Source organism: Engraulis encrasicolus, chromosome 13, assembly GCF_034702125.1.
Source record: "Engraulis encrasicolus isolate BLACKSEA-1 chromosome 13, IST_EnEncr_1.0, whole genome shotgun sequence".
In the NCBI taxonomy this organism is placed as follows: Eukaryota; Metazoa; Chordata; class Actinopteri; order Clupeiformes; family Engraulidae; genus Engraulis; species Engraulis encrasicolus.
The window spans coordinates 40,184,893-40,316,940 of NC_085869.1; the positions used below are offsets into that span (position 1 = coordinate 40,184,893).

The following is a 132,048-nucleotide window of genomic DNA, read 5'->3' on the forward strand; positions in this document are numbered from 1 at the left end:
GAGGTGAAAGCTGCCATTAGCTGAGATGTTTCCTCCAGTCCAGCCCTCATACCTGTAGACTCCACTCTGGCCCACAGTGAGGTTGTCTATTATAAAGAATGATTTACCAGAGTCATGGCATTGAACATCATAGCCTTCTAGTTGTGTCTCTGGTTGGGAGCAGTTCACCACAAGCAGATCTTCATCTGTCAAGACCTTGTAGAGAACGGTGTAGTCAGACTCGCCAAGTTGTCGACCAATTCTGGATCCCTTTTCTGTGAAAAAATGTTCAGGATCTTGACTGAGGTGGGCTCCAGAGAGGAAAAACAGTAAGATAAATGCTCGTGCATACATGGTTGCCTAAATTCAGGGTTCAGTGTTTGTTCTTTGTGTGTCGATCTACAGTACTTGTCAAGACTTGACAACCCTCTGCTACCCTTGCACTTTCCTACTCTTGAACGGAACTCAGTGGAATCTCTCTCTCTCTCTCTCGCTAGAATACTATTAAAGTGGCATACAGAAGACAAAAAAAGGACATCAACCATGAGTCTGGGTTTATCGGCTCTCATATCAGCTAGGTGGTGTGACGGTATGAAACTCTTGACCTACTTTTTCCATCTAAGCGTCTTCCTCTGCAACAGCAGTGGCCACAGTTTAGCACCCATCTCTCCTCTTAACCGCAAACATCTACCTAATCTCATTACCACGGAAACAACATGACTCACAACCACCTCCTCAAGAACTCACAACAAAAAATGAAAACAGAAAACAAAATAGGGGGTGCTCTGGTGCAGTTGCCTGATTATCATCGACTTTCAAATCTCGTACCGTAGGCCAACTACCGTCCAGTTGGTTTGACCAAGATGATAACGAATAATGTTTCCCTAACGCCGTGGTTAAGCAGCCTCACACGGTTTGCTACTGGTCGAGGCCAGAAATGCCTCTGCCCAAGTTTTTAAAAAAACATTTTCTTAGTCCCAATAGAATGTCTCTGCTAAAACCATGTCACTGCCTTGAACACGCCTTTACCCAGGGCTGTTGGAGCGAGCAGCTCAAAGTTGATCGCTTCCCAACAAAGTGGGTAGAGTCCCCGATTTCTCTGGAGCGTGACAATATACAAATATACAATACACATTTNGTATTGCTCCTGGCCTGACTAGAAGCAATGCCGAAGGTGTTGTGTCACTAGGAGGGCATGGCCTGGCTAGTGGTGCAGTGCACAAGGTTCGAGTCCAGCTTGGGTCCTCCACCCTATCTCTCCTTTCTCCCCTCTCCTCTCCATCCTTATTCCTCCTCTCCTCTCCTTTCTACCCTACCCTCCTCTCTCTTCTCTCGAACTCTCTTTATTTTTCCACCCTCTCCACTCTATCTTGTTCCTGCTCTCCTCTCTCTACGGCAGGGGTACTCAATTAAATTTCCCCGAGGGCCAGTTTTTCAAAATTCCTCCCAATAAAGGGCCGGGCCGGGCCGACACGTTGGCACATTTGATGCAATGTTGATTAAATGCAAAAGCCAATAATAAATTGTCAAGTTTCTCATAACTTTGTTTGCAGTCTTATGAGGGTCTTAGCATTCCAAACGAACTATTTGGGGACTGTTTAAGAGTGTGAAAAGTTTATTAAGCAATCCGTTTTTAATAGGCTACCAATAGTTAGCTGCCAGCAGAGCTCAAACACAGTTTGCCTTCATTTGTGTTAGCAACTAGCTGCAGCTACTGCTATTCAAGGGCCAAAAATAGATGCCCCGCGGGCCGCTATTTGAGTATGGGGGCTCTACGGCATCCCTCCATCATGGTGTTCCGCCCTCTCTTCTCTTCCACCTGCTCTTTGTCTTGATCTCTCTCCTCTCTCCTATCCCTACCTCTTGTCCCTCCTCCCTCTCCTTTCTTCCCTATCACTGCATCTTGTTCGCCCTCCCTCTCTTCTTTATCTCTCTTCTCTCCTCTTCCCTCTGCTCTCCTCCACCCTCTCCTCTCCTCTCAATCACTCTTCTCTCCTCCACCTCTTTTCCTCTCTATCCTTCCATCTCACTCCTCCCTCCCTCTTGTCTCTGTTTATCTTCCCTCTCCCCCCCCCTCTCCTCTCTACCCCTGCAGCTCACTTCACTGTTCTCTCCTCTCCATTTTTAAATAATCACATTCACAAAAAACTTTACACAACCAATCTGTTTATTAAAACCAGAAAAATATGCATTTGTGAAAGAACACATGGATATCATAAAAAAAGGCTTTCACTTAGTGCTGCAGATGGCGGTAGCGCGCATGTTATTGAAGGTGTCACCTAACGCAACAGAAAGAGAGGAAGAAGGAAGGGACGACGCCCCCTTAGGAGACCGAACTTGAGCACACTCCTTTGCATTGGCTAGGCAGGGTTTGAATCCTCTTACTCTATTAGATGATTCTTTTGCAATCTGTGGGTGCGTCTTAATATGCGACCTTGCCTCCTCCACTTACGCTTGTCTCCTCGTCCCGCCTCCTGGCCCCTCCTCCGTGGAGAAAACGATAAAGTTTCCCAGCTGTCAGCTTAGCCACAACAACTTTTGAGGGACTGTTTTTCATTCACCATCCCAATTGCAAATGAGAAAAAGACTCTACAATTGAGGTTTTGCAAGATATTGAAATATAATGCTGTTGTCAGTCATGTCATCATGACGAGAAGCAAGTGGAGGAGGCAAGTGGAGGAGGCAAGGTCGCATATTAAGATGCACTCTGTGTGTCATGGCTCCATGAGCCGCCACTGTTGCCCAAAAATGGAACATGAAGGTCAATGGGTTTAGCCTAACTCTTAATTCCCTTTGTCTGGAATGACCAAGAAAGTCCAATGAACTGCCTCTTCCTTATCAACCATCTCTGAGCCAGTTCCTCAGTAGAGTCACTGGTGTGGCCAGGTGTTTACTCCTGAACTGGATTTTTGGGTAAAACCTAAAAATAGTCTAAAAAAAGCGTCAGAAACACTTTGTAAATCGTGAACTAATTATCACCAAAACATTTACAAACGATGGCAATCCGGGGAAATGTAAATAATTCATTAACAAATAAATGTTCATTAACTGTTAATACCGTTTTTAATAGGACTGTTATTATAATGTGTTTCCAATGGCTGTTCGGTCTAGACAAGAGAGAGTCAGCTGAGTGTAATGTAGCCTAATAATGCAATGGACAAACACATCCCATGACCTTCTAACACACTGTTTTATTTTTCAACCTTCACAACACAATACAAACAATGTTTGGACATTGGAAGGAAACCGGTATAAGAACATTCTATTACAAGTGGTTGTTGTAAGTGTTTTCATGTGAAAAACACAAACGGAAAAAAAACAGCAAAACAAAACTATATATATAACTATATAGTGTGCCTAACTAAAGCACTCAAGAGAATGCAGGCCTCTGTCTTCCTTATTTTATTTTCTTTCATGGGTAACACTTTAGATTAGGATTCACATGTTAGCCACTTACACATGCCTAATTACTGACGTGACGGCACAAGTGGCTCATTAGACATGTCTCTTCCACAGGAAGGTGTATTAATGATCAGGTGGTTGCAGCTTTGAATCCCACCCTTGTCTCTCCCCCTAGGGAAGTGGACATAGAGATCAGAGGTTTGCAGGTCCGAAAGCCACCCTTTTCTCTCTCTACCGTACACCTTGATCCATGTATGAAGTGCCCTTGAGCAAAGCACCTATCCCTATATTGCTCCAGGGACTGTAGCCAATATCGTGTAAACACCTGTAAGTCGCTTTGGATACGTGTTAGCTAAGTGTACAGTAGTGTTGTGAAATTTAAACAAAATTCAGATATGAAGGCTTAAGCAGGCTATGGGTAACATGTGAATCATAAAATGAAGAGGTGGCCTTTAATGCTATTTATCCTGTATTTTCCTAGTATTTAACAGCACCAACTCAGTGAAGGTAGCCCATCAACATACTGTACACATTCCAGAACAATTCAATTCAAAACATTTGCTTTTTGATAGACAAATGATCAGAGGTTAGAGAGTAAGGCAGACAGCCACACAGAGACAAACAAAATGTGGAAAAAAACGTAGTTAAAAAACATTGACCTTGACATACTGTTAATAATGACGTCATTATTAAATTTTATGCTGCCCTGGTTATAGTATGTTTAAGACACATTACTTTTTGGTGGTATAGCCTAATATTTGTAATTTATTGTTTGCTGCTGACATGTACGTGTAGTTGTAGAAATACCATTCAAGAATTTGCAGAGAAATGTGAAAAAAAATGTACGCGCAGACAGACAGACAGACAGACAGACAGACAGACAGACAGACAGACAGACAGACAGACAGACAGACAGACAGACAGACACACACACACACACACATACACATACACACACACACACACACACACACTATAGAGTAACACTATTAGCTTCCCATCTGCCATAGGACAAACTACTGTATTGTGCATTTAGTACAATTCATTGGCAAAAGGATAAAGAGATACAGGCTTTCCATTATAAAACAACATACATCATATAGACATGCATAATAAAGCAATACTTCTGGACTGAAACTAATAGTAGTCTGGTATACAATATTCCTGGATGTTGCAATGAAATATGGCTTTCAATTAATACAATCTGACTTCCATTTTACATTTCATTTTCAGAATTTGGCGATTGAGGAGGTAAAAATGTTTACTTGTTACAAGTAGATAAGATACTTTCTTCAAAACAATTACATCTGACCAATAGTTGTTTTACTTCTTCCACTGGGACATTTTAAAGTCGTTTTAAAACTTTTTAAAGTTTTTAACATTATTTTGTTGCAATTAAGGCAAACATGTCTGAATATATTTGTGTGTGTGTGTGTGTGTGCGTGCGTGTGTGCGTGCGTGCGTGCGTGCGTGCGTGCGTGCGTGCGTGCGTGCGTGCGTGCGTGCGTGCGTGCGTGTGTGTGTTGTAACATTTTGCAACATTGTCAACGTAAAGTAATAAAATATTTTTGGAACATGACCAGTTTGAATGAGCATACCCAGTAAACAATGAATGCATGTAGTTTTAGTCCAAAATGACATTACCAATATTGTCAATTTCATCTTGTGATTGTGTCATTGTCAAGTCCGCGACATTACAGTGTCTTATTGTCAGAAACCAGTTTTCTGGCTTTCTGGAGAGTTTTTTTTTTTTTTTTTTCTAAACCCAACCACCACCCCCTCCCCTTATGGGGGACCTAATTTTTTGTCTTTCATTCTTTTTTTTTTTCTTTCTTTTAAATATATTTTCATTTACCTTTCTTTTTTAATAAAACAATACAATAAACAAAACATAGGTTTAACAACAAAGAAGGACAATAGTAAAAAGAAAAAAATAAGAAGAAAACAAAATATTCAAATCTGAGGTCCCCCAAAAATGTCAGACTGTATATTTAGTGCCCACCCACCACCCTCATATAACCCCCCCACCCTCCCCCGGGGATGAAGTTACGGTTTACATTTTATCCTGATGCAATGAGAGAGTTTGTTGGTTAGTTGGCACGCAATGTATGTCTGGACAGCATGTTTGTGTGACAGCACCAGAGGTGTCAAATGTTAGAGAGTAAAAAACAAATCCATGGAGTAAGTACATTGTAGAAAGAAAATGTCTGCAAGTTGAACCTACAAATGATCAGATGAAAATGTTGACTTGAATAAACTTGCAATAAGGTATTTTAGAAAAGAGTAAGTACATTATAGAACATGATACTATATGACTGTTACACCAGTTAGTCCATTGAACCTACCGAGGTAGATAGATTGTGTACACATGTCTACTGGTTACTCAGATAAGTTACCTTTTTTCTTTTTTTCTTTTTCTTTTTTACTTTTACTTCTACTTTTGACATCTCTGCAAAGCACACAGTGCAACCCTGCTTGTGTGTGTGCACAGTGAATAGTGCATATTTCAAGAAAATGAGGACTCCAGGCTCTTCTATTAGATGATTTACCTCTTAACTTAACCTGGTTTACTCCTGAACCAGCTTCTTAGTATAGGCCACTTGTGTCATCTGTGAGTTATCTCGGGAAAGGTGGACGCATGTCTTGGCGTTATCTGTGGCTGGGTGGGTAGCTGTGGAGGGGTGGACTTATGTTGCTGCAGGCTGCATCTCCACGCTGCATGGCTACAAGAAAACAAAACACAACACGCACACAGACATCAACCAGACGAAATAATGTTCAGCACTTTGAAACTGTGCTTTGTTTTGTTCATGTGCAGTGCTGTGTCTGTTAAGTGACACGCACAAGCACATGCAGACACACGCACACACGCACACACGCACACACGCGCCCACTCACCTGATAGTCGCTGTTTGTGTGTTAACATTACTCTTAACTTTAAGAAACACACACACACGCATGCCCGCACACACACACACATGCACACGCACACACACACACACACACCCCCTTCCGCTCTCACCTGGTAGTTGCTGTTGGTGTTTGCCTTGGCCTTGCTCTTGCGCTGGCAGACACACAGGCCGACGAGGACGACCAACACGGCACCCACTACCAAGAGCCACCAGTAGGGGGAGTAGCGCTCAGGAGCTGCAGACGGAGAGAGAGAGAGAGATTGTGAGAGGGGTGGAGGTAGAGACAAGAAGAGAGGGATGAGTAGGTGGAGTAGAGCGAGAGAGAGAGAGATGGTGAGAGGTGAGAGGGGTAGAAGTGGAGAAGAAGGAGAGAGGGATGGAGAGAGGTGAGAGGGGTGGAGGTAGAGAGAAGAATGAGGGGTGGGATGGAGGTAGAGGGGAAGAAGATGGGGAGAGATAGGGGGATGGAGGTAGAGAAAGGAGGATGGAGAGAGGTAAGAAAGGTGAAGGTAGAGGAGAGGAGAAGGAGAGAGGGGTGTAGAGAGGAAAGATGGATGGAGGTAGAGAGAAGGAGAGAAGGATGGAGGGAGAGATATGGAGAGGGAGGGATGAAAGGATAAGGGGATGGCCGGGGGATATAGAGATGGAGGTAGAGAGAAGAAGAGAGGGATGGAAGGAGAGATAGGAAGATGGAGCGGGAGTGGAGGGATGGGTAGATGAGAGAAGGAAAGATGGCTGATAAGTGGAGTAGGCGAGTACATTTAGGGTTTAACCCCCCAAAAAATGATACAAAAGTTTTTTTTAGGGATTCTATTACTATTGGACCTGCTAAATGACATACTAAAAATCTAGTAAAATCTGACTTTTGGAAATTAGTTATTTTCAACATGACTGCCATAGGCTTATTATAAGGGTTGAGAGACGCTCCAGGTGAATAGGCGAAAAAATGTAGCTTGCCGATATCACCATGAAACTTAATCCGTTGATTACTCACATATTTGTGAGAAAAAAAATGTATTGCAAGTTTTCTGAAATATTATGTTTTAATATGGTAATTGGACTATATCTAATTAAATATGCATTACATTTCAAAATGCAAAAACTCAAAATCTGAAAAAGTCAAGCTCAAAATTACTCTTTTAATTTGTTTCTAGTAAACCCAAATAATGCAATTTCGTTGTGTGCAGTGTGCAGTGTTCACTTGTGTGCTGTGGAGTGCTGTGTCACAATGACAATGGGAGTTGGAGTTTCCCAATGGGTTTTCACTTTCACGCTTTCGCTTTCACTTTCACTTTCAAATAAGGCCACAAGAAATCTAGGTGTCATTGTTGATGACCATCTATCATTCTCTGACCACATAGCCTCAGTTTTCAAGTCATGTCGCTTCTCACTGCTAAATATACATAAAATCAGACTGTATCTGATCTGAATGACTCAACTTCTGATATTGTCCATCTGACCTGAACTACTGCAACTCCCTCCTGACTGGTCTTTCAGCTCGTGCAATAGGCCCTCTGCAAATGTCACTGCATGCCACTCCTCTTTTTCATGCCCTAATTGAATATGAGGCCCTGACCCTTGCCTATAAAGCTACAACAGACCCTACTCTGGCTTACCTGAAAGCTGTGCTAAAGCCCTATGTTCAGGACATTGTCTGTCTCCACTACCAACCGTTTCACCTTGCCCTCTACTTACACATGTAGTGACTCCTGTCTATTTAGTTCAGCTACTGAAAGACCCAAAATACCTAGTGACACCATGATTCATCACTGATGATGTGCCCTGACAAAAAGCACATGGATATTACCATAGCAGTAGTGTCTTTATCCCCCCCTAACAGCACTCCAACCAAACAGATCCTGAAAACATGTTAATTCATGCCAATGTAATTATCATGTAATAACGTTTATTTTAAAACACTTTGATCTTGAAAATGACTCCTTTCCTGAAGTTATATTTTCCTAGATTTTTAGTATGTTATTAAGGACAGCTGGATGTATTAAAATCAGTTGAAAAACCTTTTGGTGTATTTTGGCCATAGATGTACTCGACTAGAGGAATAGAGAGAGGAGGTGAAGAGTGGTGTAGAGATGGATGAGGGAGGTAGATGGATGCAGAGTGAAGAGGGGAGAGATAGTGAGATGAAGGAAGTGGGGATGGAGGTAGTCATGGAGAGAGGCAAGATGTAGAGAGCGGGGAGGGAGGTAGAGAGAATTCATGAAGTGATGGAATGATGAGAGCGATGGAAGTGACAGATGTAGTGTATCTGTGGCTAATATGCAACATGAGCTTCAAAAAATCCGTGCTCCTGGACACAGATGTTAAGGACACAAAATCCGTGTCCAGGAGCACGGATTTTGGCAAAATTCCGTGCTCCTGGACACGGAATTATTTTCCGTGATGGACACACAGAAGTGCTCTCTATACTCCCACAGCTCTATGTTTCCACAGTCTTGTGTTTTCTCAGGATTTTTCTAATTTCAAATATGTTGTCTCAAAAAAACATTTCTTACTGACAGGTTAGGGTTAGGGAATGTTTTGGTCAGGGCACAACTTAAATTGCTGTAGCATTATTTTGTTTAGGATTAGCATTTGGTATGTATTTTCTAATGATAGAGTTAAGACAGTGCTGTGGTAATAGCCTATAGAAAGCACATCACAGAAAACAATTCCGTGTCCAGGAGCACGGAAAAGAATTCCGTGTCCAGGAGCACGGAATTTTGGCAAAATCCGTGGTTCCACGGAAATTTTGGAGAACAGGCTGTAATATATTAACGTATATATATTAATATATATATATATATATATAATATATATATATATATATATTAACGTTAAAATAATGTACTAACAAAAGCAAAATGGTAAAATTCAATGTGTGCGCTCGGCATATACTGTGCACAGGACACCTACGGCCTGTGACTAGGCTTGACCGTGCAACAAATGAGCTTAATGCACAGTTGATCCTAGTCATAGCTCTGTAAGGTACTTCTCTATGATCTGGGAACACTGGCATGAGTGCCTTCATTAAATTCCCTTTTTCATTATGTATATGAATACGTATTGTATTGTATTAATGATGTATGTAGTGTAAATGTTTCCATTGTGGGCCGTAAGCCTGTAATTAAGTTAGATCACTAGACTGGAGGTGACCCCACCCACTTTTGCACGGCAATCCTTGGAGCCATTATTAGGTAGACCCTAAGCGATGTAAATGAATGGAGAGGGACCAGGGAATCACTTCCGTCAAAGAATGACTCAATAATGTGAAAAAAACTATCAACACGCATTATGAGGACAATAGTTGGACAAAAATGGGACACTTTTTGAGAATAACAGCATAATGCTCACTTCCTAATCTAGTGAGACGCGCCTCTATCGGAGGCATGTAAGGACGCGCGCAGAATGTTGGCATGACTTGACAACCAAATGCGATAGAATTGACGACTGGGTTTTTGACTTGACAGCCAGATGCGATAGAATTAGTAACGGGGTCTTGACTAGACAACCAGATGCGATAGAACTAACAACGCGGTCTTGGCAAGACAACCAGATGCGATAGAACTAGTAACGGCACTTCGCCAGAAAGTTAGAAAAGAAGCAACTTGGACGCTCGCATGCCCGCATGACATCATAGGTGTCCTGCTACCGGGGAATAAAGGACACCTGCTCAGCCAATCAGACGACGTTCTGTCTGCTCACTGGGTGATAATGTTTTATATTGGTGTGGGTGCCTTTCTGTCCCATTCTGTTTCATTGTTTTCTTGTGTTTGTTGTCTTTGTTTTTCCATTTTCACTTTGTTTTCTTCTTTTGCTGGAGTCATTCCACACAATGTTGATTTACTTTAAAGGGACACTGTGCAGGAAATGGTCAAAACAGGTACTGCAACTATGCTGCTCATTGAAACTGGGCTGCCTATTGCCAAATTTGATCTTTTTATGAAAGTTTACTAAGTAATGAACTAATATATTCTAGCATGGCCCAAGTAAAGTCATTTTTGCAGCTGAAAATGGCTATTTCTGGAAATTCAAAATGGCGAACCATGGAGAAGATCCCCCTTTTTATGTAAGAAAAGTGCAATTTTTCCAGTCATAATGCATTTTAGAATTTGTCAGTGGTGCTAAGTATTCATGAAAAAGGTAACATTAGTGCATGGGCAGCATGAATTCTGGAAATAAATAACTAAAAATCTCACACAGTGTCCCTTTAATGTGGGATGCTAAAATAGCCTGTGTGATTTTATTTCCCACTGAGATTAGGAAGCAGGGCACCTGCTGGAGGTTTTATATGACACCTCCTACCTGAGCAGCTCACCTTTTTGCGATGTGGAGGTATCTTATTGGTTAACTTATTTTTTTTAAAAACTCTTCCATCTGTTTGAGAACTGTTTGACTCCCTGATTTACCCCCAGGTTTCTGTGACCAAGCTATGCAATAAAGGCTTTTTACTTTTGATAGATGAGAGTGCCTTGGTATTTTTTCTTTTTAACTTATACATACTGTATATAGTTAAATTCACAATTGAAAATGGAATGTTTTTGTTGTCACCTACGGTCAGTGTCGAGAATGACCAGTGCCAGAAGCCTTTTCTGGGTGTCCAGTATCCTGTACGTCCCTGCATCGCTCATGAGGGCCCCAAACGAGAAGATTCGGCCGTTGTATTTGTAGGCTTTGTGAAATTCTGGACGGCCTCCGAACGTCTGGAATAAGTCCCTTGTGGCTATCCCATCTCGGTACAGCCACATGTCCACGTCGGCCTCGCCACTGACTTGGTCCACCTTCCGCACGCACACCAACGACAACTCCTTCTGTGATGCCACAGGGATGCGCACATCCCACTGCCGCTGCCTCTCGAAGTTGAAATAGTACATCCCCGCTACAACGCAAAATAAAATAACAGTATGAGATACGACAGAGATCAGCTACAAAGCAAAACAAAATAACACATAAAGTATGAGATACGACAGAGATCAGCTAAAATGCAAAACAAATGGGATATATATGAGCTAGGACAGAGACATGCCACACCCTGACCTTGTTGAAGTAATAAATCCCAGTTGCAATATAAAAAAAATAACTATACCGCAGGGGTGTTAAACATAAGGCCCGCGGGCCGGAGGGTGCCCAACAGATCAATCTCTTCAATCTGGCCCCAGCCTTGCAGAGAGAGAGAGAGAGAGAGAGAGAGAGAGAGAGAGAGAGAGAGAGAGAGAGAGAGAGAGAGAGAGAGAGAGAGAGAAATAGAGAGAGAAATAGAGAGAGAAATAGAGAGAGAAATAGAGAGAGAGAGATAGAAATATATACTATATATATATATATCAATAGAGAGAGAGAGAGAGAGAGAGAGAGAGAGAGAGAGAGAGAGAGAGAGAGAGAGAGAGAGAGAGAGAGAGAGAGAGAGAGTTAAAAATAGTAAATGTGAATCTTTTTTTTTCGCGATCTACAGTCAATGTTCCGGACACCCACCGTCATTCACCTCCAGATGATTGACAAGCAATGCGATTCTGATATGTAGCACACATTTGTAATATTTCCTAATTATGTGGTCTCTGGGCCACTTGTGATCAAATTGGCCGTATGTGGCCCCTTAACCACAATGAGTTTGACACCCCTGACGTACAGTATACGGAGGTAAAATAGTACATCCCAGCCACAATGCAAAACAAATAAGATATCCAGTATGAGCTGTAGGAGCTGAGGACAGAGACCTAACACCCTGGCTCCCTGTCCATGTTACAGTAGTAGTACATTACAGCTAGAGTGCAAGACAAAATAACACATACAGTATAAGCTACAGTATATCACGAAAGTGAATACATCCCTCACAGTTTTTCAGATTTTTGAGTATATCTTTTCATAGGCAAGCATTACAGAAATTTCACTTTGACACAATGATTAGTGACCTTTTAACAACTTATTTAACCGCTTAAATTTCTTTTTCACTCAGAAAAAAACAAAATACAGCCATTAATGTTTGAACATGTACTCACAAAAGTGAGTACACCCCAGATTAAAATCCGGTAGAGAAGGGGCTGTGTTGGCTCGAATCGTCTCGAAATGAAACGAAATGAAAAGGGATGAAAAGGGAGGTCATCAGTGTGCGTTTCAACCTTTCTTTGCATTGAACTTTTACATTTTGAGTCTGCATCTGGCTTAAATAGATTGGTGTGAGATTTGAATGCAATCCTAAGGAGAATATCTTGATCTGCTTCAGTAGTCACAGTGCATGTTGACATGCATGTTTCTTTTAGGTGTATTTCAGATTGCCAATGTTGACAGCATTCATGCATCCTCAAACCATGTCAGTCCCACTACCATGCTTGGCTATTGAGAGGATACACCTTTTTTGTAAAACTCACTTGTTTACCACCAAACATGCTTGACACCATCTAAAGCAAATTTGTTTATCTTGGTCTCAAGAGAGATGAACAGACCAAGGATATGGATCACTGGAACCATGTCGAGTGATCTGAAGAGACCAAGATAAACAAAATTGCTTTCGATGGTGTCAAGCATGTGTGGTGGTAAACAAGTGAGTTTTACAAAAATGGTGTATCCTCTCAATAGCCAAGCATGGTAGTGGGACTGACATGGTTTGGGGATGCATGAATGCTGTCAACATTGGCAAGTTTAAAAGTTCAATGCAAAGAAAGGTTGAAACGCACACTGATGACCTCCCTTGTCATCCCTTTTCATTTCATTTCATTTCATTTCGAGACGATTCGAGCCAACATAGCCCCTTCTCTACTGGATTTTAATCTGGGGTGTACTCACTTTTGTGAGTACATGTTCAAACATTAATGGCTGTATTTTGTTTTTTTCTGAGTGAACAAGAAATTTAAGTGGTTAAATATGTTGTTAAAAGGTCACTAATCATTGTGTCAAAGTTAAATTTCTGTAATGCTTTCCTATGAAAAGATATACTCAAAAATCTGCAAAACTGTGAGGGGTGTATTCACTTTCATGATATACTGTATATGTAGGCATATAGTATGCAGGACTATAGTGTACCTGTGTTGTAGAAATAGTTTAACAAAATGACCATAATTTCAACAACAACAAAAAACTAGCCTAACGCATAGTTTATTTTGGTGAGATAAAAAAAATGGCTAGTTGAACTTCTGTTTGGCTGGTAAGAAAAAATGTCCACTAGCCAAATTGGCTGGTGGTGGAAAAAGTTAATTTAGAGCCCTGCTAATAATGATAATCTAGTATACTGTACAATCAATGAGTTCTCCTCACCTGTGACTGATAGCTGTGTTTTGGAGAGTTACTACTCCACTACTATGGCCACTAGCTGTGCTGTTGTTGCCATGACAACTCTTACTATTATTGCCACTATAGTGGTAGCAGGTTCTCCTCACCTGTGACGGACAGCCGCGTTTTGGAGAGTTCGGCGCCGCTCTTCCGTCGGAAGGTGTAGGATCCGGAGTCTGTGGGGACCAACATGTCCACATACCAGAGGTTGTCGCGAGCGTACGTCTTGGGCTCAGCGGATGCATCGCTGCCTGCGTCGCTGCCACCACTGCCCACGTCACCGCCGGCAGACGTCCACATCACCTCCCTGGATCCAGGCGAGGATGCGGGTTCGAACTCCAGCACCGCCGCCTCCGAGGGAATGGCCAGCCGCATGGATTTGCCCACGCGGAAATGCTTCAACTCAGCGCAATCTACACAGTACAAATACCAGCGAAGATTATTATTTTAAAATTCAATCATTTTACTCTTTGGTCAGTGTAACATTTTCAAAGTTAATTTTGTCGCATTGAAGAGGATCCCCAGTCGATTTGCCCACATGGTAGTGCTTCAGCTCGGTGTAATCTACATTACATCGCATTTTGCAGCGACTTACAATCAAGGACACAATCATAGCCAACATCACTAGCAATAAGTGTACAGGAAATACTGACCAACAAGTGGACCAACAAGTGCAGATGCTAAGCAGGGTTAGAGTTTGTGTGTTTTTTTACAATCTACACCAGGGGTGTCAAAGTCAACTTGATTGAGGGCCAAAACCAAACTCTGGAAGGAAGTCGCAGGCCAAACTCGATATATATATATATTTTTAAATGGGCTAAAATTGTACACGCCTGCACTTAAATTTCACACACTTCCCCCCCCATCATACAGTAAATGTGAGTTTGAGCTCTTTCATCGGCCTGGGCCCACTCATATTCCTAACACATCCAATTTCACGTTGCTGTATATTGATGGTGTATGTGGGCCAATTGTAATGCACATTTGAAATGATCTCGCGGGCCAAATAAAATGCCTCTGCGGGACAGATTTGGCCCCCGGGGCTGAGTTTGACATCCCAGATCTACACAGTACAAATAGCAGAGTTATTATAACTCTTAATGGCTTAAACCCACCTGGTCATTCGACATGAATTCATTGCTGTTTAATGTAACTCTCCATTGATACTTTAAATTGGAAGCCTATCTCCCCTTCTGTCTTTTTGACAAATTGCACCTTGCTGCTAATACAATACTGGTAATATCCTTTCATTGCCAGTTGCAGGATGGTGTTACTGTGGACAGTGGGTATGTTGTTGACCTGCTTATATACTAGTGGTGTGCATTGACACTGCCCTCACGATTCGATTCGATTACGATTCGAGAGGTAGTGATTCGATTTGATTCGATTTGATTCGATTCTACGATGCATTGCAATGGATTACATTTCTACTGAGAGCAGAGCAAATTTTTCATCAGTCATGATGAGGCAATACAAGCAGTCAGATACTGAACAGCATTTCATTGGCTGTTTTCTGTATAAGTCTTACAGTTTTCAATGCTATGAAGTGTTTTTTTATTTCATTTAACATTAATTTGCACCGGAAATATCCACAGAAGTAATTGAAACATGAAAAAAATGCTGCATCGATTATGGCACTTGCCGCATTGAATTGAATTGCCCTGCCCCGCATTGTGATGCATTGCCGAATCGATTATTGTTGACACCACTATTATATACAATACTGTATTTAACAACCTTTCATTGCCAATTGCAGGATGGTGTGGGCCTTGCCATCTCTCTCCCAGGACAAGATTCCAGCGTCCTCCTCTCGCAGCTCGGAGATGAAGAGGGTGCCATTCCGGAACTGGAAACGCTCGTCTGTGGGCTGACGACACGAGACCATGTTACTATGGAAATGCTACCCTGTGGGCTGGTGACACAACACTAGTATGTTGCTATGGAAACATACAGTTCTCGTTGTAGAACTGACAATACACCAGGACGCCATCGCCATCAAGCTTACTGTAGAACTGACAATAGAGCAGCACTATTATGTTTCTATGGAAACTTACTTACTGAAGAACGGACAATACCGCACCAATATCATGTTACTATGGAAACTATAGTAGAACTAACAATACATCATCATGTAGTATCTATGGAAACACACTTGCTGTAGAACTGACAATACAGTACATCACGAAAGTGAATACACCCCTCACAGTTTTGCAGATTTGTGAGTATATCTTTTCATAGGAAAGCATTGCAGAAATTTCACTAGGACACAATGATTAGTGACCTTTTAACAACATATTTAACCGCTTAAATTTCTTGTTCACTCAGAAAAAAACAAAATACAGCCATTAATGTTTGAACATGTACTCACAAAAGTGAGTACACCCCAGATTAAAATCCAGTAGAGAAGGGGCTGTGTTTGCACAAATCGTCTCGAAATGAAACAAAATGAAAAGGGATGAAAAGGGAGGTCATCAGTGTGCGTTTCAATCTTTCTTTGCATTGAACTTTTACATTTTGAGTCTGCATCTGGCTTAAATAGATTGGTGTGAGATTTGAATGCAATCCTATGGAGAATAACAGGGTCTGCTTCAGTAGTCACAGTGCATGTTGACATGCATGTTTCTTTTAGGTGTATTTCAGATTACTAATGTTGACAGCATTCATGCATCCCCAAACCATGTCAGTCCCACTGCCATGCTTGGCTTTTGATAGGATACACTTTTTTTTGTAAAACTCACTTGTTTACCACCACACATGCTTGACACCATCTAAAGTATATTTGTTTATCTTGGTCTCTTCAGATCACACGACATGGTTCCAGTGATCCATATGCTTGGTCTGTTCATCTCTCTTGAGACCAAGATAAACAAATTTGCTTTAGTGTGGTGGTAAACAAGCGAGTTTTACAAAAAAGGTGTATCCTCTCAATAGCCAAGCATGGTAGTGGGACTGACATGGTTTATGGATGCATGAATGCTGTCAACATTGGTAATCTGAAATACACCTAAAAGAAATATGCATGTCATTATGCACTGTGACTACTGAAGCAGATCATGATATTCTCCATAGGATTGCATTCAAATCTCACACCAATCTATTTAAGCCAGATGCAGACTCAAAATGTAAAAGAAAGGTTGAAACGCACACTGATGACCTCCCCTTTCATCCCTTTTCATTTTATTTCATTTCGAGACGATTCGAGCCAACATAGCCCCTTCTCTACCAGATTTTAATCTGGGGTGTACTCACTTTTGTGAGTACATGTTCAAACATTAATGGCTGTATTTTGTTTTTTTCTGAGTGAACAAGAAATTTAAGCGGTTAAATATGTTGTTAAAAGGTCAGTAATCATTGTGTCAAAATGACATTTCTGTAATGCTTTCCTATGAAAAGATATACTCAAAAATCTGCAAGACTGTGAGGGGTGTATTCACTTTCGTGATATACTGTACATCATCATGTTACTATGGAAACTTACTTGCTGTAGAACTGACAGTACAGCACGCACGCACGCACGCACGCACGCACGCACGCACGCACCAGAGGTCAAAATAGAGGCACACACACAAACATAACAATATACAAAAATAACCACAACTGGGAAATAAATAAGTCATACAGTATGGTGGTGTACAATCCCCCAGTACCTACCTCTGTTCTGTTCAGGAGCAGCACTGGCTGGGCGGAGCCGGACTGAGGCGTGAGTGACAGCACTGACGATTGGGGCTCATACTGCGGGGGGCGGGGCAAGTAGAACGCTGAGCCAGGACACACCTCATAGATCTGCACGGAACCTGCAGGCACAACAGCCAATGAGCATTCCCGACTGAGATTCTAGAATCTGTCATACTAGTGCAGCAACAAAGACTCTGGTCTGGTTTCAGTGTAAATTAGTACATAATATTCTTGTAATAGTCCCTTTATTATCCCATAGGAATATTCATTTTCACATTTTCACATCAAATCAGTCAATGAATGCAGACACACCATTAGTCTTTTGTGACTCAAGCCTCACATACAGTAAACATGTGTCAACTAGACAAATTTAGTTTGTCCTATTGTCATGTCATGTATGTTATGTTATATCTAGGTGTGTATTGTATGTGTTAAATCTCTGTTATTATCATGTCACAGGCAATACAACCTGTCTGGTGTGTACCGTAGCCCCTTAATGCGCGCCGTACCTCCAGTGGCACGCTGTAATAGTCATTTAAATGTAACTACCATAGCACTACAATACTATGACACAACACAGGCCTTTTAGTAATGCACCACGACTTGGTCATTACCATACTGGTCACAACAAATGTATAAAGCCGCGTCTTAAGGGGTTAACTGATGACAAAAAAATCCCCATTGGGGATAATAAAGTTTCTAACTAACTAAGCCCACCTAGCGGCCAAAAAAGATTGTGCCTCAACAAAAATAGGGAATTCAGCTCTGAAAGTTCCTCTTGCCCATAGAAGAGACATATAGCTAGCCCTTTTAAAGACAAATTGTATGCTTTCAGACAAACCAATACTGTTTTCTGAAGCAAATTGAATAGCTTATTCAAGACCTTATCAGATTCTTCCAAAAAATAAAATAAAATAAAATAAAATAACCAAAAATCCAAAAAGCCCTTTATTTTCTCTGTTTCGCCACCTACTTGTGGCCTGTTTTCCAGTGGCTAGTTACATGTTACATCGGTAGCACTGAGCTACCGGTCTGGACACTTATATCAACGGTATCATGCTGTGGCTCCCATGCCCGAACTGGAGCCTTGACTAGGAGGTGGCGAATTCAAGCCCCGAATGGCGAACTAGCGTAGATCACCTCAGTTACACAGTGCAGAAGCACTTTGAACCAGAATGACAGCAGTCTGCTCCCACCCACAGCCCTCAGCTAATATTATCATGGTTGACTGGCTTGCCACTATACATTCACATACAAATACACATATGTACACCCCCTGCCCCTACCTACACAGTAAATGTTGCGGTGTTAATTGAACACTTAGAGAGTTCATTTAAGTCCAAATGATGTCAAATCAACTCTCCAAGTGTCAAATGAACACTGCAGAATTTACTGTGTGTGTACACCTTACATACATTAAAATGGCGTGTAAAATATAGCTCTAAGGGCTGAAATGAAGCCCATTTTAGATATCATATTTGGTCCCACTCAAAAGATTTACTCTATGGTTAGTGCAACATTGTCAGTAAGTTCTTCTCAGTGCTTTGTGAATATCAAAATTGGAATGGGTTGAAATCATCTTGCAGTAGAGTTGCAATTACTCTGGCCACCAGCAGAATTTAATGACTTTTGACTCCACTCCTCCCATGCGCTATTGTATATTTGCGCCAAACCCTGTCATTCACCCAGCTGTGGCATCTAAAATACACTACCCCACCTACAACACACATATTCACCAATACAATGTTACCATATGCAAACATCGATGTAGCAAGTATTTTCCCCTTCCAGCCCCATGAGTTTTCAGTAATCAACATCCATATCCTTCCTCTGCAGTTCTCTCCCTTCCTTTCCACATTTGGGAAGAGCGATAGTAAGGAATGTAAACGGGATGAATGGGGAGTGGGGACTGGGAGAGGGGCATTACTAGTAGAACTACTTGTAATTAGTTTTGTGCAAAGTTCTTTTGCTTTTACCATAGGGTGTGCATGTGTGTGTGTGTGTGTGTGTGTGTGTGTGTGTGTGTGTGTGTGTGTGTGTGTGTGTGTGTGTGTGTGTGTGTGTGTGTGTGTGTGTGTGTGTGTGTGTGTGTGTGTGTGTGTTGTACTCACCCACATATGCCACTGAACACACAAGCAGGAGGTGGACCAGCTTTGTTTTCTGGAATGCACCAACACAGAGAGGAGAACAGCTTAGTGCGTGCGTGAGTGTGTGCGTGCGTGCATGCATGTTCTTGTGCGTACATAATATGCTTGAAGACATAATTTTCCGATGGTCTCTGACACCCTTATAATCCAGAACTAAATCATGTAATGTACATGAGCATAGGCCAAAGGTTTGGAGCTGCAGATTACCCCAGTCAATAACTGACAATCAGTATTTATTGTCTGGAAATTTTATACGATAACCCATATAACACAAAACTCCAGACATGCTCTAATAACTGCACAGGTCGGAGTCATTTTTGACAGGCCTACTTAACATGGCACAATAAAACAACTGCCACAGCCATACCAAGTCCAGGAATGTTTGCAGAGTACTTCGTTTGAAGTTAAAAAACAAAACAAAACAAAACAAAACAAAAAGCAGCATATGCATACAAGATGTAAGTAGGCTAAAATAAGGTTATGAGGTTGTAATATTGTTTACTGTCTGTAACCCTTGCTTGCAATCAACATTGCAGACCACACCCTCTAGGCACGCAACCTTTTAGATAACTGCCCGTCCACCTCAGTTTGACTCTACACATGTTAAGAATTAATTCCAATAACTTATAACGCGTGAAATCCCTGCTCCCAAATACGACATCAACGTAGACTAGGCTACATCCTTGTCACAATCATTAGAATGCACTGCCTAAATAGTGGGGTCGTAGGTCTGTGCAATTTTTCTCAGTCATTTCAAGTTGGTGTTAAAGTTTGGTTTTTACTTCCAAGTTGAAGTTTAGGGTCTATAGATCAATTTGGGTCCGAGTGTCAAACACACAGATAACAAAATGGCCTGCGGGGGGCGCTCTAAAATATATAAACTGCTATAACTTTTTATTAGTTTAACCAAATTTAACATATGAGGTATGCATGGATTCAGCATTAAGAGGAGGAGCTGGTGAGCTAAGTATTTGGTTATTGGATTAAAGACACACTATGTCATAAACACACATTTAGCCCATGGACAGCAAAATTCAGGGTTTTTTTTAAGATAAAGGGTGGAAATGCCCTCAAAGTTGCAATGAAACATAATTTATTGTAACAAGTTATTGTAAATAAAGCCTGGGATATCATTCAACTTGATTTGTTCAAATATCCTTGAAGCACAAAGATACCCAGGATACCTATACGCAAATATGGCTGCATAAAGCCTATGTGATATTTAGGACCCAACTTGCAACTTTGAGTTTATGAATTTAGGATCATGAGTATCAACTTGTTTCAATCAAGCCATATTCTATTCACACATAAATAATTATATCTGGAAGAAAATAAATCAATAATAATAATAATAATAATAATAATAATAATAATAATAACACTGCATTTCCGGAGAGACAATGCTATTAGTATGCTTGTGGCTTATGCACACACACACAGAGCTGTTGTATACACACAAAAACACGAGGGAAAGAAATAGAAGTGTGTGTGTGTGTGTGTGTGTGTGTGTCTCTGTGCGAGAGAGAGGTGTGTGTGTGTGTGTGTGTGTGTGTATGGAGATGCTTTAGGTGCCTTTCAGCAATGGGTGGGTAGGGAGAGGTAAGGGTGAGTTTCGAACCTGCAACCCTCTGACAGACCAACACCCTACCCAGTAGGCCACTGCCACTTACTGTATAGAGTGGCCACAGCAGCATATTAGGCCACGGTTGCCCAGGTGACAGCAGAGGTCTAAAGTTCTACAAGGCTGCATGTGTGTGTGTGTGTGTGTGTGTGTGTGTGTGTGTGTGTGTGTGTGTGTGTGTGTGTGTGTGTGTGTGTGTGTGTGTGTGTGTGTGTGTGTGTGTGTGTATGAATGAAGATTCTAACGGTGACAGTTTGGTAGTCAATAGCTGAGTAATATGTGCAGTCTTATTTTTACGCTGTCATATCTCCAAAAGTTTTGCAAGTTGTCAGATGATATTGAAACACAAATGGCACAACCCTGCTCTTCATGTCAAAGCTGAGATCACTTTTCTAGGCCAAATGGTTCAGTCAAAAAATTGACATATTAAGGCCTATGCGCTGAGCTGTTCACACATTTTTTTTGTAAGTGAATGGGGTCACATCATAGGGATTTTAAAACTGCTCTCTTTGAAACATTTTTAAGAGTTGGCTTATGATCTTTACACAGTTTGTATTCAGAGCCAAGACCTCTCTGACAATGCCTTTACCTAGTTGATAGGTAACCCCAGGACAGGTCACCTCTCAATCTAACTGCCACAGTTTGTGACATCATCATCTTGACCATTATACCATTCATTTCAATGAGGGGGAAAACAGAGAGAAAACTGAGGAAAAACAAGTCTGGTCAACAAATGAAAGGGGGTAGGCCAGCGAAAAATACACCACCCTGAGCCCTTTTCGAGCCGTTCATTTTGGCACTCGAACCGTGTCTCTATCTCGAACGCTGCAACGATTCAAAGCCGTCGTACTAATGAATGGTGATTCCCATATGCCGAGGTGAATGGAAAAATGTATAATAATAATAAACTGTTGATGAACAATTGGTATGCTTTCCCGCAAGCATACTAAATAAAATGTTGGAGAACAATTAGTATGCTTGCTGGGGGCAAGCAGAGGCCTTTGGCAAGCATACTAAATAATACTATAGAACTATTTCATACATGGTAGACACAATCATCTGCTCTGGGAACTGTCCATTTGTTACCAGCATAGTTGACAGGAATGAAAACCAGCGTAGTTGCCAGAAATGCCTGCCAATCTGGTAACAAATGAACAGTAGATTTGGACTACACTACCAAAGATGCAGTTGCCAAAGATGTATTCCAGCTAGAGGTGAAGTGCAGCTGTACTAGTACTTGTACAAATAGACCTGCCAGATCTCGGTGCAAGTGCATGAAGGCAGAGTTAAAGTGCACACGTCTGTGCAAGTGCAGCATATGCAATTTCTAAGACTGATCACTGACTGTTTTTGCATCTGTTCTCTGTCATAGTTATTGTAGAGTGGATTATTGGAATAAATGTTAGCCCTATGGTCTTCTGTTTGCTTTTTGAATGCAGGAAAAAATGATGTTCCCCATAGTATTTTTCATCATTATTATTATTATATATTTATTATTATTATTATTATTATTATTATTATTATTGATTTACTTTCTTCCAGATATAAAGTGTTTAAGTTGTGAATAAAATGATGGCTTGTTTGAAAAAAAGCTGGTACTCATGATCCTAAATTCATAAAGTCAAAGTTGCAAGTTGGGTGCTAAATATCACATAGGCTTTATGCAGCCATTTTTGTGTATAGGTATCCTAAGTATCTGTGTGCTTCAGGGATATTCTGAACAAATCAAGTTAAGTGATAACCCAGGCTTTATTTACAATAACTTGTAACAATAAATTATGTTTCATTGCAACTTTGAGGGCATTTCCACCCTTTATCTTAAAAAAGCCCGGATTTAGCTGTCCATGGACTAAAAGTGTGTTTATTACATAGTGTGTCTTTAATACAGTAACCAACTATTCAGCCCATTGGTTTCTCCTCTTCATGCTGAATCCATACATACCTTATATGTTAAATTTGGTTTAACTAATCAAAAGTTATGGCAGTTTATATATTTTAGAGCGCCCCCCGCAGGCCATTTTGTTATCTGTGTGTTTGACACTCGAACTCAAATTGTTCTATAGACCCTAAACTTCAACTTAGAAGTGAAAACCAAACTTTAACACCAATTTGAAATGACTGAGCCTATTACGACCCCACTATAAAGACAACACAGCGTAGCGGCAGCATTTGGTGACAGATCCGACACATATCAACGCGCAATGTTCGACGCGCTCTCAGTAGCCTAATTGTAGGCTACCTTAGATTGCTTTAACACTTGAATACAACCCTTAAGACTACACAGAAAGCAACAACTGGTTAATACTGAGTGAGGAGAGTGCTTGGTACAAGACGTTCCATTAGGTAAAAATTGGTGCATAATTGGTTATAGGCACCGTGCCATTGAATGGGCGCGGACATCCAGTTATATCCTTACTTAGAAGTGTAATAACAAATGATAATAACAATACAAAATTACATACGGTTCTAAGTCTTTGCTCAGACTTGAAGACATACCTTCATGTTATCCAAGTAACTCTACATTTGAGTGCCTTTGAAGTAAACAGAAGTCGCCTACCCATGTACGGGTGACACCATGTTGGAAACTAAAGAAGGATATAAACACAGCCCACTTCCTCTGTAGCCGACTGGAAGGGGAGGAGTCTGTGTGTCGAAGCTCACCAAACACACCAGTTGCCGACTGATAAGAGATGGGTGAGAAGGGTCTCAATGTGGACTGCATCTGATTACCGTTGTGAACGCAACGAAGCGCGCGCGCACACACACACACACACGCGCATGCACACACGCACGCTCTCTCTCTCTCTCTCTCTCTCTCTCTCTCTCTCTCTCTCTCTCTCTCTCTCTCTCTCTCTCTCTCTCTCTCACACACACACACACACACACACACACACACACACACACACGCACACACACACACACACACACACACACACACACACACACACACACAGAAAGAGAGAGAGATACACACATCTTATCTCATAGACTGTGTGCTCCCGTCTACTTTTGAACACCGAGGCCTGGGGTAGGATGGGGTAGTTTGAGCATAGCCTACATTTCCATCCCGTATGAAATCCATAGCCTACTGTGTTGTACAGCAGTGGTTCTCAACTGGAATAGTCTTGTGACCCACAATTTGCCGTGGTCAATACGTTGTGACCCAAACTGCGTGTCGCACCGTCAGATTCTTCCAATAATAATACAAAATATTATCATGCATTTCATAATATGCATTATTATTTGCATTGTATGCTGATATACAATGCGTCTTATGAAGTAGTGGAGAGGAAAAGGCCTATTAACCATGTTTCACTCATGTCTTCAACATCATAGTCATTTTTAGTGCATTGCATCACAGCTCCGCGACCCACGCAGGAACCCTCCGTGACCCACTTTTGGGTCCCGACCCACCAGTTGAGAATCACTGTTGTACAGCATTGTAACAGCTGTACAAGCCCCTTATTACTGTAGTACAGCAGCAGTTTTAAGCAGTGAGGGCAATGATTTGACAATATTGCAAGCGTTCTGAAAATTGTAGGTAAACAAACAAATAAGCAAACAAATAAACACAAACAAATAAATAAATAAGTATGTAAATAAAAACAAAGCACAAAAATATGGCACTAAATGGTGGAAACAAAATCTTACAAAATGATAAGGAACTCATATCACCAGCAGTTCTCTCTCATCATCTGCATCCCTTCCTCTCCCACTACTGCACATAAACATGTCAAACACAGAGCTGGACTGGTAATCTGACATAGGCCACAGGGCATTTCCCCGGGGGCACAGTTCTCAGGTCAGGGGCCAATACTGTTGCTGTTGTTATTGTTGTTTGTGTTTATTTTTGTAGGGACTGCAATAGTTTAGAGGGGGTTGCCACTTGGTCTATACTCACTTTAGACTGGGCCATGTCAGGCTACAAACTCAGAGGCAGCATTCAATTCTGTAGGCACTGCCTTTGACTAGGCTACATAATATAGGCCTATAGGCTAACAGTATACAATATGAATTATATATATATATATATATATTTAGTTTTGCACCGATACCATTTTTTGGCCCCGATACCGATATCCGATACCCGACTGTGCAGTATCGGCCAATACCGATACTAAATGTATATAGGCCTACAGTATATATATGAAGACCTGCATAGGCTACTACTTGGATGTAATATCATTGACTAATATTGTCCAAAGTGAATCCAGTAGAACTTTTAATACTTTTTAAATACTTCTGATATAAAATAACTAAGATCAAGGCTGCGCTCAAGTGTCATACGAGCATCTGTAAGGTATTGGTGCCCGCCGATACGGATGGTGTTGGTACTTGCCGATACCGATACCACCATTTTAGTGCAGTATCGGGGCCCCAGCCGATACTGGTATCGGTATCGGTGCAACGCTTATATATATATATATTGTATATATATATATATATATATATATATATATATATAAGAATGTTGTATATATATTATAAACTTGTTGTGATAACCACTCAGAGCTAAACAAGAACATTTTTTGGTTTGTTTGTTTTTTTCAGGGCCGCTGAAAGCTTTGGCTGGGTCTGGGACAAGGTCACGTGAAAAGCCTACCACCACCACCAAGTCATAATGCTATTTGCAAGATATACAAAAGTGGTGTTTTTTCAACCATACAAGTAAAGCATGACCAATATGCATATATCCAATATGTAACACTAGATGGCTCTGTTGACTCAACTCACTGTAGTTTCCAGTGGCTCTTGATTCCTGTACAGCAGGGGTGGGGAACCTATGTCTGGAGGGTCGTTTGCGGCCCTTGAGGCCGTTTTATCCGGCCCCCCAGACAATTTTAATGTAATGCAGCTTCACATGAAATATTACATATTTTGTAAAGGAATCTTAGAAATTACCTGTGCAATACAATTAAGTTATATTCAGGGGACCTAGAGAAGGTGGGTCTGTTTTAAAGGTGGCTGCCTTCAAAATAGGCCTAAAGTGCAGGGGGAAATCCTGGATTGTGTTTATAGAACGGCCCTCGGCGGACTTTTACGGCCCTCAGAGTAATTTGAAGTGGCCCCTCGAATGAAAAAGGTTCCCCCCCCCTGCTGTACAGTTCTTTTATGTGTACTGAACACGTTTATCTTGACTTTTTGTGTGTATGTATGTAACATAATGCCCTACAAGGACCTATGTATCATTGTGCGTGTGTGTGTGTGTGTGTGTGTGTGTGTGTGTGTGTGTGTGTGTGTGTGTGTGTGTGTGTGTGTGTGTGTGTGTGTGTGTGTGTGTGTGTGTGTGTGTGTGTGTGTGTGTGTGTGTGTGTGTGTGTGTGTGTGTGTGTGTGTGTGTGTGTGTGTGTGTTGGGGGGGTGGTGAGAGAGAGAGAGAGAGGATGTGTGTATGTGTGTGTGTGTGAGAGAGAGAGAGAGAGAGAGAGAGAGAGAGAGAGAGAGAGAGAGAGAGAGAGAGAGAGAGAGAGAGAGAGAGAGAGAGAGAGAGAGAGAGAGAGAGAGGGAGAGAGAGAGAGAGAGACAGAGAGAGAGAAATTAACCAATCAGAGTCCTTCACTGCAAGAGAACCTCCCTCCCCCTCAGGTATGAGGAAGTAATCGGTGTGTGTGAGAGGTCGTTAGGCTGGTGTGTACATTCTATGGTAAAGAATTATTGACCTGAAACTTTCATAGTTATTCCAGAGAGTGGCAGGAACAGCATATTTCGAAACAAAATATCTTTACGCATGTGTTGTGGGGGGTAGTTTATTCAACAGATTCAAGACTGCGACAGTGTAGCCTACTGAAGTCTTGAAATTGAAAGCAAAGTGGTTTAGGCTAAACAAGTGGAAATGGCTTCCAAATCAGAGGAGGATTACTGCTGTCCTGTGTGCTGTGATATTTACACGGATCCTGTCATCACATCATGCAGTCACAGTGTGTGTAAGGCCTGTCTGCAGCAGTTCTGGAAGACCAACGATGCCAGAGAATGTCCAGTCTGCAGGAGAAAACTTTCAAAGGATGCAGGCCCTAACTTCGCTTTGAGAAACTTGTGTGAAGCGTTCCTTAAAGAAAGGAGTCAGAAAGCTTCAGCAGGGTCTGAGGTGGTGTGTTGTGAGCACGGTGAGAAACTCAAGCTCTTCTGTCTGGAGGATAAACAGCCTGTGTGTTGGGTATGCCGAGACTCCAAACAACACACTGGTCACAAGTTCAGTCCTGTCAATGAAGCAGCACTTGATCGCAAGGTAAGTTATTATTTCCTGATATGTAAAACCATAGGAGGAGAACATGCACATTAATCGTCATACAGTGCACAATAGGTGTGAATGAACTGTAGCCTACATGCCAAAGTTAAACTTTGCCCTCAGTCACTGTGAATTTTGTCTGTGGTTACAATTAAGTACCACTAGGTGGCAGTGTTAATTTGCCACATTATAGTGTCTGCTGCAGCCGTATGATTAGTGTAACACGTAGAGTGGTGAGGTCAATATCTGCTGCAATGTCATTGTTCTAAGAAAGTGTGCTTATGTAACTTGTTCTAAGACTCGGTGTGTGTGTGTGTGTGTGTGTGTGTGTGTGCGTGTGTGTGTGTGTGTGTGTGTGTGTGTGTGTGTGTGTGTGTGTGTGTGTGTGTGTGTGTGCGTGCGTGCGTGCGTGCGTGTGTGTGTGTGTGTTCCAGGATCTGTAGCAATACGCTTTGATTTTGTTCAATAATACAAATAAATATCAAAAATATCCAAAAACATGTTCTTTTCTGTATTTCCCCCACTCTAGGAGGAACTGAAGATGGCCCTGCAACCCTTAAAGATGAAACTAGATGCCTTTAACAAGGCTAAACTCACCTGTGACAAAACATCACAACACATCCAGGTGAGAAAGACAGCCATACTGTATAATCTTATATAGGCTACCAGAATTCACAATGAGAATCAATTCAACACATCCGTCATAGTGTGATCACTATGTAACAATGCAACATAATATTGGCTTCATCTAGACTCAGGTTCTCAACACAGAGACACAGATCAAGCAGGAGTTTGAGAAGCTTCACCAGTTTCTACGAGATGAAGAGGCAGCCAGGATAGCTGCACTGAGGGAGGAAGAGGAGCAGAAGACTCAGATGATGAAGGAGAAGATTGAGAAGATGAGCAGAGAGATCTCATCTCTTTCAGATACAATCAGAGCCATAGAGGAGGAGATGGAAGCTGATGATGTCACATTCCTGCAGGTAAGATTTATTGTCTTTTAAACAAGGCATATTAGAAAGTAAATTCTGATCTTGACCTCTAAACCAGGAGAATGAGGAGGTGTCTGGTTTTTCCATTTCTCTGGAGCTGCTCATAGATAGGCCTACCACTCCCTGCTCATAGATACCACTATATAAAGAGTTCCAGCTTCTGCCCTCTGGCCACATATATAGCCTGCCTGCCTGTCGAACAAAGCATTTCAGAGAAAGCTTTGTCCCCTCTGCAATTAGAGAAATGAATAATATAGCGTCCAAACACAGGCTATGATTTTCTGATCTGATCATGTTATTTATTGTGTTTACTGTTTTTTTCACTGTTTTTACACTTTTTTTATTCCTTAGACAAGAGTCTTATCTTGCTAGGTATTAATCAATTTAGTTACTTCTTATCATGTATTCTATACTCCTTTTTATCATGTATTTAACAATCTATTCTTATTTAGTACCCCTGTCACTTTATGTCCTATGTCCTGAATGTTTTGTATGAGCGAAGCTCACTTTACTGCAAATCAAATCTACCCTTGGGTACCAATAAAGTAATCTAATCTAATCTAATCTCCCACATCACTATTAGTCACAACACACTTGGATGGGTGGAATTGAACAACCAGTAGTTGCAATTGCAGTTACAATCAGCGGAATACATGTTGTCTTAAAAAAGTTAATTGTTAAATGTAAAACATAGTGGAACACATCTTTTGTTAAATGTCAAATGTCAAATGTTAAAAAGTAGCCTGCATTTTTATCACCATTTATTTTTCCTTTTCCATTGTTCACATTCATAGCAATAGAGACAGCTTCTCAAGGTCGACCAAAATAAATGTATGTACATGTAGACCTACTGTATATTCTCAGTCGAACCCAATACAAACAATTCTATTAACACCATAACATTATTTTACTTTGCAGAACTACAAGAGCACTGCCAAAAGGTGAGTGATGTAAACAAAACACAAAGATAAGGATTTTATTTGTCAAGTGTGAAAGTATACCATGAAGTGTTTTTTCAGTTGTCACCTTGTGCTGTTCAATGGTTGGAGAGCAAGACTGTGTGTGTGTGTGTGTGTGTGTGCGTGTGCGTGTGTGTGTGTGTGTGTGTGTGTGTGTGTGTGTGTGTGTGTGTGTGTGTGTGTGTGTGTGTGTGTGTGTGTGTGTGTTATTGACAATAGGGCCTATGTGGTGCGTGTAATAGTGTAGTAACATATGTACACAGGGCTGAAGTGTGAGAGTTTTTCAATTGTCACCCTTTGTTGTTCATCGTTTGGTGAGCAGGGACTGGATTTGTGTGTGTCTGTGTGTGTGTAATTGTGGGGGAGCAGCGTCACTGACTGTAGTATGGGTAGTCAGTGTTTCCCACAGAAATTTTGGAAACTATGGGGGCAGCCGGGATTTTTTTTTCCGGCGGGGGTGGGAGTGGGGGGGGAGTGGGGGGGAGTGGAGTGTCTTTTCACGCGAGCCTTTGCAAAATGGCAAAACAATGACTACAGTATGACATTGGGCCTAGGCCTAGGCCTACATTTAAGCCATTTATATTTTTAGAAATAAGGCTACATAACACTTTACCCATGATATTAGTAATACATTGTCATTTATATTTTTCAAAAATGCAGTTCACTGAATCATTTCTGTTTACAACAGTTTCATTCGTCCCTCATACAGGGGTCAATGTAATGAAAAAAGTAATAACACGAAATAGGAGCAGAGATAAGAATTTAAGAGTACTATACTGTGAAATTGTTAACGCATAGACAAAAAGGGTCTAAGAGGGTAGGCTGTGCCTTTTCCCCACACACACATAGGCGTACACATTCTACATGAGGGGTGCTGTTCACAGGGCCAGTTTTTCAAAATTCCTCCCATTAAAAGGGCTGAATAACATATTACACATTTATGTCTATATTCACATTCATTACACATTCATTTCTATGCAGCCCGATGTCTCCTCTGCCGTGTCAATGAAGGCCTGTCACCTAACTCATTACAACTGTAAAACAAAGCCTGGGGAGTGTTAGTAAACTCATCCCAACTGTCCCTTCTCTGAAGGTTTTTTTTTAAATTACTCCCAAACCCAAGTTAACCACAGCCCTTATCTGTGAGTTAACTACAACAACTTGACTAGGCTTTTGATCCCTCTGTCTTTCAAGCAGTTGTGTTTTTCTCTATCGGATGTATTTACTCCAGGAGGAAAATGCGAAGGAAATCGTAATTCAAATCGTTTTTAAAAAATCGGAAATCGTTAAAAAAATATTTATTTATTTATTTATTTATTTTTGTATATTTTCGGAAACTATGGCGGCCAAATTTAAACTATGGCGGGCCGCCATAGTTTCTTCAATGTATTGGAAACACTGGTAGTGTGACACATGTATGAGAAAGCTACGGTGCCTACAGCCTGGTTTAGACTCGTCCTTAGAGGACACGCACTGTCAGCGGGGGGTAGCGGCAGATCAAGTACCCAAACAGCCACCACGCCCCCCTTTTTAGCACTGAGAAGACGCCTTGCCACAAACAAAGTATATTTCTCTCAGGCTGAAATGTCTGCAATCCGCTGCTGCCCCCCTGCTGACAGTACTTGTCCCCCAACTGAAGGAGGAGTCTAAAGCAGGCTTACCACTGACCCGAATACAGGGATGCCGTGGTTATATACTTCACTGGTGCCTAGATGTCCCTCCTTTGTGTGTGGGGGTGGGGGGGGGGGGGGGGGGGGGGGGGGGGGGGCGGGGGGCTAGTAGTATAATAGGGGGTTGTTGGAGTCAGTGTGCGTGTCATGTGTAGACTGTAGAGGCATAGTATGAGGAGGCGACTGCATCCTGTTTTTTGTCTGTAGTTCTGAACCCAAACCCACAGCAGCACTGACTCCTGAATGTTATTCCAGAGCCCAGTGCACACTGCAGGATCCAGAGAGGCTTTCAGGAGCTCTGATCAATGTTGCAAAGCACCTGGGCAACCTGAAGTTCAGAGTCTGGGAGAAGATGAAGGACTTGGTTCAATACAGTGAGTAGAATGCTGTCACACACACACACACACACACACACACACACACACACACACACACACACACACACACACACACACACACACACACACACACACACACACCACACACACACACACACACACACACACACACACTCTCTCTCTCTCTCCTCTCTCTCTCTCTCTCTCTCTCTCTCTCTCTCTCTCTCTCTCTCTCTCTCTGTCTCTCTCCTCTATACGCATAATTATCATGCACATTTTGGTCACACATAATGTGCGTTACCATAATTCACACCCCTAACACACACCACTCATCTAATGCGAGTGTTCCTCTCTGCAGCTCCTGTCACTCTGGATCCCAACACTGCACACTCAGGACTCATTCTGTATGAGGATCTGACCAGTGTGAGACGTGGTGGTGTGAGACAGCAGCTTCCTGATAATCCAGAGAGATTTGATGTTGTCCGTGTGCTGGGCTCTGAGGGCTTTAACTCAGGGACACACTGCTGGGATGTGGAGGTTGGGGAGAGTAATGATTGGGGCCTGGGTGTGATGACAGAGTCTCTCCAGAGGAAAGGAGACATCACCCGTATGAGTGGCCAGTAGCTAGTGTGGTGTGGTGATGGTAAATATGTAGCAGGAGCTCCACCTCATGGGTATCATGCCCTCACAGTGCAGCAGAGACCCCAGAGGATCAGAGTGCAGCTGGACTGGGACAGAGGAAAACTGAAATTCACTAACCCTGATAATAACACACATCTACACACCTTCAAACACACCTTCACTGAAAGAGTGTTTCCATACTTTGGGTTTTCCCCAAACACCTTTTTCAGGATCCTACCAGTGAAATGCTGTATCAGTCTGAATCCTCACAGTTAGAAATCATTCAGCCTCTGTGTTACCATGGATGACTACAACACAGAACACTGATAGTAGAAAATTTTCAATGGAGGTTTTAGAAAATCTAAGGCCCTGGACAAAGACCAATTTTGAGGCCCTCCCATGATTTGTAAATGCAGGAAAACGAATGCTGTAATGCAAGGATGAGGCCCCTGATTGGACAAGGCCCTGGGCAACCTTGCTCAATGCAAACACCGTCTATGAACTTCTATAACTAGAAATGAATTATATTAATGATATAATATGTGAAGATTAACCATAGGTGTAGTGATGAGTTTCATTTAAATCACAGCTTCATTTGAGTGAAATGAAATCATAGGACAGTGGTCATAAAACCACAAGCGTCACCTAACAAAGGGCTGGGGAGAAGGCCTGTGCCCACCCACTTGTCAAGCCCACCCAATCAGAAGATTGTTTTGATTGATTGACAGCTTTAATAAGTGACTCACTGTGTATGTTTTGGTTTAGGTTACCTGATTTATTCTTGTCCCCCATGTTATGATATCTGGCTCATATCTGGTCTATGCCATCTATTAGTTAAGAATTACATCTTCAGGTACACAGAAGCACACTCAACATGAAAACAAGATTTCTGTCACAGCTTCCATTGAGGGAACAAATGACTATAAATTAAAAGGATAGAAATCTATTATTTTGTCTGTAGTTTCCAGATCATGTATTAAAAAATAAATGAAAGCAAAAATCTAATAAAAGTGCTATTCAGATCTACAGTGTTCAGAGTTGTGTGTCGCTCATTTACTGTCTCACTCAAGGTGATATGTATCATTGTGTGTTTGTGTGTGTGTATGCGTGCGTGCGTGCGTCTGTGCGTGCGTGTGTGTGTGTGTGCGTGCGTGTGTGCCTGCATGTGTGTGTGCAGAGCCGCTGACAGCTTTGTCCGGGCCCAGGACAAACTCATTTGAAAGGGCCCCCAGCCCAATAGATTCAATGTAATATGACATGCCCCCTCTCTCCCTGGGCCCGGGACAACTGTCTCCCTTGTCCCCCTTGGCACCCCTGTGTGTGTGTGTGTGTGTGTGTGTGTGTGTGTGTGTGTGTGTGTGTGTGTGTGTGTGTGTGTGTGTGTGTGTGTGTGTGTGTGTGTGTGTGTGTGTGTGTGTGTGCGTGTGTGTGTATTGTGTGTGGTGTGTGTGTGTGTGTGTGTGTGCAATGCATGTATGCTGCTTGTGCATGCATGCTGTTGTTTGTGTGTAGTATTTTACATCAGGAGTTTCAACCTTGATGGTGCTTTAGTCCGAATACGATGTGTTGTTACTGGGTGAGACTGCCAGTGAGAGTGTACTGAGATGTGTTCTAGTGTGATGTGATGTCTTGTTATGGTGTGAGTAGAGAGTGCCAGTGAGAGTGTACTGAGATGTGTTCTAGTGTGATGTGATGTCTTGTTATAGTGTGAGTCAGGGCCGCTGACAGTTTTGGCCGGGCCCAGGACAAAGTAATCTGAAAGGGCCCCCAGTCCAATAGATACAATGTAATGAGGACCCAATTATGGGCCCCCTCTTTCCCTGGGCCTGTGGCAACTGTCCCCTTTGTCCCCCTCTGTCTGCACTCCTGATGTGAGTAGATATTAGGGCCAGTGAGCGTGTGCTGAGATGTGTTCTAGTGTGATGTGATGTCTTGTTATAGTGTGAGTAGAGAGTGCCAGTGAGAGTGTGCTGAGATGTGTTCTAGTGTGATATGATGTCTTGTTGTAGTGTGATTAGACAGGGCCAGTGAGAGTGACAGTTTGTGTTGATGTCAGTGGAATTGTCATTGAGTAGAGCGTGTGTTTAGGTGTATGTCAGTGATGTGTTGTTAGTTAGTTTGTGTGTGTGTGTGTGTGTGTGTGTGTGTGTGTGTGTGTGTGTGTGTGTGTGTGTGTGTGTGTGTGTGTGTGTGTGTGTGTGTGTGTGTGTGTGTGTGTGTGTGTGTGTGTGTGTGTGTGTGTGTGTGTGTGTGTTCACTGGCATTGCACTGCTAACACACACATGCAAACATGCACGCACGCACACACGCGCACAAACTTTTTGTGTGTTGAGGTGTATGGCAGTGTGATGTTGTTATTGTGTGTGTGTGTGTGTGTGTGTGTGTGTGTGTGTGTGTGTGTGTGTGTGTGTGTGTGTGTGTGTGTGTGTGTGTTCAGGGCTGGACTGGGGGGAGAAATAGGGCCTGGGCACTTTTGGCTAGCGGCAGGGCTGGATTAAGATGACCCTCGGCCCCTAGGCTACAGGTTGCTGTGGGGCCCCCTAGAAGGCAAAGTTTGGGACAAATTTACATAGACGGTGTCATAATTACAAGCTAGTAAGGGTAACATACCTACCACGTGTACTCAACATAATGGATTAATTTTCCAATATTGGGTCCTTGTCACAATTTTCCACTTTTGGCCAATCAGGGCCCCCCTGGCAGTTGGGGGCCCCTAGGCTGCAGCCATATCTAGCCTGTGCGTTACTCCGGCCCTGGCTAGCGGCGAAGAACTGACTCACCGGTGGGCCCCCGCACCCTCGTGGGCCCCTATTTTCAGAAATGTTCCAGAAATTGGTTAAGAATTATGGGCTGAACTGGTAATCTGACATAGGCCACAGGGCATTTTCCCGTGGGCACAGTTCTCAGGTCAGGGGCCAATACTGTTACTGTTGTTGTTGTTGTTTGTGTTTATTTTTGTAGGGACTTCAATAGTTTAGAGGGGGTTGCCGCTGGGTCTATACTCACTTTAGACTGGGCCATGTCAGGCTACAAACTCAGAGGCAGCATTCAATTCTGTAGGCACTGCCTTTGACTAGGCTACATAATATAGGCCTATAGGCTAACAGTATACAATATGAATTATATATATATATATATATATTTAGTTTTGCACCGATACCATTTTTTGGCCCCGATACCGATATCCGATACCCGACTGTGCAGTATCGGCCAATACCGATACTAAATGTATATAGGCCTACAGTATATATATGAAGACCTGCATAGGCTACTACTTGGATGTAATATCATTGACTAATATTGTCCAAAGTGAATCCAGTAGAACTTTTAATACTTTTTAAATACTTCTGATATAAAATAACTAAGATCAAGGCTGCGCTCAAGTGTCATACGAGCATCTGTAAGGTATTGGTGCCCGCCGATACGGATGGTGTTGGTACTTGCCGATACCGATACCACCATTTTAGTGCAGTATCGGGGCCCCAGCCGATACTGGTATCGGTATCGGTGCAACGCTTATATAATATATATATATATAAGAATGTTGTATATATATTATAAACTTGTTGTGATAACCACTCAGAGCTAAACAAGTTAATTTTTTTGTTTGTTTGTTTTTTTCAGGGCCACTGAAAGCTTCGGCTGGGTCTGGGACAAGGTCACGTGAAAAGCCTACCACCACCACCAAGTCATAATGCTATTTGCAAGATATACAAAAGTGGTGTTTTTTCAACCATACAAGTAAAGCATGACCTTTGCTCTCACCCCTTCTAGGGCTCTGTCTCACCCATACTGCGTGGGTGAATGGAATACTGTCTGTAGTAACCAATATGCAACACTAGATGGCTCTGTTGACTCAACTCACTGTAGTTTCCAGTGGCTCTTGATTCCTGTACACCAGGGGTGGGGGGCCTATGTCTGGAGGACCGTTTGCGGCCCTTGAGGCCGTTTTATCCGGCCCCCCAGACAATTTTACTGTAATGCAGCTTCACATGAAATATGACATATTTTGTAAAGGAATCTTACAAATTACCTGTGCAATACAATTAAGTTATATTCAGGGGACCTAGAGAAGGAGTCCAGAGTCCTTCACTGCAAGAGAACCTCCCTCCCCCTCAGGTGTGTCTCGTATGAGGAAGTAATCGGTGTGTGTGAGAGGTCGTAAGGCTGGTGTGTACATATGGTAAAGAATTATTGACCTGAAACTTTCATAGTTATTCCAGAGAGTGGCAGGAACAGCATATTTCGGAACAAAATATCTTTACGCATACGTTCTGGGGTGTAGTTTATTCAACAGATTCAAGACTGCGACAGTGTAGCTTACTGAGGTCTTGAAATTGAAAGCAAAGTGGTTTAGGCTGAACAAGTGGAAATGGCTTCCAAATCAGAGGAGGATTACTGCTGTCCTGTGTGCTGTGATATTTACACGGATCCTGTCATTACATCATGCAGTCACAGTGTGTGTAAGGCCTGTCTGGAGACGTTCTGGAAGACCAAAGGAGCCAGAGAATGTCCAGTCTGCAGGAGAAAACTTTCAAAGGATGCAGTTATTAACTTTGCTTTGAGAAATGTGTGTGAAGCGTTCCTTAAAGAAAGGAGTCAGAGAGCTTCAGCAGGGTCTGAGGTGCTCTGCAGTCTGCACAGTGAGAAACTCAAGCTCTTCTGTCTGGAGGATAAACTGCCTGTGTGTCTGGTGTGTCGAGACTCCAAAAAACACACTGGTCACAAGTTCAGTCCTGTCAATGAAGCAGCTCTTGACCGCAAGGTAAGTTATTATATTTCCTGATATGTAAAACCATAGGAGGAGAACATGCATATTAATCGTCATACAGTGCACAATAGCTGTGAATGAACTGTAGCCTACACGCCAAAGTTAAACTTTGCCCTCAGTCACTGTGGATTTTCTCTGTGGTTACAATTAAGTACCACTAGGTGGCAGTGTTAATTTGCCACATTATAGTGTCTGCTGCAGCCGTATGATTAGTGTAACATGTAGAGTGGTGAGGTCAATATCTGCTGCAATGTCATTGTTCTAAGAAAGTGTGCTTATGTAACTTGTTCTAAGACTCGGGGTGTGTGTGTGTGTGTGTGTGTGTGTGTGTGTGTGTGTGTGTGTGTGTGTGTGTGTGTGTGTGTGTGTGTGTGTGTGTGTGTGTGTGTGTGTGTGTGTGTTCCAGGATCTGTGGCAGTACGCTTTGATTTTGTTCAATAATACAAATAAATATCAAAAATATCCAAAAACATGTTCTTTTCTGTATTTCCCCCACTCTAGGAGGAACTGAAGATGGCCCTGCAACCCTTAAAGATGAAACTAGATGCCTTTAACAAGGCTAAACTCACCTGTGACAAAACATCACAACACATCCAGGTGAGAAAGACAGCCATACTGTATAATCTTATATAGGCTACCAGAATTCACAATGAGAATCAATTCAACACATCCTTCATAGTGTGATCACTATGTAACAATGCAACATAATATTGGCTTCATCTAGACTCAGGTTCTCAACACAGAGACACAGATCAAGCAGGAGTTTGAGAAGCTTCACCAGTTTCTACGATATGAAGAGGCAGCCAGGATAGCTGCACTGAGGAAGGAAGAGGAGCAGAAGACTCAGATGATGGAGAAGATTGAGAAGATGAACAGAGAGATCTCATCTCTTTCAGACACAATCAGAGCCATAGAGGAGGAGATGGAAGCTGATGATGTCACATTCCTGCAGGTAATATTTATTGTCTTTTAAACAAGGCAAATTAGAATGTAAACCCTGATCTTGACCTCTGCGAATCAAATCTACCCTTGAGTACCAGTAAAGTAATCTAATCTAATCTAATCTAATCTAATCTCCCACATCACTATTACTCACAACACACTTGGATGGATGGAACTGAACAACCAGTTGCAATTGCAGTTACAATCAGCGGAATACATGTTGTCTTAAAAAAGTTAATTGTTAAATGTAAAACATAGTGGAATACATCTTTTGTTAAATGTCAAATGTTAAAAAGTAGCCTGCATTTTTATCACCATTTATTTATCCTTTTCCATTGTTCACCTTCATAGCAATAGAGACAGCTTCTCAAGGTCGACCAAAATAAATGTAGGCCTATGTACATGTACTGTATATTCTCAGTCGAAGCCAATACAAACAATTATATTAACACCATAACATTATTTTACTTTGCAGAACTACAAGAGCACTGCCAAAAGGTGCGTGATGTAAATAAAATACAAAGATAAGGATTTTATTTGTCAAGTGTGAAAGTATACCATGTAGTGTTTTTTCAGTTGTCACCTTGTGCTGTTCATCGGTTGGAGAGCAAGACTGTGTGTGTGTGTGTGTGTGTGTGTGTGTGTGTGTGTGTGTGTGTGTGTGTGTGTGTGTGTGTGTGTGTGTGTGGTGTGTGTGTGTGTGTGTGTGTGTGTGTGTGTGGTGTGTGTGTGTGTGTGTGTGTGTGTGTGTGTGTGTGTGTGTGTGCGTGTGCATGTGCGTGTGTTTGTGTGTTATTGACAATAGGTGGTGAGTGTAATAGTGTAGTAACATATGTACACAGTTTTTCAATTGTCACCCTTTGTTGTTCATCGTTTGGTGAGCAGGGACTGGATTTGTGTGTGTGTGTGTAATTGTGGGGGAGCAGCATCACTGACTGTGGGTAGTGAGACAGATGTATGAGAAGGCTACGGTGCCTACAGCCTGGTTTAGACTCGTCCTTAGAGGACACGCACTGTCAGCGGGGGGTAGCAGCAGATGAAGTTCCCAAACAGCCACCACGCCCCCTCTTTTAGCACTGAGAAGACGCCTTGCCACAAACAAAGTATATTTCTCTCAGGCTGAAATGTTCGCGATCTGGCGCTGCCCCCCTGCTGACAGTATGTGTCCCCCAACTGAAGGAGGAGTCTAAAGCAGGCTTACCACTGACCCGAATACAGGGATGCCGTGGTTATATAGGCTACTTCACTGGTGCCTAGATGTCTCTCCTGTGTGTGTGTGTGTGTGTGTGGGTAGGGGGCTGTAGTGTATAGCAGTAGGTTGTTGGAGTCAGTGTGTGTGTCATGTGTAGACTGTAGAGGCATAGTATGAGGAGACGACTCTGTATCCTGCTTCTTGTCTGCCTGTCTGAACCCAAACCCACTACAGCACTGACTCCTGAATGTTATTCCAGAGAACAGTGCACATTACAGGATCCAGAGAAGCTTTCAGGAGCTCTGATCAATGTGGCAAAGCACCTGGGCAACCTGAAGTTCAGAGTCTGGGAGAAGATGAAGGACTTGGTTCAATACAGTGAGTAGAATGCTGTCACACACACTCACACACTCACACACACACACACACACACACACACACACACACACACACACACACACACACACACACACACACACACACACACACACACACACACACACACACACACACACACACACACACACACACACACACACACACACACACACACACACACACACACACACACCTGGATAGGTGAGAGTGTCACATCCACACTGGACAGATACTACAGATGCTCTCTCTCTCTCTCTCTCTCTCTCTCTCTCTCTCTCTCTCTCTCTCTCTCTCTCTCTCTCTCTCTCTCTCTCTCTCTCTCTCTCTCTCTCTCTCTCTCTCTCTCTCCTCTATACACATAATTATCATGCACATTTTGGTCACACATAATGTGTGTTACCATAATTCACATCCCTAACACACACCACTCATCTAATGCGAGTGTTCCTCTCTGCAGCTCCTGTCACTCTGGATCCCAACACGGCATGTGATGCTCTCATCCTGTCTGAGGATCTGACCAGTGTGAGATGTGGTGATGAGAGACAGCAGCTTCCTGATAATCCAGAGAGATTTAACTGGGCTGTCCGTGTGCTGGGCTCTGAGGGCTTTAACTCAGGGACACACTGCTGGGATGTGGAGGTTGGGGAGAGTGATGAGTGGTTCCTGGGTGTGATGACAGAGTCTCTCCAGAGGAAAGGAGACATAGGCCGTATGAGTGGCCAGTGGGTAGTGGGGTGTGTTAATGGTAAATATGTAGCAGGAGCTCAACCTCGTGGGTATCACCTCACAGTGCAGCAGAGACCCCAGAGGATCAGAGTGCAGCTGGACTGGGACAGAGGAAAGCTGACATTCACTAACCCTGATAATAACACACACCTACACACCTTCACACACACTTTCACTGAGAGACTGTATCCATTCTTTGGGCTTTTCCCAAACACCTTTTTCAGGATCCTACCAGTGAAATGCTGTATCAGTCTGAATCCTCACAGTTAGAGATCATTCAGCCTCTGTGTTACCATGGATGACTACAACACAGAACACTGATAGTAGAACATTTCCAAAGGAGGTTTTAGGAAATCTGAGGCCCTGGACAAAGAACAATTTTGAGGCCCTCCCATGATTTGTAATTGCCAGAAAGCGAATGCTGTAATGCAAGGATGAGGCCCCTGATTGGACAAGGCCCTGGGTAATTGCCTGACCTTGCTCGATGCAAACACCGCCTATGAACTTCTATAACTAGAAATGAATTATATTAATGATATAATATGTGAAGATTAACCATAGGTGTAGTGATGAGTTTCATTTAAATCACAGCTTCATTTGAGTGAAATGAAATCATAGGACAGTGGTCATAAAACCACAAGCGTCACCTAACAAAGGGCTGGGGAGAAGGCCTGTGCCCACCCACTTGTCAAGCCCACCCAATCAGAAGATTGTTTTGATTGATTGACAGCTTTAATAAGTGACTCACTGTGTATGTTTTGGTTTAGGTTACCTGTTTTATTCTTGTCCCCCCATGTTATGATATCTGGCTCATATCTGGTCTATGCCATCTATTAGTTAAGAATTACATCTTCAGGTACACAGAAGCACACTCAACATGAAAACAAGATTTCTGTCACAGCTTCCATTGAGGGAACAAATGACTATAAATTAAAAGGATACAAATCTATTATTTTGTCTGTAGTTTCCAGATCATGTATTAAAAAATAAATGAAAGCAAAAATCTAAAAAAAGTGCTATTCAGATCTACAGTGTTCAGAGTTGTGTGTCACTCATTTACAGTCTCATTCTCTAATATAGCAAGCAAGGTGTATAGTATCGTGTGTGTGTGTGTGTGTGTCGTGCGTGCGTGCGTGCGTGCGTGCGTGCGTGCGTGTGTGTGTGTGTGTGTGTGTGTGTGCAGAGCCGCTGACAGCTTTGTCCGGGCCCAGGACAAACTCATTTGAAAGGGCCCCCAGCCCAATAGATTCAATGTAATATGACATGCCCCCTCTCTCCCTGGGCCCGGGACAACTGTCTCCCTTGTCCCCCTTGGCACCCCTGTGTGTGTGTGTGTGTGTGTGTGTGTGTGTGTGTGTGTGTGTGTGTGTGTGTGTGTGTGTGTGTGTGTGTGTGTGTGTGTGTGTGTGTGTGTGTGTGTGTGTGTGTGTGTGTGTGTGTGTGTGTGTGTGTGTGTGTGTGTGTGTGTGTGTGTGTGCAATGCATGTATGCTGCTTGTGCATGCATGCTGTTGTTTGTGTGTAGTATTTTACATGAGGAGTTTCAACCTTGATGGTGTTTTAGTCCGAATACGATGTGTTGTTACTGTGTGAGACTGCCAGTGAGAGTGTGCTGAGATGTGTTCTAGTGTGATGTGATGTCTTGTTATAGTGTGAGTAGAGAGTGCCAGTGAGAGTGTGCTGAGATGTGTTCTAGTGTGATGTGATGTCTTGTTATGGTGTGAGTAGACAGGGCCAGTGAGGGTGCCAGTGTGTGTTGATGTCAGTGGAATTGTCATTGTGTGAGTAGAGAGTGTGTTGAGGTGTATGTCAGTGATGTGTTGTTAGTTTGTGTGTGTGTGTGTGTGTGTGTGTGTGTGTGGTGTGTGTGTGTGTGTGTGTGTGTGTGTGTGTGTGTGTGTGTGTGTGTGTGTGTGTGTGTGTGTGTGTGTGTGTGTGTGTGTGTGTTTGTGTTCACTGGCATTGCGCTGCTAACACACACATGCAAACATGCACGCACGCACACACGCGCACAAACTTTTTGTGTGTTGAGGTGTATGGCAGTGTGATGTTGTTATTGTGTGTGTGTGTTCAGGGCTGGACTGGGGGGAGAAATAGGGCCTGGGCACTTTTGGCTAGCGGCAGGGCCGGATTAAGACGACCCGGGGCCCCTGGGCTACAGGTTGCTGTGAGGCCCCCTGGAAGGCAAATTTTGGGACACATTTACATAGACAGTGTCATAATTACAAGCTAGTAAGGGTAACATGTCTAACAAGTGTACTCAACATGACGGATGAATTTTTCAATATTGCGTCCTTGTCACAATTTTCCACTTTTGGCCAATCAGGGGCCCCCTGGCAGTTGGGGGCCCCTAGGCTGTAGCCATATCTAGCCTGTGCGTTAATCCGGCCCTGGCTAGCAGCACAGAACTGACTCACCGGTGGGCCCCTATTTTCAGAAATGTTCCAGAAATTGGTTAAGAATTATTTTTTTCTAAAAATAGGGGGTGCGGGGCCCACGGGGAAATACCCGCTATGCCAGATGGCCAGTCCAGCCCTGTGTGTGTTGATTGTGTGAGTGTGTGTTAAGGTGTATGACTGTGGGCAGGTGTGCATGGAACCCCTCTCAACAGCTGCCAACGCTACTAGAGGCACAGCGAGACATCATGTGATGCTCCTCCATTCCCCTTGCAGGCTATCACTGGCATTGCATTGGTAAACACACACACACACACACACACACACACACACACACACACACACACACACACACACACACACACACACACACACACACACACACACACACACACACACACACACACACACACACACAGTCAGCTGTCCTGGAATATTACCAGTGAATCCTGTCTCAGGCAGCACCTGTGTTACAAGGATGCTGCCACTCACCATACTGACAGGAGCACTGTGTGTGTGTGTGTGTGTGTGTGTGTGTGTGTGTGTTTGTGTGTGTGTGTGTGTGTGTGTGTGTGTGTGTGTGTGTGTGTGTGTGTGTTTGTGTGTGTGTGTGTGTGTGTGTGTGTGTGTGTGTGTGTCTGTGTGTCTGTGTGTCTGTATGTGTGCGTCTGTGTGTGTGTGTGTGTGTGTGTGTGTGTGTGATCAATCACTGGGAAACATTTGCTCCTGACTGCTTCATATATTTCTTTACACACATTTTGTTTTTATTCTTAGTTTGTGTATCTGTTTGGTTGGTTGGTTTTTAGTTTTTAACTTTGGCATGATCTACGGTGATTTAGGGAGGGTATATCACCTCAGAGGAAGTTACATTCTGAGGTTTTAAACAGACCAATCAGCATCCTCCTCCTGCAGACCCTCTGCTTCCTTTGAGAATGAGGAAGTTAAGACTGGGGCACCTGAAGACGACGGCTACTTTCTCACTTGACGACACTTCACAAAACACTCTGGTGTACTTTTTATGTCACTTTTGCTGAAACCGAAAAAAGATATATAGGTTGTGACTGATTGTGGAAACGTTGGGGATGTCGAAATCATTGTATCTTTAGATTTAAGAAATAATTGCAGTTGATTAGTCTGCCCAGCTGAAAGTGAAAGGAAATATGTAGGATATACGAGGTGTGCCAGAACTAGTATTTCGTGAGTACTCGTAAATTGGTTAATCATTTTCTGTTTCAGTTTTTACAGGAGACAATGGCATCAAAGCTAGAGGAGGATCTTACCTGTGCTTTGTGCTGTGACATCTACAAGGATCCTGTCATAATGACGTGTGCTCACAGTGTGTGTAAGGCGTGTCTGCAGCAGTTTTGGGAGATCAAAGGATCCAGAGAATGTCCCTGCTGCAGGAGGAAATGCTCAAGATCAGCATATCCACCCAACCTTGCGTTAAGGGACCTGTGTGAGACATTCTTACAGGAAGGGTCTGAGGTGCTCTGTCATCTGCACAGTGAGAAACTCAAGCTCTTCTGTCTGGAGGATAAACAGCCTGTTTGTCTGGTGTGCAGAGACTCAAAGACACACTCAGGTCACAAGTTCCAACCAATAGATGAAGCAGCACTTGATGGCAAGGTAAGTTATTTTATCTTAATTTTATCTTTTAACTGTACAAGTAAAGGATGATCGTTGCCCCCCTCAGCCAGACTGTGTGAATATTGTCTGAAGTTGCAAGTTGAAGTTGAAGTGTGTGTGTCTGTGTGTGTGTGTGTGTGTGTGTGTGTGTGTGTGTGTGTGTGTGTGTGTGTGTGTGTGTGTGTGTGTGTGTGTGTGTGTGTGTGTGTGTGTGTGTGTGTGTGTGTGTGTGTGTGTGTGTGTGTGTGTGTGTCGGTGTGCCGGTGTGCCAGTGTGTCTGTCTGTCTCTGTGTGTGTGTGTGGTAACAATTCACAAAGATTTCCTGAGTTTTTGTGTGCAAAACACTATACTGACACCAGTGATCTGGTTGCAACAATACTGCATTGCATTACGGACTAATGTGATTCGCGTCCATAGGAGGAGCTGAAGACTGCACTGCAGCCACTACAGAAGAAGCTGAAATCATTTGAAGAAGTGAAGCTCATCTGGGATAAAACGGCTCAACACGACAAAGTGACAGAGACATAAGTAGAGTTAAGATTATAGACTAAAAAATGAAAATTATTGTCCCAAGATTATTTGTTCATGAAAGTAAAATATGTAATGTTCCTTCCTATATGGCGTTGTTGTCATCAAAAGAGAAGTATGACAAAGGTCTGTGGGACTTAGTATGTCATGTAGAGTGATGGTATGCGGTTATTTATGAAGTAATTGAAAATAAAGTATTAATTGTTCACACATACAGTATGGTCCCATTGGATTTAGTGTTAAATTAAATTGAATGTTGAATTACAGAGTTGAATTTACATGGTCCGTGTTGTTTCACAGTGCTTAATCAACACTCATGGAGTTAAAATTGATCCCTCACAGTGAATTGCACCATATGTGCTCAGCCTTGTTTGTGTCTTCATTTATTTGTCACTTAGTCACTCCTGTATTGATTGATCTGTGTTCTGGTCGTGCTGAATAACACATCTACTTAATATAACACAAACACAAATATACCTGTAACTCCATCCAGACTCAGGTCCTCAGCACAGAGAAGCAGATCAAGCAGGAGTTTGATAAGCTTCACCAGTTTCTACGATATCAAGAGGCAGCCAGGATAGCTGCACTGAGGAAGGAAGAGGGGAGGAAGAGACAGATAATGAAGGAGAAGATTGACAAGATGAGCAGAGAGATTTCATCTCTTTCAGACACAATCAGAGCCATAGAGGAGGAGATGAAAGCTGATGATGTCACATTCCTGCAGGTAATATTTATTGTCTTTTAAACAAGGCATATTAGAATGTAAATTCTGATCTTGACCTCTAAACCAGGAGAATGAGGAAGTGTCTGGCTTTTCCATTTCTATGGAGTTGCTCATACCACCCCCACACCACTATTACTCACAACACACTTGGATTTATGGAACTAGGTGCAGCCAGTTGTGGCAATTGTAGCTACAGTGTACATTCAGTGGAATACATGTTGCCTTAAAAATATGTTCATTCAATTAACTTAATTGTTAAATGTAAAAAAGAAATCAGTGGATACATGTGTTGTTAAAAATGTTAAATGTAAATTGTAAAAAATAAATAATTAATAATAATCGTACGTTCACCTTCATAACAATGGAGACAGATTCTCAAGGTCGACCAAAACAAACACATCATGTATATTCTCAGTCACCCAATACAAACAATTATATTAACTCCATAAAATATTTTACTTTGCAGAACTGCAAGAGCACTGCCAAAAGGTGAGTGATGTCAACAAAATACAAAGATGAGGAAGGATTTAAATTTTGTCAAGTGTGAAAGTGTACCATGTAGTGTCTTTCAGAACTGTGTTGTTCATCGGTTGGAGAGCAAGGACTGTGTGTGTGTGTGTGTGTGTGTGCGTGTGTGTGTGTGTGTGCGTGTGTGTGTGTGTGTGTGTGTGTGTGTGTGTGTGTGTGTGTGTGTGTGTGTGTGTGTGTGTGTGTGTGTGTGTGTGTGTGTGTGTGTGTGTGTGTCTGTGTGTCTGTGTGTGTCTGTGTGTGTGTGTGTGCAGGGCTCTAAATTAACTTTTTCCACCACCAGCCAATTTGGCTAGTGGACATTTTTTCTTACCAGCCAAATAGAAGTTCAACTAGCCATTTTTTTTAATCTCGCCAAAATAAACTATGCATTAGGCTAGTTATTTTTTTTCTAATTAAATGGTCATTTTGTCCAACTGTTTCTACAACACAGATACACTATAGGCCTGCATAGGCTACTATATGCCTACATAATAAGCATATTATAGGCTATATATTTTTTCATTATTTTTTAACTTCTGCTTTATTTTTTACTTTCATTACTTAGGCCTAATTAATTTGATTCGTTTTTGTTCAATTCCTCTGAAAACAGCTGAATCACATCACACAAGCCACTTTCATAACAGACCTTTAACATACAGTAACCAAGCACACAGCCAAACACTACAAAACCTCACATACGCACACCCCAAGGAAGGAGAAGAGATGAGAGGAAAAGGAGAGGAGAGAGGAGGAGCTCTTCTCTACCATGCGCAACAAAATGACAAGAAGCCTAGTTTAATTAAAAGTAAATGATATCTCGGGAATCTTCGCTTCCTTTGTTACTTCCACAGCTTCGTCGTTGGTTGCTTTTTTTTCTTTCCGATGGCGTGGGCTTTCCAACTTAGTTGCGCCAGGACTCTGAACATTTCAGAAGACAACTGAACTGACAGCTACGGTCACACTACTCTGACAGTCGGCTCTCCTCCTCTGCCCTGGTCGCTATTTCGTTCCACAACCACTCATTTTTAACGTCACTATTTACAATTACTACTAGCATTCACCAACACACAGAACCTTGCTCTAACCCCTGCCACATTCTCATCACTCGCACAAAACATAGTCTACAGAAGTAGCGCTATGCATAATCTGCGTAAATCCTGTTATTGAAACGGTCAGGGCCTCGCTGCTTCAAAAATGCAGCCTGTTAAAGCAAGGTTCATATAGTAATAATAGCAGTAGTGACGTTAAAAAGGTTGTAGCGAAAGCGACGAGAGCATAGGAGGAGAGCTGCCTGTCAGAATAGTGTGAGCGCAGCTTAGCTGACAGAAGGTTGGTCGTCTGAAATGTTTTCAATCCTGGCGCGCGCAACAGCATGGAGTTGACGCTCGATGCACTGGAAAGCCCACGGTGGGAGGCTACGTCGTGACGCTAGTGTCCGTGGGTAATGTAGGAAATCTCGCCGTATAACGTTCGTCAGAGCAGCGGTTTACCGTTCATAAGTTACTGTACTCGGGCGCTACTAGCCAAATTGGCGGGTAGGTATTTTTTTCTATTAGCCAAAATGAATTTTCACCCGTGTTTGGCGTGTTGGCGTGTGTTAATTTAGAGCCCTGTGTGTGTGTGTGTGTGTGTGTGTGTGTGTGTGTGTGTGTGTGTGTGTGTGTGTGTGTGTGTGTGTGTGTGTCTGTGTGCGTGCGTGCGTGCGTGCGTGCGTGCGTGCGTGCGTGCGTGTGCGTGTGCATGCGCGTGTGTGTGTTATTGACAATATGTGGTGAGTGTAGTATAGTGTAGTGTGTGAGTGTAGTGACATATGTACACAGGACCAAATTAATTCACATCGGCTAGATATTTTAAGTGTCAAGTGTGAAAGTATAGCATTGTTTTTTTTTTCAGTTGTCACCCTTTGTTGTTCATCGCTTGGTGAGCAAGGACTGGATTTGGGTGTGTCTGTGTGTGTGTAATTGTGGGGGAGCAGCGTCACTGACAATCTGTAGTGTAGTGTGACACGTGTATGAGAAGGCTACAGTGCCTACCACTGACCCGAATACAGGGATGCCGTGGTTATATACTTCACTGGTGCCTGTGTCTTGTGTGTGTGAGGGGGGGGTGTATAGCAGGGGGTTGTTGGAGTCAGTGTGTGTGTCATGTGTAGACTGTAGAGGCATAGTATGAGGAGGCAACCGCATCCGGTTTCTTGTCTGTGATTCTGAACCCAACAGCACAGCAGCACTGACTACTGAATGTTATTCCAGAGCCCAGTGCAAACTGCAGGATCCAGAGAGGCTTTCAGGAGCTCTGATCAATGTGGCAAAGCACCTGGGCAACCTGAAGTTCAGAGTCTGGGAGAAGATGCAGGAGATTGTTCAATACAGTGAGCACACACACACACACACACACACACACACACACACACACACACACACACACACACACACACACACACACACACACACACACACATACACACACACACACACACACACACACACACACACACACACACACACACACACACACACACACACACACACACACACACCAGTGACAGTCAATGTGGCAGGTAGATTTTCTAGTCACTCACAATTTCTATCACGTTTTCACCAGTTCATATTCAACCGTTCCAAACATTGTAATGCCAAGTAAGATCATTTTCTGATCAATTGTTTCAGGGGTCATACATTCAGTTATTGTGAAGCCAATAACTCTTTTCATTACCAATTTGCTTAAACCTCTGATGTTGGATGCTGCATATAATTCAGCATTAACCTGTGTGCCAGTAGAAAAAGGTTGACATATTTCACCTGCCAAAGGCCAAATTCACGCGTGCGTATTTCCATCCCTGACACACACACACACACACACACACACACACACACACACACACACACACACACACACACACACACACACACACACACACACACACACACACACACACACACACACACACACACACACACACATTTGTGTATTATGTTGTTTCCCCCTTTCCTGATTCCTGCCTTCTGCACTTTATGTCTTCATGTTGGCTGTAACAAGTTATGATGGTGACAATGAATTTTCCCTTTGGGGACAATAAAGGCTATCTATCTATCTTTCTATACCATTCACATCCTCATCCACTTCGCTCATGCCTCTGCTATGACCATCATTCTCACCCCTAACACATACGACTCAGTGTTCAGCTCATGTGTGTGTTCTTCCTCTCTGCAGCTCCTGTCACTCTGGATCCCAACACTGCAAGCCCAGTACTCATCCTGTCTGAGGATCTGACCAGTGTGAGATGGGGTGATGAGAGACAGTCACTTCCTGATAATCCAGAGAGATTTGATAAGTTTGGCATTGTGCTGGGCTCTGAGGGCTTTAACTCAGGGACACACTGCTGGGATGTGGAGATTTGGGGGAGTGATGATTGGCTCCTGGGTGTGATGACAGAGTCTCTCCAGAGGAAGGGGAACATTAGCCATATGAGTGGCCAGTGGCTAGTGTGGTGTGTTGATGGTAAATATGTAGCAGGGGCTCCACCTCATGAGGGTCATGCCCTCACAGTGCAGCAGAGACCCCAGAGGATCAGAGTGCAGCTGGACTGGGACAGAGGAGAGCTGACATTCACTAACCCTGATAATAACACACACCTACACACTTTCACACACGCCTTCACTGACAGAGTGTTTCCATTCTTTGGGCTTTTCCCAAACACCTCCTACAGGATCCTACCAGTGAAGTGCTGTATCAGTCTGAATCCTCACAGTTAGAGATCATTCAGCCTCTGTGTTACCATGGATGACTACAACACAGAACACTGATAGTAGAACATTTCCAATGGAGGTTTTAGAAAATCTGAGGCCCTGGACAAAGAACAATTTTGAGGTCCTCCCATGATTTGTAATTGCAGGGAAACGAATGCTGTAATGCAAGGATGAGGCCCCTGATTGGACAAGGCCCTGGGTAATTGCCTGACCTTGCTCGATGCAAATACCGCCTATGAACTTCTATAACTAGAAATTCATTATATTAATGATATAATATGTGAAGATTAACCATAAGTGTAGTGATGAGTTTCATTTAAATCACAGCTTCATTGGAATGAAATGAAATCATAGGACAGTGGTCATAAAACCACAAGCGTCACCTAACAAAGGGCTGGGGAGAAGGCCTGTGCCCACCCACTTGTTGAGCCCACCCAATCAGAAGATTGTTTTGATTGATTGACAGCTTTAATAAATGACTCACTGTGTATGTTTTGGTTTAGGCTCCCTGTTTTATTCTTGTCCCCCCATGTTATGATATCTGGCTCATATCTGGTCTATGCCATCTATTAGTTAAGAATTACATCTTCAGGTACACAGAAGCACACTCAAAATGAAAACAAGATTTCTGTCACAGCTTCCATTGAGGGAACAAATGACTATAAATTAAAAGGATACAAATCTATTATTTTGTCTGTAGTTTCCAGATCATGTATTAAAAAATAAATAAAAGCAAAAATCTAATAAAAGTGCTATTCAGATCTACAGTGTTCAGAGTTCTGTGTCGCTCATTTACAGTCTCATTCTCTAATACAGCAAGCAAGGTGTATAGTATCATTGTGCGTGTGTGTGTGTGTGTGTGTGTGTGTGTGTGTGTGTGTGTGTGTGTGTGTGTGTGTGTGTGTGTGTGTGTGTGTGTGTGTGTGTGTGTGTGTGTGTGTGTGTGTGTGTGTGTGTGTGTGTGTGTGCGTGCGTGCGTGCGTGCGTGCGTGCGTGCGTGCGTGCGTGTGTGCAGAGCCGCTGACAGCTTTGTCCGGGCCCAGGACAAACTCATTTGAAAGGGCCCCCAGCCCAATAGATTCAATGTAATATGACATGCCCCTCTGGGCCGGGACAACTGTCTCCCTTGTCCCCCTTGGCACCCGTGTGTGTGTGTGTGTGTGTGTGTGTGTGTGTGTGTGTGTGTGTGTGTGTGTGTGTGTGTGTGTGTGTGTGTGTGTGTGTGTGTGTGTGTGTGTGTGTGTGTGTGTGTGTGTGTGTGTGTGTGTGTCTGCAATGCATGTATGCTGCTTGTGCTTGTGCTTTGTGTGTAGTATTTTACATCAGGAGTTTCAACCTTGATGGTGTTTTAGTCCGAATACGATGTGTTGTTACTGCGTGAGACTGCCAGTGAGATTGTCCTGAGGTGTGTTCTAGTGTGATGTGATGTCTTGTCATGGTGTGAGTAGACAGGGCCAGTGAGACTGTCCTGAGGTGTGTTCTAGTGTGATGTGATGTCTTGTTATGGTGTGAGTAGACAGTGCCAGTGAGAGTGTGCTGAGATGTGTTCTAGTGTGATGTGATGTCTTGTTATAGTGTGAGTAGAGAGTGCCAGTGAGAGTGTGCTGAGATGTGTTCTAGTGTGATGTGATGTCTTGTTATGGTGTGAGTAGATAGTGACAGTGAGAGTGTACTGAGGTGTGTTCTAGTGTGATGTGATGTCTTGTTATAGTGTGAGTAGACAGGGCCAGTGAGATTGCCGGTGTGTGTTGATGTCAGTGGAATTGTCATTGTGTGAGTAGAGAGTGTGTTGAGGTGTATGTCAGTGATGTGTTGTTAGTGTGTGTGTGTGTGTGTGTGTGTGTGTGTGTGTGTGTGTGTGTGTGTGTGTGTGTGTGTGTGTGTGTGTGTGTGTGTGTGTGTGTGTGTGTGTGTTCACTGGCATTGCACTGCTAACACACACATGCAAACACGCACGCACACACGCACACAAACGTTTTGTGTGTTGAGGTGTATGGCAGTGTTGTTGTTATTGTGTGTGTGTGTTCAGGGCTGAACTGGGGGGAGAAATAGGGCATGGGCACTTTTGGCTCGTGGCAGGGCCGGCTTATGACGACCCGGGGCCCCTGGGCTAGAGGTTGCTGTGAGGCCCCCTGGAAGGCAAATTTCGGGACACATTTACATAGACAGTGTCATAATTACAAGCTAGTAAGGGTAACATGTCTAACAAGTGTACTCAACATAACGGATTAATTTTTCAATATTGGGTCCTTGTCACAATTTTCCACTTTTGGCCAATCAGGGGCCCCCTGGCAGTTGGGGGCCCCTAGGCTGCAGCCATATCTAGCCTGTGCGTTAATCCGGCCCTGGCTAGCAGCACAGAACTGACTCACCGGTGGGCCCCCGCACCCTCGTGGGCCCCTATTTTCAGAAATGTTCCAGAAATTGGTTAAGAATTATTTTTTTCTAAAAATAGGGGGTGCGGGGCCCACGGGGAAATACCCGCTATGCCAGATGGCCAGTCCAGCCCTGTGTGTGTTGATTGTGTGAGTGTGTGTTAAGGTGTATGACTGTGGGCAGGAGTGCATGGAACCCCTCTCAACAGCTGCCAACGCTACTAGAAGCAAAGCAAGACATCATGTGATGCTCCTCCATTCCCCCTGCAGGCTATCACTGGCATTGCATTGGTTAACACACACACACACACGCACACACACACACACACACACACACACTCACACACACACACACACACACACACACACACACACACACACACACACACACACACACACACACACACACACACACACACAGTCACATAGTCTTTAAATACTTGGAGCTGTCCTGGAATATTACCAGTGAAGTCTGTCTCAGTAGTCATGGAGGTCAAGCAGCACCTGTGTTACAAGGATGCTGCCACTCATCATACTGACAGGAGCAGTGTGTGTGTGTGTGTGTGTGTGTGTGTGTGTGTGTGTGTGTGTGTGTGTGTGTGTGTGTGTGTGTGATCAATCACTGGGAAACATTTGCTCCTGACTGCTTCATATATTTCTTTACACACATTTTGTTTTTATTCTTAATTTGTGTATCTGTTTGGTTGGTTGGTTTTTAGTTTTTAACTTTGGCATGATCTACGGTGATTTAGGGAGGGTATATCGCCTCAGAGGAAGTTTCTTTCTGAGGTTTTAAACAGACCAATCAGCATCCTCCTCCTGCAGACCCTCTGCTTCCTTTGAGAATGAGGAAGTTAAGGCAGGGGCACCTGAAGACGACGGCTACTCTCTCACTTGACGACACTTCACAAAACACTCTGGTATACTTTTTATGTCACTTTTGCTGAAACCGAAAAAAGATATATAGGTTGTGACTGATTGTGGAAACGTTGGGGATGTCGAAATCATTGTATCTTTAGATTTAAGAAATAATTGCAGTTGATTAGTCTGCCCAGCTGAAAGTGAAAGGAAATATGTAGGATATACGAGGTGTGCCAGAACTAGTATTTCGTGAGTACTCGTGAATTGGTTTAAATTAAAATAGGGAAATCATTTTTTGTTTCAGTTTTTACAGGAGACAATGACATCAAAGCTAGAAGAGGACCTCACCTGTGCAGTCTGCCATGACATCTACAAGGATCCTGTCATAATGACGTGTGCTCATAGTGTGTGTAAGGCCTGTCTGCATCAGTTCTGGCAGAGCAAAGGATCCAGAGAATGCCCCTACTGCAGGAGGAAATGCTCAAGATCAGCATACCCACCCAACATTGCGTTAAGGAACCTGTGTGAGACATTCTTAAAGGAGAGCAGTCAGAGAGCTTCAGCAGGGTCTGAGGTGCTCTGCAGTCTGCACAGTGAGAAACTCAAGCTCTTCTGTCTGGAGGATAAACAGCCTGTGTGTGTGGTGTGTCGAGACTCTAGGAAACATAAAAATCACAACTTCAGTCCCATAGATGAAGCAGCAGAAGAGCGCAAGGTGAGAATTATTTTATTGATAGCTTTACAGCCTATTCATTGATATACAGTACAACCGATGAACTAAGAACATAAATTGCTATTTATACAGTAATATAAAAGCTTAGTATTTTTCACTCCTCCTCACATAAAAATACTGCATGTATGAATATTGTCTGTATAGTTGCAGTGCTTTAGCACTAGACGGCACTGTTGAGTCTCTGAAATCTGTCTTTGTAGTATTGGCCTTTTGTAGTGTTGGGCATTACAACATGTACATTATTAATGGTGTGTATGTGCAGTCTCTGCTGCCATGCCCTTGCTCTGAGTCATAGTCCCTTACCAGACACCGTCCCGACATTGGGACGTTAATGTTCACTGAAAAACGTATACCATACGCCACTATGACAGTGCACAGCGCCTGTAGTGATACTGTATATTACGACTTGGTCATCTCCAGCCAGGTAACAGCTGATTTATAACAGGGGTAGTGTCTTAAGGGGTTAAGAAAGCGTGACCTAGATGTATGTGTGTGTGCACACACGTGGTGTGTGCATGTTTGCAAACAAAACGATTTGTGAAGAGGTTTGAGAAAATGCTCTAACCACCTGGCATGGTCCTTATTGTGTGAGCTGTTAGTTAAGTGATTAGAGCATGAAAATAGCCCAATCATTCCCATTCTATAGGAGGAGCTGAAGACTGCACTGCAGCCACTACAGAAGGAGCTGGAATCATTTGAAGAGGTGCAGCTCATCTGGGATGAAACGGCAGAACACATCAAGGTGCAGAAGTTTTGCCCAGTCACACAAAATTAAATGTAAATATTGACATAAGACACAGGCTACTTTATGTAACCCAATTGATTATTAAATTAGGCAAAGATGATGTGATGTTGCTGCAATCAAATGTTTGACATTGTCTTCAACAACAAAGTCTTTGGTATTACGTGTTGTGTAGATTGCAGCTACATGGCAATATTTTGCCAGCAACATTATAATTTGCTCTGGATTAACTGATGGAATGGTTAGAAAAACATTATTCTGCTCCAAGCTCTGAGCCAAGTTCTCATTATAAATGTGCTATAGTGATAAACAGCCCAAATACAACAGTATTACAGTATACAGCATTTTTGCTTTTGCAATTGAATGATTAAAAAAATGTCTGCAGCTGATCCAAATTCTAAAGGCATTACAGTGATAAACAGTTCAAACAATACCATACAATATTGTTGCCCAGAAATATTACTCAAAAGTTGTCCTGTGTATCATAGTGATAGTCTATATTCTGCCTTACCTGTGAGTTGTGTTGAATAACATTTCCTGAATGTAACACAAACACACCATTGGCTTCCAGACTCTAGGGTTAGGGTTAGGGTTAGGGTTAGGGTTAGGACAGCACTGCAGCCACTACAGAAGAAGCTGAAATCATTTGAAGAGGTTAGATCATCAAGGCGAGAGAATAATTATTCTATTTTTTAATTGTTTAATTTTTTCACGTTAGATAAAAGGAGAGCCATATCATGTTGGAGTTGAATGGTCTGTATTCTACCTTTCCTGTTATGTTTAATGACACACAAACTGAATGTAACACAAACAACATTGGCCTCCTCCAGACTCAGGTTCTCAACACAGAGACGCAGATCAAGCAGGAGTTTGAGAAGCTTCACCAGTTTCTACGAGATGAAGAGGCAGCCAGGATAGCTGCACTGAGGGAGGAAGAGGAGCAGAAGAGTCAGATGATGAAGGAGAAGATTGAGAAGATGAGCAGAGAGATCTCATCTCTTTCAGACACAATCAGAGCCATAGAGGAGGAGATGGAAGCTGATGATGTCACATTCCTGCAGGTAATATTTATTGTCTTTTAAACAGGCATATTAGAACGAAAATTCTGATCTGGACCTCTAAACCAGGAGAATGAGGAAGTGTCTGGCTTTTTCATTTCTATGGAGCTGCTTAGATACCACACCCACACCACTATTACTCACAACACACTTGGATGGATGGAACTGAACAACCAGTAGTTGCAATTGCCGTTACAATCAGCGGAATACATGTTGTCTTAAAAAAAGTTAATTGTTAAATGTAAAACATAGTGGAACACATCTTTTGTTAAATGTCAAATGTAAAATGTTAAAAAGTAGCCTGCATTTTTTATCATCATTTATTTTTCCTTTTCCATTGTTCACCTTCATAGCAATAGAGACAGCTTCTCAAGGTCGACCAAAATAAATGTACGTGTATCGAACCCAATACAAACAATTATATTAACTCCATAACATTATTTTACTTTGCAGAACTACAAGAGCACTGCCAAAAGGTGAGTGATGTAAACAAAATACAAAGACAAGGATTTTATTTGTCAAGTTAAAGTATACCATGTAGTGCTTTTTTCAGTTGGGTCATTTCACGTGAAATCAGACACTTTGGGACCCGACCGACACAGATTTCAAGCATACTTGCTGTGCCTGTTTAGTAGCAAGGTAGCACCCCAGAACTGCTTGTGTGTGAATCTGACACCAATATTAAGGGAGAAACAGACTAGCAAAGGTTTACATATGAGGGTAGGACACTATGTGTGTAATTTGTAGAGCCAGAAATGAGCTTTCAAACAACACCTCAGACATCTTTTTGTGACTTACCCTGACTGATATAATCAAGGCTGAATGTATAGTGTCCTACTCTCATATGTAAACTATTGCTAGTCTGTTTCTCCCTTAATATTGGTGTCAGATTCACACAAATGCAGTTCTGGGGTGCTACCTTGCTACTAAATAGGCACAGCAAGTATAATTGAATTCTGTGTCGGTCGGGTCCCAAAGTATCTGATTTCATGTGAAAGGACCCAGTTGTCACCTTGTGCTGTTCATCGGTTGGAGAGCAAGACTGTGTGTGTGTGTGTGTGTGTGTGTGTGTGTGTGTGTGTGTGTGTGTGTGTGTGTGTGTGTGTGTGTGTGTGTGTGTGTGTGTGTGTGTGTGTGTGTGTGTTATTGACAATATGAGGTGAGTAGAGAATAGTGTAGTGACATATGTAAATAGGGCTGAAGTGAGAGAGTTTTTCAATTGTCACCCTTTGTTGTTCATCCTTTGGTGAGCAGGGACTGGATTTGTGTGTGTCTGTGTGTGTGTGATGGTGGGGGAGCAGCATCACTGACTGTAGTATGGGTAGTGTGACACATGTATGAGAAAGCTACGGTGCCTTAGAGGACACGCACTGTCAGCGGGGGGTAGCAGCAGATGAAGTTCCCAAACAGCCACCACGCCCCCTCTTTTAGCACTGAGAAGACGCCTTGCCACAAACAAAGTATATTTCTCTCAGGCTGAAATGTTCGCGATCTGGCGCTGCCCCCCTGCTGACAGTATGTGTCCCCCAACTGAAGGAGGAGTCTAAACCAGGCTTACCACTGACCCGAATACAGGGATGCCGTGGTTATATAGGCTACTTCACTGGTGCCTAGATGTCTCTCCTGTGTGTGTGTGTGTGTGTGTGGGTAGGGGGCTGTAGTGTATAGCAGGGGGTTGTTGGAGTGTGTGTGTCATGTGTAGACTGTAGAGGCATAGTATGAGGAGGCTACTGTGTATCCTGCTTCTTGTCTGTGGTTCTGAACCCAAACCCACAGCAGCACTGACTCCTGGATGTTATTCCAGAGCACAGTGCACACTGCAGGATCCAGAGAAGCTTTCAGGAGCTCTGATCAATGTGGCAAAGCACCTGGGCAACCTGAAGTTCAGAGTCTGGCAGAAGATGAAGGACTTGGTTCAATACAGTGAGTAGAATGCTGTCACACACACACACACACACACACACACACACACACACACACACACACACACACACTCACTCACTCACTCACTCACTCACTCACTCACTCACTCACTCACTCACTCACTCACTCACTCACTCACTCTCTCTCTCTCTCTCTCTCTCTCTCTTCTCTCTCTCTCTCTCTCTCTCTCTCTCTCTCTCTCTCTCTCTCTCTCTCTCTCTCTCTCTCTCTCTCTCCTCTATACACATAATTATCATGCACATTTTGGTCACACATCCCTAACACACACCACTCATCTAATGTGAGTGTTCCTCTCTGCAGCTCCTGTCACTCTGGATCCCAACACTGCATGTGATATTCTCATCCTGTCTGAGGATCTGAACAGTGTGAGACGTGGTGGTGAGATACAGCAGCTTCCTGATAATCCAGAGAGATTTGACTTGGCTGTCCGTGTGCTGGGCTCTGAGGGCTTTAACTCAGGGACACACTGCTGGGATGTGGAGGTTGGGGAGAGTAATGATTGGGAACTGGGTGTGATGACAGAGTCTCTCCAGAGGAAGGGCAGTATTATCAATATGAGTGGCCAGTGGCTAGTGTGGTATGTCAATGGTGAATATGCAGCAGGGGCTCCACCTCATAAGTATCGTGACCTCACAGTGCAGCAGAGACCCCAGAGGATCAGAGTGCAGCTGGACTGGGACAGAGGAGAGCTGACATTCACTGACCCTGATAATAACACACACCTACACACCTTCACACACACTTTCACTGAGAGAGTGTTTCCATTCTTTGGGGCTTTCCCAAACACCTTTTTCAGGATCCTACCAGTGAAATGTTGTATCAGTATGAATCCTCACAGTTAGAGATCATTCAACCTCTGTGTTACAATGGATGACTACAACACAGAACACTGATAGTAGAACATTTCCAATGGAGGTTTTAGAAAATCTGAGGCCCTGGACAAAGAACAATTTTGAGGCCCTCCCATGATTTGTAATTGCAGGAAACGAATGCTGTAATGCAAGGATGAGGCCCCTGATTGGACAAGGCCCTGGGTAATTGCCTGACCTTGCTCGATGCAAACACTGCCTATGAACTTCTATAACTAGAAATTCATTATATTAATGGTATAATATGTGAAGACTAACCATAGGTGTAGTGATGAGTTTCATTTAAATCACAGCTTCATTTGAGTGAAATGAAATCATGGGACAGTGGTCATAAAACCACAAGCGTCACCTAACAAAGGGCTGGGGAGAAGGCCTGTACCCACCCACTTGTCGAGCCCACCCAATCAGAAGATTGTTTTGATTGATTGACAGCTTTAATAAGTGACTCACTGTGTATGTTTTGGTTTAGGTTACCTGTTTTATTCTTGTCCCCCCATGTTATGATATCTGGCTCATACCTGGTCTATGCCATCTATTAGTTAAGAATTACATCTTCAGGTACACAGAAGCACACTCAAAATGAAAACAAGATTTCTGTCACAGCTTCCATTGAGGGAACAAATGACTATAAATTAAAAGGATACAAATCTATTATTTTGTCTGTAGTTTCCAGATCATGTATTAAAAAATAAATGAAAGCAAAAATCTAAAAAAAGTGCTATTCAGATCTACAGTGTTCAGAGTTGTGTGTCACTCATTTACAGTCTCATTCTCTAATATAGCAAGCAAGGTGTATAGTATCATTGTGTGTGTGTGTGTGTGTGTGTGTGTGTGTGTGTGCGTGCGTGCGTGCGTGCGTGCGTGCGCGCGTGCGTGCGCGCGTGCGTGTGCAGAGCCGTTGACAGCTTTGTCCAGGCCCAGGACAAACTCATTTCAAAGGGCCCCCAGCCCAATAGATTCAATGTAATATGACATGCCCCCTCTCTCCCTGGGCCCGGGACAACTGTCTCCCTTGTCCCCCTTGGCACCCCTGTGTGTGTGTGTGTGTGTGTGTGTGTGTGTGTGTGTGTGTGTGTGTGTGTGTGTGTGTGTGTGTGTGTGTGTGTGTGTGTGTGTGTGTGTGTGTGTGCAATGCATGTATGCTGCTTGTGCATGCATGCTGTTGTTTGTGTGTAGTATTTTACATCAGGAGTTTCAACCTTGATGGTGTTTTAGTCCGAATACGATGTGTTGTTACTGCGTGAGACTGCCAGTGTACTGAGATGTGTTCTAGTGTGATGTGATGTCTTGTTATGGTGTGAGTAGACAGGGCCAGTGAGAGTTTGCTTAGGTGTATTCTAGTGTGATGTGATGTCTTGTTATGGTGTGAGTAGACAGTGCCAGTGAGAGTGTGCTGAGATGTGTTCTAGTGTGATGTGATGTCTTGCTATGGTGTGAGTAGATATTAGGGCCAGTGAGATTGCCGGTGTGTGTTGATGTCAGTGGAATTGTCATTGTGTGAGTAGAGAGTGTGTTGAGGTGTATGTCAGTGATGTGTTGTTAGTTTGTGTGTGTGTGTGTGTGTGTGTGTGTGTGTGTGTGTGTGTGTGTGTGTGTGTGTGTGTGTGTGTGTGTGTGTGTGTGTGTGTGTTCACTGGGAATGCACTGCTAACACACATGCAAACATGCACACACGCACACAAACTTTGTGTGTGTTGAGGTGTATGGCAGTGTGATGTTGTTATTGTGTGTGTGTGTGTGTGTTCAGGGCTGGACTGGGGGGAGAAATAGGGCCTGGGCACTTTTGGCTAGCGGCAGGGCCGGATTAAGACGACCCGGGGCCCCTGGAAGGCAAATTTAGCGACACATTTACATAGACAGTGTCATAATTACAAGCTAGTAAGGGTAACATGTCTAACAAGTGTACTCAACATAACGGTTGATTTTTTCAATATTGTGTCCTTGTCACAATTTTCCACTTTTGGCCAATCAGGGGCCCCCTGGCAGTTGGGGGCCCCTAGGCTGCAGCCATATCTAGCCTGTGCGTTAATCCGGCCCTGGCTAGCGGCACAGAACTGACTCACCGGTGGGCCCCCGCACCCTCGTGGGCCCCTATTTTCAGAAATGTTCCAGAAATTGGTTAAGAATTTTTTTCTTCTAAAAATAGGGGGTGCGGGGCCCACTGGGAAATGCCCGCTATGCCAGGTGGCCAGTCCTGCCCTGTGTGTGTTGATTGTGTGAGTGTGGTGTCAGTGTTTCCCCCAGAAAATTGGTTAGTCAAGGTGGTGAGGCTTCGAGTCTGTCCCGGGGGGGGTGGGGGTGGGGGGGGTGCCACTCGCGATGTCACGCGGGGGGAGGTGTTGGCGGGGTTTGATGTCACGCACGGCACGAATACTGTTTCGGGGGTTTTATTTAATTATATATATATATAATATAATTAAAATTCACAATAACAGTACAGCGTTTAGATGAGCAGCTGCAATTCTTGGGTTGCAGTTGACGTCATAGTGCTGCCCCTGGTGGCGATCTACAACTGCTGGTGGACAACCCTCGCTTGGAGCCATTGAAACCCATTCAAAAGTACATTTTTTCGATGTTCGACAGAATATTTTTAATTAGACCTTAAGACACACCATGGGTCTTGTTTAAAAGCTGAGAACCCCAGCTTTCCATACCTGAAAACGGTATTTTCCTAGCATCTACCAATCCGAAGGTAGCCTACTTTAAGTCCAGGGTTACTTTTCTAAAGACAGCGTTTTGTTTCCTTGGAAACGGACGCAGTTTGCGTGATGTGCTATTTACGCCGCGAACCTTAAACGGTGGTCAACACTGTGTTTTCCCCTTCCAAAATGCCTCAATTCACAATCGCCAAGTATCTCTCCCTACATGCCGGGTCCAACCGCTTGCAGTAGTCGCTCATGTCCATGTTTACGTTGTCAATGAGCTTCCTGTCCACCATATGAGCTGAGTTACTGTATCATTGTGAGTAACACATAAACCGCGTCCGTTTCCAAGGAAACAAAAGCTATCTTTAGAAAAATAACCCCGCACTTAAAGTAGGCTACCTTCGGATTGGTAGATGCTAGGAAAATACCGTTTTCAGGTATGGAAAGCTGAGGTTCTCAGCTTTTAAACAAGACGTGTCTTGGTGTGTCTTAAGGTCTAATTAAAAATATTCTGTCGAACATCGAAAAAATGTACTTTTGAATGGGTTTCAATGGCTCCAAGCCAGGGTTGTCCACCATTTCAAATTCGCACGCTCCAGTGAAGGGGCATTCTGACGTAACTGCAACCCAAGAATTACAACTTACCTTCTCAGTTATTCCACCGACGATATGGCAACGTCTGGAATCTCTCGCTGAACCATTGAATTGAAAATTAAAATTGTTTCAAAATATGGCCTCGAGGATGGACACACATGGCGTAGTAATAAATCCGACCACTAGGTGTCACAATTTAGTCCAACCGATGTTGTCCTAGTGCCTGCGCTTGAACATGCATTAGGCCTACAACTTTTTTTTTTTTTTTTACAAGTTTTTTTTTTTTTTTGCCCTCGGACGCATTTTTTTTTTTTTTTTGATTTTTTTTTTTAGGGAACGTAGCCAAGGCGGGGGTGGGGTTTAGTCAAGGCGGCCGCCTTGATAAGAAAGCGCTGGGGGAAAGCCTGACTGTGGGCAGGTGTGCATGGAACCCCTCTCAACAGCTGCCAACGATACACTAGAAGCAAAGCAAGACAACATGTGAAGTCTGTCTCAGTAGTCATGGAGGTCAAGCAGCACCTGTGTTACAAGGATGCTGCCACTCATCATACTGACAGGAGCAGTGTGTGTGTGTGTGTGTGTGTGTGTGTGTGTGTGTGTGTGTGTGTGTGTGTGTGTGTGTGTGTGTGTGTGATCAATCACTGGGAAACATTTGCTCCTGATTGCTCCATATATTTCTTAACACACATTTTGTTTTTATTTTTGGTTTGTGTTTCTGTTTGTTTGGTTGGTTTTTAGTTTTTAACTTTGGCATGATCTACGGTGATTTAGGGAGGGTATATCACCTCAGAGGAAGTTACATTCTGAGGTTTTAAACAGACCAATCAGCATCCTCCTCCTGCAGACCCTCTGCTTCCTTTGAGAATGAGGAAGTTAAGACTGGGGCACCTGAAGACGACGGCTACTTTCTCACTTGACGACACTTCACAAAACACTCTGGTGTACTTTTTATGTCACTTTTGCTGAAACCGAAAAAAGATATATAGGTTGTGACTGATTGTGGAAACGTTGGGGATGTCGAAATCATTGTATCTTTAGATTTAAGAAATAATTGCAGTTGATTAGTCTGCCCAGCTGAAAGTGAAAGGAAATATGTAGGATATACGAGGTGTGCCAGAACTAGTATTTCGTGAGTACTCGTGAATTGGTTTAAATTAAAATAAGAAAATCATTTTCTGTTTCAGTTTTTACAGGAGACAATGGCGTCAAAGCTAGAAGAGGACCTCACCTGTGCAGTCTGCTGTGACATCTACATGGATCCTGTCATAATGACGTGTGCTCACAGTGTGTGTAAGGCCTGTCTGCATCAGTTCTGGCAGAGCAAAGGATCCAGAGAATGCCCCTACTGCAGGAGGAAATGCTCAAGATCAGCATACCCACCCAACATTGCGTTAAGGAACCTGTGTGAGACATTCTTAAAGGAGAGCAGTCAGAGAGCTTCAGCAGGGTCTGAGGTGCTCTGCAGTCTGCACAGTGAGAAACTCAAGCTCTTCTGTCTGGAGGATAAACAGCTTGTGTGCCTGGTGTGCCGAGACTCCAAAAAACACACTGGTCACAAGTTCCACCCAATAGATGAAGCAGCACTTGATCGCAAGGTTAGTTATTTTATCTTTTATATATACAGGTCCTTCTCAAATAATTAGCATATTGTGTTAAAGTTCATTTTTTCCCCCATAATGTGATGATAAAAATTAAACTTTCGGTAACACTTTATTTTAGGGACACATCTATTAGCACTAATACATAAAATATTAATGCATGTGTAAGTAACTTGTAAGGCATGTACTAAGCAAAATAAGACAGTTGTTAAGCATGTATTCACAAATGTCTTGTTCATGCACAATAAGGGATTTATTACCAATATAACCTTAGTAAGGACCTAGTAGACCTAGATTTCTATGTATGTGTAAGCAGTAAGGGCCAGAATACAATGTGTATAAGCTCCTGGTACACTGTGTGAACAAACCCTGAACAGTGTGAAAACAGATGTGGAATAAGGGTCCCTATTCTAAAGTGATGCATTGCTCAGCCCAGATGGCTTAGGGCCCCCGCACTATAGGGCCCCCCCCGGGAAGCAAAGTGTAAGAACAATTCAGAGTCTACATTAGTCTCAGTAGGTATGAAGATCTCACATACACCAATTAGTTTTAATTGTAAAAACCCTACAATAAATGCAGAATATAATGATGAGTAATAGTTTGGAAGCGAAACTAAGCTATTCCTTTCTGATAAATAAGTTAATGTTTGAGAAAACTTAGCTACAAGAAGTGCAGTGCATGATGGGTAGGCTACGCCCTTAGTCAGAAATGCAATGCATGGCCAATGCAGCAATGATAATATTTCTGTTGTTACGTACATGGCAAATTGTTTGGATAGCAACTAAATTTCACAAGTGAGGGGAGGAGCTAAGGACGTAGGCTCAGAGCTGGGTAGGTTGTCTGTTGGCCTAGATTGCGTACCCATCATGCACTGCACTTCTTGAAGCTAATGTTCTCAAACATTCACTTAATTATCACAAAAGAGTAGTTTAGTTTTGCTTCAAAACTATTATTCTAATGTTCTGCATTTATTTTGGGTTTTTTTTTACAATTAAAACTCAGTGGTACATGAAAAAAAATTACATCTCACCAACCCACCGCCATTGACAAGTGTACGTTCAATCCTTGCTATATATAGGCTCTTGTTACCTCCCTCTAATTGATATGAACAAGAGAAAACTAGATAACTCAGCTGGGTAAATACTAATTATTTGATATACCCTTACACTTTGTAGATTGGGGGGGCTAGGTAGTGCAGGCCTGGGTGGTGTGGGGGCCCTAGGACTTTGGTAGTGCAGAGGCCCTGAGCCATCTGGGCTGACCAATGCATCACTTTAGAATAGGGACCCTTATTCTGCATCTGTTTTCACACTGTTCAGGGTTTGTTCACACAGTGTGTCGGGAGCTTATACACATTGTATTCTGCCACTTACTACTTACTAATAAATAGAAATATAGGCTTACTGGTCCTTACTAAGGTTATATTAGTAATAAATCCCTAATTGGGCATGAACAAGACATTTGTGAATACATGCTTAACAACTGTCTTATTTTGCTTAGTACATGCCTTACAAGTTACTTACACAGGCATTAATATTGTATGTATTAGTGCTAATAGATGTGTCCCTAAAATAAAGTGTTACCAACCTCATATGTTTTACATTCATTGCACACCAACTGAAATATTTCAGGTTTTGTTTTGTTTTAATATTGATGATTTTGGCATACAGCTCATGAAAACCCAATATTCATATCTCAAAAAATTAGCATATCATGAAAAGGTTGTCTAAACAAGCTATTAACCTAATCATCTGAATTAACCAATTAACTCTTAACACTGGTAAAAGCTTCCTGAGGCTTTAAAAAGTCTCAGCCTTGTTCATTACTCAAAACCGCAGTCATGGGTTAGACTGCTGACCTGACTGTGTTTAACATTGAAGTCAATGGCAGTGGCATTGCATGAGGGTTATGAAAGCCCAGACATCATTGATGCTTAGCTGTCAGCTGTTTTTTGTTCTTTGATCTGGTGACCCACACTTCCCTCTTCATTATACTCCATAGATTTCCATACCAAGTTTTTCTATTTTTAAGAAAAATCTAATTCTAATTTGCCAGAAATGAAACCCCATTGAAAGTCAATGGAATGTTCTGTCTGGCAAATTAGAATTAGATTTTTCTTAAAAATAGAAAAACTTGGTATGGAAATCTATGGAGTATAATGAAGAAGGAAGTGTGGCCGCTAGTTATCCAATAGGCCTAGTGTGTGTGTTTTCCCTGAAACGCAACTCTGTCTGACCACACCCCGCATTTTTTGTTTGTTTCTTTGTTTGGGGGAGATTCATTAAGAACAAGACGGTAACACACTTTGCAGTGCAGCTATTTGGAAAAAGAGAAATTACCAACCGGTTCCGCTTCCCAGCTGATTTGGCGACGTCTTCTGTGTCCTAATATCCACACGTGTTATTCAGTTAGTTTGACTCTGGCTTGCTAAACTGTGAGTGGATTTAATGAGTAAGATTAACATTAGCATTAATTAATATAGGGCTAACCCTTGTGGAAAAAATACTTCAGTAATAGCCTATTTATTTATTTATATTTTATATCATAATATATTAGCCTATATATATTATCATAATATAATATAATATAATATAATATAATATAATATAATATAATATAATATAATATAATGTAATATAATATAATATAATAATATCATATCATATAATATCATATAATATCATCTCATATAAAATCATATAGCCTACTAATATAATGTAATATAATAATATTTACATGGGTATGGGCCCTGGGACACTGCACACTGGAAAAAAATGGGCCTCAAAATCATAAAGGTTAAGAATTCCTGACATAGATGATTCCCTGGTCAACTTAAATATGGGAAATTGTGAAAAACACTATACTTACAGCATTGATCTGGTTGCAACAATACTGCATTGCATTAAAGACTAATCCCCTGTGTGATTCCCATCCATAGGAGGAGTTGAAGACTGCACTGCAGCCACTACAGAAGAAGCTGAAATCATTTGAAGAGGTGAAGCTCATCTGGGATGAAACGGCAAAACACACCAAGGTGACAGACAGAGACATCAGTACTGTTGCTATTATAGTCTAAAAAATGTCAATTATTGTCCCAAGATTATTTGTTCATGAAAGTAAAATATACAATGTTCCTAGGTGGTACTGCTGTCATCAAAAGAAAAGTATGACAAACTTGTGTGGGACTTATCTCATGTAGATTGAAGAGTAATTGTATGCGGGTATTTATGAAGTAATTGAAAAGAAAAGTATTAATTGTTCACACATACAGTATGGTCCCATTGGATTTAGTGTTAAATTAAATTGAATGTTGAATTACAGAGTTGAATTTACATGGTCCGTGTTGTTTCACAGTGCTTAATCAACACTCATGGAGTTAAAATTGATCCCTCACAGTGAATTGCACCATATGTGCTCAGCCTTGTTTGTGTCTTCATTTATTTGTCACTTAGTCACTCCTGTATTGATTGATCTGTGTTCTGGTCGTGCTGAATAACACATCTACTTAATATAACACACACACGAATATACCTGTAACTCCATCCAGACTCAGGTCCTCAGCACAAAGAAGCAGATCAAGCAGGAGTTTGAGAAGCTTCACCAGTTTCTACGATATGAAGAGACATCCAGGATAGCTGCACTTAGGAAGGAAGAGAAGCAGAAGAGTCGTATGATGAAGGAGAAGATTGAGAAGATGAACAGAGAGATCTCATCTCTTTCAGACACAATCAGAGCCATAGAGGAGGAGATGAAAGCTGATGATGTCTCATTCCTGCAGGTAATATTTATTGTCTTTTAAACAAGGCATATTAGAATGTAAATTCTGATCTTGACCTCTAAACCAGGAGAATGAGGAAGTGTCTGGCTTTTCCATTTCTATGGAGTTGCTCATACCACCCCCACACCACTATTACTCACAACACACTTGGATTTATGGAACTAGGTGCAGCCAGTTGTGGCAATTGTAGCTACAGTGTACATTCAGTGGAATACATGTTGCCTTAAAAATATGTTCATTCAATTAACTTAAAGGGCAATTCCGGCCAGTTTGGATTCATATCCCATCTTGGGTGGACCCAGGGAAAAGGATGAAAGGGGAAACCGCGAGAAATTTTCATGCGTGCTGCGCAAAGTTGTTCAATTGCGCTGTTTTCGGTTAAACCCTGGCCCGTCGGGCAGGTATTTGACCTGTTTTAAAGCTCCTAGCGTGCATTAAAACCTTTTGAACGATTTGGCCGTGGTGTGTGGGTCCATACAAGTCGATCTAGTGGTTCACAGTTCCATTAGGTAGCACAGGTACGATACAACAGGAGTTTTCAAAAGTGGCGCACCTACCTCTCTCAGCTTCCGCCTTCCAACTACGTCCGCAAAATGGTTTGCCAAAGTGATACTTCATAGTAATCCATTTTATTTTTGTCCACCAAAGACGAGCCACAAGAAACATATTCACACGTTCCCATGTCCTGTGTTGTTATTGTCTCGCAGATTCACTTCTGTCACTGAACGCAGTTTAGTGATGTCACGGTGTCACATGACTCCTGGAAGGAACGCAATTCGCTCATCCAGTTATTATAGAGAGAGAGGCGCTGTCGTAATATACTGTTTGATATTTTGAGATGGATCCTCCGTTGGGGTGGTTAAATTGAAGAGTTTGGTGGCCATGGTTATCTTTTTCGAACCAGAATATTTGTTACAGATAAAGATTTATTCCTTCCAGGAGTCATGTGACACCGTGACGTCACTAAACTGCGTTCAGTGACAGAGAAGTGAATCTGCGAGACAATAACAACACAGGACTTGGGAACGTGTGAATATGTTTAAATGTAAAAAAGAAATCAGTGGATACATGTGTTGTTCAAAATGTTAAATATACAAACCCCAACTCCATAGAAGTTGGGACACAAGGTAAATTGGCAATAATAACAAAATACTGCCATTTTCAAAATGTCTGATTCCTACATTAGATGGAGAACGGCACAAAGAAAACATATCAGCCATCAAAACTGACCAAAATTATTGTTTTGGTGGATATTCGTGAATATGTTAAAACAACACGTCTCAAAAGAGTTGGGATGGGGACAATATAAGGCAGCAAATGCCAAGGATGACTAAAAGCAAAACAAAATACAACACTTAACAGTTAAATACATTAACTGATGAGATCATTTTATATAAAAAAACAGTGTTAATTCTATCTTGGACATGATTTCACCAGCCTAAATGGAGGGTGTATTCCTTAATATTTTTCAATGTTTTCCTTTCTGTAGTGCTTACAGTGTGACAGCTCTTGAGCAAAAGCCCGCCATTTTATCACCTGCTGGTCCTTATGATGGAGTTAAACGATTAAAACATAGTAGAGAATGCAATTTGTCTTTACTATGTGGCAGTAATTGAAGATCTCCCTTCAAAATACAATGCATGAGTGGCTTTTCATGCTGTTTAAAACCCATTTATATCATTCAGCACTGTATTTAACTCTACAGATGAGCTAGAGCAGTTTAACCAATGCACTACTCCACCCCCATGCAGGGGTGTATCCAGCTTTCAAAAAGTGGGGGTGTTCTCAGATGAAATATAGCCACCAATCCCCCCCCCGCCCCGCGCGACAATTTCAATATGCCTAATAGGTCTTTCAATTGGCCTTCGTAGGCCTATATAGGCCTACCATAGGACTGTATTTGTACAGACACAAATTGCTCTTGCAAGTACATCCAGTTTATATGCATCACAGTATCTTGTATGTATCACAGATATATGATTCAAAAACCCAAACTCTCTGGAACGCAATCAGTATCCATGACTAAAATTCTCTGCTGGGCTTGCCAATTGCACCAAGTTTTGCTTTCATTTGGTAAACTCACTCACACACACTGAAAATTAACTTGTCAACCCAAGAGCCAAATATCTGCCCCCAAAATCAACCAGACCCTCAACAAGTCGATTATTTATCTGTTTCTTCCATTCTAATGCCATAGTGAATTTTGTCATACTGTGTTGCTACAAAGCAGATATTTAATACAAGGCTTAGTGTGATGGTTGTTGTAAGTTGTGATATTAAATGAAGGCTATAATAGGCCTATGCATGCCGGCAACACACTTGCTGATAAACATAAGCCACCTCAGTGCACCAGTTTGAAAAGTATTATTGATAAAAGAGCAGATGCACTGCTACAGTAGGCCTAGGCTTATGGAAATGATACACAGAACACCTGAATAATGTCTTATCAATGAACAAAATTGTAGGCAAAAAAAGATTGCGAGGATACAGCATGACCAGCCCTGGTCAGTTTGCAAGCTCGAGTCTTGCCTGAATAATGTGACGGTAGGCTATGTGCGGCGCAGATCAGTGTCACTCCCTCACAACTCTAGAACTAGTCTCATGGCTGGGAAGACGGCCGTGGTGTCTCATCTCCACTGCATGTAGCCTATCCGAGCTCACATCGCAAGTAGGCTATTAAGCGCAAACAGACTCTGAGTCGACTGAGCGCAATCCCAAATTCAAACGCGAAAACACATAGCCTACGACATTCCAATATGTAGCATAGCAGCACATTCCACAGCACAGCTTTCAACAACCAAACTGCGTTGCGTTGCCTCGAACACGTTGGCGTTAACATGACACAACACAGAGTAATGTGCAACTCAGACACTAGCAACAAATGAAATGAGCAACAACAAAATTAATGGTAACACTTTATTTTAGGGACACATCTATTAGCACTAATACATAAAATATTAATGCATGTGTAAGTAACTTGTAAGGCATGTACTAAGCAAAATAAGACAGTTGTTAAGCATGTATTCACAAATGTCTTGTTCATGCACAATAAGGGATTTATTACCAATATAACCTTAGTAAGGACCTAGTAGACCTAGATTTCTATTTATGTGTAAGCAGTAAGGGCCAGAATACAATGTGTATAAGCTCCTGGTACACTGTGTGAACAAACCCTGAACAGTGTGAAAACAGATGTGGAATAAGGGTCCCTATTCTAAAGTGATGCATTGCTCAGCCCAGATGGCTTAGGGCCCCCGCACTATAGGGCCCCCACTCTACGCCCCCCCGGGAAGCAAAGTGTAAGAACATTTCAGAGACTATATTGGTCTCAGTAGGTATGAAGATCTCACTTATTCTACTCATTATGCTAATGTGTAATTGGAAGCATTATATAGCAAGGATTGGACGTAAAGTTATCAATGACGGTGGGTGGTGAGATGTCATTTTTTCATACACCAATTAGTTTTAATTGTAAAAACCCTACAATAAATGCAGAATATAACTATGAGTAATAGTTTGGAAGCGAAACTAAGCTATTCCTTTCTGATAAATAAGTTAATGTTTGAGAAAACTTAGCTACAAGAAGTGCAGTGCATGATGGGTAGGCTACGCCCTTAGTCAGAAATGCAATGCATGGCCAATGCAGCAATGATAATATTTCTGTTGTTACGTACATGGCAAATTGTTTGGATAGCAACTAAATTTCACAAGTGAGGGGAGGAGCTAAGGACGTAGGCTCAAAGCTGGGTAGGTTGTCTGTTGGCCTAGATTGCGTACCCATCATGCACTGCACTTCTTGAAGCTAATGTTCTCAAACATTCACTTAATTATCACAAAAGACTAGTTTAGTTTTGCTTCAAAACTATTATTCTAATGTTCTGCATTTATTTTGGGTTTTTTTACAATTAAAACTCAGTGGTACATGAAAAAAAATTACATCTCACCAACCCACCGCCATTGACAAGTGTACGTTCAATCCTTGCTATATATAGGCTCTTGTTACCTCCCTCTAATTGATATGAACAAGAGAAAACGAGATGACTCAGCCGGATAAATATTAATTATTTGATATACCCTTACACTTTGTAGATCGGGGGGGCTAGGTAGTGCAGGCCTGGGTGGTGTGGGGGCCCTAGGACTTTGGTAGTGCAGAGGCCCTGAGCCATCTGGGCTGACCAATGCATCACTTTAGAATAGGGACCCTTATTCTGCATCTGTTTTCACACTGTTCAGGGTTTGTTCACACAGTGTGTCGGGAGCTTATACACATTGTATTCTGCCACTTACTACTTACTAATAAATAGAAATATAGGCTTACTGGTCCTTACTAAGGTTATATTAGTAATAAATCCCTAATTGGGCATGAACAAGACATTTGTGAATACATGCTTAACAACTGTCTTATTTTGCTTAGTACATGCCTTACAAGTTACTTACACAGGCATTAATATTGTATGTATTAGTGCTAATAGATGTGTCCCTAAAATAAAGTGTTACCAAATTAATAAAGGTTGTTTACTTTAAATTGACCACAGTCAGACAACCTCTTTTCATATTCACCAGAAGTTTAGGCCTACATGAGCTGAAAACTGCAGAAAACGGGCTCTTGCTTCGCCAGTCTACCGCCTGGTATTATTGTTGTGAAAAGTAAAATAATGCTCGTAGAAAGCCACAACGGTAAACATGAATCAGATGGATAGGCTACCGGCTTCTTGGGCATGATTGAGGAGGGGAAATTATCCTACCTGAAATAGCTTCTATCCATGCTTTTCTTCCAGATTGGCGTCTCATTCGGCGAAAATACAATTTCTATTGCACTTTAAAGACATTAAATTAAAGTTAGGTTATGTTCTGCCATCACCAATGTCTTGCATAATCTGCCGGGAGTTTTGGGGAGCTTTGCTACCAGTCGCTTGTGAATAATCTTGCTGATTAGCAACTTGCAAGCTATGGAATTCTGACCGATTGTATCATTTTTTCCCCATCGTGCGGAGGGGTGCCAACAAAATGTTTGTAACTCGGTGCAACTGAACAGCTCGTCACTCAGTCACCGAACCAGAATTTTCATGACCCGCTATCAGACTGCATTTTTTTCCCCGATGGAGAACATGTAGGCCTAAGCTAGACCTAAATATGAAATATATTGCTTCTTCTGTTAACAGCTTAACCTATGCTGGACATGCTGCCCTCATGACAGGCAGTTAACTTTTGCTGATCTAAAACAGTCCGTCATTGAATCCTTTTCAGTGACACTTCGTTGAGGGCGTCTGCGGCTGGGACTACTTCGGTCTGCAGCATGAAAAAGCTGTGCCCGCGCGCTTGGTCAGCACCGCCGCCAGCACGCTCTGCAGGCTGCTCAAACAGCTGTAGTAGCCTAATATTGACGCAACTGTTGCGCTGGAACAGGCTACTACAGTGAAACAGAGTGATAGGCTATAACGAAAGCAAACATTTTCAATTTCCCTACTTTGACAGGCGTTTTTAGTGGGCAAAAGTGGGGGGGATGAAATGGCCTTCCAGTGAAAGTGGGGGGGATGCAACGTACGCACCCCCCCCCCGTCGGATACGCCCCTGCCCCCATGCCATCATGGAGGCTGACTTTTGAAGTTAGCACTAACACAAGTTGGATGGTCCATTTTCACTGTAGCACAGGATGTGCAAGACTATATTGTTTTAAAAAAAGAATTGACCTCTGCAACTCCTGCTGACTTCTGTAACCAACGGACAGTTTGCCGTGTCTTCTGGGTCTATTTCAAGTGAGCTCGGGTGCATAGGAGAATGTTAAACCCCTCTATCATTTGCACACATGTAGCATTTTTAATATGGTCCATTTTCAATAGCTGTAATTCTTGGAGTGCTGGAGTGAGACTACAGCGGACATATATTTCATGATGTCATGAACCTATACAATGATTTTAATGACAAAATATGTGTTATATACACTCAATCATGGTAAATCAAAGAGAATTCAAAAATGTATGTAATAACTATGGTAATTATTCCCTCTGCATACAGCCTCTCTGTGATGGTCTTATACCTGGACACTCATATTGTCCATCAGTACAATTCATTTTGAAATGTTCTTCTTTGTTGTTTTATCTTATTTGGATGTTTATTACATCTCACTGATCCCCGTCCCAACTTATTTGAGATGTGTTGCATTTATCAAATTAGAAATGAGTACATATGTCCCCCAAAACAATATTTCTTCTCGGTTTTAACACTTAATATGTTGTCTTGTCACTATTCTCTATCTAATGAATGGTTTGAATGTTCTGAAAATGATAGCGTTTTGATTTTCTTCACAGTTTACCAAATGTCCCAACTTCATAGGAATTGGGGTTTGTAAATTGTACAATTAAATAAATAATAATAATCGTACATTCACCTTCATAACAATAGAGACAGATTCTCAAGGTCGACTAAAACAAAAACACATCATGTATCTTCTCAGTCACCCACTACAAACAATTATGTTAACTCCATAACATTATTTTACTTTGCAGAACTACAAGAGCACTGCCAAAAGGTGAGTGATGTAAACAAAATACAAAGATGAGGAAGGATTTAAATTTTGTCAAGTGTGAAAGTGTACCATGTAGTGTCTTTCAGTTGTCACCCTGTGTTGTTCATCAGTTGGAGAGCAAGGACTGTGTGTGTGTGTGTGTGTGTGTGTGTGTGTGTGTGTGTGTGTGTGTGTGTGTGTGTGTGTGTGTGTGTGTGTGTGTGTGTGTGTGTGTGTGTGTGTGTGCGTGTGTGTGCGTGCGTGTGCATGCGCGTGTGTGTTATTGACAATATGTGGTGAGTGTAGTATATTGTAGTGTGTGAGTGTAGTGACATATGTACACGGGGCCAAATTAATTCACATAGGATAGATATTTTAAGTGTCAAGTGTGAAAGTATAGCATTGTTTTTTCAGTTGTCACCCTTTGTTGTTCATCGCTTGGTGAGCAAGGACTGGATTAGGGTGTGTCTGTGTGTGTGTAATGGTGGCAATCTGTAGTGTAGTGTGACACGTGAATGAGAAGGCTACGGTGCCTACACTGACCCGAATACAGGGATGCCGTGGTTATATACTTCACTGGTGCCTAGATGTCCCTCCTTTGTGTGTGGGGGTGGGGGTGAGGTGGGGGGGGGGGGGTGGGGGTAGTGTATACAGGGGGTTGTTGGAGTCAGTGTGCGTGTCATGTGTAGACTGTAGAGGCATAGTATGAGGAGGCGACTGCATCCTGTTTTTTGTCTGTAGTTCTGAACCCAAACCCACAGCAGCACTGACTCCTGAATGTTATTCCAGAGCCCAGTGCACACAGCAGGATCCGGAGAGGCTTTCAGGAGCTCTGATCAATGTGGCAAAGCACCTGGGCAACCTGAAGTTCAGAGTCTGGGAGAAGATGCAGGAGATTGTTCAATACAGTGAGTATGCACACACACACACACACACACACACACACACACACACACACACACACACACACACACACACACACACACACACACACACACACACACACACACACACACACACACACACACACACACACACCAGTGACAGTCAATGTGGCAGGTAGATTTTAAAATCTTCCAGTCACTCACAATTTCTATCACGTTTTCACCAGTTCATATTCAACCGTTCCAAACATTGTAATGCCAAGTAAGATAATTTCCTGATTCAGTTATTGTGATGCCAATGACTCTTTTCATTACCAATTTGCTTAAACATTTGATGTTGGATGCTGCGTATAATTCAGCATTAACCTGGGTGCCAGTAGAAAAAGGTTGACATATTTCACCTGCCAAAGGCCAAATTCACGCGTGCTTATTTCCATCCCTGACACACACACACACACACACACACACACACACACACACACACACACACACACACACACACACACACACACACACACACACACACACACACACACACACACACACATTTGTGTATTATGTTGTTTCCCCCTTTCCTGATTCCTGCCTTCTGCACTTTATGTCTTCATGTTGGCTGTAACAAGTTATGATGGTGACAATAAAGGCGATCTATCTATCTGTCTATCTATCTATCTATCTATCTATCTATCTATCTATCTATCTATCTATCTATCTATCTATCTATCTATCTATCTATCTATCTATCTATCTATCTATCTATCTATCTATCTATCTATCTATCTATCTACCATTCACATCCTCATCCACTTCGCTCATGCCTCTGCTATGACCATCATTCTCATCCCTAACACACACCTCTCAGTGTTCAGCTCATGTGTGTGTTCTTCCTCTCTGCAGCTCCTGTCACTCTGGATCCCAACACTGCACACCCACGACTCATCCTGTCTGAGGATCTGAGCAGTGTGAGACTCGGTGATGAGAGACAGCAGCTTCCTGATAACCCAGAGAGATTTGATGTTGTCCGTGTCATGGGCTCTGAGGGCTTTAACTCAGGGACACACTGCTGGGATGTGGAGGTTGGGGAGAGTAATGATTGGGGCCTGGGTGTGATGACAGAGTCTCTCCAGAGGAAGGGAGACATTAACCATATGAGTGGCCAGTGGCTAGTGGGGTGTGGTGATGGTGAATATGTAGCAGCTAAGGCTCCACTTCATGTGTATCACCTCACGGTGCAGCAGAGACCCCAGAGGATCAGAGTGCAGCTGGACTGGGACAGAGGAAAGCTGACGTTCACTAACCCTGATAATAACACACACCTACACACCTTCACACACACTTTCACACAGAAAGTGCTTCCATACTTTATGTTTCACCCAAACACCTCTTTCAGGATCCTACCAATGAAATGTTGTATTAGTCTGAATCCTCACAGTTAGAGCCTCTGTGTTACCATGGATGACTAGAACACAGAACACTGATAGTAGAACATGTTCAGTGGCGGTTTTAGGAAATCTGAGGGCCTGGACAAAGAACAATTTTGAGGCCCTCCCATGATGTATAATTTCAGGAAAACGAATGCTGTAATGCAAGGATGAGGCCCCTGATTTGACAAGGCCCTGGGCAACCTTGCTCGATGCAAAAACCGCCTATGAACTTCTATAACTAGAAATTAATTATATTAATGATATAATATGTGAAGATTAACCATAAGTGTGGTGATGAGTTTCATTTAAATCACAGCTTCATTTGAGTGAAATGAAATCATGGGACAGTGGTCATAAAACCACAAGCGTCACCTAACAAAGTACTGGGGAGAAGGCCTGTGCCCACCCACTTGTCAAGTCCACCCAATCAGAAGATTGTTTTGATTGATTGACAGCTTTAATGAAGTGACTCACTGTGTTTGTTTTGGTTTAGGTTACCTGTTTTATTCTAGTCCCCCCATGTTATGATATCTGGCTCATACCTGGTCTATGCCATCTATTAGTTAAGAATTACATCTTCAGGTACACAGAAGCACACTCAAAATGAAAACAAGATTTCTGTCACAGCTTCCATTGAGGGAACAAATGACTATAAATTAAAAGGATACAAATCTATTATTTTGTCTGTAGTTTCCAGATCATGTATTAAAAAATAAATAAAAGCAAAAATCTAATAAAAGTGCTATTCAGATCTACAGTGTTCAGAGTTCTGTGTCGCTCATTTACAGTCTCATTCTCTAATATAGCAAGCAAGGTGTATAGTATCATTGTGCGTGTGTAGAGAGTGTGTTGAGGTGTATGTCAGTGATGTGTTGTTAGTTTTTGTGTGTGTGTGTGTGTGTGTGTGTGTGTGTGTGTGTGTGTGCGTGCGTGCGTGCGTGCGTGCGTGCGTGCGTGCGTGCGTGCGTGCGTGCGTGCGTGCGTGCGTGTGTGTGTGTGTGTGTGTGTTCACTGGCATTGCACTGCTAACACACACATGCAAACATGCACGCACACAAACGTTTTGTGTGTTGAGGTGTATGGCAGTGTGATGTTGTTATTGTGTGTGTGTGTGTGTGTTCAGGGCTGGACTGGGGGGAGAAATAGGGCCTGGGCACTTTTGGCTAGCGGCAGGGCCGGATTAACACGACCCGGGGCCCCTGGGCTACAGGTTGCTGTGAGGCCCCCTGGAAGGCAAATTTTGGGACACATTTACATAGACAGTGTCATAATTACAAGCTAGTAAGGGTAACATGTCTAACAAGTGTACTCAACATAACGGTTGATTTTTTCAATATTGTGTCCTTGTCACAATTTTCCACTTTTGGCCAATCAGGGGCCCCCTGGCAGTTGGGGGCCCCTAGGCTGTAGCCATATCTAGCCTGTGCGTTAATCCGGCCCTGGCTAGCGGCGCAGAACTGACTCACCGGTGGGCCCCCGCACCCTCGTGGGCCCCTATTTTCAGAAATGTTCCAGAAATTGGTTAAGAATTATTTTTTTCTAAAAATAGGGGGTGCGGGGCACACAGGGAAATGACCGCTATGCCAGATGGCCAGTCCAGCCCTGTGTGTGTTGATTGTGTGAGTGTGTGTTAAGGTGTATGACTGTGGGCAGGTGTGCATGGAACCCCTCTCAACAGCTGCCAACGCTACTAGAAGCAAAGCAAGACATCATGTGATGCTCCTCCATTCCCCCTGCAGGCTATCACTGGCATTGCATTGGTTAACACACACACACAGACACACACACACACACACACACACACACACACACACACACACACACACGCACGCACACACACACACACACACACACACACACACACACACAGTCACGTAGTCTTTGAATACTTAGAGCTGTCCTGGAATATTACCAGTGAAGTCTGTCTCAGTAGTCATGGAGGTCAAGCAGCACCTGTGTTACAAGGATGCTGCCACTCATCATACCGACAGGAGCACTGTGTGTGTGTGTGTGTGTGTGTGTGTGTGTGTGTGTGTGTGTGTGTGTGTGTGTGTGTGTGTGTGTGTGTGTGTGTGTGTGTGTGTGTGTGTGTCTGTGTGTCTGTGTGTCTGTGTGTCTGTGTGTGTCTGTGTGTGTGTGTGTCAGGGCTTGACATTAACTTTTTCACCCACCGGCCATTGTGGCTAGTGGTTTTCCCAAGTCACTAGTCATTCAGGTATTCCACTAGCCACAGATTTTGTATTGTTTTTTTTTTTTTTTTTAAATCATGATCGTGTACGTCTCAGAAGATGGTGCTAAAGTAAGATGGGTGTATAGCTTTCTACATCGAAGTACAGTATATCAAGCAAATAGTAACTGAGTTATTGAGCTTTTTCTTGAACTTAAATACAAACAATTTATACACAAGGGGCAAACAACAGAATATAGGCTACTATGATACGTATGTCATACCAAGGAATATGCTGCCAGCCAAATTGGCTAGTGACACTGCAACCGTATCTAACTCATTTCGTGAAGTATTCACGAAAAAAATAGCTTAATTTTCGTGGTGCATTCACGTTATTTCCCGCCTTTCGTAAAGTCTTCACGAAAATAATAGATTAATTTTCACGCTGCCTATTCACTTGAATTGCCCAACTGTTGCCTAGCGACCCACTAGTTTGATGCCCTCTCGGTAGCCTACCGTCACATGGTAATCAAACATTTCAAACAAGCAATTTAGGGTTAGGTTTAGGGTCAAGGTTAGGGTTAAGGTTAGGGTTAAGGTTAGGGTTAGGGTTAAGTAGGGTTAAGGTTAGGGTTAGGTTTAGGTTTAGGTTTAGGTTTAGGGGACATAAGGCGTAAGTACCGAAAGGGCGTCGAATTAGTGAGTCCCGAGTGTATCAGCAGTGTTCTGTCAGCACCCCCTCCCCGCTCCTGCAGACGTTTGGATAACCATAGCAGCAGTGGGGCAATTCAAGTGAATAGGCAGCGTGAACCGTGAAGACTTTACGAAAGGCGGGAAATAACGTGAATGCACCACGAAAATTAAGCAATTTTTTTTCGTGAAGACTTTACGAAAGGCGTGAGATAGGGCTCGACACTGATAGACTCGACACATTTGGCTGGTTGGCAGGTGCCACTGGTCAAACCCTGGTGTGTGTGTGTGTGTGTGTGTGTGTGTGTGTGTGTGTGTGTGTGTGTGTGTGTGTGTGTGTGTGTGTGTGTGTGTGTGTGTGTGTGTGTGTGTGTGTGTGTGTGTGTGTGTGTGTGTGTGTGATCAATCACTGGGAAACATTTGCTCCTGATTGCTCCATATATTTCTTAACACACATTTTGTTTTTATTTTTGGTTTGTGTATCTGTTTGGTTGGTTGGTTTTTAGTTTTTAACTAAAGCGCACACACACACACGCACACACACTTACCACATTCAATAAAGGTACTCTACTCTACACACAGATGCAGACAGACAGATGTACACACACACACACACGCGCACACACACACACACACACACACACACACACACACACACACACACACACACACACACACACACACACACACACACACACACACACACACACACTTCCCATATTCAATAAAGCTATAATGTACTATACTGTACTGTACTCTGTACTCTACTGTACTGTAATGTGATATACCGTACTGTACTGTACTGTACTGTACTTACCGGTAACTGGATTGCACCGTACTGTATGCTACTGTACTGTACTGTACTTTACTTTACTATACTGCACCGTACTGTATGCTACTGTACTGTACTGCACCGTACTGTATGCTACTGTACTGTACTGTACTATACTCTACTGTACTTTATTATACTGCACCGTTCTGTATGCTACTGTACTGTACTGTATTGTGCTGCACTCCACTGCACTGCACTGTACTGTACAGTACAACTACATAGAACTGACACATGTAGAGCATTCTGAGGACATGTACAATATGATGCAAAAAGGTGTAGTGGGAATGAGTTGTGTCACTGCCAGGAAGTATAACCCACCCTTTACTGTTACCACTCAAAATCTTGAAGGTTAAAAAAAGTCTTGTGGCATTTTGTTTGGGGGGCAGGGTATGGTAGACTGTCCTTCCTCCCAGACTATTTGTGTGCCTTGCATATCAAGAAAATGAGTACAGGTAATGGTTTACTTTCATATACCATATGAGAATTGTTGTTTTATATAGAGCTTTCTCCTATGGGTATGGGTGGCAAAAGACCTACGGTAGGCTATATGCTGTCCATCAGCTGTCAGTTTCGATAGCAATTTAAGTACTCAATGATTACTGAACTAATTAATACAACTTTTGACATAAGTAGGCTACTAGGTGAGAACTTGTCTGCAAATTAAAACAAAACAATTTACCTCTGTCTTCTTACTCAACATGTACTTACAAATCATTTCCATTTAATTTGAACTGAAGCCATACTGTAGCCTACATGTACATTGAGTAATCTGTAATGTCATTCTAAAGATGACTGAAATGCTCTCACAATATGCACAATGCCTTGTAAAAATGTAGAATTATGTGATCTTATGGGGTTCTTCATACATATGGAAAGGTCCTGTCCTTTAGCCTACCATCTCTCATACAAATACAATATATCTGTTATATGGAAATTAGAGAATGGAGAACCTGCTACCAAGGACATCTTGCACTGACACTATCCGATTCAGATGCTGCTGAGCGAGCATTAGCAGCAGTCTATTCTCACCATAGTTTTAGTGTGGGCAATGCTTATTTTAATTCAGACCAAGAATCTTCTAAAATTGTTCACAATGTTACATTTTCTGTCAAGCATGTAAGCACAGACTCGCTCATACTTTCACACTATGCACATTTTTGTAGTTTTATCGATCTGGTCAAGCAGGCTACCCTTGCTTCATCTCTGCTGAGGACTGTATTAACATTGTCAGCTAAGTATAATGTCATTTAATAACAATGTAATGCATTACCAACATGACATATTGTATATGACATGGTAGACATTTTTTTCCGAGGGGCACCCCTTCTAGGATGTCTTCAAATCACTCAAGGAACATGTGTACCGAATTATATGCTTCTATTCAGCGCGTAACGATTTCTCGCCTTAGAGCCCCTAGGCTCTGTCTCATCCATACTGCGTGGGTGAATGGAATACTGTCTGTAGTAACCAATATGTAACACTAGATGGCTCTGTTGATTCAACTCACTGTAGTTTCCAGTGGCTCTTGATTCCTGTACAGCAGTGTTTCTCAAACTTTTTCCATCATTCCCCCCTTCAGAGGGTCTGAATGCTTCCGAGCCCCCCCAAGCAACAGCAGTACTGGCGTAGACTGATTTTGTGTTCGCTGCGCAGAATCAAAGGAAAGGTGACTGGTGAGATTAAAAGGTGACTGGTGAGAGGGACTGCAGTCAAATGCAGATGTGTGTTCATTTCCTATGGTATTCAAATTCATGACAATTAATAATATAATGTTGGTGAGGGCTTTAAAATTATTGACTTATTGGCAAGACAGGAAATCATTTCCTTGGGGGAAAAAACCCAAATCAGATGTCACACGCCCCCCCTGAGATGCCGCCGCGCCCCCCCAGGGGGGCTTATGCCCCACTTTGAGAAACACTGCACTACAGTATTTTTTGAGAGAGAGAGAGAGAGAGAGAGAGAGAGAGAGAGAGAGAGAGAGAGAGAGAGAGAAATTAACCAATCAGAGTCCTTCACTGCAAGAGAACCTCCCTCCCCCTCAGGTGTGTCTCGTATGAGGAAGTAATCGGTGTGTGTGAGAGGTCGTAAGGCTGGTGTGTACATATGGTAAAGAATTATTGACCTGAAACTTTCATAGTTATTCCAGAGAGTGGCAGGAACAGCATATTTCGAAACAAAATATCTTTACGCATGTGTTGTGGGGTGTAGTTTATTCAACAGATTCAAGACTGTGACAGTGTAGCCTACTGAAGTCTTGAAATTGAAAGCAAAGTGGTTTAGGCTAAACAAGTGGAAATGGCTTCCAAATCAGAGGAGGATTATTGCTGTCCTGTGTGCTGTGATATTTACACGGATCCTGTCATCACATCATGCAGTCACAGTGTATGTAAGACCTGTCTGGAGACGTTCTGGAAGACCAAAGGAACCAGAGAATGTCCGGTCTGCAGGAGAAAACTTTCAAAGGATGCAGTTATTAACTTTGCTTTGAGAAATGTGTGTGAAGCGTTCCTTAAAGAAAGGAGTCAGAGAGCTTCAGCAGGGTCTGAGGTGCTCTGCAGTCTGCACAGTGAGAAACTCAAGCTCTTCTGTCTGGAGGATAAACAGCCTGTGTGTTGGGTATGCCGAGACTCCAAACAACACACTGGTCACAAGTTCAGTCCTGTCAATGAAGCAGCCCTTGACAGCAAGGTAAGTTATTATTTCCTGATATATACAACCATAGGAGGAGAACATGCATATTAATCGTCATACAGTGCACAATAGCTGTGAATGAACTGTAGCCTACACGCCGAAGTTAAACTTTGCCCTCAATCACTGTGAATTTTGTCTGTGGTTACAATTAAGTACCACTAGGTGGCAGTGTTTATTTGCCACATGATAGTGTCTGCTGCAGCCGTATGATTAGTGTAACATGTAGAGTGGTGAGGTCAATATCTGCTGCAATGTCATTGTTGTAAGAAAGTGTGCTTATGTAACTTGTTCTAAGACTCGGGGTGTGTGTGTGTGTGTGTGTGTGTGTGTGCGTGTGTGTGTGTGTGTGTGTGTGTGTGTGTGCGTGCGTGTGTGCGTGCGTGCGTGCGTGCGTGTGTGTGTGTGTGTTCCAGGATCTGTAGCAATACGCTTTGATTTTGTTCAATAATACAAATAAATATCAAAAATATCCAAAAACATGTTCTTTTCTGTATTTCCCCCACTCTAGGAGGAACTGAAGATGGCACTGCAACCCTTAAAGATGAAACTAGATGCCTTTAACAAGGCTAAACTCACCTGTGACAAAACATCACAACACATCCAGGTGAGAAAGACAGCCATACTGTATAATCTTATATAGACTACCAGAATTCACAATAAGAATCAATTCAACACATCCTTCATAGTGTGATCACTATATCTACCGGTATGTAACAATGCAACATAATATTGGCTTCATTTAGACTCAGGTTCTCAACACAGAGACACAGATCACGCAGGAGTTTGAGAAACTTCACCAGTTTCTACGAGATGAAGAGGCAGCCATGATAGCTGCACTGAGAGAGGAAGAGGAGAAGAAGAGTCAGATGATGAAAGAGGAGATTGAAGTGATGAGTAGAGATATCGCATCTCTTTCAGACACAATCAGAGGCATAGAGGAGGAGATGAAAGCTGATGATGTCACATTCCTGCAGGTAATATTTATTGTCTTCTAAACAAGGCATACTAGAACGTAAACTCTGATCTTGACCTCTGAACCAGGAGAATGAGGAAGTGTCTGGCTTTTCCATTTCTATGGAGCTGCTCATAGATACCACTCCCACACCACTATTACTCACAACACACTTGGATAGATGGAACTGAACAACCAGTAGTTGCAATTGCCGTTACAATCAGCGGAATACATGTTGTCTTAAAAAAAGTTAATTGTTAAATGTAAAACATAGTGGAACACATCTTTTGTTAAATGTCAAATGTAAAATGTTAAAAAGTAGCCTGCATTTTTTATCATCATTTATTTTTCCTTTTCCATTGTTCACCTTCATAGCAATAGAGACAGCTTCTCAAGGTCGACCAAAATAAATGTATGTACATGTATATTCTCAGTCGAACCCAATACAAACAATTATATTAACTCCATAACATTATTTTACTTTGCAGAACTACAAGAGCACTGCCAAAAGGTGAGTGATGTAAACAAAATACAAAGACAAGGATTTTATTTGTCAAGTTAAAGTATACCATGTAGTGCTTTTTTCAGTTGGGTCATTTCACGTGAAATCAGACACTTTGGGACCCGACCGACACAGATTTCAAGCATACTTGCTGTGCCTGTTTAGTAGCAAGGTAGCACCCCAGAACTGCTTGTGTGTGAATCTGACACCAATATTAAGGGAGAAACAGACTAGCAAAGGTTTACATATGAGGGTAGGACACTATGTGTGTAATTTGTAGAGCCAGAAATGAGCTTTCAAACAACACCTCAGACATCTTTTTGTGACTTACCCTGACTGATATAATCAAGGCTGAATGTATAGTGTCCTACTCTCATATGTAAACTATTGCTAGTCTGTTTCTCCCTTAATATTGGTGTCAGATTCACACAAATGCAGTTCTGGGGTGCTACCTTGCTACTAAACAGGCACAGCAAGTATAATTGAAATTTGTGTCGGTCGGGTCCGAAAGTGTCTGATTTAATGTGAAATGACCCAGTTGTCACCTTGTGCTGTTCATCGGTTGGAGAGCAAGACTGTGTGTGTGTGTGTGTGTGTGTGTGTGTGTGTGTGTGTGTGTGTGTGTGTGTGTGTGTGTGTGTGTGTGTGTGTGTGTGTGTGTGTGTGTGTGTGTGTGTGTGTGTGTGTGTGTGTGTGTGTGTGTGTGTGTGTGAGAGTGAGTGTGTGTTATTGACAATATGAGGTGAGTAGAGAATAGTGTAGTGACATATGTAAATAGGGCTGAAGTGAGAGAGTTTTTCAATTGTCACCCTTTGTTGTTCATCCTTTGGTGAGCAGGGACTGGATTTGTGTGTGTCTGTGTGTGTGTGATGGTGGGGGAGCAGCATCACTGACTGTAGTATGGGTAGTGTGACACATGTATGAGAAAGCTACGGTGCCTACAGCCTGGTTTAGACTCGTCCTTAGAGGACACGCACTGTCAGCGGGGGAAGCAGCAGATGAAGTACCCAAACAGCCACCACGCCCCCTCTTTTAGCACTGAGAAGACGCCTTGCCACAGACAAAGTATATTTCTCTCAGGCTGAAATGTTCGCGATCTGGCGCTGCCCCCCTGCTGACAGTATGTGTCCCCCAACTGAAGGAGGAGTCTAAACCAGGCTTACCACTGACCCGAATACAGGGATGCCGTGGTTATCGAGGCTACTTCACTGGTGCCTAGATGTCTCTCCTGTGTGTGTGTATGTGTGTGTGTGTGTGTGTGTGTGTGTGGGGGGGGGGGGGGTATAGCAGTAGGTTGTTGGAGTCAGTATGTGTGTAGACTGTAGAGGCATAGTATGAGGAGACGACTCTGTATCCTGCTTCTTGTCTGCCTGTCTGAACCCAAACCCACTACAGCACTGACTCCTGAATGTTATTCCAGAGAACAGTGCACATTACAGGATCCAGAGAAGCTTTCAGGAGCTCTGATCAATGTGGCAAAGCACCTGGGCAACCTGAAGTTCAGAGTCTGGGAGAAGATGAAGGACTTGGTTCAATACAGTGAGTAGAATGCTGTCGCATGCATGCACGCACACACACACACACACACACACACACACACACACACACACACACACACACACACACACACACACACACACACACACACACACACACACACACACACACACACACACACACACACACACACACACACACACACACACACACACACACACACAGACACACACACAGACACAGAGACAGACACAGAGACAGACACACCTGGATGGGTGAGAGTGTCACATCCACACTGGACAGATACTACAGATTCTCTCTCTCTCTCTCTCTCTCTCTCTCTCTCTCTCTCTCTCTCTCTCTCTCTCTCTCTCTCTCTCTCTCTCTCTCTCTCTCTCTCTCTCTCTCTCTCTCTCTCTCTCTCTCTCTCTCTCACACTCTCCTCTATACACAATTATCATTCACATTTTGGTCACACATTGTTAATGTGAGTGTTCCTCTCTGCAGCTCCTGTCACTCTGGATCCCAACACTGCACACCCACGACTCATCCTGTCTGAGGATCTGACCAGTGTGAGGCATGTTGATGAGAGACAGCAGCTTCCTGATAATCCAGAGAGATTTGATGTGAATGTCTGTGTGCTGGGCTCTGAGGGCTTTAACTCAGGGACACACTGCTGGGATGTGGAGGTTGGGGAGAGTAATGTTTGGGACCTGGGTGTGATGACAGAGTCTCTCCAGAGGACGGGAGACATTAGCCATATAAGTGGCCAGTGGGGAGTGTTGTGTGGTGATGGTAAATATGTAGCATGGGCTCCACCTCATGAGTATCATGACCTCACAGTGCAGCAGAGACCCCAGAGGATCAGAGTGAAGCTGAACTGGGACAGAGGAGAGCTGACGTTCACTAACCCTGATAATAACACACACATGCACACTTTTACACACACATTCACTGAGAGACTGTTTCCATTCTTTGGTGTTCACCCCTCGTTCAGGACACCAGTGAAATGTTGTATAATTCTGAATCCTCAAAGTTAGAGCTCATTCAGCCTCTATGTCACCATGGATAACTACAACACAGAACACTGATAGTAGAACATTTCCAATGGAGGTTTTAGGAAATCTGAGGCCCCGGACAAAGAACAATTTTGAGGCCCTCCCATGATTTGTAAATGCAGGAAAACGAATGCTGTAATGCAAGGATGAGGCCCCTGATTGGACAAGGCCCTGGGTAATTGCCTGACCTTGCTCGATGCAAACACCGCCTATGAACTTCTATAACTAGAAATGAATTATATTAATGATATAATATGAGAAGACTAACCGTAAGTGTGGTGATGAGTTTCATTTAAATCACAGCTTCATTTGAGTGAAATTAAATCATAGTGGTCATAAAACCACAAGCGTCACCTAACAAAGGGCTGGGGAGAAGGCCTGTGCCCACCCACTTGTCAAGCCCACCCAATCAGAAGATTGTTTTGATTGATTGACAGCTTTAATAAAGTGACTCACTGTGTATGTTTTGGTTTAGGTTACCTGATTTATTCTTGTCCCCCATGTTATGATATCTGGCTCATACCTGGTCTATGCCATCTATTAGTTAAGAATTACATCTTCAGGTACACAGATGCACACTCAGAATGAAAACAAGATTTCTGTCACAGCTTCCATTGAGGGAACAAATGACTATAAATTAAAAGGATACAAATCTATTATTTTGTCTGTAGTTTCCAGATCATGTATTAAAAAATAAATAAAAGCAAAAATCTAATAAAAGTGCTATTCAGATCTACAGTGTTCAGAGTTCTGTGTCGCTCATTTACAGTCTCATTCTCTAATACAGCAAGCAAGGTGATATGTATCATTGTGCGTGTGTGTGTGTGTGTGTGTGCAGAGCCGCTGACAGCTTTGTCCGGGCCCAGGACAAACTCATTTGAAAGGGCCCCCAGCCCAATAGATTCAATGTAATATGACATGCCCCCTCTCTCCCTGGGCCCGGGACAACTGTCTCCCTTGTACCCCTTGGCACCCCTGTGTGTGTGTGTGTGTGTGTGTGTGTGTGTGTGTGTGTGTGTGTGTGTGTGTGTGTGTGTGTGTGTGTGTGTGTGTGTGTGTGTGTGTGTGTGTGTGTGTGTGTGTGTGTGTGTGTGTGTGTGTGTGTGTGTGTGTGTGTGTGTGTGTGTGTGTCTGTGTGTGTGTGTGCAATGCATGTATGCTGCTTGTGCATGCATGCCGTTGTTTTTACATCAGGAGTTTCAACTTTGATGGTGTTTTAGTCCGAATACGATGTGTTGTTACTGCGTGAGACTGCCAGTGTACTGAGGTGTGTTCTAGTGTGATGTGATGTCTTGTTATGGTGTGAGTGAGTAGAGAGTGCCAGTGAGAGTGTGCTGAGGTGTGTTCTAGTGTGATGTGATGTCTTGTTATGGTGTGAGTGAGTAGAGAGTGCCAGTGAGAGTGTGCTGAGGTTTATGTCAGTGATGTATTGTTATTGTGTGTGTGTGTGTGTGTGTGTGTGTGTGTGTGTGTGTGTGTGTGTGTGTGTGTGTGTGTGTGTGTGTGTGTGTGTGTGTGTGTGTGTGTGTGTGTGTGTGTGTGTGTGTGTGTGTGTGTGTGTGTGTTTGTGTGTGTGTGTGTGTGTTCACTGGCATTGCACTGCTAACACACACATGTATACACGCACGCACGCACAAACGCACACACGCACACACGCGCATAAACTTTTTTTGTGTTGAGGTTAGTGTTGCACCGATACCGATACCAGTATCGGCCGGGGCCCCGATACGGTATCGGCAAGTACCAACAAATAGGACACCGATACCATTTACTGATGCTTGTATGACACTTGAATGCAGCCTTGAACTTAATTATTTGATATCAGAGGTATTTAAAAAGTATAACGTAGTATGCAGCTCTTCATATATATCTATACATTTCAAACATAGTGGTATCGGTATGGTATCGGTATCGGACGATACTGCACAGCCAGATATCGGGTATCGGTATCAGGGCCAAAAATTGGAATAGGTGCAACACTAGTTGAGGTGTATGGTAGTGTGATGTTGTTATTGTGTGTGTGTTCAGGGCTGGACTGGGGGGAGAAATAGGGCCTGGGCACTTTTGGCTAGCGGCGCAGAACTGACTCACTGGTTAGCCCCCGCACCCCCTTGGGGCCCTATTTTCAGAAATGTTTCAGAAATTGGGAGAAATGAAACCCCTCTCAGCAGCTGCCAACGCTACTAGAAGCAAAGCAAGACATCATGTGATGCTCCTCCATTCCCCCTGCAGGCTATCACTGGCATTGCATTGGTTAACACACACACACACACACACACACACACACACACACACACACACACACACACACACACACACACACACACACACACACACACACACACACACACACACACACACACACACACACACACACACAGTCACAGTCACATAGTCTTTGAATACTTAGAGCTGTCCTGGAATATTACCAGTGAATCCTGTCTCAGGCAGCACCTGTGTTACAAGGATGCTGCCACTCACCATACCGACAGGAGCACTGTGTGTGTGTGTGTGTGTGTGTGTGTGTGTGTGTGTGTGTGTGTGTGTGTGTGTGTGTGTGTGTGTGTGTGTGTGTGTGTGTGTGTGTGTGTTTGTGTGTGTGTGTGTGTGTGTGTGTGTGTGTGTGTGTGTGTGTGTGTGTGTGTGTGTGTGTGTGTGTGTGTGTGTGTGTGTGTGTGTGTGTGTGTGTGTGTACAATGTCTACAATTTGTGTGCAATATTAATGAAAATGACTAAACCCATGTTTGTGGCCATTTAATTGTACTCTGGTCCATTCTAGGAGGAGCTGAAGACTGCACTGCAGCCACTACAGAAGAAGCTGAAATCACTTGAAGAGGTGAAGCTCATCTGGGATAAAACGGCTCAACACATCAAGGTGTGAAACTCATTATTCTATTTTTTTAATTGTTTAATTGTTTCACATTAGATTAAAGGTGAGCCATGTCATGTTGGAGTTGAATGGTGTGTATTCTACCTTACCAGTGAGCGTAGCTATGTTTAATGACACACCAACTGAATGTAACACAAACAACCTCCAGACTCAGGTTCTCAAGACAGAGACACAGATCAAGCAGGAGTTTGAGAAGCTTCACCAGTTTCTACGAGATGAAGAGGCAGCCAGGATAGCTGCACTGAGGGAGGTAGAGGAGCAGAAGAGTCAAATGATGCAGGAGAAGATTGAGAAGATGAGCAGAGAGATCTCATCTCTTTCAGGCACAATCAGAGCCATAGAGGAGGAGATGGAAGCTGATGATGTCACATTCCTGCAGGTATGAACTTATAAGGGGAGTGTGTGTGTGTGTGTGTGTGTGTGTGTGTGTGTGTGTGTGTGTGTGTGTGTGTGTGTGTGTGTGTGTGTGTGTGTGTGTGTGTGTGTGTGTGTGTGTGTGTGTGTGTGTGTGTGTGTGTGTGTGTGTGTGTGTGTGTGTGTGTGTGTGTGTGTGAGAGTGTGTGTGTGTGTGTGTGCATTTGCTCCTGACTGCTCCATATATTTCTTTACACACATTTTGTTTTTATTCTTAATTTGTGTATCTGTTTGGTTGGTTGGTTTTTAGTTTTTAACTTTGGCATGATCTACGGTGATTTAGGGAGGGTATATCGCCTCAGAGGAAGTTTCTTTCTGAGGTTTTAAACAGACCAATCAGCATCCTCCTCCTGCAGACCCTCTGCTTCCTTTGAGAATGAGGAAGTTAAGACTGGGGCACCTGAAGACGACGGCTACTTTCTCACTTGACGACACTTCACAAAACACTCTGGTGTACTTTTTATGTCACTTTTGCTGAAACCGAAAAAAGATATATAGGTTGTGACTGATTGTGGAAACGTTGGGGATGTCGAAATCATTGTATCTTTAGATTTAAGAAATAATTGCAGTTGATTAGTCTGCCCAGCTGAAAGTGAAAGGAAATATGTAGGATATACGAGGTGTGCCAGAACTAGTATTTCGTGAGTACTCGTGAATTGGTTTAAATTAAAATAGGGAAATCATTTTCTGTTTCAGTTTTTACAGGAGACAATGGCGTCAAAGCTAGTAGAGGACCTCACCTGTCCTGTGTGCTTCGATATTTACACGGATCCTGTCATCACATCATGCAGTCACAGTGTGTGTAAGGCCTGTCTGCAGCAGTTCTGGAAGACCAAAGGAGCCAGAGAATGTCCTGTCTGCAGGAGAAAACTTTCAAAGGGGGCAGGCCCTAACTTCGCTTTGAGAAATCTGTGTGAGACGTTCCTAAAGGAGAAAAGTCTGAAAGCCTCAGCAGGGTCTGAGGTGCTCTGCAGTCTGCACAGTGAGAAACTCAAGCTCTTCTGTCTGGAGGATAAACAGCCTGTGTGTCTGGTGTGTCGAGACTCCAAAAAACACACTGGTCACAAGTTCCACCCAATAGATGAAGCAGCACTTGATCGCAAGGTTAGTTATTTTATCTTTTATATATGTATATGTCTGATTACTACTCCACTCTAATCTATGCCAATGAAGGCAACTCCAAAACCCTGTTCTCTGTGCTTAACAACATCCTTAAACCACCTGACTCTCTCCCTGCTCATATGTACTCAGTTGAGACTTGCAATTCATTACTGGACTTTTTTAATGAAAAAATCCATAAGATCCACCAACATCTTATCTGCAACCCCTCTTTTCCCTCCCCCGCTGATCTCTTCCCCCTTCACCAGTTATTTTCTAGTTTTCATCTCCCGGACTCCTCTGAAATATCTGACCTCATCTCCAAATCCACGCCCTCCACCTGTCAGCTTGATCCCCTCCCCACAACCCTTGTCAAATCCTGCCTCCCCTCTCTCCTCCCATTCATCTCTGCCATCATCCACTCCTCACTCTCCACTGGTACTGTACCCTCTCTGTTCAAAGTTGCTGCTGTCACCCCTATACTAAAAAAACCTGGCTCTGATCCCTCTGACTACAACAACCTCCGCCCAATCTCCAACCTTCCGTTCATCTCCAAAATTCTAGAAAAAATTGTAGCTTCTCAACTCCATTCCCATCTAACACTTAACTCCCTCTATGAGCACTTCCAGTCTGGTTTTCGCCCCCGACATAGCACAGAAACAGCCCTAGTTAAAATCACTAATGACCTGCTCATGGCTGCTGACTCTGGCCTACTCTCTATTGTCATTCTCCTTGACCTCAGTGCAGCCTTTGACACCATCTCGCATTCCATCCTTCTCCACAGACTCTCCTCAATTGGCATAAGTAACACACCCCTTGACTGGTTCCATTCTTATCTCTCTGGTCGTTCTCAATTTATTCAAATGAAGTCTTTTAAATCCAAGCCCTCCCCTGTCACCTCTGGTGTGCCTCAAGGTTCTGTTCTGGGGCCCCTCCTCTTCATCACCTACCTCCTTCCCCTTGGTAATATCTTCCGCAAATTCAATATTAATTTCCATTGCTATGCTGATGACACCCAGCTCTATTTATCTGGCAAACCCTCTGACACTCTCCCTCCCCACTCCCTCACCACCCGTCTTCCTGAAATCAAATCCTGGTTCACCTCAAATTTTTTTAAACTGAATTCGAACAAAACTGAAGTCCTACTTATAGGCACCAAATCCACCTTATCCAAAGCAAATAGTTTCTCCTTCTCAATTGATAGCTCTCCTGTCTCCCCCTCCCCTCAAGTTAAGAGTCTGGGTGTCATGCTTGATTGCTCTCTATCCTTCCTCTCCCACATTAACATCATCACACGGTCTGCATATTTCCACCTACGCAACATTAACCGTCTCCGCCCCTCTCTCACCTCCCATTCTACCTCCATCCTTATACACAGTCTTGTCACCTCTCGCATTGATTACTGTAATTCTCTCCTCTTTGGTCTCCCTCAAAAATCTCTCCACAAGCTCCAACTGGTCCAGAACTCAGCTGCCCGCATCATAACTAAAACCCCTTCCTGTCACCATATTACCCCTGCACTGCAACATCTCCATGGCTCCCTATCAAATTTAGAATTCACTTAAAAATACTTCTCCACACCTTCAAGGCTATCCACAATCTTGCCCCTCCTTATCTATCTAATCTTATTCATATTGCTATTCCCTCCCGCCCCCTCCGTTCCTCTTCCTCCATTCTCCTCTCTGTCCCTTCTGCCCGTCTCAGCACCATGGGGAACAGAGCTTTCAGTTGCTCTGCTCCTCAGCTGTGGAATGCGCTTCCCCCTGACATCCGCAACATTGAGTCTTTACCCCTGTTCAAATCAAGACTTAAAACTCATCTGTTTCAGTTAGCCTATTCTTTATGATTCTCTAACTCTATTTTATTTTATTTTACTTTATTATTATTTTTTTTACTTTCTATATATTTCTTTACAATCTGTTTATGTGTCTTGTTTTATTTTACCTCTCTCTGTACAGTGTCCTTGAGTTTTTTGAAAGGCGCTTTTAAATAAAATGCATTATTATTATTATTATATATATTGGACAGAGAGACAGGGGAGGATCGGGATATGACCGTGGCTGGACTTGTAATGTAAGCCCAAATGTGGGGAGCTAAGTTATTTTATCTTTATTTTATCTTTTAACTTTACAGGTAAAGAATGAACTTTGCCCCCTCAGCCAGACTGTCTGAATAACGTCTGAAGTTGCACTGCTTTAGCACTAGATGGAAGTGTTGATTTGACACGCACTGTAGCAGTAGTTTGTTTGTTAGTTTATGCTAATGCTAATGCTAGTGTGTCTCTGTGTGTGTGTGTGTGTGTGCGTGCATGTGTGTGTGTGTGTGTGTGTGTGTGTGTGTGTGTGTGTGTGTGTGTGTGTGTGTGTGTGTGTGTGTGTGTGTGTGTATGTATGTACAGTCCCGCTTACAAAGGGCAAACGGGTATCTTGTTCTGGGCCCAGGGATGAGAGGGGCCCAGAACTGGGTCCTCATGAACTTGTGATTTATTATTGTATTTTATTTCAAAATAAGTTGTTTTTAGGCAGGGAGAAATTTGCTATACTTGTTTTCAATAAATTATTTGAAGATTGTTTGCCTTATGTCCCACCACCCCTGTCCTACCATTGTCCTACCAAGCCCTTAGGGACATGAAATCATGGGCAAGTGCCATCTAATGTAGATTGAATCTTATGTAATCAATGTTCTATAGGCGTGGTGTTTTTGGGGCCTGTTGCAAAACACTATTTTCACCTAGACTGGGTAGAGGTAGACATAGATCAAGGATTCTTAACCATAGGGCCGCGGACCAAAGTTGGGCCGCGCGCACAACCTCCAGGGCTGCAGACAACTTTAAATTTTGGGCCGTGGGGCCGCTAGTTATCAAATAGGCCTAGTGTGTGTGTTTTCCCTGAAACGCAACTCTGTCTGACCACACCCTGCGTTTTTTGTTTGTTTTTGTTTGGGGGAGATTCATTAAGAACAAAACGGTGACACACTTTGCAGTGGGCTATTTGGCAAAAGAGAAATTACCCACCGGTTCCGGGTTCCGCTTCCCAGCTGATGTGGCGACGTCTTCTGTGTCCTAATATCCTCACGTGTTATTCAGTTAGTATGACTCTGGCTTGCTAAACTGTGAGTGGATTTAATGAGTAAGATTAAATGAGATTAACATTAGCATTAATTAATATAGGGCTAACCCTTGTGGAAAAAATACTTCAGTAATAGCCTATTTATTTATTTATATTTTATATCATAATATATTAGCCTATATATATTATCATAATATAATATAATATAATATAATATAATATAATATAATATAATATAATATAATATAATATAATATAATATAATCATATCATATAATATCATATGATATAATCTCATATAAAATCATATAGCCTACTAATATAATGTAATATAATAATATATACATGGGTATGGGCCCTGGGACACTGCACACTGGAAAAAATGGGCCTCAACATCATAAAGGTTAAGAATCCCTGACATAGATGATTCCCTGGTCAACTTAAATATGATCGATGAAATGGGGGAAATTGTGAAAAACACTATACTGACAGCAGTGATCTGGTTGCAACAATACTGCATTGCATTAGGGACTAATCCCCTGTGTGATTCCCGTCCATAGGAGGAGCTGAAGACTGCACTGCAGCCACTACAGAAGAAGCTGAAATCATTTGAAGAGGTGAAGCTCATCTGGGATGAAACGGCAAAACACACCAAGGTGACAGACAGAGACATCAGTACAGTTGCTATTATAGTCTAAAAAATGTCAATTATTGTCCCAAGATTATTTGTTCATGAAAGTAAAATATACAATGTTCCTAGGTGGTACTGCTGTCATCAAAAGAAAAGTATGACAAACTTGTGTGGGACTTATCTCATGTAGATTGAAGAGTAATTGTATGCGGGTATTTATGAAGTAATTGAAAAGAAAAGTATTAATTGTTCACACATACAGTATGGTCCCATTGGATTTAGTGTTAAATTAAATTGAATGTTGAATTACAGAGTTGAATTTACATGGTGCGTGTTGTTTCACAGTGCTTAATCAACACTCATGGAGTTAAAATTGATCCCTCACAGTGCACCATATGTGCTCAGCCTTCTTTGTGTCTTTATTTATTTATCGCTTAGTCACTCCTGTATTGATTGATCTGTGTTCTGGTTGTGCTGAATAACACATCTACTTTATATAACACAAACACAAATATACCTGTAACTCCATCCAGACTCAGGTCCTCAGCACAGAGAAGCAGATCAAGCAGGAGTTTGAGAAGCTTCACCAGTTTCTACGAGATGAAGAGGCAGCCAGGATAGCTGCACTGAAGGAGGAAGAGGAGCAGAAGAGTCAGATGATGAAGGAGAAGATTGAGAAGATGAGCAGAGAGATCTCATCTCTTTCAGACACAATCAGAGCCATAGAGGAGGAGATGAGAGCTGATGATGTCACATTCCTGCAGGTAATATTTATTGTCTTTTAAACAAGGCATACTAGAACGAAAATTCTGATCTTGACCTCTGAACCAGGAGAATGAGGAAGTGTCTGGCTTTTCCATTTCTATGGAGCTGCTCATAGATACCACTCCCACATACTCACTAAACACTTGGATGGATGGAACTCTAGGTGCAGCCTGTTGTTGCAATTGCAACTACAGTGTACATTCAGTGGAATACATGTTGCCTTAAAAATATGTTAATTCAATTAACTTAATTGTTAAATGTAAAAAAGAAATCAGTGGATACATGTGTTGTTCAAAATGTTAAATGTACAAACCCCAACTCCATAGAGGTTGGGACACAAGGTAAATTTTGAATAATAACAAAATAAGGTAATTTTTAAAATATCTGAAATTGATTCTTACATTAGACAGATAACGGTACAATGAAAACATATCAGCCATCAAAACTGACCAAAGTTATTGTTTTGGGGGATATTCGTGAATATGTAAAAACAACACGTCTCAAAAGAGTTGGGACGGGGTTAATATAAGGCAGCAAATGCCAAGGAAGACTAAAAACAAAATACAACACTTAACAGTTAAATACATTAACCGATGAGATGATTTTATATAAAAAAACAGTGTTAATTCTATCTTGGACATGATTTCACCAGCTTAAGTGGAGGGTGTATTCCTTAATATTTTTCAATGTTTTCCTTTCTGTAGTGCTTACAGTGTGACAGCTCTTGAGCAAAAGCCCGCCATTTTATCACCTGCTGGTCCTTATGATGGAGTTAAACGATTAAAACATAGTAGAGAATGCAATTTGTCTTTACTATGTGGCAGTAATTGAAGATCTCCCTTCAAAATACAATGCATGAGTGGCTTTTCATGCTGTTTAAAACCCATTTATATCATTCAGCACTGTATTTAACTCTACAGATGAGTGAGAACAACTTAACCAATGCACTACTGCCATCCACCATGCCATCATGGAGGCTGACTTTTGAAGTTAGCACTAACACAAGTTGGATGGTCCATTTTCACTGTAGCACAGGATGTGCAAGACTATATTGTTTTAAAAAAAGAATTGACCTCTGCAACTCCTGCTGACTTCTGTAACCAACGGACAGTTTGCCGTGTCTTCTGGGTCTATTTCAAGTGAGCTCGGGTGCATAGGAGAATGTTAAACCCCTCTATCATTTGCACACATGAAGCATTTTTAATATGGTCCATTTTCAATAGCTGTAATTCTTGGAGTGCTAGCGTGAGACTACAGCGGACATATATTTCATGATGTCACAAACCTATACAATGATTTTAACGACAAAAATATGTCTTATATACACTCAATCATGGTAAATCAAAGTAAATTCAAAAATGTATCTAATAACCATGGTAATTATTCCCTCTGCATCTTTAATTGTGAGTGACTCAGCCTCTCTGTGATGGTCTTATACCTGGACACTCATATTGTCCATCAGTACAATTCATTTTGAAATGTTCTTCTTTGTTGTTTTGTCTTATTTGGATGTTTATTACATCTCACTGATCCCCGTCCCAACTTATTTGAGATGTGTTGCATTTATCAAATTAGAAATGAGTACATATGTCCCCCAAAACAATATTTCTTCTCGGTTTTAACACTTAATATGTTGTCTTGTCACTATTCTCTATCTAATGAATGGTTTGAATGTTCTGAAAATGATAGCGTTTTGATTTTATTCACAGTTTACCAAACGTCCCAACTTCACCGGAGTTGGGGTTTGTAAATTGTAAAAAATAAATAAATAAATAATAATAATCGTACGCTCACCTTCATAACAATAGAGACAGATTCTCAAGGTCGACCAAAACAAACACATCATGTATCTTCTCAGTCATCCAATACAAACAATTATATTAACTCCATAAAATTATTTTACTTTGCAAGAGCACTGCCAAAAGGTGAGTGATGTAAACAAAATACAAAGATGAGGAAGGATTTAAATTTTGTCAAGTGTGAAAGTGTACCATGTAGTGTCTTTCAGTTGTCACCCTGTGTTGTTCATCAGTTGGAGAGCAAGGACTGTGTGTGTGTGTGTGTGTGTGTGTGTTATTGACAATACGTGGTGAGTGTAGTATAGTGTAGTGTAGTGTGTGAGTATAATGACGTATACAGGGCCGGATTAACACACACACAGGCTAGGTATTTTATTTGTCAAATGTGAAAGTATAGCATTGTTTTTTCAGTTGTCACCCTTTGTTGTTCATCGCTTGGTGAGCAAGGACTGGATTTGGGTGTGTCTGTGTGTTTGTAATTGTGGGGGAGCAGCTTCACTGACAATCTGTAGTGTAGTGTGACACGTGTATGAGAAGGCTACAGTGCCTACCACTGACCCGAATACAGGGATGCCGTGGTTATATACTTCACTGGTGCCTGTGTCTTGTGTGTGTGTGGTGTGTGTGTGTGGGGGGGGGAGTTAGTGTATACAGGGGGTTGTTGGAGTCAGTGTGCGTGTCATGTGTAGACTGTAGAGGCATAGTATGAGGAGGCGACTGCATCCTGTTTTTTGTCTGTAGTTCTGAACCCAAACACACAGCAGCACTGACTCCTGAATGTTATTAGAGCCCAGTGCACACTGCAGGGTCCAGAGAGGCTTTCAGGAGCTCTGATCAATGTGGCAAAGCACCTTGGCAACCTGAAGTTCAGAGTCTGGAAGAAGATGCAGGAGATTGTTCAATACAGTGAGTACGCACGCGCGCACACACACACACACACACACACGCACACGCACACGCACACGCACACGCACATACACACACACACACACACACACACACACACACACACACACACACACACACACACACACACACACACACACACACACACACACACACACACACACACACACACACACACACACACAAAATACAAAAGTATTCACAGCCTTTGCTTAATACTTTGTAGAACCACCTTTGGCAGCAACTACATTATTTTTTTCATTTCGAAATGAAAAGGGATTAAAAGGGAGGTCATCGGTGTGTGTTTCAACCTTTCAGTACATTGAAATTGTACATTTTGAGTCTGCACCTGACTAATATAGATGGGTCTGAGTTTTGAATGAAATAGAGTATTGTGATCTGCTTCTGTAGTCACAGTGCATGTTGACATGCAAGCTACTTTAGATGTAATTCAGATTGCCAATGTTGACTGCATTCATACATCGCCAAACCATGCCAGTCCCACAACCATGCTTGACTAGCCAGATGATGCACTTTTTGTGTAAAACTCACTTGTTTACCACCACACATGCTTGACGCCATCTAAAGCAAATTTGTTTATCTTGGTCTCAAGAGAGATGAACAGACCAAGGATATGGATCACTGGAACCATGTTGTGTGGTCTGATGAGACCAAGATAAACAAATATATTTTCTAGCATTTGTAATAATGCTGTAAGATAATAAAATGTGAAAAAAATGTGTTATATGTTGTATGCAGCGACTTTGTGATTGTCCAACACACATTTCCTTGGGGGGAAAATAAAAATAGGCTAATCTTGAATCTTCACACACACACACACACACACACACACACACACACACACACACACATACACACACACCAATCAATATGACATAGGCCTATGGAAGGTACAAGTGTCATAAACTACTGCCATCATTCCTATCCTACATCCACTCAGCTCATGTGTGTGCCCATCATTCTCATCCCTAACACACACACCATCATTCACATTCCTGACACACACCACTCAGTGTTCAGCTCATGTGTGTTCTTCCTCTCTGCAGCTCCTGTCACTCTGGATCCCAACACTGCACACCCACGATTCATTCTGTCTCAGGATCTGACCAGTGTGAGACGTGGTGATGAGAGACAGCAGCTTCCTGATAATCCAGAGAGATTTGATGTTGTCCGTGTGCTGGGCTCTGAGGGCTTTAACTCGGGGACACACTGCTGGGATGTGGAGCTTGGGGAGGATAAGGATTGGTTCATGGGTGTGATGACAGAGTCTCTCCAGAGGAAGGGAGACATCACCCATATGAGTGGCCAGTGGGTAGTTGTGTGTGGTGATGGTAAATATGCAGCATGGTCTCCACCTCATGTGGGTCATCACCTCACAGTGCAGCAGAGACCCCAGAGGATCAGAGTGCAGCTGGACTGGGACAGAGGAGAGCTGTCATTCACTGACTCTGATAATAACACACACCTACACACTTTTACACACACCTTCACTGAGAGAGTGTTTCCATTCTTAGGGGTTCACCCAAATGCCTCTTACAGGATCCTACCAGTGAAATGCAGTATCAGTCTGAATCCTCAGAGTTAGAGCTCAATCAGCCTTCACGTTACCATGGATGACTAGAACACAGAACACCGGTAGTAGAACATTTCTAAAACATCTATTAGAAGTTAATGAAATAATATGTGAAGACTAAACATAAGTGTAGTAGTGAAATTAATTTAAATCACAACTTCATTTGAGTAAAAAGGGGTGGGCTGGGGAGAAGGCCTGTGCCCACCCACTTGTCAAGCCCACCCAATCATAGGTCTACTTTTGATTGATTGACAGTTTTAATGAAGTAACCCACTGTATATGTTTTGGGTAAGGCCTAGGCTACCTGTTTTTTTCTGTTCCCACCCATGTTATGATATCTGGCTCTGCACTTGATCTGGCTATTAGTTAATTAGTTAATTACCTTTTAATAACCTGCCTCAATATACACTCAAGGACACTCATACGAACATAAAATACATTTCTGCCAGAACTTCATTTGATCGTAGCCTAATATGATATTGAAGTGACATTCTGAAATGTTTCCAAAAGTGCTTGTCAAAAATATCAATAAAGCTAATTAGAGTATGAGTATTTTGTGCTGTGCGTGTTACTGTAACTTGAAAGCACGCAAACAAATGTTTGCCATGTAATTCAGCCCAATCTTGTTGAAAGTATAAAATGGATTATGCCTTCTTTACAATGATGTAGGATCAGGGCCGTCGTTACCCCTAGGGTGGCTTTAGCCATCTTTAGGCCTACATTAGTATTAGCCACCCAGGATAGTTATTTTGCACACAAAAAAACACATGCAGTAAAGCACTGAATACGAACCACCAAGAAGGCAAGTTAATCTGAATACAAGTTCCTGTTTGCTTATTTGTTGTTTAATGCCACTTACAGCCTACTACACAGCAATAAAAGCAGGGTGCACAGCAATATGAAAACAGGTATAGAGGATTGTGCTTTGTGACTGACACCTCGAGAAAAGTGGCTTACTTACACGGATGAAATCTCCGACCCAAAATAGCAGTTTTCACTCACAATACCCGTGTAATAAATCCATTTGACAATGTCTTGAAATGATAGTTGAGCTTTAATATTTGTCTTAACAGTTTGAAAACACACATGAACTAATTAAAATAGCTACTAATGGAGTAAAATGGCCTAATATCTGCCGGGGATGCAGAGTTTTCCAAGTAATGAACCTGTTTGGATGAATCGCTTCCTGAGTCCTGACCACTGCTCCTCCTGGATACGCGCAGTTAGTAACTCCTTAAATTATGCTCTCGGCATAGTAATCTAATCATTTTAACTTTTGCACCTAATATTCATCAGTTGAAACATTTTTAAATGTTTTGTTTAACTTACCTATAAGGAATGTTCATTAAAATGTGATTTTTAAAAAAATCCACTGTAGTGTTTAAAAAATCGGTATGGTGCTCTTAACACAATTGTTCAAGAGGACGCTTTTGCCCACCTCTGTAGTTGGGCAGGTGCATAGGATCCCAGTGGGGTTGTCATTGAAGTGTAAAGAAATCCTGCACACTGTCCATTCCACCAAAAAACTTTAATACAATGTTTCGGTCATCCGACCTTCTTCAGATTTTGCCTGAAGGTCGGATCACGAAACGTTGTATTAAAGTTTTTGGTGGAAGGGATAATGAATTATGATAATAAATAATGAATTCATAGACAAAACCTTAGCATATACACTGAAAAAATGATCTTCCTCTAGGGCAGGGTTTCCCAAACTGTGGTGTGTGCACCCCTGGGGGTGCGTGGCCTGCCATTACGGGGTGCGCGAGCTGAATAGAGCAATGGTGGATATGTGTGTTTTATATCTAGCATTAATGAATATTAATTTGTTTTTAATTTTATGGTGAATTGTATGCTGGAAGTGTCCATCTGAAGTGCAATTTAACTCCTTGACTATTGGAAAAGAGGATTCCCCAAAAACTTCTGTTTATAATGTGCAGTGAATGCACAGTAAATCCATTCTTGCGTGGCCATCAGTACACCATAAATTCGCTTGGGGGGTGCGCGAACCACATTGAAATGTAAAAGGGGGTGCACAGGGGGAAAAGTTTGGGAACCACTGCTCTAGGGCTAAGCCACCCCGTCTCTCAAACCTAGAGACGGGCCTGTGTAGGATGCAATTCTTCCTTTGGTATCAACTGATCTTTTCAGTTTTCAGTACCTCTACCTAACAGGACAAATCCTTCATGTTGTTAGCCTGCATTATTTACCTGCAAGGAAGTAATTATTTATTCCTGTGAAGTTACTGCTTAATGTCAATTTATTTACACAGTGGTACTTTCACAAGTCAATTTAAATCGGTCAGTGCAGTGCTGCACAGCAGGTATTGGAGTATTAATTCAACAATATTTGAACAACAAAAGTATGTTCCCTCTCGATTTTTGTGTTTAATTTTTACTTTTTGAGTGTTGAATTTATAATGAGAAGCCATATATGACCAAAATATTGTTAAAGTTAGCGGTCAGTGTGGTGATTCAACATTCAAAGAGCTGAATTTAACACTAAATTGAGTGGACCACAAATGCTCAAAACATGAATTGTTGAATTACCGCTGCAAATGTTACTGTATGAGGCACCTACTTGTGGCCACTGGCCCTGCTCTGGCTTGTTTTGTATGAGAAAGAAGTGTGTGTGTGTGAGAGGGCATAAGGCAGGTGTGTACAGAAATCTTCGTCAACATCATCGTCAGTACAGTCACAGCAGTTACAGGTCTTGAAAGTGAAAGTAAAATAGTTTAAGCCAAACAATTGAAAACAAAATTGTATTCCCCGCGGAGGCGTGGTGACACCGAGGCAAGAGGCCACAAACAACATGGTGGCATTCCAAGAACATGGTTAAGTGATGAAGCTGGCTACAGGATGTGGTAAACCTAGGCCTATAGATAGGTGTCATTTAGTTAAGAAAATGAGAATTCTAGGCTCTTTTATCAGATGATTCCACAACCTCAAGGTTAACTTAACCTGATTACGACTGAGCCAAGTTCTTGGAATTCTCCCCAGGACGGGACTCACTAGTTCTACGCCCTTTCGGTACTTACGTGGTACGTCATACAACCCTAACCTTAACCTTAACCCTAAACCTAAACCTAAACCTAAACCTAAACCTAAACCTAAACCTAATCCTAAACCTAACCCTAACCCTAAACCTAACCCTAACCCTAACCCTAAATTGCTTGTTTGAAATGCTTGATTACCATGTCACGAGAGGGCGTCAAACTAGTGAGTCCCCCCCAGGACAGGATGGGAGGAACTAATTGGACTTTTAGTCACAGGCGCTCAAGCACAGCTTGAGCGAGAACACTGTGGAAACACTGACACCTGCTGGTTATTTATAGTCAAGGCATCTGGTTCACAGGAGTGCAAGCACACACGGGCTTGTGTGCAGGAACACACACACACACACACACACACACACACACACACACACACACACACACACACACACACACACACACACACACACACACACACACACACACACACACACACACACACACACACACACACACACACACACACACACACACACACACACACACACACAGTAATCAACCAGTGCTCTCCCCCATCCTCCTCCATGACTGAGGTACCCTGAGCATGGTACCGTCCCACCGCACTGCTCCCCATGGGGCGCCACTGAGGGCTGCCCCCTTGCACGGGTGAGGCATAAATGCAATTTTGTTGTGTGTAGTGTGCACTGTTCACTTGTGTGCTGTGGAGTGCTGTGTCACAACGACAATGGGAGTTGGAGTTTCCGACTGGGCTTTCACTTTTCGGCTTTCACACACACACACACATACGCACACACACACATACTCATGTGAGTGGAGTAATGTGAGCAGGTTCAGAATTGCAGGCCTATTTTTATCCCAGGCCACATTCACCCCAGCCTCAGCCCTGGGTAGCCGTGAGTTATACAGCTTATTTATTTTCATTGTGCTTGCTTAGTATTAATATTTACATGCTATACAACTCTACAACCTGCAGCCTTGGTTGTCCTAAACACCAAGAAATGGAGTGTACACAATGCAGGACATAATTAGTGAGCTGCGACGTTCATAGCTATTCCAGAAAGTCACTGGAGCAACGTATGTGGACTCAACATGTTTACAGCACATCTCCTGGGGCATAGTTTATTCCACTGACCAGAAACTGCAACCGTCTACCGAGGTCCTGGAAGTGAATGTACAATAGATTGGGCTAAAAGTAGAAAATGGCCTCAAAATCAGAGGAGGATTACTGCTGTCCTGTGTGCTGTGATATCTACACGGATCCTGTCATGACATCATGCAGTCACAGTGTGTGTAAGGCCTGTCTGCAGCAGTTCTGGGACACCAAAGGAGCCAGAGAATGTCCGGTTTGCAGGAGAAAACTTTCAAAGGAGGCACCCCCTAACTTTGCTTTGAGAAATCTGTGTGAGACGTTCCTAAAGGAGAAGAGTCAGAGAGCTTCAGCAGGGTCTGAGGTGCTCTGCAGTCTGCACAGTGAGAAACTCAAGCTCTTCTGTCTGGAGGATAAACAGCCTGTGTGTCTGGTGTGTCGAGACTCCAAAAAACACACTGGTCACAAGTTCCACCCAATAGATGAAGCAGCACTTGATCGCAAGGTACATTTCCTGATATGTGAACATATAAGCAGAGAATTGTTAGGTATATTGCTATTTAACACAATAACTTCTTTACCGTGGACTACAAGTTAAGATGAACTTTGTCCTTACCCAAACTGTATGATTATTGTCTGTAGGAATTATGTAGCACTAGATCAGGGCTGGGGAACCGTTTTCATTCAAGGCCCACTTCACATTTTAGAAAGTCCTCCAAGGGCCATACTATGAACACAACACAGGATTTCCCGCAGCACTTTAGGCTTATATTGAAGGTGGCCACCTTTACAACACGCCACCTTCACTAGGTCTCCTGAAAATATAAATTTGGCTAAATGTAATTTCTAAGATTTCTTTATCTTATATATCATGTGAAACTGCATAATATTAAAATGATTTCGGGTGGCAGATGAGACAGCCTCAAGGGTCGTATACAGCTCCCAAGACATACGTTCAATACCCCTGCAATAGATGTTAATTTGACACTCACTACTAGTCGCTGCCCGGCCGATAGCAGTGTTGATTTCACTCTGAAAGCCATCTATCTGGACACTCTCAAGACTGTGTGTGCGTGTGCGTGTGGGTGTGGGTGTGTGTCTGTGTGTGTGTGCGTGTGCGTGTGCGTGTGCGTGTGTCTGTGCGTGTGCGTGTGCGTGTGTACAATGTCTACAATTTGTGTGCAATATTAATGAAAATGACTAAACCCATGTTTGTGGCCATTGTATTCTGGTCCATTCTAGGAGGAGCTGAAGACTGCACTGCAGCCACTACAGAAGAAGCTGAAATCACTTGAAGAGGTGAAGCTCATCTGGGATGAAACGGCTCAACACATCAAGGTGTGAAACTCGTTATTCTATTTTTTAATTGTTTAATTGTTTCGCATTAGATTAAAGGTGAGCCATGTCATGTTGGAGTTGAATGGTGTGTATTCTACCTTACCAGTGAGCTTAGCTATGTTTAATGACACACCAACTGAATGTAACACAAACAACATTGGCCTCCTCCAGACTCAGGTTCTCAAGACAGAGACACAGATCAAGCAGGAGTTTGAGAAGCTTCACCAGTTTCTACGAGATGAAGAGGCAGCCAGGATAGCTGCACTGAGGGAGGAAGAGGAGCAGAAGAGTCAGATGATGAAGGAGAAGATTGAGAAGATGAGCAGAGAGATCTCATCTCTTTCAGACACAATCAGAGCCATAGAGGAGGAGATGGAAGCTGATGATGTCACATTCCTGCAGGTATGAACTTATAAGGGGAGAAATCAGAAGAATATCACACACACACACACACACACACACACACACACACACACACACACACACACACACACACACACACACACACACACACACACACACACACACACACACACACACACACACACACACACTGAATATAGTGTATGTACTGCCTAAATCTCAAAATACAACATAACTGCAAACAACTGTTCTACTTTGCAGAAATACAAGAACACAATGGAAAGGTGAGTGATGTGAATCATATCTCTCTCTTGTCTGTGGTTCTGAACCCGAACCCACAACAGCACTGACTCCTGAATGTTATTCCAGAGCCCAGTGCACACTGCAGGATCCAGAGAGGCTTTCAGGAGCTCTGATCAATGTGGCAAAGCACCTGGGTAACCTGAAGTTCAGAGTCTGGGAGAAGATGCAGGAGATTGTTCAATACAGTGAGTACACATGTGCGCGCCGCCACCCCCCCCCCCCACACACACACACGTACGCACACACACACTCTGTCTCTCTGTCTGTCTGTCTCTCTCTTTCACGCACGCTTGCTCCCCCCCCACCCCTCTCTCTACTTCTGCCATCACACTAGTAATCGTCACCATCTTGGTCACGATGTGTGTGAACATTGTGAAAACGATGTCATTGACATTCCTAACACACTGTCAGGATTAACACACAGGGGATTGAAACCGGGTTGCTTGAATGGCAGGCAAAGACTTTACCACTAGACCACGGTTAAGACTCAGATGCAGAGAGAGGCAGAGGCAAGGCAGGTTCAAGTTCTAAGATTCTCGTTTACTTTTCAAAATGTGGTTTACAAAGCTTGGCAGAGTTCAATATCAAAATAACGCAAATAATCCAGAGGCAAACATAAAAGTCCCATAAAAATCCAGGAAAAAGTCAAAGCACAGAGGATCCTTCCAAGCAATTAGCAAATGTTCAAGCAAAGTCCAAAAATAAGAAGTTCCAAGCACAAACAAAGTCAAGAGCACTTACAGAGTTGTGTGTTCACAAGGCTGGCAAAATCAAGACTGAGCAAGGGGACATCTAGTGGTCAAAAAAGTTCAAAACAGTCAACACCTCACAGGACAGCCCCCCCCCCCCCCCCCCCCCCTCTAGGGACGTCTCCTGACGTTCCCACAGGGGCGATCAGGGTGAGTGCGATGGAATTCAGCAATGAGCTCGCGGTCCAGGATGTTCCGGGCCGGCACCCAGGATCGCTCCTCAGGTCCGTACCCCTCCCAGTCTGTACTGGATGCCCCTTCCAACGCGGCGGGAGTCGAGCAGGCGCCGGACGGTGTACGCTGGCCCACCATCGATGATCCGAGGGGCCGGAGGGTCCTTGATGGGCGGGGCAAGCAGGCTGGTGACAACTGGGCGTAGACGTGACACATGGAAAGTTTGGTTGATGCGCATGGTCCGGGGGAGCTGCAGACGATAGGCCACCGGATTGACCTTTTGCACGACTTTGAAAGGCCCCACAAATCGTGGAGCGAGCTTGCGGGATTCCACACGCAGAGGGAGGTCACGAGCCGAGAGCCAGACTCGTTGTCCTGGACGTAAAGAAAGGTGCAGGTCTGCGGCGGCGGTTGGCCTGGCGGCGGTACTGGCACGATGACTTCTGCTGGGCCGACCGGACCTTTCGCCACACGCGTCTGCACCTTCGGACAAACCTCTGTGTGGAGGGAACAGCCACCTCAGGCTCCTGGCTCGGGAACAGTGGGGGCTGGAAACCAAACTGGCACTCGAACGGACTCAAGCCTGTAGATGAACAACAGAGAGTGTTATGTGCGTATTCGGCCCACATTACATACCTGCTCCAGGAGGAGGGATTGCTGGAGGCGAGGCATCGGAGGGTGGTTTCAAGGTCTTGGTTGGTTCTCTCCGTCTGGCCGTTGGATTGCGGGTGATAACCAGAGGAGAGGCTGACCTTGGCTCCAATCAGCTTGCAGAAGGCCTTCCAGAACTGTCAGATGAATTGGGGCCCCCGGTCAGAGACCACATCCAAGGGGAGGCCAAACATCCGGAACACATATTGGCACACCACTTCGGCTGTCTCTGGAGCAGAGGGAAGTTTGGGTAGAGGTATGAAACGGCATGCCTTGGAAAAACGGTCAACTATCACTAAAATGACTGTGTTACCGGCAGAAACTGGAAGTCCTAATATGAAATCCATGGAGATGTGTGACCAGGGTCTTCCGGGAATAGGTAAGGGGTGGAGCAGGCCATGGGGGGCAGTGTGCAGGCTCTTGTTCTGTGAACATACAGTGCAGGCAGAGACATAAGACTTTACATCGGCAATTATTTTGGGCCACCAATACCTCCTCTCGATGAACTCCCGGGTCCTCTTCATGCCGGGGTGACTGGTCAGTCGGGAGGAGTGACCCCACTGAAGGACTTGGCTGCGGACTGCTGATAGTACGTAGAGTCGGTCAGGAGGCCCGCCACCAGGGTCCGGCTCTTTCTGCTGGGCTTGTCGCACTGTGGTGTCAATTCCCCACCGAACTGGTGCCACAACTTTGGTGGGTGGGAGGATGGTCACAGGGGTAGACGAATGGATGCTGGGCCCCCTCCAGCCATTGGCGCCACTCTTCCAATGCCCTCTTGATGGCTAGAAGTTCTCGATCTCCCACGTCATAGTTCCTCTCGGCATCAGAGAGGCGGGAGGAAAAGAAGGCACAGGGATGAAGCTTTCCATCAGCACATCTTTGGGAAAGGACCGGCCCACTGCTACATCTGAAGCGTCCACCTCCACGACAAAAGGAAGAGAAGGGTCAGGCAAGGTCAGTATGAGGGTATCAGTGAATCTCACCTTCAGGTCTTGGAACGCCTTCTCTGCCTCGGCTGTCCAGTTGAAGGGGCCAGATTTCTTTTTGGTGAGGTTGGTCAGTGGAGCTGCAACTTTGCTGAAGTTTCTTATGAACTTCCTGTAGAAATTGGAGAAGCCGATAAAGCGCTGTACCTCTTTCACCGAAGTGGGTTGTGGCCACTCACGTACGGCGTCTACTTTCGCGGGGTCCATTTGTAGACTGCCATTCTCCAGTACAAAGCCCAGGAAGGATACCTTGGAGGCATGGAAGTAGCACTTCTCTGGCTTGACAAAGAGGCTGTTCTCAAGAAGGCGCTGAAGAACCGATCGGACGTGATGGACATGCTCATGGTGTGACCTGGAAAATATTAAAATATCTAAATAAACAAAAACATAACAGTTGAGCATGTCCCGGAGGACATCATTGATCAGTGCCTGGAAGACAGCTGGTGCATTTGTTAGGCCGAACGGCATGACCAGATACTCGTAATGCCCAGTTGGAGTGTTGAAGGCAGTCTTCCACTCATCTCCATCACATATCCGGACCAGGTGGTATGCGTTGCGGAGGTCCAGCTTAGTGAAGATGGTCGCCCCCTGGAGCAGCTCAAAAGCAGAGGACATTAGTGGCAAGGGATATCGATTTCTGACAGTCACTTTGTTTAAACCTCGATAGTCAATGCAGGGCCTGAGACCGCCATCTTTTTTACCGACAAAAAAGAAGCCAGCTCCTGCCAGAGAGGTCGACGGTCTGATGAGCCCGGCCTCAAGCGACTCCTTGATGTATGTTTCCATGGCATGGGTCTCAGCCGGCGACAGAGAGAAGATACGGCCACGTGGAGGACATGTTCCTGGCAAGAGATCGACAGCACTATCATAAGGTCTGTGGGGAGGCAGTGAAGTTGCTCTGGTTTTGTTAAATACTTCACTTAAGTCGTGGTACTCGGAAGGCATTTGGGATAGCTCAAGAGGGCTTGGAGACTTGGAGACAGGCGACTCGGACTTGGAGAGGAGGCAGGAGGATTTACAACCAGGGCCCCACTCCACGATTCTTCCAGTTGACCAGTTGATGTGGGGGCTATGATGTGATAGCCAGGGGTAGCCTAAAATGACAGGGAACTCGGTAGAGGACACTAGGTAAAACTGGATGGTTTCATGATGATTATCATTAGTAGTCATTTTGATAGGAGAAGTAAAGTGGGTCACAGTACCTTTTCCTAGAGGTCTTCCATCCAGAGCAGTTGCAGAAAGAGGGGACTTGAGATTCAATAGTGGGAGGTGAAGTCTGCTAGCCAGAGAGGAGTTGATGAAATTTCCAGCAGCTCCAGAGTCCACCATGGCTAGGAGAGTGTGATGGTCTTGCCCCCTTGTAATGGTGATTGGAAGTTGCATGCAAGCCCTCCTGGACGGGGTTTGGCTTTTCCCGCAAGCTGTGGGCAAGTCGAACGGAAGTGGTCCTGCCCCCCACAGTATAGGCAAAGACGCTCTTTCATCCGACGGTCTCTCTCGGCCTGAGAAAGACGGGATCCTCAAAGCTGCATTGGCTCCTCAGGGTCAGGGAGTGGTTGCAAGAACCCTTGGCTAGGAGAATCAAGGGTGGTTGACAGATGACTAGATGGCTGTCACTCACGGCGTCTCTCCCTCAGACGGTTGTCCAGCCGGATGGTCTGGTCGATGAGATCCTCCAGATCTTGAGCAGGGTCTTTTGCTGCCAGTTCATCTTTGATGCCTCCGGAGAGACCATGACGAAAGGCAGCCATTAAGGCCTCCATGTTCCATCCACTCTCTGCGGCAAGGGTCCGGAAGAGAACTGCATATTCAGCGACACTTGAGTTGCCTTGGCGTAGATGGAATAGTCGGTTGGCTGCGTCTCTGCCCCCGACTGGATGATCGAACACCTTGCGCATCTCCTCCGTGAACCTTGCGAAGCTGGAGCAAGCTCTTCCCTGTTGCTCCCAGACGGAAGTGGCCCATGTACGGGCCTTGCCGTCAGCAGGGTGATTATATAGGCAATGCGAGAGCGATCAGAGGGGAACGAGGTGGGTTGTAGCTCGAAGGTAAGCGAGCACTGATTCAAGAACCCCCGGCAGTCTCCTGGATTCCCATCATACCTGTCCGGTGCAGGGAGTCTGGGTTCAGCCTGTTGAGTTCTGCCCGAGGGTGTAGTCTGCTGGGTTGTGGATGGCGGAGACCGTGCCAGGAGAGCAGAGACATTCTGTTGAAGGTCTAGCAGGATCTGCTCATGCCGATTGTAAGCCGCCTCCTGTCCACGCAGACGGTTTTCGTGACAAGACACAGTCGCATCGTGACTTTACCACTAGACCACGGTTAAGACTCAGATGCAGAGAGGCAGAGGCAAGGCAGGTTCAAGTTCAAAGATTCTCGTTTACTTTTCAAAATGTGGTTTACAAAGCTTGGCAGAGTTCAATATCAAAATAACGCAAATAATCCAGAGGCAAACATAAAAGTCCCATAAAAATCCAGGAAAAAGTCAAAGCACAGAGGATCCTTCCAAGCAATTAGCAAATGTTCAAGCAAAGTCCAAAAATAAGAAGTTCCAAGCACAAACAAAGTCAAGAGCACTGTGTGTTCACAAGGCTGGCAAAACCAAGACTGAGCAAGGGGCGAAAACAGAGGAAGCTTATAAGCAGTAGTCAATCAATCACGAAACAGGTGAGGGTACTAATTACATGAGTACCTGACTAGGTCAAATCAACAAGGATACAAGGCACATGGCAGAATGACACAGCAAAACAAAAAAACACAAATGAGGACATCTTAGTATAGTCATAAATGGAGGTTCCGTGACCAACCTCTGGCAACAATGTTTTGATGATTGATTTGACCTCTATGGACCCTTTAGAAAAGATTTAGCCCCCATGTCCCTCGCAAAAATCCCGGGCTTTTTTGCTAGAGAGCCAAATTCAAAATGGCGTCCAGCGGCATCTCTAAAAAATAACTTTTGATCTGAATGACCTAGAATCATGTATGAAGGCACTTTTTCATACAAGTCAACCATGAGGATTCCAAATCTGACATCATTTTGGTTATAAAACTTCGTTTTGACAGCGAAATTCAAGATGGCCGCCATCTAGAACCGTTATTTTCGACCTTTTTAGGCCGTCACCGCTCAAAATTATCATATTTGGACTGGGAACCTCCCAATTTGTGTGACTGTATTTCTCATGTAAAGATATTGAGAGAATAGCTGATCTACAAGCCCAGAATTCCTCACATTGGGAGGCGTAGTGGGCTTGTAGATGGGCTATTTTAACAATGTGTCTTTTTTAGTAGGCTATTATTTGACAATTTGGCCGATATTTTAGCATTGTTTGATGATTACTTTGGATGCAGTGATGGTCTTTCACTTTGAGAGTCCTTACATCATGACCCCACCCCCCCAAAACAGGGGGTCTTGACCCACAGGTTGAGAACCACTTATCTAGAAGGGAAAAACCCTTCACGTTTCACATTTTCCAAGCATTCTTGCACAGAGAAGCCCGTTGAGGAACTCGAGGCAAGAGCTGCTGAAATGGAAGAAGTGTGCTCACAGCAATGATCAACTTGGTTGAAGATAGTCAGTTTGTGAAGCTTCCCGAGCTACAAGAACACTGTGTTGTTGAGGAATGTGTGGTCTTAAGGGTGGTTTATGCCTCGAGATCAGCGTCACTGCATCATGATGCAGTGAGCCGCGCAGTTAACGTAGTGAAGCCCCCCCCCATCACGCAGGTACTCTGGGGCACCTCCCCAAAATTGTGTCTCGACGCAGGGAGCGACGGCGTGAAAGGGCGAAAATAGGTCTCTGATTGGTCCTCTCGACCAGCCTGCTCTGTCCTCGAGTCGAGAACAAGCGCTACTTCCTTGTTGTAACCTTCGTCGGTCTACGGACTGTGAGCTCTTCATTAAATAAGTTGCCCGTGCTTTGTTGTTTGATTTATTTACACGAACCAAAGACAACACATGCGCTTGCAAGTTACGACGCTGAAGTTATTTGGACAGTTGAACAGTGGTTCCGAGGTCGAGGAAACATTCCGCTTCGTCCCCGACAAATGAGCCACTTCTTTGTTCCAAACTACCACTGTGGCTGCCAGTGCGATCAAACATGCACGTGATATAAAGATTTAATGTTTCATTTTCATTCTCGTCGAGTCTGTGATGCTAAAAAACAACAGACACGTCTAGTTTACTCTTTGTATTGAAGGCAGTTTCAGCGTGGAATGACATCGCGCAGACCGTACTTCAAAACAGGGCATAAACCAAAATCAACTGCATCATGGCTGCGACAAGCTCACTCTGTGGCACAAGTAGGAAGCATAACCCGCCCTTTATTCAACCCCAATGGCACATACAGGAAGACGCAGAAGAGCAAGCTCATCTCGAAGATCTCCCTCCACCCTGTTTTGATTTAAGAATCCTATCTTGCTCTAATTGACATAGGCATGATCTGGAGGATGGGAACCCCATCACCAGAAGATTAGCAGACACAGGATGGCACCCTATACAAGTAGTTTGGGCTATGCCCAAAAACTGTCATCCATCATCCTTGCCTTCTCATGCTCCCAGTATCATCGGTGCCAATGATCCCTACGATACATCATACTTAACAAAAGAAGACGAACGAGACCTGCGCATACATGGTAATGCACATACACATGAAATTGACAAGTTCCCATCTGCCAAGTCTTTCAAAATGTTATTGTGTAGTGTCAAAAACAAGAAAAAGAAAAAGACTACACCATTGAGCAGTCTGAAGCTCTTCACTGTTAAAGATGGTCAATGACAGTCAGGTTGTAGTGGCCCTGTTGTTATTGATGCAGCTGATACCTATGTCTACGGCAGCTTTCTGGCATGCTATGCATTAAGAGAGACAAAGAGACGGTCCTCTTCTGTGACCTTTTGACAGAAGAGATGGCAGATAGCCTGTAAAACAGTGTAGCTGCACAATGCCATGATGCCAACTCAAGGTTCTATGAAAAAGGAAAATCATCAGTGTATGAGCTCCCAGGGTCACCCCTATGTTGCCCGGGAGCTATGTTCCCCGAGTCCTATGTCCCCCCGCCACCGGGGAACTTAGAACCCTTTTTTCAAAAAGGGGTTCTATTCCTGCTGCTTCCAAGTAGACTGCTGCCGCATGACTAGCGAGGGTTGTTGTTAGAGTTACGGTTAGGGTTAGGCTGCCACTGTTTGCAAACTTGACATGAAATACGCATGGCAACCGTTCGTGCAAGAGATATACATGTGAAGCATCCTGGGCCATACAATGCGGGGAACATGGGACCCTTTTGAGAAAAAGGGTCGGTAGTTCCTCAGTCCCATACAAAGACCGGGAAATACAGGACCCGGGGAAGCTATACGCTATACTCCCAACCATGTTTGAGTGGCGATGGGTGGTTCTTTAGTGTTGGGTGGCGCACTAGATGCGGCAAGTAGTTGGGACAGAGGCAGTGTTGGCATAAGCTGTCTGCATATGGAGGGAGACAGATAAAAGACTTTCTCTTCATGGTCTTCGACTTGGAAGCACAGGCTTCAGCCATGGTGCTACTTTTCTTGTCTGCATAGATCATCTGTCTCGTGAACACAAACAGCTGTTGTACTCTCTCTTCAAGGTGAACAGAGAGCAATCGAGAGTTGCTGCCTTGCCACAGAGCTCTTTATCACCTTTTCATGTACTGATGATTTTCCTTTTTCATAGAACCCTACAGGTAAGTTGGCATCACAGCCTGTAATATAGTGTAGCTGCACAATGCAGTCTGCCATCTCTTGTCAGCAGGTCATGGAAGAGGACAGTCTCTTCGTTTCTCTTAATGCTTAGCATGCCAGGAAGCTGCCATAGACATCGGTATCAGCTGCATCAATAACAACAGGGCCACTACAACCTGACTGTCATTGACCATCCTAAACAGTGAAGAGCTTCAGACTGCTCAATGGTGTAGTCTTTTTCTTGTTTTTGACACTACACAATAACATTTTGAAAGACTTGGCAGATGGGAACTTGTCAATTATATGTGTATGTATGTGCATTACCATGTATGTGCAGGTCTCGTTCGTCTTCTTTTGTTAAGTATGATGTATCGTAGGGATCATTGGCACCAATGATACTGGGAGCATGAGAAGGCAAGGATGATGGACAGCTTTTGGGCATAGCCCAACCTACTTGTATAGGGTGCCGTCCTGTGTCTGACAATCTTCTGCTGATGGAGTTCCCATCCTACAGATCATGCCTATGTCAATTAGAGCTTCTCAAAGTGGAGCGCAAGCCTTCCTGGGGGGGCGCGGAGGCATCACAGGGGGGCCGTGTGACATCTGCCCCCCCCCCCCCCAAAAAAAAAGATTTCGTATATGGCCAATAATCCAATATGTTTAAAGCCCCCCTCACCAACATTATATTATTCATTGTCATTGAACAGAATAGGAAATGAACACACATCTGCACTGCATTCGACTGCAGTCCCTCTTTGTTTTATCTCACCTTTCCTTTAATTCTGCGCAGCAATCGCAAAATCAGTTTGCACAAGTAATGCTTTTGCTTAGAAACCATTTATTTCCTAATTTACCTCAGGTCAGACATAACTATGATAGCGCTAGCCAGAAGTTATTTTTACCCCAAAAAAAGGGGGAGGGGGCACGGAGGCATCCAGACCCTCTGAGGGGCAAATGATGGGAAAAGTTTGAGAACCACTGAATTAGAGCAAGATAGGATTCTTAAATCAAAACAGGGTGGAGGGAGATCTTTGAGATGAGCTTGCTCTTCTGCGTCTTCCTGTATGTGCCATTAGGGTGGAATAAGACCACACATTCCTCAACAACACAGTGTTCTTGCAGCTCGGGGAGCTTCACAAACTGACTGTCTTCAACCAAGTTGATCACTGCTGTGAGCACACTTCTTCCATTTCAGCAGCTCTTGCCTCGAGTTCCTCAACGGGCTTCTCTGTGCAAGAATGCTTGGAAAATGTGAAACGTGAAGGGTTTTTCCCTTCTAGATAAGTGGTTCTCAACCTGTGGGTCAAGACCCCCTGTTTTGGGGGGGTGGGGTCATGATGTAAGGACTCTCAAAGTGAAAGACCATCACTGCATCCAAAGTAATCATCAAACAATGCTAAAATATCGGCCAAATTGTCAAATAATAGCCTACTAAAAAAAGACACATTGTTAAAATAGCCCATCTACAAGCCCACTAGGACTCCCAATGTGAGAAATTGGGCTTGTAGATCAGCTATTCTCTCAATATCTTTACATGAGAAATACAGTCACACAAATTGGGAGGTTCCCAGTCCAAATATGATAATTTTGGGCGGTGACGGCCTAAAAAGGTCGAAAATAACGGTTCTAGATGGCGGCCATCTTGAATTTCGCTGTCAAAACGAAGTTTTATAACCAAAATGATGTCAGATTTGGAATCCTCATGGTTGACTTGTATGAAAAAGTGCCTTCATACATGATTCTAGGTCATTCAGATCAAAAGTTATTTTTTAGAGATGCCGCCGGACGCCATTTTGAATTTGGCTCTCTAGCAAAAAAGCCCGGGATTTTTGCGAGGGACATGGGGGCTAAATCTTTTCTAAAGGGTCCATAGAGGTCAAATCAATCATCAAAACATTGTTGCCAGAGGTTGGTCACGGAACCTCCATTTATGACTATACTATCTAGTGGTCAAAAAAAGTTCAAAACAGTCAAAACCTCACCACACCATTCATTGTTCAGCTGGAGATTATGATTCACATCCTAAACACACATCAAAACTCTTTTTTTATCTCATGTGTGTGTCCATCCTCTCTGCAGCTCCTGTCATTCTGGATCCCAACACTGCACACCCACGACTCAACATGTCTGAAGATCTAACCAGTGTGAGATGTGGTGATGAGAGACAGCAACTTCCTATTAACCCAGAGAGATTTGATGAGTACCTCAGTGTGCTGGGCTCTGAGGGCTTTAACTCAGGGACACACTGCTGGGATGTGGAGGTTGGGGAGAGTAATGATTGGGGCCTGGGTGTGATGACAGAGTCTCTCCAGAGGAAAGGAGACATCACCCGTATAAGTGGCCAGTGGGTAGTGTGGTGTGTTAATGGTGAGTATTCAGCATGGTCTCCACCTCATGAGTATCATGCCCTCACAGTGCAGCAGAGACCCCAGAGGATCAGAGTGCAGCTGGACTGGGACAGAGGAAAGTTGACATTCTCTGTCCCTGTACACTACACACACCTGCACACCTTCACACACACTCTCACTGAGAGAGTATTTCCATACTTTGCTTTAAAGTCAAACAACACTTACAGGATCCTACCAGTGAAATGTTGTGTAAGTCTGAATCCTCACAGTTAAAGCTCAATCAGCCTTCACGTTACCATGGATGCCTGAAACAGAGAACACTGATTGGCTAGATTGTAGAGCACATCTAGTTAAGAGGGAATGTCCTGTTTTCCGTAAGGTTTTTTGTGTTTTTTGTCTTGTGAAAGTGAATGTTTTTTTTAGCCTGCCCTCTTCATCAGAATCAAGCTTGAAAACACGTCACTCGAAAACATGTGAAAACACATGTGGGGATTAAAAGCAGGGCTGGTCTGGGACTGAAAAATGCCCCAGGCACTTTTGGCATAGGTCGGCCCCTAACACAGGCTCAGGCCACTTGAATACTATATATTGAATGGCGTAATCCACCAATTATGGCTCTAAATTGTGGGCCAATCCTCAGGAAAACAACAACAGCAATATTGGCCCCTGAGGACTGTCGGCCCACCGGGAAAATGCCCTGTATGCCAGATTACCAATCCAGGCCTGATTAAAAGTATAAAACAGGATATAGTGTGCAGACATACTAGGCCTACTTGAGTTTAGATTTGTATGTTTGTTCACCACCTAAGTTTACTTTTCAACCTCTTCACTTTATGTCTCAAAGACGTCTAGACGCGCTCTGCCTAAGAATTCACTGAAGAGAAATTCACATCCTTCATTTTTCAAAAGTCACATGAATCCCATTGGCATTCAACTGTTTTCTTTGGCCATAAATCTACATTAAAAACCTGTCCAATATGTTTTTCTTTACACCTGCAGATGGTCATCCTAAACATCCCACTATCTGGCAACCATGGTGTTGAATTGACTTGTGCCCAAATGCCTGTATGCAAGTCAGCTTGTAATGTCATTATTTTATTGCAAAGCAAGTGTAAATTTAAATTGATGTGTGATGTGTGTGAAAAGATTGGCAGAGTTTGCTTTTGTTGTTTGTTTGCTTTTTTGCACCAGAGCCTTTTTGTACAAGAAAATCAGTTTAATTTGGGAAATCTGTGTCTCTACTTAAACCGATGTGTTATCTTATCACAATGCCTTGTATGTGACAATGTGGACTTTGTCATTTGCAACATGGAAGTCTTGAAGTGATTAGCATTAAAGTGATCAAGAAAAACTTTCAGAGTCCTTGTCCTCAATGTGGCCTATGCTGAATGCACTCAAAGAAAGCAGACTTCTGCCAAGGAAGCTGTTTGTTAGAACATTTGACTATGTTGCACCCTTTTTTCAAGTCTTTCTGCATTGTTTTTTTTTTTTTTTAGTTAAAAACTGAAATGTGAAGATTCGCCCTATCCCACAATGGTGAATAATCTTTTTTTTTAATTCCTGGATCCGGATCACCACCAAAATGTAATCACTTTTCCTTTAATCATTTCCATCAACAAAATCCGTTGATTACTTTTTTGAGTTATCCTGATACAGACAGACAGACAGACAGACAGACAGACAGACAGACAGACAGACAGACAAACCAATGCAACCGAAAACATATAACCTCCTTGGCGGAGGCAGTGAACTCATTTAATCAGAACTTTATAATGGTATGGCTGTGTCTATTTATTATAATAAATATAATAAATAAATAAATAAATAACTCTCTCTCTCTCTCTCGCTCTCTCTCTCTCTCTCTCTCGCTCTCTCTCTCTCTCTCTCTCTCTCTCTCTGACTGGACGTGGGTGTAAGAAGAGGGTGGGGGTGCGCTGTGACATTTACTGTGACATTTCAGATGGAATGTCTTGTTTGTTTTAGGATAATGTGCGCGCTTCAGGCTGAATCCAAATGAACGAATGACTGACACCCACTCAGGTCTTGGGGGCAGGCAATAGGGGCGTAGCGCGCGGACTACCTGTCCTGAACATACCTGTATAGCAGGGCGGCGGCTAGAGTTAAATGCTCCAGGGTTCAGACACGTCGTCAGCTACCGTCTGAGCAGAAAGCAATCGACGTGAGTGGGTGCTGAACTGAAGGTGGTTTGTGCACACTACAGGAAAGCTGCTTCAGAAACTTGGAAATAAGCGCGTCGTGTGCGCCTGGTGTAGAAGAGGCTTCGATTAACCCGAGGTTGTTGAAGGGATACATAGAAACTAGAGAGCTACAGAAAATGGCATCAAAATCTGAAGACCAGACAGCACTGGATCGCAAGGTAGGCTTTAGTATTTTGATGAACTGAAGACATAGCAAGCCCAACCAATAGGCGGTTGAACATTGTTTATTTTACGCACGAGTGAACTTTTATGCAGTGTGTAGCCTGCTGTAACTTTCTTTGACTTAAGAATTAGTTGACAGCCTTGTGGATGCGTATTGTGTGCAAGACAGAAACAGTAGGTAACACCATCTCTATAAACAAACCATTTACCTGTTCATTCTAGGAGGAGCTGAAGACTGCATTGCAGCCGCTTCACAAGAAGCTGAAATCGTTTAAAAAGGTGAAGAAGATCTGTGATAAAACAGCACAACACATCAAGGTGAGCAACATTATTGCACTTAACAGTGACTTTATATGGCATTGCATTGGCCAGTCTGACAAAAAAATCCTGTGTTTGAGGAAACAAGCATATTGGCTTCAAAAAGAAAACTTTAATGGGATGTTTAAAATGAAGCTCGGCAGCCACATAATCTTAAACTGATTAGCAGTGGTGTTAAATAATGCCTTTACTGAATGTAACAATAACATTAAATTGCCATAGCTTAGCTATGTTTAATGACACACCAACTGAATGTAACACAAACAACATTGGCCTCCTCCAGACTCAGGTTCTCCAAACAGAGGGACAGATCAAGCAGGAGTTTGAGAAGCTTCACCAGTTTCTACGAGATGAAGAGGCAGCCAGGATAGCTGCACTGAAGGAGGAAGAGGAGCAGAAGAGTCAGATGATGAAGGAGAAGATTGACAAGATGAACGGAGAGATCTCATCTCTTTCAGACACAATCAAAGCCATAGAGGAGGAGATGGAAGCTGATGATGCCACATTCCTGCAGGTGAGATTGAGAACTAGTGTGACTGTTTCATGTATGAAAAATGCAATTTTCCCAGTCATAATGAATACTTAGAATCTGATGGTGGTGGTAAGTATTCATGAAAATTTAACATTTGTGAATGGGCAGCATAAATTCTGGAAAGAAACTGCTAAAATATGACACAGTTTAAACTCTGAACCACGGGCTCCATTTCAAGCTTTAACTCCACTCCTTTTCTGTTGCATGTGGCCTTGTGATGCAGTTCTCTGTGTCATTGACGATCATGGTCTATTTAATATCTTGCACAACCGCAATTGGAAGGTGATTAGGCTCATTTGCAGTCAGGATGTTCTAGGGAAAAGCCCCCTAAAAGTTATGGTTGACGTTGGGGAAGCTTAATAGTTTTCTTCATGGACGTAGCACAACCCTAAGGCAAGGGGCCACAAACAACGGGACGGGACAGAAGGAATTTTGAGTTTCAACCGCGGGGAATGAGGAAGCATGTGTTAGGCAGGTGTGGCTAATGGTTAGGGAGGTGGTCGTAAGATCAGAGGGTTGCAGGTTGAGATCACACCCTGACCTCCCCTTATCCACCCATGGCTGAAGAGCCCCTGAGGAAGGCATTTAACTCCACATTGCTCCAGGGACTATAACCGATGTAATGCAAATACCTGTAAGTCGCCTTGGAAAAAAGAATCAGCGCGTTAGCTAAATTTAATGTAGTGTTTTGTCATTCACCATGGCTCTTGTCTGTTTATTGTCTATCAGTACTCTCTTACTCTTACACTTTGTGTGTGTGGGGGTGTATTTATTGTACATGTCTGTATCAATATGTTAATGTTTTTTGTGTGTGTGTGTGTGTGTGTGTGTGTGTGTGTGTGTGTGTGTGTGTGTGTGTGTGTGTGTGTGTGTGTGTGTGTGCTGTGAGTGAAGTTGAGAGAGAGAGAGAGAGAGAGAGAGAGAGAGAGAGAGAGAGAGAGAGGAGAGAGAGAGAGAGAGAGAGAGAGAGAGAGAGAGAGAGAGAGAGAGAGTGTGTGTGTGTGTGTGTGTGTGTGTGTGTGTGTGTGTGTGTGTGTGTGTGTGTGTGTGTGTGTGTGTGTGTGTGTGTGTGTGTGTGTGTGTGTGTGTGTGATTATTGTGAATGTCTCACGTTTAATTTAACCGCACATTAGAGACTAATCGAACACAATTGACCCAATTTGACAAAGTACACTTTGGCTTGATTGTAATGTAATTCCATTTATATGGAGCTGCTCATAGCGCTCTACAATCACATCAGTCTCCTACTCTGAATCCACTGTTATGAACGAAATTGCGATCAAATCAATTATTCTATATTATTGGTTTGTTAAATTTGTGTCCTATTCTCCTTGTATTCTTGTAATTGTATCCTATTTTCACTCAACAAATGCAAACACCTCTATTAACACATATAGGCCTACTTGTTCTTTTTAATTTGCAGAACTACAAGAGCACTGTGGAAAGGTGAGTGATGTGCCGCCTGTCTGCCTATCTCTCTCTCTCTGTCTGTCTCTCTCTCTCTCTCTCTCTCTCTCTCTCTCTCTCTCTGGAATTTCTGAATCCAAACCCACAGCAGCACTGACTCCTGAATATTTTTCCAGAGCCCACACTGCTGGCACACTGCAGGATCCAGAGAAGCTTCCAGAAGGAGCTCTGATCAATGTGGCAAAGCACCTGGGCAACCTGAAGTTCAGAGTCTGGGAGAAGATGCAGGAGATTGTTCAATACAGTGAGTAGGACAATGCCCCTGTCCACACATGCGTATATGCACACCACAACTACTACGACTACTGCTACTATTACAGTTAATACTATACTGCTACTAGTCAATCTTTAGCTCTGCGACGCAGGCACACCTCTCATTGTTCATGCTGTCAAAGCACCTCTTGGGAGGTGAAAGAGTCATGACTTACAGTATGAGTTTGATTCACTCTGTAATTGACCAGATCCATATTTCGCTATTTTGGCGAGTGTAACTAAAGTAATGCAAAAGTAGTGTAATGCCTTACCGTAGTAACATTGTAATGTAACGGACTACTTTGAAAAGACAGTAACAACGTAATCAGTAATGCATTACAGTTTTTGAGTAACTTGCCCAACACTGCTTCCTCTCTGCAGCTCCCGTCACTCTGGATCCCAACACTGCTTACTCAGTGCTCGCCCTGTCTGAGGATCTGACCAGTGTGAGATGGGGTAGTGAGATCCAGCCGCTTCCTGATAACCCGGAGAGGTTTGACGGGTGCGGTATTTTGCTGGGCTCTGAGGGCTTTAACTCAGGGTCACAGTGCTGGGATGTGGAGATTGGGGAGAGTAAAGACTGGGCCCTGGGTGTGATGAGCGAGTCTGTCCAGAGGAAGGGCGACGTTGGCGATGCGAGAGGTCAGTGGGGAGTGGGGTGTAATGATGTCTACATGGCATGCGCACCGCCGGAAGAGACCAAGCTCACGGTGGAGCAGAAGCCCAAGAAGATCAGGGTGCAGCTGGACTGGGACGGAGGAAAGCTGTCATTCTCCGACCCAGATAATGGCGCACACCTGCACACTTTCACTCACACCTTCACCGAGAGAGTGTTTCCATACTTTGTGTTCTTAGATGACTCCTCTTACAAGATCCTACCAATGAAATGTAGTACTAGTCTGAATCCTCAAAGTTAGAGATCAATCAGTCTCTGTGTTACCATGGATGACTAGAACATGGAACACTGAATGTAGAAACGGGTATCCTAGTTAAGAGTCATCGGCATGACTTAAAAACTACAAAAGTCTGCTTGTAATGATATACCCCTGAGAAATGTATCATTTGGGGTGATGCTATGACACTGATTTGATATATAAAGATTTAATTAAATGGAAGTTTGTGTTTCTTCTTTTTTTTGTTGATTTCACTGTCCAATGCAATTCGCCTATACAGTATAGTGCATAGAAGACATGATGGGAGCAATGACAAAGGCTAGCTTGGTCCAAAACGTTATTGTCTTCTGTACCCCTAAGCCTTTTTGCCATACCATGTAGTAGTCTTAATATGAATGGACTTGCCTTAAATGTGTTATCAGTATATTCCACTACTCTGCAGTGTGCTTGCATGGGCTACCACCTAGTGGTACACATACCCAGGAGCCTAGCAGCAAATTCTAGGCCTCGGGTACAACGGGGTCACATGGACCCATGGAAAACACAATCCACACAAACAGATTTATATCCCCAGAATATTAAATGATTATGAATTGTATATTTTAGGCATTGATGATTTAATAGGTTTAATATTTAAAAAAGAAATACAAACTCATTCTGCTCCCCCCTGATTCAGTCAGGCTCCACCCGACAATCCCTTGACATACTTACTCCTGGGTGTAAATTCTCTGTATTAAGGGTTCCCAAACTTTACCATGGCAACCTCTGCTCTACATCACCATACCTGAGCTCCTGCATGATTTTTTTTTCTTGACCAGCTATCAAATGAAACATTGTTTTTGAATGTACTGTAAATGGCCTTTCAAAAAGTAAAAAAAAAAAAAAAAACTTTTTCAGATTAACTATTGAAAATGTTCTCACATTCTGTGTCTGGTACGGTAACGCCACTAGGCCTACACAGGACAAGGCAAGGCTGGAAAGGGTTGTGCGCAGTCTAAAATCTTAGGTGCCAACCTCTCCTCACTGTCCTCCCTCAAGGAAAATCATAGCTGATACCTCCCATCCAGCACATCAACTTTTTAGGCCCCTATGCCATCAGGTAGAAGATAGAAGCTTGAGAACCTCAACATTCAGAGACAACGTCCACTGGCCATCAGACATTTGAACCTGCTGTGCTGTGCTTTTGCCATACATGCAATATAATATTTTTTACGCACTGTAGGCTAGGCTATGCAGTTTACCATTGCAATTCAATTTCAATTCAATATGCAATTTCATATGCAGTTTGTACCTCTGTTCGCTGTCTATGCCTCTGTGCCCACAGCTGTCTGTCCTTGGAGGCTATGTGCTTTTGCTATGGAGTGTCCATTATGTGTATTTGATGTTTGGGATGCACCAAAACAAATTCATACAGCTATGTTGACATGGCAATGAACTTGAATCTTGTGAAGCCATCTACATTGCCTCGGTTGTAGCCACCTAAATAACTGAAGTCGCTGGGGGGGAAAATCACCTAGCCTACTTGTAAAATGAGTAGGCCTAGCCTACTGATTATTGCACATCTCTTTATTTACAACTCATTAATGTCATTTTGACATTTGCTTTAGCTATTGCTGCATGCCCCTTTCATTGTTTCTTAATGAGCTATCCTTTCGATTCCACCTAATATTTAGAAACCTAAAGCAATTTCTTGTTATATCTAGTTGAAGCCTATCCCACATATGTTCACATTCTTTATTCCGAAAGATTTTTTCAAGGTCACCAGCACCAAATCACAAGCAATGTCTACGTCCATACTGTCTTATGTCCATGTATGAGTACTGTCTATGTCTATACTGTCTATGTCCTTACCTAGATTAGTCTATGTCTGCATGGGAGAGCAAGAAACGCAATTTCAAATTCTTTGTATGACCAGTGCATGTAAAGAAATTGACAATAAACTTGACTTGACTTGACAANTGCTTTTCACACATACTCCAGGTCAAAAGGGGGCTCTAGTGGGTCTTGTAGTAAGTTTTCCACCGAACAGGAAGACACTGAGTCTGACGTCACTTTGGCGCCGAATTGTGCAGCGCGGGTAATGTGTCAAAGAACACAAGACTGCGTTATCACAACAAGCCTAATTTTGGACTAAAACTAATCAAACCTGCTATCAAAACCCAACAAAAGAAGTCATAAGCCATGCAGCGAAGCATTGCGTGAGTATGCATGCTTGGATTATTATTACTTTACTTAGCTATCCACTGTCTGTGTTTACAGAACGATGCAAACTTTAAATGGACACGTACTCAGCTACTTGATAACATAATCTATATCCCAATATGCCGAGCCAGTCTAGTTCAGATATTGATTTATCCATCGCAATCGCAAATAGTTCGTGAATGTCTTCGTGTTTATTGCTCGCGTTTTGTGTGGATGAATAGCGGTCGCAGAAATGGCTAGCAAAATCAAACCTGACGACGTGGGTCATTTCTGACAACCATCGTCGTGGCTCAATTGCTCGCGCAGCTAAGATAAATTGTTTCATGAACATTTGCATGAACGTTTCGAGAGACGCTTATTACTTTCAGGGAAAAGTAGTGCGACTTCCGTGTTCTAAATCTCTGGTAGGCCTACATTATGAAAACAGACACAGATTACCAAAGAAAGCCACCCACACCTGCCCACATTCTTCATTTCTCTGGCTGGCTTTCAGCGTAACAATTATTGAAGTGTTAAATTCTGAAGTGTAATGAGAGAGAGAGAGAGAGACAGAGACAGAGAGAGAGAGAGACAGAGAGAGAGAGAGACAGAGAGAGAGAGAGAGAGAGAGAGACGCACACACACCTGGCCTGGTCACCACCTGACCTAATCACAAGTATGTGAACGATTGTGTAAAACTAAAGGCAGTATTGAAGTTCCCAGGCTAACACACACTAACATCTGGGTTGCTAAACCCACCCAGAGTAATGGCAAATCCTGTGAGAGAAGAGGGAGACTTGTGCCAAGGCTACTTGTTGTCCTACACCAGGTTTCAGCTACTGTAGGCCAGGGTTGAGTGTTATAGCAGGAGTTCTCATACTAGCGCCTTATAATGTTAATGTTACTGAACAGTCGTGGTGTAAGTTGGACTATAATAGATCACAGAGTTGCAGGTGCAACCCCTGCCCTTTCCAATCCCCTCCTCCATTCATGGCTGGAGTGCCCTTGAATGCCCTATGGCCACACTGCTACAGGGATCGTAACCAATACCCTGTCATATCTGTCAGTCGCTTTGGATAAAAGTGTCAGCTAAGGGCAGTTATGGGGTACGTAGTTCAAATGTTGCCGTTTCGACTCCCGATAAGCCGTGTTGGTGGTGTCAGTAATTGACTTTCACTGCAATGTAAATCCATCCAGCTGACTCGTTCAATGCAGAAAGAGACTGGGAGAAACATGTCGGAGGAGAGTGCTGTAGAGTTAAACAAACATGAGCTGAATACAAAGTTTTGCGCTGTTGTCTTACTGACCAGTGAACAATGTGACTAAAAAGTATTATGACTCTTAAAACTGTTTTGGTCATTTAAATATTACTGTACCCATTTTTTAAATATACAATCTTAGAATTTAATAATAAGTAGGTTTAATAGCATAGAAGTTAGCTCGTCATGTTTTTATTTCTTTAAAAAACCAACAAAACAAAAAAGTTGGGAACCACTCTGTCCGTTCTCCCCTTATACATTCTCAATTCTCTGTTCTTATTATCTTCCAATAACCTTTAATCTTCTGTCCCTCTCTCCTCAAATAATCTTATCCTCTTTTGTTTTCTCCTCCAACAGAGCCTTCTTTTCGCCTGTCAAGGGCAAGGAGAAGAGTGATGGACAGACAAAGGTCAAATCGGAGTAAGTCAGAGTGCCTGTGTGCGTGTGTGTGTGCGTGTGTGTGTGCGTGTGCGTGTGCGTGCGCGCGCGCACGGAAGAGAATGAATTGAATACGAAGACGTGTGTGTTGGTAACCTCACATGGTCCGTTTCAAAATCATTTGTTTGTGTGTGTTAGTTTGTTCACCTGCTGGTCAAGTTTGTGTTAACCTCTGAGTATTTCTGTCTTGTTTTGCCCTCAGGCCCCTGAAGCAACAGAACGGCAACCAGGAGGCGGACTCTCCAGTCAAGCGACCAATCAGCAAGCGCAGCCGCGCCATCGCCGACAGCGATGAGGAGGACGGGCCAATCGGGAAGGAGCAGACGGCCACTCAAATGAACGGACGGGCCGATCGACCAGTGGGCAAAGAACAGCCAGCCAAGGAGGTAAGAGCCCCTTACAGTGCAGTCGGGACGTGTGAGTGTGAGAGGAGATGAAGTGTGTGGTAAAGTTAGCTGGTTGATGGTCGATAGGCCCGCAAACTAACAGTGTGTTACGAATACAAACTCCCACACACTGTTCTTAACATTTCACTGCATGCATGATGCCAGTCGGTTTATAAATACAAAATATAGGGCTAACCAATGTACCAGCTGTATGTCCCTTCCTTAGACATTGCTTTAAAGGAATAGACCACCCTTTTTTGATTTTCACATAAATCTCCAAGCATTATTCATGAACGTGCATATAATTTTCGTCTATGTGTTTGCATTGCCCCGTTTGACAGTATACACAAATTAGGCATAGTAATGCAAGTCTATGGTACAAAATAAAACACCATCAAATGTACTTCTAAACCACTTTAAAATGAATGTAACATTCACCAGAGTGTAAAACAGCAATTTAATTCGGTCCAGTGATCACTTGTGGCTTGATGCTAAAGATACCAGTTACTTTCAGTGATTATGCTAAGCTATGCTAATAATTCTGATCCAATAAATCTAAGTACTGAAAACACAGAGGAGAAAATGATATGCACATTCATGAACAATGCTGGGAAATACTGCAAATATGTGAAAATCAAAAAAGGGTGGTCTGTTCCTTTAACACAGCATGTGTTAACCCACAATTATTAGCAGATAGTCCAATATCCTCAAACAGTAGGGTCTAAAAATTGTACATTTGTATTGTGGTGTAAAGTGTTTACCGTTTGTGTTGTGGTGTAAAGTGTGTGTTTGTTTTTGTTGTTAAGACTCTTGCTTTCTCCTCATTGCAGGAGTCCACTCCCTCCACCCCTCTCTCGCCCAAGACCCCTGTTTCCCCGGCAGCAGTTGCCACCAAGACCCCTGTTTCCCCGGCAGCAGTTGCCACCAAGACCCCTGTTTCCCCGGCAGCGGTTGCCACAAAGACGCCCCTTTCCCCGGCAACGGTTGCCATGAAGACCCCCATTTCCCCGGCAACTGTTTCCGTGAAGACCCCCGTCACCCCAGCAACGCCTGCCACACCAGCAACCGTATCTACGGCAACCCCTGACACCCCCACCTCCGCCTCCCCCTCGGGCATCCCCAAACGCAGGACGGGTACGGAACACACACGTACACACCAACGCAAGACGGATACGCAACACACACACACACGCACGCGCACACACACACACACACACACACACACACACACACACACACACACACACACACGCACGCGCACACCAACCAACGCAAGACGGGTACACCACGCGCCTACGTGCACCCCCACTAACGCAAGAACGGTCCGCAACACACACACCAACACAACACAACCCAAGACTGGTACTCACCACACACACACACGCCCCAGTGAAAAATCTGATACACACATATAGACACACACACACACCAAATGCTGGTACCCAACACTCGCGCACACTAATTCAAGATAAGTATGCACAATACACAAGGAACTTTCCTTTAACCCATTGTCTCCTGGAGCGACATATACGCTGCATTCAGCTTCTTGACATTTGAGCTGAATGAAAACATTCTAGTGCAAAATGAAGGTTCTAGCTTTTAAAAGCAACTTATTTCATGTTTTTATGTGCTTCGGAGGCTTAGATATTTAGGTTTTCATAGGGAGAGGGCACCTTTTCCCAAAAAGGGCTTGGGCTAAAATGGGTTAAGGCCAATAAGTGCATTATGCAGATGTTTTACACCAGATGCTCATATCATATAATTGTGTGTGTGTCTGTGTGTGTGTTCGTGTTCTCAGCACGGAAGCAGTTCCCCAAGCGCAAGCTGCACAGTCCGGGTGATGGAGAGATGGAGAAGGACGGAGGGATAGAGAGACAACCGGAAGGAGAGCAGGACAGGAAGAGAGCCCGCACGGAGGATACGTCAGGTTTGTGGGTTTTTTCTAGATTTAGGTGCGTGTGTGTGTGGTTGTTGTTTTTTGTTTATTATTGTGGTCTTATAACTTTAATTCATCGTCTCCTTGTGTGTTGGATGTACTACCAGTAGATCATTATTGAAAATGTACCGTGTGTATGTTTGTAGATGAGAAGATGGAATCGCAGACCGCCGAGGAGAGCGAAAAGGTGAACGACAAGAAGAAGGGCGGGGAGGAGGAGTGCAGTGCGGTGGAAGAGAAGGAGATGAAGAAAGAACAGAAGACTCCCTTGGCCGGAGAGGGGGAAGAGGGGGAAGAGATGGAGGTTTCCACGGCGGATGTGAAGAAGGAGGAGGAAGAGAAGACTGTGTCCACTGCAGAGGAGAAGAAAAAAGATGGGGACGAGAAGAAGAACAAAAAAGTTGGGGATGAGAAGAAGGATGAAAAGAAACACGTCGAGAGGGAAGAGAAGGCAAAGAGGACGGAGAGTGTGACTGAAGTGAAGAAAGAGAAGGAGGGAGAGAAAGAAGGAAAGAAAGAGAAAGAGGGGGATAGAGGAAAGAAGACGGAAGAGAAGAAGGAGGCAGTGGCGAAGAAAGCACCAATCAGCAGCTTCTTCAGTAAGTTCTTTCTTTTGTATGCCTTTAGTTATTTTTTTATGTCTTTTTTTTTCTTTTTTTCTTTCTTTATGGGGTTCTTCATGTTTCTTCATGTGTTTCTTTCGTTATTGTTTCTTTCATTCATATATAGTTAGGCCTGTCACGATAACAATTTTTGCCAGAAGATAACGATAACAAGAAATTATTGCGATAATCGATAATATTGTCTCTCTCGCCATTTTCAAACAATATAATGTGCAATAAAAACACTGCTATGCAAGGTGCGGCCTCCTTCTTGAAACATTGAATGTAACATTTGGGCCAGCAGACTCAGAGGTTTAAATAATTAAGATTGACGCCTGCTCCAAGAAGAAATGTGTCAAACAATATAATGACGTAAAAATGCAATAAAAATGTGACTACACCCCTTCACATTTTTAAAGCATCACGGCGGGGGATATATATATGTTTTTAAATACATCCTCATGGAGCATAATAGACTCTAAATAGGCTTTTTTGTATTTATTATTAAGGTAAGTTATATAGTCTTTCTTTAACATTTTCTGTTATTTATCTTTCTCAAGCACACTGAATGGCTTATAGGCCTATCCATGGTGTGATGTAAAATAACCTACTGGTGGGGTATTGTTAATTCACAAATTAGGCTATTACTTAGACAGCTTATTTCAAACAAATGCACGTTGTTACTGCCTAATTGTCAGTCAAAACCCAAATCAGCCCTGTTGAAGGCATTTCAACATCAGCAAAAAGCAAAAGAGCATGAACAGATGCACAAGTTCCGGCTCTCTCTCTCTCTCTCTCTCTCTCTCTCTCCGATACCCTCGACTGGAAGAAGTTGCAATTCTGCGCACTTTAAAGTCCTTTATGAACGCCCATACATTGATTCTTATGAGTTATTAGTCGCCACGCCTCTGTTTCCCCTGTAGCGCGCTCAACCGTTTACATTCTCCTGACAGATTTAAATCCACAAATCTTATCTTCATGATTTGCTTGCGGACTGCCTACTCATATTGTTAGGTCTAAATAAACAAGAAATATAGCGAAAATCACAAAAAGAACAGACAACGAACGTCGGGGTAGGAGGCGCATTGAAATAGGGCTGGGACGATTAATCGAATAATCGTGACTAATCGATTATAAAAATTGTTCGGAAAGAATTTTCATAGTCGACTAATCGTTTCATTTAATTCAATGCTTTTTTACTTACTTTACTAATGCTTTATTACTTTATTGAAACCTAAAATTGCCCAGCACGTATGAATTGGACGTTGTATCGCGGAGTAAATAAGCTACCATCATGATTTAAAGCTCATTGTGAGCTCAGGGACCTAATTTTAATGGTTTTTCTTTTTTCCCAATTTCCTTGAAGATTTAAGTGCTAGAGCACTTGAGAAAAAAAAATCGTTTGACTAATCGACTATTCGAGAAAAAGAAAGATAGATTAATCGGGAGAAAAATAATCGTTTAGGACAGCCCTACATTGAAATAACAGTGGAAACTCGGCGAGGTTTAAAATAACAGCCTCAGAGCAAGTTTGTCGCGACGGCACCACTATTTCATGTTTGCACAAACACGTCTTCGCCGTGGATATTGGGTTGCTGCGCATGTTTCAAAATGAACATTTGCCTCCGTGTTGGAGCTGTTCATTCCCCTCTCTGAGGAACGTTGCAGATGCGCTGACCGAGACTGGAAGAATATTGCGCTCCTAGTCTCTAGCGCTGATTCTTTGTCGAGGCTTATAAGCGACGCGCGGGAACACCAGCGTTCTATTTCAAAGACGCAAGTAGCCAGATCAATGCACTTTTTTCCAACCAGAACTGCACTGAAACTTAAAATTACACCAACATTTAAGCGCCATTGCGCTGCGTTGGCCTATAACGCGCCATCAGTAGTCTTATGGCTACGGTAGAGAAAGGGAGAGAGGGAAAACAAAACATCACGCAAATAACTTATCGTTATTAATCGGGGCCAGAAAAGTGATCGTTCTTGTAAAAAGTTATCGTCCGATTTATTGACTTATCGTATATCGTGACAGGCTTATATATAGTTGCCGTACTTATGTTGACTGTGTGTCCCCTCTTTTTGTGTGTGTGTGTGTGTGTGTGTGTGTGTGTGTGTGTGTGTGTGTGTGTGTGTGTGTGTGTGTGTGTGTGTGTGTGTGTGTGTGTGTGTAGCTCCCAGGAAAGCAGCAGTGAAGCTGGTGAAGACTGAGGAGAGTGAAGGAGACAAGGAGGACGGGAAGAAACCTGCCACTCCAGAGACCAAGAAAACACAGAGGTGTGTGTGTGTGTGTGTTTGTTTCTCTTTCTGGGTCCGTTTCAAACTAAAATATTAAACTCCACTCCTTTCCTGTTGTTCGTGGCCTTGGAATGAAAGACGTAATTCATGATCAAGGTTTTATTAAATGGCTAGCAAACGCGCAATTCTTACTTGCAACTCCCGTTGAATGGAGGAAAGCCCTCCCAAAATGTTGCTGTATGGCATGAAAACTTCATTGTTTTCTCCAAGGAGGCTGGATGACTCAGAGGCAAAAGGCCAAGGACGGGAGGAACTGTAGGACCCTGTGTGTCTGTGTGCTGTCCTCCTTTCTGAACAAGCACCACTTCGTACTACTTAGTGTGTGTCTGCATGTGTGTGTGAGAGAGCATGTGTGCGTGTGGGTCTTTTTGTCTGCCTGTCTGAAAGCCATGGTCTAATGACTGTTTGTGTGGTCTTGCGTATAATGTCAGTAACCAATCATTATGTGTATTTCAGCCCTGTGAGCGAGAAGGAGGCGGGGTCTGTTGACCAGAGCCAATACGATCCCTCGAAATCCGGCTACCACCCGATAGACCACGCCTGCTGGACACACGGACAGAAGTACGTACAAGACGTGTGTGTGTGTGTATGTGTGTGTGTGTAGACCATGTCTGCTGGACAAGCGGACGGATGCATAGTGTGTGTGTGTGTGTGTCTTTGAATGTTTTGTGAATGTTGGCTGCTCCTTGATCAGTATAGCTCTAGGGGAGTATTGACAACAGTAGCTGTTACAGTATTCATGCTAGTATTGCTTGTCATGATGGCGTTAGTACTCCTGCTAGTGCAACCGAGGACATCCTGTGCAGTCCACCACCTGGGGCTCGAACTCTCGCTCGAACTCTGCTAAAATGACCCAAAGCTCGAACTCTGCTAAAATGACCCAAAGCTCGAACTCTGCTAAAATGACCCAAAGCTCGAATTCTGCTAAAATGACCCAAAGCTCGAACTCTGCTAAAATGACCCAAAGGTATCTCAGTCAGTGAGAATAGTGTTCTCACTGGTCACCTTTTTCCACTCAAAAATGTGTCTCATTAATTTTATTAGCCATGTTTAATTCCCCAGAGGCATGATTTCTATTGCATTGGATCTGTGGAAAACACATTAACTCTACTTTAGTTTTTAGTGTTACTTTCTCCAGCATTGTATTCCTTGAGCCACACGGAGAATAGCCATTGCAGTAACCTACTATGACCATTTTCAGAAGCTATAATAAATGTGTTGTTTCATATCTTTGACACATGGCGTACTGTACTGTAGGGAACTAATGATTGTTGCTTGCACAGGTTGCACCACTGAGCCAAAGGAGGTTTTCTAACGTGCTGCCACCAACGTTGACTAGTTGGCATCCGTTCGACTAGTAGTGGTTGTCATATTGCCATTAGTGATGGGCTACTTACTGCTGTTGACGTTTCTTTGGCTCATCAAGACGATTTATTGAGGTCGGCACACTTAAAGTTCTTTTTAAAAAAAAATAATAAAATGTTTTTTTTTTCCCCACCAGAGT

At 43.1% G+C, this 132,048-nt stretch overlaps 9 protein-coding genes and 1 pseudogene across 9 annotated transcripts in view; 9 read left to right on the top strand and 1 right to left on the bottom strand.

Moving 5' to 3' along the window:
- Positions 1–5,421: 5,421 nt before the first annotated feature.
- On the bottom strand, positions 5,422–23,574 carry LOC134461162 (uncharacterized). Its single transcript, XM_063213926.1, has 8 exons — positions 23,490–23,574; positions 19,337–19,385; positions 17,202–17,344; positions 15,288–15,417; positions 13,658–13,963; positions 10,846–11,169; positions 6,404–6,528; positions 5,422–6,104 (listed from the first exon to the last, which is right to left on the bottom strand). Exons 1-8 carry the CDS (start codon positions 23,493–23,495, stop codon positions 6,069–6,071), a joined length of 1,119 nt encoding a protein of 372 aa, XP_063069996.1. The 5' UTR covers positions 23,496–23,574; the 3' UTR covers positions 5,422–6,068.
- A 3,049-nt stretch (positions 23,575–26,623) lies between these two features.
- Positions 26,624–33,748, top strand: LOC134460550 (E3 ubiquitin-protein ligase TRIM35-like). The gene is made up of 8 exons (XM_063212930.1): positions 26,624–27,218; positions 27,748–27,843; positions 27,971–28,201; positions 29,129–29,151; positions 31,095–31,213; positions 31,536–31,600; positions 33,446–33,454; positions 33,740–33,748. Exons 1-8 carry the CDS (start codon positions 26,826–26,828, stop codon positions 33,746–33,748), a joined length of 945 nt encoding a protein of 314 aa, XP_063069000.1. The 5' UTR covers positions 26,624–26,825.
- A 9,774-nt stretch (positions 33,749–43,522) lies between these two features.
- Positions 43,523–51,033, top strand: LOC134460551 (E3 ubiquitin-protein ligase TRIM35-like). Its single transcript, XM_063212931.1, has 7 exons — positions 43,523–43,828; positions 44,247–44,342; positions 44,851–45,077; positions 47,811–47,962; positions 48,805–49,341; positions 50,857–50,865; positions 50,993–51,033. Exons 1-7 carry the CDS (start codon positions 43,523–43,525, stop codon positions 51,031–51,033), a joined length of 1,368 nt encoding a protein of 455 aa, XP_063069001.1.
- Positions 51,034–52,895: 1,862 nt separating this feature from the next.
- On the top strand, positions 52,896–58,649 carry LOC134461165 (zinc-binding protein A33-like). The gene is made up of 6 exons (XM_063213928.1): positions 52,896–53,291; positions 53,956–54,051; positions 54,882–55,112; positions 55,563–55,585; positions 56,914–57,032; positions 57,354–58,649. The coding sequence occupies exons 1-6, from the start codon at positions 52,896–52,898 to the stop codon at positions 57,893–57,895; spliced, it is 1,407 nt and encodes a 468-aa protein (XP_063069998.1). The 3' UTR covers positions 57,896–58,649.
- A 3,386-nt stretch (positions 58,650–62,035) lies between these two features.
- Positions 62,036–75,362, top strand: LOC134460552 (zinc-binding protein A33-like). Its single transcript, XM_063212932.1, has 7 exons — positions 62,036–62,100; positions 62,346–62,756; positions 65,698–65,793; positions 66,307–66,537; positions 73,044–73,066; positions 73,832–73,950; positions 74,824–75,362. Exons 2-7 carry the CDS (start codon positions 62,361–62,363, stop codon positions 75,360–75,362), a joined length of 1,404 nt encoding a protein of 467 aa, XP_063069002.1. The 5' UTR covers positions 62,036–62,100; positions 62,346–62,360.
- A 5,854-nt stretch (positions 75,363–81,216) lies between these two features.
- On the top strand, positions 81,217–88,620 carry LOC134460553 (zinc-binding protein A33-like). Its single transcript, XM_063212933.1, has 6 exons — positions 81,217–81,727; positions 82,239–82,334; positions 82,474–82,709; positions 84,587–84,723; positions 85,189–85,685; positions 88,519–88,620. Exons 1-6 carry the CDS (start codon positions 81,335–81,337, stop codon positions 88,618–88,620), a joined length of 1,461 nt encoding a protein of 486 aa, XP_063069003.1. The 5' UTR covers positions 81,217–81,334.
- Positions 88,621–89,754: 1,134 nt separating this feature from the next.
- On the top strand, positions 89,755–99,180 carry LOC134461166 (zinc-binding protein A33-like; annotated as a pseudogene).
- Positions 99,181–103,113: 3,933 nt separating this feature from the next.
- Positions 103,114–117,048, top strand: LOC134461163 (nuclear factor 7, ovary-like). The gene is made up of 6 exons (XM_063213927.1): positions 103,114–103,506; positions 104,244–104,339; positions 104,511–104,741; positions 104,964–104,986; positions 105,072–105,190; positions 115,336–117,048. The coding sequence occupies exons 1-6, from the start codon at positions 103,114–103,116 to the stop codon at positions 115,875–115,877; spliced, it is 1,404 nt and encodes a 467-aa protein (XP_063069997.1). The 3' UTR covers positions 115,878–117,048.
- Positions 117,049–117,740: 692 nt separating this feature from the next.
- LOC134461167 (zinc-binding protein A33-like) lies at positions 117,741–121,677 on the top strand. Its single transcript, XM_063213929.1, has 6 exons — positions 117,741–117,981; positions 118,208–118,303; positions 118,587–118,817; positions 120,259–120,281; positions 120,419–120,546; positions 120,936–121,677. The coding sequence occupies exons 1-6, from the start codon at positions 117,940–117,942 to the stop codon at positions 121,469–121,471; spliced, it is 1,056 nt and encodes a 351-aa protein (XP_063069999.1). The 5' UTR covers positions 117,741–117,939; the 3' UTR covers positions 121,472–121,677.
- A 1,836-nt stretch (positions 121,678–123,513) lies between these two features.
- Positions 123,514–132,048, top strand: part of lig1 (ligase I, DNA, ATP-dependent) — an 18,293-nt gene continuing 9,758 nt past the window's right edge. Inside the window, exons 1-9 of the mRNA XM_063213944.1 lie at positions 123,514–123,645; positions 125,245–125,307; positions 125,528–125,711; positions 126,542–126,845; positions 127,510–127,638; positions 127,794–128,246; positions 130,421–130,523; positions 131,001–131,105; positions 132,046–132,048. The exon at positions 132,046–132,048 is cut by the window's right edge and continues 54 nt beyond it. Coding sequence (XP_063070014.1) covers positions 123,629–123,645; positions 125,245–125,307; positions 125,528–125,711; positions 126,542–126,845; positions 127,510–127,638; positions 127,794–128,246; positions 130,421–130,523; positions 131,001–131,105; positions 132,046–132,048 — 1,361 coding nt within the window. The 5' untranslated portion in view covers positions 123,514–123,628. The remainder of the gene's footprint in view (positions 123,646–125,244; positions 125,308–125,527; positions 125,712–126,541; positions 126,846–127,509; positions 127,639–127,793; positions 128,247–130,420; positions 130,524–131,000; positions 131,106–132,045) is intronic.

Coding starts and splice junctions, on each gene's coding strand:
- LOC134461162 (XM_063213926.1), bottom strand. Junction 15,418..17,201: donor TGCTCCTGAACAGAACAGAG/GTAGGTACTGGG, acceptor TCGTGTCGTCAG/CCCACAGACGAGCGTTTCCA. Junction 11,170..13,657: donor AACGCGGCTGTCCGTCACAG/GTGAGGAGAACC, acceptor TTTGCGTTGTAG/CGGGGATGTACTATTTCAAC.
- LOC134460550 (XM_063212930.1), top strand. CDS start 26,826: ATGGCTTCCAAATCAGAGGAGGATTACTGCTGTCCTGTGTGCTGTGAT. Junction 27,219..27,747: donor AAGCAGCACTTGATCGCAAG/GTAAGTTATTAT, acceptor CCCCCACTCTAG/GAGGAACTGAAGATGGCCCT. Junction 27,844..27,970: donor AAACATCACAACACATCCAG/GTGAGAAAGACA, acceptor GGCTTCATCTAG/ACTCAGGTTCTCAACACAGA.
- LOC134460551 (XM_063212931.1), top strand. CDS start 43,523: ATGACGTGTGCTCACAGTGTGTGTAAGGCGTGTCTGCAGCAGTTTTGG. Junction 43,829..44,246: donor AAGCAGCACTTGATGGCAAG/GTAAGTTATTTT, acceptor TCGCGTCCATAG/GAGGAGCTGAAGACTGCACT. Junction 47,963..48,804: donor GCAGGAGATTGTTCAATACA/GTGAGCACACAC, acceptor TCCTCTCTGCAG/CTCCTGTCACTCTGGATCCC.
- LOC134461165 (XM_063213928.1), top strand. CDS start 52,896: ATGACATCAAAGCTAGAAGAGGACCTCACCTGTGCAGTCTGCCATGAC. Junction 54,052..54,881: donor AAACGGCAGAACACATCAAG/GTGCAGAAGTTT, acceptor GGCCTCCTCCAG/ACTCAGGTTCTCAACACAGA. Junction 55,113..55,562: donor ATGATGTCACATTCCTGCAG/GTAATATTTATT, acceptor TTTACTTTGCAG/AACTACAAGAGCACTGCCAA.
- LOC134460552 (XM_063212932.1), top strand. CDS start 62,361: ATGGCGTCAAAGCTAGAAGAGGACCTCACCTGTGCAGTCTGCTGTGAC. Junction 66,538..73,043: donor ATGATGTCTCATTCCTGCAG/GTAATATTTATT, acceptor TTTACTTTGCAG/AACTACAAGAGCACTGCCAA. Junction 73,951..74,823: donor GCAGGAGATTGTTCAATACA/GTGAGTATGCAC, acceptor TCCTCTCTGCAG/CTCCTGTCACTCTGGATCCC.
- LOC134460553 (XM_063212933.1), top strand. CDS start 81,335: ATGGCTTCCAAATCAGAGGAGGATTATTGCTGTCCTGTGTGCTGTGAT. Junction 81,728..82,238: donor AAGCAGCCCTTGACAGCAAG/GTAAGTTATTAT, acceptor CCCCCACTCTAG/GAGGAACTGAAGATGGCACT. Junction 85,686..88,518: donor ACCCCTCGTTCAGGACACCA/GTGAAATGTTGT, acceptor GGTCCATTCTAG/GAGGAGCTGAAGACTGCACT.
- LOC134461163 (XM_063213927.1), top strand. CDS start 103,114: ATGGCCTCAAAATCAGAGGAGGATTACTGCTGTCCTGTGTGCTGTGAT. Junction 104,340..104,510: donor AAACGGCTCAACACATCAAG/GTGTGAAACTCG, acceptor GGCCTCCTCCAG/ACTCAGGTTCTCAAGACAGA. Junction 105,191..115,335: donor GCAGGAGATTGTTCAATACA/GTGAGTACACAT, acceptor TCCTCTCTGCAG/CTCCTGTCATTCTGGATCCC.
- LOC134461167 (XM_063213929.1), top strand. CDS start 117,940: ATGGCATCAAAATCTGAAGACCAGACAGCACTGGATCGCAAG. Junction 117,982..118,207: donor AGACAGCACTGGATCGCAAG/GTAGGCTTTAGT, acceptor TGTTCATTCTAG/GAGGAGCTGAAGACTGCATT. Junction 118,818..120,258: donor ATGATGCCACATTCCTGCAG/GTGAGATTGAGA, acceptor TTTAATTTGCAG/AACTACAAGAGCACTGTGGA.